Raw genomic sequence first — 128,785 nt, forward strand, 5'->3', positions numbered from 1 at the left:
AAGAAGCGTGATAGCAATAATAACACTTGAGGATGCTCTGAATGTAAGAATTTGAGAAAAGACAATGAGTAAGGCAATGGCGCCTTCGTGTGTTACAAAAGTGAGGAGACGAGCACTCCAACTTTTAATGCAAGTAGACATTATTTTTATTTAGTAAGCTCACTTAAGGACTTGTTTATTGAGATTTTACCAAAATTATTATTATATATTTTTTATCATATGTAAAGGTAAAACATGTTGTATATATTTTGTTTTATTTTTGTTTGTTTTTATTATACTTATGCAACCCATATATTTTGTAACTCAGTTTTTCCCCTAAGTTGGCCTCAAATGTTGACATTGCATTAAAATCTATACTACTGCTAGATCCCTGAGCTGGGCCCTTCTCCATACAGTGGGTAAATATCGCTAGACCTGAGTAGTTAACATTTACCCATATGGCCTTTTTAGCTGTGAAAATATGCAGATCAGTTCAGGGGATTTAGACCTTTTTAAACCCTTTTAATTCCTGCAAATATGATGATCCCCTTTCATGAAAAATAAAGGCAACTATATACATATGTATTTTCATGCATACAGACTCATTTAAACTTTGAAAAAATTTAATTGAAAATTGAAAAGACAAGTCTGTCATTTATCATTGTACTTAGCCAAAATTATTGACAAATTATGAGAAAAATATATTTATCCAATATTAGAGTTTTTTTGTTCATTATACAAGAAAAACACATACAATAACCAAGATTACATATTTCTATAAAAGGAGAACACTGGTATGGATACAAATTTGTTACCAGATATGTATGTCGTTAATTCTGGAAATAAAATTATTTAGTATTCCAAATGCTTTGTAACGTATAGCACTTTTCATAATATTTGACACTATCAATCATCAGATTCTCCTGTCTGCCCTCTCATCACTGGGCATCACAGGGATTCCACTTCGCTGGTTTGAATCCTATCTCACTGGTAAGTCTGTCAGGGTGGCCTGGGGAGGGGAGGTATCCAGAGCACATCAACTTATCACTGGGGTTCCTCAGGGATCAGTTCTTGGACCACTCCTCTTCTCACTACATCACTGGGTCCCATCATACAGGCACATGGTTTCTCCTACGATTGCTATGCTGATGACACACGGCTCTATCTCTCATTTCAACCAGATGATCCAATGGTAGCTGCACGGATCTCAGGCTGCCTGGCGGACATCTCAGCATGGATGAAAGAACATCACAGAACATTCTTATCTTCCCTGCTACTCCAGCTCTACAGTATGATTTCACCATCTAGCTAGCTTCTTCTACAATAACCCCATTAACTTCGGTCAGAAATCTTTGATGACCAGCTGACCTTCAAAGGCCACATTGCAAAGACTGCTTGATCTTGCAGGTTTGGATTGCACAACATCAGAAAGATCAGGCCCTTTCTAACGGAGAATGCTGCACAACTTCTTGTCCAGGCCCTTGTCATTTTTAGGCCGAACTACTGCAATGCGCTTCTGGCCAGACTTTCATCAAGCACAAACCTCTACAAATGAAAGCACAGCTGAAAACACATCTTTTTCGACGCTACTTGACTTAATCCTAAATAAAAATAAAAATTAAAAAAATGTGTCTTTCTCTTTATTTATTCATTCCCTTTCTAGCTTATACTTCTTTGATCATTGCCTAAAACTTGGTATTACAAGCACTTCCTGTGTCTTTTTGCCTCTTTAAGAATCGCATTATGTATTCCGCTATTGTAAGTCACATTGGATGAAAGTGTCTGCAAATGACTAAATGTAAATGTAAATAATAGTGTCTTAGTGAAAATAGTGTCATATAATTAAGAAGACATATGTACATTGTAAGAAGGAGGGGATTTAGAAATTTTAGGGGGAAAACTGTATACAGTTCAGATTACCTATGTACCCCTAGTACCACTTGCTCACAAAATACTGATCTTGTGATGTAGAATGATTTCACTGGCTGGACTAGAGGTTACATGAACATTTCAGAGTTTATAGTACAGCACTTGAAGTGGTTTTCAATTTAAATGAGACAACTAAATTAGTTACTAAATCATCAATATAAAATTAAATATAAAATAATATACTTTTTTGTGTGGTGCTATGATATAAAATCTTTCCACTTTTGATGTTATAAATATATATATATTTTTTACTTGTTTTGTTTTTGCATAAAACCAATACATTTTCTTACATATTGTAATTTAAACATTAAGTTTCCATCTGTCAGGAGCCTTAGCTAGAAAACAAGCTACAACTCAAAGAGCTTTTTGATATCTAACAATTGAAAATTAGCAATTAACTGGCCAAAATGTTCTTGTACAGGACTGGTTGTGTGTTTCACAATCACAAGAAGAACCTCTGTATGTTGTTAAATCTCATGTGAAATACAGTTTTTGGCAAAATTAGTTTTGAATCAGTGGGACTGTGATGCTGGAATTGTGTTCGTGGGGTGTAGTTGGGGTTGCCTTCTGTTCACTTTTAAATATTTGGCTTGATCTGTATGCAAACATTTATTATTTGTAAAATTAACAAGACTTTAAGCCACCATTTTAAAATACACACTTCTATGTTTGTCAGTCGCCTCATGAAGGTTGCCTGCTTGGAGCTTGGGCTATTGTGTGTCTCGCAATGATCAAAAGCATCAAGTCTTCTGCCAAGGTACAACATACATACAACATACACGTTTCTTTCTCTATTATGGTGAGGACTTTTCTTGTACATCCATTGTTTGTTACTGAGCTACTGCTATTTTCTATCCCCTAACCTTTTACATTTGTCATGTTTATCAAGCCATTTTCCTTACAATGTTAGTGTTTCACTATCTTTGTGAGGTACTGTGACATTTGGTCTCCACAGTGTATTAAAAATGGTTGCAAAACTTGTAAATGAATGGAATCAACAGATGTCTCTTAGTGAAATTAATACACAGAAAGTTCATCCATTGAATCATCTGTCTCTTCTTTTCTCCAGGTGATGTATTTCTCCTCAGTGTTTCCTTACACTGTGCTGATCTGTTTTCTCATCAGAGGGCTTATGTTGGATGGCACAATAGATGGCAACAAAAATATGTTTTATCCTAAGGTGACAGCAAGAGCTCATACTACTCCCATAAAGTGCAAATAAGAGGCACGTCAAATGCAGTATTTAAATGTGATTGTGTAATCAATTCTCTTTATTAGCTGGAGATTTGGGGAGGAAGTGCAGGTGTGGCGTCAGGCTGCTACACAGGTGTTCTTTTGCTCTGGGTCTGGGTTATGCTCAATGCTCAATGGTGGTTCGGTGTACCACCGGTTGTTGTTCCCAGGCCTCTCGGGCCACGTCGAGCAGTCCGCGGGGCTGTCGGCCGAAGAGCAGTTCGAAGGGGGTGAAGCCAGTGGAGGCCTGAGAGATTTCCTGAATGCCCAAGAGCACGTAGGGGAGCATCTGGTAGGGGGTACCCTGGTAGGGGGTACCCTGGTCAGTCAGGATCTGTGACGGGATGCCGACCCGGCTGAAGAGGAGGAAGGTCACCTGCTGAAACAGATCATAGTAGAGGTTAGGATGAGGGCGGGGTAACTCACCGTCCCTGGGACTGTCGGAGGCGAGCAGCACGGGACGTCGCGGTGCCTTCCTGCCGGGCTTCCTGGATGGGCGGTTTCCGGCCGGGCTGGCGGGCTGGGTGACGGTGACGAGTAGGCGGTCGAACCCTGGCCAGTCCCTTCCCAGAAGGACCAGTACGAGGAGGTCTCGGACAAGCCCAACGTCTATCGGCCAGGCGCCGACCGGTGCAGTTATGGTGACTCGCCGCGCAGGCACCTCCCTGGTGTCGCCGTGCACACAGGTTATGGGGAACTTGGTCTTGGCGTCGGCCCGCGGAGGTAATATGGAGGTCCTGACAAGGCTGACTGCACTGCCGGAGTCCAGAAGGGCGAGGAACCGCCGTCTGTTTAACTTTACTTCAGCCCGTGGTGCATTTTCGGTGTGCACGGCGCAGCCCGCCAGCCAAGGTCGTCCTGGGGAGCGGGGAGCTTCTGTGGGCATGGGCTCATCCTGTGGGCCGGGAACCGCCGGCCTGCTCACCGGACGCTGGGTGCCCTCTGGCATGCGGCACTCCTGGACCACCCTTCAAGGGAAATGGCGGCGCTCTCTCCCCTATCTCCTGGTATTGGGTGGCCTCCACCAGCTCTATGGCCTCAACAAGTTCATCTACATAGGCCAGGTTCCGCATCCCAGTGGCCTGACGTAGTGGGCGGGGAAGGGCACGTAAGAGGCGGTCGACCACGACGCGCTCCGCTACCTGGTGTACGGTGGGACCCCCAGCCAGCAACCAGTGTTGAGCCAGATGGGAGAGGCTAGCGGCTTGGCTGCCATGGGTTGAAGGTCCACTCGTTGAACAGTTGGGCAGCGCTGATCGGTGACAACCCCATTCGTCCCAGGATCTCCTTTCGTAGGTCCTCGTAGGAGGTGCTTAGCTCCGGGGGAAGCGCAAAGTGTGCACGCTGAGCCTCTCCCGTGAGCAGGGGTGCAATGATGCAGGCCCAATCTTCTTTGGGCCCACGCCTCCCTCGTAGCAACGGTCTCAAACATCTGAAGGTACATCGTCACGTCATCATGGGTGGTCATTCTGGGCAGCAGCTGGGTTGCTTGGACACGGGGGTCAGGTAGCGGAGTTCACGGGGATGTGGCTAGGCGGAGCGCGGCCAACTCTTGCTCGGTTTCTCCCTCCCGGGAGGCCATGTGTTCCATGATTTGTTGCTGGCGGATGCTCACCTCGGTGAGATGTTTAAGCAGCTCTTCCATCGTCGGGGGAGGAGCACCACCTAGGAAACCAGAGAAGACTTGTATGGTAGAGACCGTGAGGGAAAAACAAACAAACAAAGAATTCCAAACCAATTGACTCGTTGCAGGCGGTTAGGGGTAGGGTCGTCGGTGTCCACTTCACTGTGTTGCCCGCATTCTCCACCAGTGTGGCGGGGTGCAGTAGGACATGACACGAGAAGGAGGGTAAGTTCCCCGAAGGGTGGATTTTATTAAAGGAATCCGTGAGAAACTGGTGGTGCTGTGAGGTGGTCTGGGCGTTCGGTGCTCGGCGTCTTGTCTTGAGAGTGCTCTAGTGCAGTGTGGGTCCGTGCTCTCCTGAGGCGTTGGGGCTGGTGGTCACACGCTGCTTTCTAGAGCAGAGGGAAAAGACAATGTTAGCCGATTCTCGTGGAGACATCGCTCATCTCTGTGCCCGCTTGCGGGGTTTGTATTTGTGACGGCTGATGGCACGCAGGTGTGGCCGCTCAGCCCGTGATGAGTAGGCGCAGGTGTGTCTGCGCCGTTGCCAGGGTGACGCTGATGAGCGCTCGGGACATGTGTCACAATATATATTTGTAACATTATTAATATCTTTACTGTCACTTTAAATTTTATTTAATGCATCCTTGCTGAATAAAAGTATTAATTTCTTAAAAAAAAAAAAAAACTTACAAACCCCAGATTTTGAACCATAGCATAATTAGATTTACAATGCAATATAATTTTTTTACATTGTTTTTAACAATACATCTCATTATTCATTTTCATCACTTTTGTCCCCTCGGATGTATTTACATACAATAAATCCAGCTAATAGTTTTCCCTGTTACTAAAAATCATTTACTAATAAGTCCATTTTGGTCAACTTTGTTCTTCCTCATGCTGCTGAATTTGGGCCTCTCCCCCATGTTTGGTACCATACAGGGGATTCTTACCCCACTCATGGACAACTTCCGAGTGCTGGGGCACCACAAGACCATGTTGTATAAAAGTCACATAACTTGGCCATATGATTGTATAATTTGCAGTGTGTAGCTGTATCCTGGGCTTCTTCATTGGCCTGCTATTCACTCAGAGAAATGGCAACTATTTCGTGACCATGTTTGATGACTATTCTGCCACATTGCCACTGATCATCGTTGTTGTTTTTGAAACTGTCAGCGTGGCGTGGATTTACGGTGCTGATCGGTGAGATGAAATGTGAAATGATAGATTTCTATTATGATTATCCTGGAGTTAATAAGGTTTGTGAGATCGGCTGTTATAGTCTTTTTTTATCCTCATTGTATTTGCTGTTCTTCAGTTTCTTGGATGATGTGGAGGTGATGCTGCACTGGCACTCTCCAGTGGTTTATCGCTATTTGTGGAAGTATGTTGGTCTGCTTGGCATGCTGGGATTGCTGGCTGCTAGTCTTCTCCGCATGGTCTTTAAACGGCCCACTTACACAGCTTGGAACCACACCACGGTATTATACACTCTCAAATAAGATGGAATATTATTAACTTATTAACTATATATATATTAACTATATATATATATATATATAAAGAAATGGTGACTCTAAATACTTTTAAAGGGACAAAAAAATCTGTTGTAATTTACTCACCTTGTATGACTTTATTTATTTTGAAAAAGTTTTGTGTATTTTTACACATACACTACTGTTCAAAATTTTGGGTTTAAGGATTTTGAAAGAAGTCTCTCATACTCATTAAAACAGTCAATTTAAAAAAAACTAAAGTATTATTATTATTATTATTATAAACAAATAAATTACAAATATTATTAAAAAGTTATTTGGCACATTATTTATTTCATTAATATTTATTTCGTTTATATATATATATATATATATATATATATATATATATATATATATATATATATATATAAACAGACTGATCGACCTGTCTATATTTTTGTTGTTCGTGTAACCATACAAAAAAATATAGAAAGGTTGATTCAGTCTGATTTTATGTTATAATCATGAAAATAAGATTTTGACCTGAATAGGCTACCGGTTGGTTTAGATCAGGGATGGGGAACGTTGGTCCTGGAGAGCCTGTGTCCCTGCAGAGTTTAGCTCTAACCCTAATCAAACACACCTGAACAAGCTAATTAAGGTCTTCAGGATACAGGTAGGTTTTTATTTTTCAGGGTTGGAGCTAAACTCTGCAGGACAGTGGCCCTCCAGGATCAACGTTCCACATCCCTGGTTTAGATGTTTGTTTATATGAAATCTTGCGTTTTCTGGCAAACGTATTTCAATTGTGTAAGTTATTAATTACTATTAATGAATTGCCAAATTATCGGTATTATTTAAATCTGCATATAACTCTGTATTAAACACAAGGTGGCGATAGACTGCACATAAATGATCACACAGGGACCTCAAGCACCATCACATGATGCTGAGAAACTCTGGCCCAAACACAACTTTTATATACAGGTGACAAATTGTGATATTTACTGTAGCTAGATTATTGCGGGCTAGTAACATGATCAAGGTATATCTTTAAAAGTTTTTTATCTTTAAAAAGTATATATATATATATATATATATATATATATATATATATATATATATATATATATATATATATATACTCTCTCTCTCTCTCTCTCTCTCTCTCTCTCCTCACACACACACACACACACACACACACACAAACATATATATATACAGTACAGACCAAAAGTTTGGACACACCTTCTCATTCAAAGAGTTTTCTTTATTTTCATGACTATGAAGATTGTAGAGTCACACTGAAGGCATCAAGGGCTATTTGACCAAGAAGGAGAGTGATGGGGTGCTGCGCCAGATGACCTGGCCTCCACAGTCACCGGACCTGAACCCAATCGAGATGGTTTAGGGGTGAGCGGGACCGCAGACAGAAGGCAAAAGGGCCAACAAGTGCTAAGCATCTCTCGGGGAACTCCTTCAAGACTGTTGGAAGACTATTTCAGGTGACTACCTCTTGAAGCTCATCAAGAGAATGCCAAGAGTGTGCAAAGCAGTAATCAAAGCAAAAGGTGGCTACTTTGAAGAACCTAGAATATGACATATTTTCAGTTGTTTCACACTTTTTTGTTATGTATATAATTCCATATATAATTCCACATGTGTTAATTCATAGTTTTGATGCCTTCAGTGTGAATCTACAATTTTCATAGTCATGAAAATAAAGAAATCTCTTTGAATGAGAAGGTGTGTATATATATATTCAGGACCTCGGACAGACACAAAAAATGAAAGCCAGTTAGATGGATAACTGGTCCACAGATCCTGAGAGAAATCTGAGAGAAATCTGTGAGAGAAATCTGAGAGAGAGAGAGAGAGAGAGAGAAATCTGAGAGAGAGAGAGAGAGAGAGAGAGAGAGAGAGAGGCGCACGGGACAGGAGCACACCGGTCGGACTCTGAAGTCGCGAGGATGGAGATCCGTCCGGACCGTTTTAAGGCTCAGGCAGGAAAAACTTTGGGGAAAATACACAGGTAAGTATCTTACTATCCTGAAACCACTCGGTACTTTAAAAAGTTTACATTTAATTGTTTTATATTTCTATGTTGGTCTCTCCGTATTCATGTTTAAAGACGAAACAGCGTTTAAAATTGATTTTTGTCGATATCGTGGTATTGAGAAAACATCCGTAATTCAAAGGCGATGTCGATGACTTAATGACAGTGACCGGATCTGACAGCTCATTAGAAGACGTGCTGGTGAAACCGTATTATACAGTATCAAGTTTACTATATCAAAAAAGTGATTATATGCCCTTCTCTACTGGTGTATTAAGACGTCAGGTGCACACCCTTGTCGTGATTGAATCTCAGTCAAAGGTGTTCTTATATAATGCGTCCACTCTGTCCGATTGAGAAGATTGTCCAGATGGATCAGATTAGTTCGCGGCTAACCCGGTGCCACAGACATCCGACGCGTGGCATTGGTGGCTTGCTCTCTAGCCTATCTGTGCGCGTGAGCGAGTTCATTTTTCAAATGATCCTTTTTATTCCACCTGAGCATCAGGTAGGATAGTCCCGCGCATCACTGCACAGCTCGCGCGTCCCGACACACACACACACACACACACACACACACACACACACACACACACACATTCTGATTCCACGGGCTAGTTGTCAAAGCAGAGTTGACCAAATTTGATCTTAATACGCCTCGAGTACTAAACATAATACAAACGTCCCATACAAAAAAAATAACAAGTATTTTAATACTAGTAACAATAAACGTGTAAGAATGAATAATGAAGTAGGCTAGCCTAATTTATTTAATCAGCTGGACTGTATTATGTTTTAAAACTAATTAGAAAGGAAGGAAGTATTTTGTCATGACAGATTAAGAAGACAAATCTTGTTAATTCGATAGGATATATCTGTTTTAGGCGCAAATTCTGACAGGATGGACTGCCCAAAAGGTCAAAGTACATCCCTTTCGAATAAGTTTGTCTAATGCCAGCGAAAATGTTTGATAACCACTAACATCAGAGTCTTGTTTTTTATATATATATATATATATATATATATATATATATATATATATATATATATATATATATATATATATATATATATATATATATATATATATATATATATATATTTATAAATAAATACATTTTGTAGAGTATGTGCGATGTCCAGAGAGTCGTCAATGTTTAATGTCACTGACCGTGCGATTTTTCGCATACTTTTCCAATGGATTTTATGTAGAAACGAAACGTTTAAATCCAGTTCGAAAATAGCCCATGAGAAGCCTGTACACACCCACACACAGCTGTCGGCCCTACAAATCCCCGAGCGCCCCCTCCCCATCACTTCCTCGTCTCTCGCGAGCTCGCAGGATTAAGTGAAGGGCAGCACGCGCCGCGCGTTCTTTAGCGATGCCGCACGTGCGCCGTGGTGACCCTCTGGGACTGAATTTTAATAGAAGTTTTTGAATAAAATGTGGTTTTCTCCGCATATTAGAAATCTTAAATATGACCATCTGTGCCTTTTAAGTGTAGTGTGAAACTAAATGAATGGTATCTGTGGAAAAGTTTGCTGATTTGGATTCCTGCCTCTCATCTTTAGCTGTGAGACTCTGTATCCCTGATAATATTCTAGAGAAAGCATCAGCAGCTGATTAATCATTTAAAGCTCAGCAATGCGTCTCCTTCTCCTACTGTTTGCCTCACAGGCTAGCAAACACACGCTTCACACCTGCAGTTTTCCCTCTGCTCACCTCACTCTTCACATTCAGTCAGTCTGCACTGAGGGATAGTTGGTTTTAATTATAAGTAAATTATCTTAAAACACACTTTTCACTGTTTATTGACAATGACCAACATATGCCTCACAAAAGACACAGTCATTTTTCTTTAAAATAATTAATGTTTTATCCACCGACACTATTTTTCACACATAATAAATAGTTTGACAAAACTACGGCTTGCTGAGTTACAACTTGAGATTCATTCTGTGATTTATTGTAATAATTTTTGTTTAAAAATTATATGTACTTCAGTGATTTTTTTGAAAACCAAGTACACTAAGTTTAACTTGTTATTTTTGATGAGACTACTTTAAGACTATCATTTCAAAACACGTTTTATTATGAATTTTCATATTTTAAAACTGCTGATTTAAAGTACCAAATTATTAATTTAAGTATTAGTTTAGCTAAGTATGTTCTGAGTCGTTCTGATTCCAACAGAAACATTTTAGGTCTTAACTAAAAAGTAAATTAAAACTTGCATTTACAAACAGGATGTGGTCAGCTAATGGTGCTAAGGTAATGTTTCCTAGATGTGCCAGGCACTATTTTGCTCAGATTTTTATTCTTGCTTGTCATTCCTGTTTTACGTGTTGACTAGACTGCAAGAAAGATCTGAAAGCATGTGAAGGTCAGGCTGCTGGGATGTGTATAAGTTTGCATGAGTGTGTGTGTGTCAGGAGGGGGGCCGGGGTATCTCCCCAGGTGACACGGTCCCACTGAGACCCAATCTGTTCAATAGACACAGGGGAGGGTCAGAGGAGTTTGGCATAAAAACCACAGAACAACACTGATCGTACAACAGAAATGTGCAGGGGAGGGGGGAAAGAGATTTGTGGATGAGTTTTAATCTGTTACCTTTATACAATATCATCAGAATTACAATATCAACAGACCAAACAAAGTCACAGAGGCGAGTAAATTCAGAGCACCTATCTACAAGAAATGGCTGAAGAATAGTGAGCTAAGATGATAAAAGGCAGAACAGAACAGAGATGAAGTGATGGTCAGAGAGAGGGGGGTTGGAGAGAGAAGTGTAGGATTATGTAATTTTTTTGCTGTTGTGCCTTTATCCTCTTACAGCAAGATTAAATGGGAAAGAGTACATGTGTGTCAATGTATGTTTGACCAAGACCTTTGGTGTCAGCAGAAATCTACATGTCTCACCTCAAAACTCAAATTCAAATTTGCAACAGTAATGAACCATGGAACATGATCTTTCACAATATGAGATGCAGCATGATTTGCAATTCTGGATTGTCTTTTCTTTTATATATATATATATATCTCTGTGATGGTCACATGGTGTAATACATGGTCATCATTAATAATCATAATGCTGTCCTTCAACATGCAAATATTGTAAAACTATCTTGGCTTTTCATTGTTGAAAATTGTGTTTATTTTGAAAAGTGAATATGCTGCACAAAAGATAATAAAAGATACCAAAACTTACAATTATTTTTTAAAATGATTAAATATATAAAATAAACAATTTAATTTATTTTAATAAATTTTTTAATAAAATATTTGTATAATTATTATATTTAATAATGAGTAATTATTGTAATAATTGTAATTGTAGGCTATTTAATAAAATGTTACGATATTACTTAAAACATTTTAAAAAAAGTAATAAATAAATAAATAAATAAAAGGTTGTATAGTAGTTGTTATGTGTAGTATGAATGTAATCCGGATATACTACATTCATTATGTTGTAATTGTCATGTGACCCAATAGCATCAGTACGTATAGCGTCTCCTCGCTGCCATTCACAACTCCACTGAAAGCACACATAGTCTTAAACAGTAGGTCATCTGGATACTCCTCACCTACTGTTTTATCAATACTGTGAATTTAGACGTACTGTGCAAATCTTTTCATCTACTATTTGTGTCTAGTAGGAGAGCAGTCGTAGTCTGACGCAGCCCATATATCCATAAATCATTAGGTGAAAAATACCCGGATGATATGCTGTTTTTGTTAAAGGTCACTTTGAGGCCATGAGAGAGTAGTCATTGTACTTAGTTTTTGTTAATATTTTGAATATAGTTTAATCTTTATATTTTCTGTTTTCACATTAATTTATAGTTGAAGTTTTAGTTTTGTTGTGTGTATTTGTAATTATCATAAATATTAATAGTATATTTTTTTGGGAAAAAAAATGTCAATGTATTTTTTACAAATTTGTTTATTTGTTTTAATTGATTTAGTTTATTTTAGTCCTGCAATTTTAACTAAACAAAATTGAGAAATGTTCCATTGGAAAATCAATATTTTAATATTTTTACATTTTGTATTTTATCTCAAGTAAAATAAATAAATAGGTATATTTTAGTTTTAGTCAAAAAATAACCATAGAACATTCTTTATTAACGAAAAAATAAGTGGCATGCTGATTAAGAGTAAGAGATGTGTGTGTATTTGGGAATTGTACGACTAAGCATGTTGGCCTTGATACTGTCATTTGATGAATCTACAATATGCATATGAGATCAATAAATACAATTATCCATTTGCTGAAATAGTGCTGTTATAACGAGTATGCAGATGTGTTTGTATCTGATCCAACTTTGGTACATGTGTGAGATATTTATAATATGCTGACACAGAAGTAGATGCTATTGGACAGGAATCTGTCAGCGTGTCTTTTGCGTGTCTCAATATAAAGTGTTTGTCCGGGCAAGGTCCTCATACCACCCTCTTCTGTTGTACACCTGTCTCTAATTAGAGAGCCTAAACACACACACACACACACACAGACATTTACAGGTCAGCAGGTGCGTCATGAATCATGGAACAAGATGCAGAAGTGCATGATCTGTAATCCTGGGTTATTTTGTTTTTGTTTTTGCAATGTTCACATGGTTTAAAGAGGTAAAATACACTGTAAAATAAATATTAATTACAGCCAACAGTCATTCTCATTAGTAGGTAGCATATGTGCTGCTGTTGGCAGCAATCTGTTTTTAACTAGCTTTAACCTTAATTATACATCTTCCTGAGTGAATGTGTGTGAGTTATATTGCACTTCTCTCCTCTCTTTCTCTATTTCATTTTTTTCTATTTGTCATTTTTTTAAATTATATTTTTCTCTGGAAGTCTTTCATTTCTGTAATCCTGATCTGAGGGTGGGGCCACAGATTATCAGTGGATAAGAGATGGAATGAAGAAAGTGAAGGGGAGGGACATACATGAGTCATGGGAGGCAGAGGTTTTAGTCATAATTGAAATATATTGCTCTTTTTTAATGTCCATGAGACATCTTTTTAGTTTCTGTACAACACATCATTGCTGCAGAATTAATGTGCTCCTCAACATACGAGCACACATGCTATCATCATTTCTCTTCACTTGTGTCTGATTGTGTGTGTTTGAGGTTGAGGGGATTATAAGCGATCTGTTTTTGTAGGAACAGTGACAGAATGAGAAAAATAAAGAGAAAGAAGTATAGAGGGAGTGTATATAATATATATATATATATATATATATATATATATATATATATATATATATATATATATATATATGTGTGTGTATGAGGTTTGTGGAGCTCAGAATTTTTAATATATATATATATATATGAAAGTGAAACTGAAAAAAATGAAAGTTACTTTCACTCTCTCTCTTTTTATGCAATATATTACATTTTAAGTTTGTACTGATTTGATAATAAATACAGTAAAATCAGTATTATTGCAAAATATTATAATTTAAAATAACATTTTCATATGTAACTTATTCCTGTGAAGTAAAGCTGTCATATAACTTTATCTGAAACTATGCAACATTAATAGAAATAATTTGACTTTTTATCAATTAATTGCATTCTTGTTGAATAAAAGTATTATTTTAATTTTTTTAAATCTTACTGATCTCAAACTTTTGAATGGTAGTTGCACACACACACACACACACACACACACACACACACACACACAAAGGTCAGATTTAATGGTAAGCATTAGATAAGCTCTGCGTCCATTTTGTCTGCACATTAAAATCATATACTTATTGCAAGCTTCAGAGCATATGTCTGTGAAAGTGTTTGCTTTTGTGCTTCTATGTAGGCATGTTTTATTGGCTGTAAACGTTGCAGACAGGTTGCATACCCAGATGGTCTCTCTTTAGGTCTCTGCTGGACTCGTGTACTCATGTACTGCTATCCAGTGAGACTCCTCAGTCTTGTACCATGTCCCCTCTCCCTCTGTGTCTTCCCTCTGCATCCCACCTGTTTTAGGTGTGTTTTGTGATGTAGTTTTACGACCTAAAAGGGTTCCCTGTATGTGACTTCATATCCTAGCTTCATGCATGTTAAGTGTAGGTGATCTGGCTCATTAAATATTTGAATATACAAACGTTAAGCATACGGTGCATAAACACCTAAACTGGCGGCAACATTTTTGGTATCAGTAATTTTCAGTGGGAGGTGTAGGGGGTAGTGCTCAGGACTGGTAACAGAAATTAACCTGGTTTGACCCCACAAGGAGCAAGACATAAACTAGTACCATTGTGTCCTTGAATAAGACACTTAACCTCAGATTAATCCAGGACTGTCCTCATAGTATGTGGCCTAAAACTTGCTCTGGATTAAAGTATTTTTGACCTTTTGACCCTCTAGGGCTTTTCTCACCAGAAATAGTTAACAATGGATCATTCTGAACCCTGAGTTAAGGGTGTTCATTTTCATAATCTGACCTTTCACATCGTACATTCCTAAACACTGGGTTAATGTTCTTACTTGCATATTTGTGGTGTCCTACAACACAATATTTTGTGACCTGTACATTGTCTTCTTCACTCCAATTTATGTGGTTTTCTTCAAAATTTGACAATTTACCCTTCAAATGCTGAAACAACTGTTTTTACAATGCGCTGTGTTTCTTTAATATCCAATGTCCAGCATGTCAGTATGAGGGATGTGACTAGATGTCTGTTGCTGAGCTTCTAGCCGTAACATTTCCCACTCTACAGGATGGTCATTGCAATATGGAGGTTACACGGCAAAAGCAGCTCTAAGCCTGCTTTAGAATTGGTATAAAAAGCAGTGCTAACTGCTAAACGTTCCACGAAACCAAGTGTTTATTACATGAATTGAGAAAATCTTTACACACTGTTATGTTCTTCACGTGTACGTTATACTTTCTGTGTTCACATCCAGACTCCTCGAGAAACGGCAGCAGAATGGCGAGACCATCGAGCTGTCAGCGGAGGGTCGTCCGGAGCTGGTGGAGGAGAAGGAGCTTCCCATCGTGGACTGCACATGCTTCGGGTTGCCTCGTCGTTACATCATCGCCATCCTGTCAGGCCTGGGCTTCTGCATCTCATTCGGCATCCGCTGTAACCTGGGTGTGGCCATTGTCAGCATGGTCAACGACCACACGGTGTACTACGGAAAGAAACCTGTCATAGTGGTCAGTGTCACTGCTGAATTTGAACTTATTTAATTAAAAGTGCATCCAGTAAAAAAAAAAATTAAAATGAATGGACAGGAGTCAGAAAAGTTATTTGGAAACAGAACAAAGAAATAGTTGTTTGGACATTTTTAGGTTTATTATTGGCCTTTTTAAAATTTAAGATACAAACGATATTCATTAAGCATGGATAAATACGTAAAGTGTAACAATTCAAATTACTCCAGGTTTGGTTTGTATCACAGTTTTGTCATCGTTTTGGTACAGTTAGGAATGTGTTATGTTTAGGGGAAAAAAATAATATACTGTCAAAAAAAATTAAAATAAGAACAATCAATCTAACGACAAGCCACAGCACAAAGAAATATAAAAGAGCAGATATACAAATAAAATAAACACCGCATAAAAGTAGCTCTTTCTAGCTCAAGCAAATCCACAAACTAATAAAAGGATTTATTATTTTTTATAAGGTCGTCTGTTGACTGCTGTATATATAACCCCTTCAATATAGTAGTTGTTACCTCAGGGGATGAGGGGAATCATCAAGAAGAAAAAAAACCACCTCCTTTGGGCCACTTAAAGCACTGAAAATAACATTGCATATTTGACTGTATAAATTAAAAATGAATCCTTATCAAAGTTACAAAAGCTATTCAATCAAGAGCAGTTAATGATTTCTTGTCTTTTGTTGATTGATTAACATTAAAAGTTTTAAGACAATGCACGGATCCAGGGTATCTGTACGTTCAACCGACTCTGTCTGCTAGGAAACTCACCAAGACAGGAAAGTTGACATCAATGTTTTTTTTTGCTTTTTTTTTTTTTTTTTTTTTGAGAATTTGTCCATTCAAGCACAAGTCTTGAAAGAGAGTTCAATCTTGCATGCTCTCTGAGACGCAGGTTTGACGTTTCGGATAATTGCGCACACAAATCTTCTCACTGCGTGCGTGAGTTCTCATTCGCATCTTCTGGCTCAGGTGAGGCTTAAATGAGTTTAGTTTTAAACAGAGATAGCATCGTGTGCTGTTCATGCCTCATCTGTGCATGTGTGCTATCAACACCCGGGTGATGACGGCATAAATGACTGGTCATATTCGAGCATATGGCCCTCGCATTGAACAAGTTTACAAGGTGACTGGATTGTCTACACATAAATATATGCAAATTAACTTTTTTTGTTAATATATTATTTTTAATAAATATAAATGTATTATTATACAAATTTTAATAAATGTATTTTATGATCTGTTATTGTTGTTGTTGTTATTAGCCTACTTTATCTTAGTTTTATATTTACTGATTTGATTTTACTACTTTATTGATTATTTCTCTCCTTTCTCCCATTCCTGCTCTGCTTTATTTTTTTTTTTTTTGCAAATGTAACTTGACAGAAAAAAGCAGTGCACTTTGACTGAAGTATTCTCATATTTGTCACACTGCGCTACTGTGTTGGAGCACGGAGTGAGGAACGAGGAGACATGGAGAATACTTCAAACGAAACAGACTTTAATAAACATCCAAAGAAACCAGGAACACAAACATAGCGAGGAAGATGACATTCAATATCAGATGCAGAACTAAGAACAGGGAACACTTTAAATACACATGACAAGACGAGGGGATGATGAGAAACACCTGGGAGAAATAAACATAAATGTACTTGTGCTAACAGAATACTGTCAAATATAAGTTGGATGCAAAGAGTATGACTCTGTCTTCTCCCTCCCAGGAGGCTCAGTTCACATGGGACCCCGAGACAGTAGGGATGATACATGGCTCATTCTTCTGGGGTTACATCGTCACACAAATCCCCGGGGGATTCATATGCCAAAGGTTTGCCGCAAACCGGTAAGGTGATCAGCGAATTGATTTTTTGTTCTTTTCCTCAAGAGTTTTATGAATGAAAATGTGTTATTTAAGTGGGAGGAGTCTGACTGAGTCAAATGTCCAGTTATGTAAATGTGTATCTTTTGCACTGGCTGTTGTTCCATTGTGGCAGCTCACCCCATATATGATTACAATCCCAATTCCAGAAAAGTTAGGACATTTTGTAAAAATGCAATAAAATCTTTAACATTAATTTACTTGACAAAAGTACAAAGAAAATATTTCCAAAGTTTTCACTGACCAACTTAACTTGTATTTTGTAAATATAAACAAATTTTGTTTTTGATGGCTGCAACACAATCCAAAAAAGTTGTGACAGAGTCTAAATAAAAGTGAAAAGGATAAAGAATATCCAAATTAAACTGTTTTGAAATATACTGAACAAAATTATGAACGCAGCACTTTTGTTTTTGCCGCCATTTTTTCATGAGCTGACCTCAAAGATCTAAGACTTTTTTTTTGAGCACTTCTCCTTTGCCGAGGTAATCCATCCACCTCACAGGTGTGGCATATCAAGATGCTGATTAGAAGCATTATTATTGCACAGGTCTGCCTTAGGCTGGCCACAATAAAATGCTACTCTAAAATGTGCAGTTTTATCACACAGCACATCGCCACAGATGTCGCAAGATTAGAAGGAGCATGCAATTGGCATGCTGACTGCAGGAATGTCCACCAGAGCTGTTGCCCATGAATTGAATGTTCATTTCTCTACCATAAGGCGTCTCCAAAAGCATTTCTGAGAATTTGGCAGTACATCCAACCGGCCTCACAACCACAAACCATGTGTAACCACACCAGCCCAGGACCTCCACATCCAGCATCTTCACCTCCAAGATCATCTGTGACCAGCCACCTGGACAACTGCTGCAAAAAACTGTTTGCATACCCAAAGAATTTCTGCACAAATGGTCAGAAACCATCACAGGGAAGCTCACCTGCATGCTCGTCATCTTCATTGGGGTCTCGACCTGACTGGAGTTCGTCATCGTAACTTGAGTGGGCAAATGCTCATATTCGATGGCGTCTGGCACTTTGTAGAGGTGTTCTGATCAATCCCAGTTGGACATGTCAACCATTGAGCATGTTTGGGATGCTATGGATCGGCGTATACGACAGCGTGTTCCAGTTCCTGCCAACATCCAGCAACTTCACACAGCCATTGAAGAGGAGTGGACCAACATTCCACAGGCCACAATCAACAACCTGATCAACTCTATGCAAATTAGATGTGTTCACTGTGTGTAGCAAATGGTGGTCACAACACATACTGACTGGTTTTCGGAGCCCCCGTACCCCCCAATACAGTAATACTGCACATTTTAGAGTGGCCTTTTATTGCGGCCATGTCTAATCAGCATCTTGATATGCCATACCTGCTACTATACATAATATTATGAAAAGATTAATTTACCATTTTACCACTTTTAGCCCTTAGATGGCATAAGAAACTGTCATGCTGTGGTGTTAAATATAGCCACATGGGCTCAGGAAAACTACTGTCACTTAACAGTCTGCCGCTGCATCAATTAATGTGACCTGAATCTCTGTTACTGTATAGGAGAAAATTATACATTAATTATATGCAGTGATGCCGCAGGGTTCTCTGGTCCAGAGCTCATCTCAGATAGTCAAAAAGACAGTGGAAACTTCTTTCTGGAAAAAATGGATATTGAGTTCTCAGTCCCAAAGACCAAAGGGTCCATCCAGACTTTCATTAGCAACAGATGCAAAAGCAAAAGGTGGGATTTACTAAAACAAACTTGATGGGAAAATTTGCGCACCTACACACAAACTCTGACACATGCGTGCTGACTTTTTTTAACTGAAGAGATAAAAGTAATGAAGTAAACAACGATTTTAAACTCTGTTTTCATGTCAATATACACATTTACATTATTCCACTCTCATTAATGGAGATAAGCACTGGAATTACACAAAGTCATTACGTAGAAGTTAAAACAAATTTATGCAAATCTGTTTGTAGAGGATGTGCTTGAACACTTTTACTGTGGCATGCTATGTTTTAATGACAGCGAGGAGTGCTATGTGCACAATAATTCATCTTTAAATGCAACTGCAGATCTCAAGTTATGAGAAAATATTTTTAGTGAGGGCAATGATCAATGATGCGCACTTACTTTGATATTATGGCAGACACTGCTGGATTCAGTGGTCGAACGGTCCATTGTCCAGTTTGAATAGGTCCAGTGATAATAGCTTACAGTACAACTTCCGCTGCACAGAAGTGATGTCATATGAAGGCATTTCCACAAGATTATGAAAAATACCATTGTATTTGAAGGATACAACTTGAAGAAATTGGTAAGATTGGCACATCGTTCCAAAAATTTTTTAATTCTTTAAAACAATTTAGGCAAGGCAAGGCAAGGCAAGTTTATTTATATAGCACATTTCGTACACGGTGGTAATTCAAAGTGCTTAACATAAAAGAAAGTAAAATAATCATGAAGAAAAAATAATAACAAAAATAAAAACGAGCAATTTTAAAATTTTTTAAAAAGAATTTAAAACAGTTAAAAATAGAATATGATTTTGCATAAAATACAGTTAATACGTAAAATACAGTGCAATCAGTTCAGACATTGCACAGTGCTCATTCAACAAATGCACAGCTAAACAGGTGAGTTTTGAGTCTAGATTTAAATTTGACTAGTGTTTTAGGACATCTGATCTCTTCTGGAAGCTGATTACAACTGTGGGCGGCATAGTAACTAAAGGCGAACTCCCATTGTTATGTGTGAACCCTTGGTATTTCTAACTGACTCGATCCTAATGATCTGAGTGCTCTGTTAGGTTTATATTCAGTGAACATATCTGCAATATATTTCAGTCCTAGGTCATTGAGTGATTTATATACGATTAAAAGTACTTTAAAATCAATCCTAAATGTAACTGGAAGCCAGTGTAAGGACCTGAGGACTGGTGTGATATGCTCAGATTTTCTGGTTCTAGTCAGAATCCCGGCAGCAGCGTTCTGGATGAGCTGCAGCTGTCTAATGGTCTTCTTGAGGAGCCCATTAAAATAGTCCACCCTGCTGGTGATGAAGGCATGATCAAGTTTCTTCAAGTCTTGGCTGGAAACAAAACATCTAATTCTTGCAATGTTTTTTAAATGATGGTATGCTGATTTAGTTACTGCTTTGACATGACTACTGAAACTAAGGTCTGTCTCCAGAATCACACCAAGATTCCTGACTTGATTTTTAGTTGTTTGACCCCTAGAGTCAAGGTATGCATTCACCTTGAAAACTTCATCTTTGTTTCCAAATGCAATGACTTACGTTTTTTCCTTGTTTAACTGAAGAAAGTTCTGGCACATCCAACTATTAATTTCATCAATGCATTGGCAGAGGGAGTCAATGGGGCTGTAGTCATTTGGAGATAAGGCTAGGTAAATTTGGGTATCATCAGCATATCTGTAATAGGCAATTTGGTTCTTTCTCATTATTTGACTTAGTGGGAGCATATACAGGCCAAACAAGAGCAGTGCAAGAATTGAGCCTTGTGGGACTCCGCATGTCATGGACGTCCACTTAGACTTATGCTCTCCTATACTCACATAATAACCTCTCCCTTCTAAGTATGACCTGAACCATTTGAGTAGCATCCCAGAAAGCCCGACCCAGTTTTCAAGTCTCTGTAGTAGTATGTTATGATCGACAGTGTCAAATACAGCACTGAGATCTAGCAATACCAGCACAGATATTTTGCCAGAGTCAGAATTTAAGGGAATATCATTTATTATCTTAATGAGTGCTGTCTCTGTGCTGTGATGCGGTCGAAAACCCAATTGAAAATTGTCCAGGTATCCATTTGAGTTTAAGTATTTGTTCAGCTGATTAAAAACTACTTTTTCTATAATTTTGCCTATAAAAGGAAGATTAGATATTGGTCTATAATTGCTCAAAATGGTGTTATCAAGATTGCTCTTTTTTAGGCTTAACAACTGCAGTTTTCAGGGATGTCCCAGAAAGAAGTGAGGCATTCACCACTTCTAAAAGATCTGCTTCTAAACAATTAAGCACACTTTTGAAAAAAGATGCAGTAAGTGTGTCAAGATAGCAGGTTGACGATTTTAGGTGCTGCACTATTTCTTCTAAAATTTTGCTATCAATTGCTTCAAAAGTAGACATAGTATCTTTTTGATATTGTAGCCAAATCTGTCTGACCTCTCCATTGCAATTTAAATACTATTTGGCCAGTGGAAAAGAATGAGCTCAACTATATTCTAGAATATTTAGGATCTGAGAACTATTTTCATATATTCATTCTAAAACATAACAAGGATAGAACATATTGGATGATTTTTTAGCAATTAAGATTGTGTACATACAGTATGTCACAAATAACATTTATAGTCCGTACCACATATTGCCTAAATGTCTTGTACCTTTGACGGTGTTAAACATGGTGTCACGTGTAATACACATGTAAATGATATGCAGATGAGGTTATGCATAGTAAATTATGGAGCTGAAAGCTCCATATATGGTGGTTTCGGGGAGGAGTCGGGGTGAAGATGCACATACACACAATCTTCCCCTGACTGGGATTTATACAGGGATTTTTACGTTTGGTTTTATAAATCTGAAATCTTTTGTGTGTATGCAAAATATAGCTTTTGTGCCTACGTACACTTTTAGGATGTAATATACAAAGAGTTTTATGAGACCCCAGATTTGTCTCCAGTTGAAAGTGAGTGACCCATCATGAAAAGGAGAATCAGACAATGATGATCACAGACTGCTGAGCATCTGAAGTCTTGTATCAAGAAAAACTTTAACAATTAGTATCCTCAATTCCCAAACAATTAAACATTGTAATTAAAAAAAGGTTTGTTGTGACACAATGTTAAATGTGCATCTATCCCAACTTGTTTGGAGTTTGTTGTAGCCATCAAAATCAAAATAATTTTATATTTACAAAATAAATGTCAGTAAAAGTTGGCCAGTGAAAATGTTGGAATTTTTTTTCTTTGTAAAGGTTGAAGAGAATGAACAAATAACATATTCTTGTTTTTATGATATTTCACAAAATGTCCAAACCTTTCCGGTTTTGAGGTTGTAAAAAAATTACATGATTATACTAATAACTTATAAAATTATATAATGACAGTGTGTGTTCAGCAAAAGCCAAAAGTACAACATTTCTGATCCTGGTGTACTTTAAGGTTTGCTTATATACAGAGATAATAAACCTGATGAATATTCAGTGAACTGAAAAAGACTGCCAGCCCCAGTTGCTGAGATATTAGCATGGTATTTGATTGGGATTTGGCCTCAGTTGACTGTACTGCGTGTGTGTTTGGTCTTAGGGTGTTTGGCTTTGCCATTGTGGCCACATCAACACTGAATATGCTGATCCCAGCAGCAGCAAGAGTTCACTATGGGTGTGTTATCATGGTCAGGGTTTGCCAGGGTCTTGTGGAGGTATGCCATCTGTGTGCATGCGTGGATTTGTGTGGATCTGAAGTACTCTGAAATATTAATGGTTTAATATTTATTCATCCAAATGCATAGCATCGCAATCTTTTGTTACCATTATGGTTGCATACACATTAAATCAGTTTATTTCTCTACTGGAAGGGCGTGTCATATCCTGCATGTCACGGCATCTGGGCCAAATGGGCTCCGCCTCTTGAAAGAAGTCGATTGGCAACAACAGCGTTCTGTGGTGAGATGTCTGTCAATCATTTGAATCCATAAATTATATACACCTGCTGATATAATCAATAGAAATGAGTTTTAGTCATTAATGAATGAACTTGAATCAGTTTTTGATTTTGTTAAATGCTGAAATTAATGATAATGTTAGTGGATAGCACTAATAAGAGGAAGCATACTAAGAAACTGTATGTTATAGGTTCATATGCTGGAGCTGTTGTTGCAATGCCTTTGGCTGGAGTCTTAGTCCAATACACTGGATGGTCCTCAGTGTTTTATGTGTATGGTAAGTAGCATATACATACAGCATGTTATTTTAATTCTATAATACTTAATATACTATTTAATATAAACTTTTGTTTGTCTAATAAACCAAGTAAAACCAAACATTTTAATACACAATATATAATATAAACTATCACTCAAAGGTTGAGGGTCAGTAAGATTTTTATTTATTTTTCTAATATGTTTAATCAGAAAGGATGAATAAAATTAGTCAAATATGACAGTAAAGACATTTATAATGATACAAAACATTTATATTTAACTTTTATATTGCTCTTTATATTCATCAAAGAATCCTGAAAGAAATATCACAGATTCCACAAAAATATCAAGTAGCACAACCTTTTGCAACACTGATGATAATAAGAAATGTTTCATCAAATCATCATATCAGAATGATTTCTAAAGGATCATGTGACACTGAAGACTGGAGGAATGAGGCGGAAAATTCAGCTTTTAATAAACTAGATTTTAAAACATATTTATAAAAGAAAAGTTATTTTAATTTGTAATAATATTTCACAATATTATTGATTTTACTGTTTTTTTATCAAATAAATGCAGCCCTGGGGAGCTTGGTGAAACTTACACTTTAGAGTATATATATATAGAATGCATAATTGTCATTATATAAAATAAAATAATTCTTCTCATCCTTTTCTCTTTTCACAGGGACTGTTGGGATATTCTGGTATCTTTTCTGGATTTTAGTTTCCTATGAGAGTCCAGCTGCTCATCCAACCATCTCACCAGAAGAGAGGAAGTACATTGAGGATGCCATCGGGGAAACCACTGGCCTGGTCAACCCTCTGCAGGTACAGGCATTATTTTTCTCTCTGAATCACTCTTCCACACATTTTCCCTCTCTCTGTCACACACACACACTAAATCTTCTATCATTTCACAATTGCTACATGCTGCAATGTTCTGGATATGTTTGACCTCTGCTTTTTTGCTACCCTGCAGAAATTTAACACTCCCTGGCGGCACTTCTTTACCTCCATGCCCGTGTATGCCATCATTGTGGCCAACTTTTGCAGAAGTTGGACATTCTACTTGCTCCTTATCAGCCAGCCCGCTTACTTCGAGGAGGTGTTTGGCTTTGAAATCAGCAAGGTGAAACACACACACTTAAATTAGCGAAGTGTTCATGATGCTCTACAACAGTGCTTCTTAACTGGCAGGTCACAACACAAAAATAAATCATAGGTCTGTTATGACAGGTTGCAGACAGCAGGAAAAAGCAATGCTAAATATAAACAATAAAATTCCAATGCATATATTTAAGAAAACAACCTAGACTACGGTAAATATCAGTTGAAATCAGAATAAACATGTTTTTTGTGTTTTGTGCTGTGAATTACTGGTTGCAAAGAATATTACACATTTATAAACTAAAACTGTTGAATGGCTGCTGTGTCATGCTAATAAAAGTGTATAATAATAATAATGATTATAAAAAACAGTGAGGTGTTAAGTAAAATTTATCCTAAAACAAACCAGTTGAGAAACACAGTATGCACTGTTTAGTATTGTGCAGCTGGCTGAAGATATTTTTTTATTTCTTATTGTTCCTTCTGTCGCTCAGGTGGGGATGGTGTCAGCACTTCCTCATTTAGTGATGACCATCATTGTGCCAATTGGAGGACAACTTGCCGACTACCTGAGAACACATAATTTAATGACCACAACCAATGTCCGAAAACTCATGAACTGTGGAGGTAAGATGTAGATAAGATAAAATATATATTAATTTTACCCAAAAATAAAAGAAATCTGTCTTTATTTACTCACCCTTAAGGTTTATTTATTTATTTATTTTTTACTTTTAGCACTATAATAGGAATGATATGAGCCTTAATATGATATGAGATTAATAAATACCCATAATATAATAAATATAAAAGCCAGCACACAAAGCGTTTTAATTAACATAGGGTGTGCAGAGGCAGAAACTGCATATATCTGTTTGATGCCAGTCCAATTACAGTATCTACCTATTTTTGCTCTGTCTGGTCCTGCAATGGCAGCTGGGGCATTAACCACCGATGCGTCAATGCATGACACACTCACTCTCTCTCTCACAATCATCTGCACACACAACATACAAACACACATAACACAGATACAGATGCACCAGAGCATGCAGGAAATTGGTGACATCGGTATATTCAGACACAGGTACACCATGACCCACAGTAAACCTTGTATGTTTTATCCAAGACACTGTACTGTTGTGTGTGTTTTAGGGTTTGGAATGGAAGCCACTCTACTCTTGGTTGTTGGTTTCTCACATACCAAAGGAATAGCCATTTCCTTCCTTGTGCTGGCTGTTGGCTTCAGTGGATTTGCAATTTCAGGTTAGTAAAAGAAAAGAACACACTAAAGAATTCACTTAGCTTTTGAGTACACTACCATTCAAAAGTTTGGGGTCATGTTTTTAGTGTCTTATGCTTTCCAAGGCTGCATTTATGTGATCAAAAATACAGTTAAAACAGTAATCTTCTGAAATATGATTACAATTTAAAATAACTGTTTTCAAGTGTATTTTCAGCATCAGTACTCCAGTCTTCAGATCCTTCAGAAATCATTCTAACATGCTGATTTGCTGCTCCAGAAACATTTCTTCTTATCATCGATGTTGAAAACTGTTGTACTGCTTAATATTTTTGTGGAAACCATAATACTTTTTACCCCAGAATTCTTTGATGAATAGAGAGCTCAAAAGAACAGCATTTATTTTAAACAGAAATCTTTTGTAAGATGATAATTCTCTTTACTTCCGTTCCTGATTTAATGCATCTTTGCAGGAGAAAAGTATTAATTTCTTTCAAAAAATAAATCTTAATGACCCCAAACTTTTCAACAGTACTGTACCGTATATCACTCGCTGCATCCTTTGAGGCCAAAAATTATCCTTAGTTACTCAGATACCTTTTCTATGGAAGCATATTCGTGCCTTTTTTATAAAAAAGAGATAAATGTAGGATAAGGATTATAATAAAATATAAAAAGTGACATTGTGAGATATGAAGTAACATTGTTAGACATAAAGACACAAATACAAATAAATAAAATCTCAGTGAGAGATATAATTTCGCAACTATCAGGAATAAAGTTGCAATTGTAAGATATGCATTTGCAATTTTAGAGACATGTTAAGATGCATGACAAATATATTCCTCTTACATTCTTTCTCTTTCAGGGTTTAATGTGAATCATCTTGATATTGCTCCACGTTATGCCAGTATCCTGATGGGAATCTCCAATGGAGTGGGAACTTTGTCAGGAATGGTATGTCCTATCATAGTTGGAGCCATGACCAAACATAAGGTACATACTAATATCACTCAAACTTCACATGCCAAATAATTGATTTCTGTTGTTAAATGGTTTTATTTACTTACTTAATTTTTTTTTTAGACACGTGAAGAGTGGCAATATGTCTTCCTCATTGCAGCACTGGTGCATTATGGGGGTGTGATCTTTTATGGTATGTTATATTATGTTCAGCTAATCATGCATGTTTAAATCTCTTTTTATTTCACAGATAATGAAGATTCTAAATTATTTTTGTCATTTCTCTCCTGAAACGCTGGTTTTGAATATGTTCTCAGGGATCTTTGCATCAGGTGAGAAGCAGCCATGGGCGGATGCTGAGAATACCAGTGAGGAGAAGTGTGGCATTCTGGGAGAGGACGAACTGGCCAATGAAACAGAAGAGCTGTACAGGACTGGTGGACAGTATGGGGCTATAAACAATCCCCATGCTGGTGGTCCGAACGGAGGAGGTGCTGGGGCAGGATGGGTATCAGATTGGGATAAAACAGAAGAATATGTTCAACCAGTTGAGACAAATAGTTATTTACATGCCAGAGAGGGAGAGAGAAAGAGAGCTCACATACAGTAGTGGGAAGAAACAGAGTTGATATTTAAGAGTTACAGGAATAAAGATCCATGCAGAGTGAATAAATCGACACAGTGAGTGAGCGAATGTGTGAATAAACAAACGAGTGTCCAAACTGATGATAAACTGATAATGTGATGATTGTTCTATAAACCTACACACAGAAGATGTGAGTCATTTGTGTGTCAGATTGAGAATACATTGTGAATTATATGTTCAGTATTATAGGCTTCCTGCCAAAATCACTGTAATGCACTTAAAATGACACAGTGATGTTAGACATGTTTATGGTTGTGGTGTACGAGTATACAGTATATGAGCTTTTGTGTGTGTGTGTGTGCTCATGGTGAGTGTGTGTGTAAGTTTCCGTACTGTGCTCAGTTCCTTTTGTTTTATCCAGTGCTTTAAATGGTTTAAAAGGGTTCAAGCAAATCTGTGGATGTGTAGATATTCATTCGATTATAAGTTTGTGCACTTATATCCTTATATCCGATATCCTTAAAGGGACAGTCACAGAAAAAGAAAATGTTGTCATTATTTTCTCTTTATGTGGTTTCTAAGTTTGTTTATATATGTGTGTGTGTGTGTGTGTGTGTGTGTGTGTGTGTGTGTGTGTGTGTGTGTGTGTGTATGTGTGTGTGTTAAATATTTTAATATATTTTAGAAATTAGGTTTAATACATTTTGGGCTAAACTAGTCCTTTAAATATGACTGAATGTGTGTGCGAGTTTAAACCACCCAGATCTTCATCATTGGGTGAGTGCGAAAGTGTGTTTTCATCCTTTGGTGTACTATATTACTCAGATATACACATTTTCACAAGCTTACACACAGTACATGCACACATATTCAATAAATCTGTGGATAAATCTGTTTTATGCACGTTGAAGTTTTACTGATATTACTACCAGGTAAATTTATAGTCATTTACACAGTGTATTTACATTTATGCATTTGAAGATGCTTTTATCCAAAACTATATATGGGAATTGAACCCATGACTTTGGCATTGCTGATGCCACACTCTGCTGTTTGAGCTACAGGAAGTCCAAATATACAGACACACATAAACACAGAAATAAACAAAATCCCAGGTGAAATAGAAGGAGGAAGTGCCGACATTCTGAGACTCTAGATCAGTGTGGGAAGTTGATAAATTGTAATCTCAGTTTATGCAGATTTCTTCTCATCGTGTGCATCCATTTAGAGGCCATTTAGTCAGAGTGAAGGAAGAATTTAGGGAACCAATCAGTCTGATTCTGCCCCATAATTTGATGTTATTCTGCTTAATGTGTTTTTTATTTTTTTTTATTTTTTGCACTTCTTTCCTGAACATTTAATTTGTTTCTTTCTTATTTTGTTTTCCTAAATGTAACTTGACTTGTCAGCACAATATAAACAAAACAACTAAAAATGATTCCCTTTGGAGAAAAAATAAATATAATAATAGAAATAATAATAACATAATAACAATAATAAAAAGGTGTACAAATTGTATATGTGAAAAATCCCTGTGTACAATAAAACGAATTCAGTGTATTAAGTGTCTAGCATTTATTATTTGCGATAATAACTGATCAAACGGGCACAAGAAACTGTTTGAGACAGCAGACGTGTGGTAGGCGATGTGTTAGTATGAATCTGCATTACAATACAAGCCAAAATCCATTTTTTTCCAGCATCACTCTGATTACTTGCCCACGTGCGTCATTTTTTTCTGTTTATACCTTTATTCATCTCTCTATTCTGCCCTCTCTAATGCTCCTCTCCACCCACAGAGGGCATCTGCTGTCTTCTAATCTTTGCGTAAAATCACCAAGATAATCCCTCTATCCATCTGTCATTCAGAGAGAGAGAGAGAAAGCATTTTTGCACCAGAGAGATTTGCTGTTGTGTTGTCAGTGACATCTAGTGGTCAAAAGGAGTAAATGAAAATACACTAAAATAATAGCGTTTTAGATTTGACCAGATTTAGCTTCAAGTAGGTTTGGTAAAAGGCATTACATTGCCAAAGCACTTTTAACATTAAATTATAGACATACACATTTACACATGCTAAACAATAAATAAATAAGAACGTAAAATAATAAGAAGCAAAAGACAAAAGCTTTACGCAATTTCTTTAACTCTTTCTTTTATTGAGATCATTTTTATTATTATTTATTGGACCCTTGCAATTGACTACAGTTTCCCTTTTATTGTTGATTCTTTAATTATAGTGTAAGCCCTCTTTAGACTAAAATAAAGTAACAACTAAATAATAATGCAATTATTATTTGCAAAATTCACTATTTGTAAATGCAAATCTTTAAGAATCTAGCACTAAATGTATTTTCTGATGTCTATTTCATGTTCTTTTAAGGGCTTTGATGGTGTGCATCTCCTGGCCTTTTAATATGTAAAAAGAATCCCATTGGTCCATATTCACGAGGCGGGACATGAAAGAGAAATTGGAAAGAGGCATTGCACTACCATTGGTCAATTCTTACTTCCGTTTATTCCTCGCCCAATAGAATTCAAAATTCCTACAGGCCGGCTAAATCTCATTGGTCATCTCCTCCGGTGATCCCACCCACTCCTCGCCCTCAATGAATCTGGGAGAGTCTTAGCCAAGAGGAGCTAATGCCTCCACGGGCGGATTTATTTGGGTTATCGTGAAATTTGTACAGAGTAGAGACAACATAGTTTAAAATAATAAGTTTTTAGTTTGTTTTTTAACGGGTGGGTTTTCATCAGCCCGATTTTTTCCAGCCTGTCTTCGACTCTCGGGAGAGTTTAGTTGTCTTGTCGATCGTAATGTGGCTCAGGGGCTAATCCTTGGACTTCATTCAATACTAACTCATCTCAAGGCGCTTCGTTGGGGCGAGCCGAACTGATTTAACAACCACACGCGAGGTAAAATACACAAATAAGCCGATAACTAACTTCTAACCTGTTGATAGAAGTTGAGATAAAACTATAAGGAGCTGTAGTTTCAGTGTGCTTCTTCCCGGCTAACGTTAGGCAAATGTGATAGAAACTAAGTAAACGTTATCTTAAACCTTAGTTTTGAATGTCTTCGAGTATGATTTGTTGACTTGTAATTCGTATGGTCTTTTCCGGTTATTAAAAGGACAGGTCGCCCAGATAGCGAAAGTTGTGTCGTCATTCACCCCCCCCTCCTGTTGATCCAAGCCCTTATGACTTTTCTTTTTTCCGTGGAACACAGAAAGGAAATTTTATGAAGAATGACAGCCTCGGTCACCTTTCACTTTCAGTGCATTTGTTCTCCATACAGTGAAATTGTCTTTTAATGCTGGCAAATTAGTATCAGGAAGAGTATTACAGTACTGCTTGTTGAATCCAGTAAGACTACTGTTTTCTGTTTCTAACCCTCTCTATTCACCTTCCCTCTCTTCCATCTAGAATGACAGAATACAAGCTGGTCGTTGTTGGGGCTGGTGGCGTTGGGAAAAGTGCACTGACCATCCAGCTCATTCAGAATCACTTTGTAGATGAGTATGACCCTACTATTGAGGTATGAGTTCACCTTCCTTAAAGGGATAGCCCACCCCCAAATGAAATTTGTATCAGCATTCATTTCCTCCTCATTTAGTTTTAAACGTGTCGGAATTCCTTTCTTTTGTGAATCACAAAACAAGATGTTTTCAAGAATGTTGGTAATCAATCTGTTTAGTGTCTCATTGACTTTCATTTAAAAAAATAGTATGAGGACCTAAAACTGTTTGATTATCAGCATTGTTCAAAATATCTTCTTTCATGTACCCCAGAAGAAATAAATACATGCAGGTTTGAAATGACATGAGGGGGAGTAAATAATGACGCTATTTTGTTTTGGTCTCTTTTTTTGTTTTTATTGTTTTCCCTAAAATTAATAATCTATTCAAAGTTTAACATGTGAATACTTTGTTGATCATATTAGTATATAAAAACTCAGATTTGTGTTCTTTTTTTATGTTTATTCCATGCAGGATTCTTACAGAAAGCAGGTTGTAATTGACGGAGAGACATGTTTGCTGGACATCCTGGACACCGCAGGTCAGGAGGAGTACAGTGCCATGAGAGACCAGTATATGAGGACAGGAGAGGGCTTTCTGTGTGTGTTTGCCATCAACAATGCAAAGTCCTTTGAGGACGTACATCTTTACAGGTATAAATCCAAACACATTAGAATAGACTGATATATGTAAAGGATATTCAGCATCAGTTACCATAACCAAACTAGTTACCAAAAATATTCATCCAGACTTAAAGGGTTAATCCACCCAAAAATGAAGATTGACGTTATTTATTCACCATTGTGTCGTTCCAAAACCACATAACTTTTCTTCTGTGGATTTTGAAGAATGCTGGTAACCAAACAGTTTCCGGCCCCTTTGACTTCCAGAAAATACAATAGAACTCAATGGGAATAGAAACATTTATGTGTGGACTATCTTTTGAATACCTTTAAATTATATTTTTGATTTGTGGATCTCAAGATGGGTGTGTTGGGTCTGTGTCGACTAACAGCAAACGAAGCTTTTCACTTCCTGAAAACTTAGAATAGAATCAAACGTAAAAGTTTCTAGACTGATTTTGAGCTAAAAATGAGACGTTGATTCAGGAATTTAAAGTTGATGAGTAAGGAAACCAGTGTGTGATTGGAGAAAGTCCTAGCAAGAAATTCACTAATCCGTCTGTGTGAAAAAATCAACCATGTTTTGTTTCTGTGCAGGGAGCAAATAAACCGTGTCAAAGACAGTGACAATGTCCCGATGGTGCTGGTGGGGAACAAAAGTGACCTGGCCTCTCGTACTGTAGAGACGCGTCAAGCCCAAGAGCTCGCCAGAAGTTACGGTGTCCCATTTGTCGAAACATCTGCCAAGACGCGACAGGTGGGTGGCACTGATTTACACAAAACAGAGTTTTGCATTCCACTGCTCTGCTTCTTGTGTAAACTTCTGCTAGACGGGGTTATTTGACCAATACACTCATGTCTTGGCTCTTTTGCTGCAATGATGCACCATTCTAAAAACAGAGCACAAGTTAAAATAAGTTCAAAAACGTGTTTATACACATCTATTGCATGCAGGATTCTTACAGACAGCAGGTTGTGATTGACAGAGAGCCTTAAACTTGATATTGAATTAGCGTATAAAAGCAATCTCACACTTACAGTTCATGCTGTTGGTCTGAATACCTTCATGTCATTCAGAACAACAGCCATCTTAGGGCTGATTTCATAATGTGCATTAAACTTTTTGAGAAAAACAAAACTTTTGTGACGACTTAGATTTCTCTTCTGCATGTTGCTAAAGAGCACCATTAGTTCTAAACCTGTCTTGTCTTTTTCTGTCTGCAGGGAGTTGAAGAGGCGTTTTACTCTCTTGTGCGGGAGATCCGAAGATACAAGGAGACGAACCGCAGCAATAAGAAGAGCAAAAAACATACACAGAGACGTTGCACTCTTTTATAGCACTGCATCCCCCTGTGATAGCAATGCACTCAACACACACACACACACACACACACACACACACACACACACACACACACACACACACACACACACACACACACACACACTACTGTAGCATTAAACACACATACACACCCCATTTCCTTTTCTTACCACTCTCTTTTACGCCACCAGCCTTTGAGGAATAGGAAGCTGACTGGCTGTTTGTATGTATGTGAGCATGAGACCTCAATGAGAATCGAGCAACTGTGGAATTGATTTGGAAAAGACATTTTTTGATGGGACTATCAAACTTGGATAAAATAATCTCGAGTGGACTCATCAACCTTATGCTGCTGCTTGCCCTTCTGTGCTAAGAGGACCTGATGTGTGTCATAGTTTTACAGTCGTACTTTAGAATCAAAGCAGCAAGGAACTTTGTCATTTACAACAAATTTATGAGGTGGTGAAGGGATATGCTTTAAGTCGGTAATGGGTAACTCTTTCTAAGTAAGCCTGATCCTATCTCATCTCCTCAAAACTTCATAAGCCAATCAGCACATCTGCTTGGTTCTGTTAACAGTGGTTGGGAATGAGGAAGCTCAGAAGTCCCCTGAAGTGTTCGTGGCCTGTGGGAAAGCACTGTATAACAAGTGGTCACCGCATTCAAAACCACTGATATAGTATTTCCACCTCATTCAATGTGAGATTTATCTAGAAAATGTTTTCAGTAGTTTTAACCCGGTTTTTCTTTGCATTTGTCAACATCCCAGAATCCATTTCTCCCTAGGTTTTTATTGTTCTCATGGCTTGGACTAAAACTTAGCTGTCCTGCACCTAATGTAGCCCTTCTATAATTATAAAATTCTGAAAAATCAAGCTTGCTTTTTTTATTTTTCCCAGTAGCATTTTATGGTAAAATCTTGTATTTTTGTAAAAGATAATATTGAACCATTTCAGTACACATACCAGCATTGTATTGGACATTAACATTTCATTTATTATGATGAATTATGTAAAATGCCAGTAGTCCCTACCTGCAATGAGGTTTGGTTGGGGAGGGCAATATATTTTTTTCCAGTTTCTCTATTTTATTTTTATTCCTTTTTTAGATTGACAAGAGAGATGGTAATAGTTTTGGTTAAGGGTAAACATGTGACCAAAGCTTGTGATTGATGCATTCCCTTTGCCACATTGATAACTGTAGTTATGTTTTGTGAATAAAGAGACTTTTGGCTAGATGACTGTGATTTCCTCAATATTCAAAACTCCAGCTGTATTTGAAACTATAACTTTTCAGTTATTATATCTGCTTTATAAAGTGTTTCAAGAAGTATATAATGCGTTACGGTAATAACAGGGTAGTTGAATCAGTTTTTCTGAATATCAGAATATATGTGGCCACATATAAAGTTACAAGTTTTTGGCCAAAAGTACCTTTGTTAAAATACAGTTGCTTAATTTAAAACTAGGAACTCTTAGCAGGAAATATATATATATATATATATATATACAATTCAATATTTTTCTAGGTTGCATGAGAAAGATTCTTGGTTTAGTATGATTCGTGTGGGATTTCAAATACCTGTGTGCAACACTTTATATACCTCAGACATGACCGAAACCAAAACATGCATGAATGCAATCTGTGGGATATATAAAATATTCCCTTTTGTGACATTTTAATTTTTTTGTCTCTTTTCCCTTTTGTTTTCTGAACCCTGTTGAATTGGAAAAAAAAAGGTAAATTGTGAACTGTATATTTACTTAAAGTGATTACAGGACAAGCAAATCATATAAAAATAATATTGACAATAGAATAGTTCATGACTAAAATGTATTTTTCATGATTATGGAAACGGCCATTATGCCTTCACTTCACACTTTAAGTCTGTAATGAATAAGGATTTTGATTAAAAAACAATACGGTCATAGAATATTTAATTAAAACTGTATAATGAGCTAACAGAAGAAAAGAGAAGGCCATTTTACAAAAAATTCACTTTTTTATTTATTCAGCCACTAGAAAATGAATCTTTACAAAATGGAGTGAGACAGGCTCTCCTTCACTGAGGTAAGAGGATGAATGAATGTTGAGATAACTGGTCCTTGTCCATCACCAGCTGAAACGGGAGACGAGCTTCTCCTGATCATCTAAATCCTTCTGCACCTTCTTCCTCATGTAAAAGATGGGGCAGTCTCGACTGAAAAAGAAAGAAAACAAAAATGTGTTCTATTTACTGGTATATTCATTATCACCAACAAAGTAATTAAACATATGTAGTGAATATGTGATGAATGGTCCAGGCCTGGTGTGCATGTGTGTGCAGATACCTGGTACACAGCACGTCTTCATGCAGTGAACCTTGACAGCGCTGACACTGAGTCCACAGACGAGAGAATTTCTCCTCTAGAGTTGACAGATGAGCGATCTAAAAGACAGATAAACAATCTTCAGCCCCACTTATGAAGACAAGTTAGCCAAGATTTGTGCATATAAAAACACAAAACACACCTCTTTCTGATAAAGCTCCGACTCTTTCTTTTTACAGAAGTCACATACAGCCGCTGTAAAGAGATAAACCATCAGAAGTACATCAGTTTTGTGAGTTGTGGTACTATGAAGACATACACACACACCTAATACATACCATCAGTTTTGAGCACAGCTCGGCAGCCAATGCAAGTGCTTCGTTTCTGAGCGAAAGCCATGAGACCACCAACTCTAGATGTCAAGACCGTCTTACAGCGTGTGTGATCGCCCTCTGAAACAACACAGAAAAAGCAGATGTACTAGCAGATTCATTTCTGAAAGAAATCCTATTTTGTCAGAGTTTGCCGTTTGAAATGAATTTGATGAGATAAAAAGGGTTTATATCACAAAATAATAATGTCTTTCTGTTCTGAAGTTCTTGTCGGCTGCACTCAAAAACATATGAAAGGTGTAGTTTCACAAATACTCTTATGAGCTCATTCATAACGACTCTTTAGACTCTTCAGAATCAGTTTGAATCAGACTGAAAAATGCTTCACTAAGGCTACGTTTTCACAATAATGGTGTAGTCAAAAACTGAAGTTTTACCCTTGCGTTTTTAAAAAGTTTCACATATACACAACAACATTTTAAAATGATTTGTGTTTGCACATATCCAAAAACGCTGTATTACATATGCCAGGCCAGTAGTTGGCGCTGTCACCTTGTTAGTAAACAGTTCCTGTAGGGAAGTGACGATTATATGTTGTATGTTGTACAACCAACCTCTGCTGTTGGTTGTAATATTTGTGAAGTAAATCCACACTTTGCTGAAGAAGCGTTCACAAACTCTTGAGCATGTTCGCTCGTGCCTTTAAAATCGGCACGTACTACACACGCACTACGCACGCACATGACATAACCGTTTTCAAAGATTCCCGTTTTGGGTGTTTACACAGAGACGACAACGTTGCCATTTTCGAAACCATGCGTTTTCAGTGCCCAAAACACCAGTGTTGTGTAAACGAACAGGCAAAACGCATAAAAAGTTTCCCGTTTTTGGCTGAAAATGTTGTCGTGTAAACGGCCTCGAAACAAACTCGCTGAATTGCCCAGAGCTGTAACAGAATTAAAGTGAGGTCACACATTTACTGTTGTTTGGTGAATTTTTGCATGCAAAAACCAGGCCTTTCAATAGGATTCCATATGATTGAGAGTTTCGTACGAAGGCCAAACATTTCCCCAGACACATTTTGGTTCACAGAAAGCTGTTTGGATTGAAAGTGACTTCTGTGTGAGCTGCGTTTCATTCATTGCTACACTACTGGCAATGAGCAATGTACCTTTTTTTAAATTTATTTTTACACACAAAATTTCACCTTTCATGAAACGCAACTTTCATGAAACTGCAAGTCATTACTTTCAGTTATGTCTAACTTGAAATGAAGCAAGAACTGTTTGGTGTACTTGAGGTTTGTGGCACTTGAATCAGTCAACAGAGAAAAGTATATCATTCATTTCACAAGACATCTGAAACATTATAAGGTAAAAATAAAGTAAACCATGTGAAATGAATATATAAAATACATGTATGAAAGAATCAAATCGCAATAAGATTTATAACATGCAATTAAAATACAGATCTTTTTCATTTCATGTCAACTTTAAACATGTTATGTTTGCAAGCTTAATAGATGATACTCACTCAGCAACACACTCTCAGCTTTGCTCTCGCCCAGTATGGGTTCAAAGATGCGTAGTAAAGGTTTGGACAGCTGCTGCTCCAGGTAGTACTGTGTGTCTATAGGGATGTTGTTCTCCAGCACATAGATGGGGTCCTGAGAGATATGACTCAAAATAAACAAGTACAGTACAGAAAGTTTCCCCATACAGACAGACAGCACACAACACTGACCTCAGATTTCAAATATGCTGCCACTCCCTTTGTTGCTTTGATGATGACGTATGGGACTCTGTCTCCGAGGTTTGGAGCGCTACCTGCATCACGCTTCCGCATCCTGAAACCCACGTTTGTGGAAAGTGATTAAATGCTAAGTCCATACCTGCAAATTCTGGATTTTCCTCAAAAAGTTATTGGGATAAGCAGTTGAAATAATTTCGCAATATTTTTCATATTAGAATAGAACTACATGTTGTCTACATAAAAACATTTGTTTGAAAAAACACCAATGTCTATAATAACAACATAAACTGTCAAATTACCATAAAAACTTTTAAAAAGATTTAAACAACTTCAGTTTAAATAAAAAAACAAACCAGTGTTATTTCTAAATTACTTAAATATTATTATAGTTTTCGTTAATATTTTAAATGTTATTTTGTATTTTCTTTCTTCACTTTAACTTTTTTTAGTCGTTTGATTTTGTGTCATTTGTATTCGTTTTTTTTATATATAAATCTAGTTTTTATTTATTAATTTAGTTTTAATTACTCTAGTACTTCTAGTTAAACAAAAAAAATGAGACGTGACCTTGGCAGCTAGCTGAAATAAAAATAAATGTACTTTTTAAAAAAATATATTTTATTTAATTTCAGTTAATGCTTGTTTTATTTCAAGTCACTAAATTGTTTTCTCAATTGGTTTTAGTTGTAGTTAAAGGTGCAATGTGTAACATTTTTGAGAATCTGTATACAGAAACGCAATGTAACATATAAACTGAAAACGAAAGAATAAAAAAAGTGAATGAAAATGTTTTCAGTGGTGTATAAATATTTTACTAAATTCACTGTTATGTTTTAATTACCTTAGAACAAGCCATTTCTATCTACATGCACTGCGGGTGTCCCTCCATGGTTAATTCATCATTTTGCGCCGCCATGTTTCTACAGTAGCCCTAAATGGACAACTTACTCTACAGAGCGTGTTTTGTCACAGTTGTTGTTCTTCGATTCTTCCTTGTGTTCCTTGTTATGCATCGCCGCTACGTTGAATACGCACAAAATAGAAGTAGCAGTTGTCATGTGGTTTATTAAAAGCAGAGGTCGTTCATAGAATAAAGAAGAGTAAAAACGCTTGACTGGCTACTCTCTGCTGTCTCATATGAGGACATCGTTGTCCTGATTTTGCAGCCGTAGCCTCTCAAGGGGAGGGGCTGATCTGTTTATTGTAATTCACAACATCACCGCTAGATGCCGCTAAAATCTACACTGCACTGCACCTTTGAACCCAGTTCTGAACAGAAAACGACAGACATCTAAAAGAAAATGTAAATTTACTCCCTGACAGTAGGTGGTGCTAATAGAAAACCAAAAATACAGAGGTCACCATGATTACCCCTGAGCACAAAGCAGCTGTACTTATAAACATTACCCTTTCCAGGCATCATAGAGTGGTATGCCATTTGTATACACAGTCCTTTTCAGATACTCACAAATAAAAATAACTTGAATTTGCCTGAATCACACGAATGGCATATTTCAATGTCAGAATGGAGGATCTTGTAGGTACAAACTCACAGTCAAGATAATAAAACAAAACACACACACCTCTCCGCTAGCTCGACGTGGGCCTGTTTGCCGGCATACTCCTGTGCGGTGCGTGTGAGCTCTTTAGTTATGACCAGCTGACTGATGTCAATGCGGTTGCAGAGAAGGTCAGAGATCACCTCTTTAGCATGAGTTACTGCCCCATCAGGGTCTCTGAAACACAAAACACATCGTCATGCCTTGTGAATTAATGTGCGAGTTGGTATATGCAAGGTGTATTGCAACTAGAACATAATCAGAAATGACTTTATGAAGGCTTGTAGAGTCATGTCTTCACTCTTACACTTGCTAGTTTGTGCGTCACTGTTGCGTTTCTGAGCTCATGGGAGTTTTCTGAGTGTGGCAATGTTTGTACCTGTCAATGAGGATGTTTTGGAGGCATGTGTTAATGAGGTTTGCCACTAGAGGGCAGTTGTCTCGTCTGACGGTCTCAATTCCTTTGCAATCCATCTTATCATGATGTTCAGCATTAGAAGAGAAATACAACCCGGCGTACCGCTTCTTATTGATCAACAGATATGGGTAATACACCTAACAAAGTGTGAAAGAGATTATTAATCTTACTGAGAGTAATATTTGATGGCTTCTGTTGTGAAATCTTGGAGTATTTTCTGTACCTTCTCAAACTCTAATTTGATTGGTGGAACGAAGTGGGAAGAGACCCAATCAGCTGCCTGCTTTCCCAGAATCATTGCGTCCTGCACTGTGGCCACGCCTAGTTTCACCATCACAGAGTCTGTGTCTCCATAGATGACCTGAAACACATGTGACTTGCATCATTGCATGTTTTTAGTGCGTTAAAAACACATTTATGTTATTAAATACCTTTGCATCTGCCTGGTAACCATTAGAGATTGTATATCTTGATTCCACAAGCTGTTTGGTCTGTTCAATCATCTGCCTACCAAAACCTGTGACGCTCTACAGACCAAAGAGAAAAACAAGCATCTTTTAAAGCAGCTGTTTAAAACCATGTGATGGTAGTCATCCATGTGTGAGTGCTGAAACAGACCTGTGAGATCTCCAGACAGGGCAGTTTGCCCACCTGAGCCCCGGTGAACCCGTACACAGAGTTTGCGCTGATCTTCAAAGCCAACTGCCTTCCATCCAGCACCTGCTTTTTAAAGGGGTCTGTCTCTTTCTTCAGCTCTGCCTTTGCTCTAGAGGCACATCAAAAGAGACAAGAGTCAAGATTTGAATAACCGAGAAATACAGAACACAGACAAATTGGTTGTGAATAGTTTGTGTAACATTCTTTATTTCTTTTAACGCTTGAAATCACCTTTTCCTGGCCCCCAGCAGGTTTTCCAGGATCTCCGGGAGAAGGCCCTTCCTCACAGAGCTCTTCACAAACAGATCACCTGTGGGGGTCTTGATGAAATCATCTGGAGACAGACTAAAAATGTGCGCGCACACACACAAAATTACAAAACTTTAATAAATTCACAAAATGAAGTACATCATAAAATAAAAAAATAAAAAACAAGACAATTTGAAGAAACCATAGCTTTAACACTTTACAGTACATAACACACACACACACACACACACACACACATACAAATCTTCTCACCAGAGTTTCTCCACCTGGTTTTTCTGCAGGAGGGTAGTGTAACATAAATTATGAGCCATCATGATGGAGGGATACAGTGAGGAGAAATCCAGAGTCGTTATAGGAACACTGTAATACCTGTAAATACACAAAATATTAGTTAAGGTCTTTTTTTTAACCATCAGAATGAAAAGACTGCAAGAATCTGTTGTCACTCACTAGAAAGTTGTTGGAATAAATCAACCTCTCTTAAGCACTTTTATTTATTGACACCACAGCAGATTTTTTAATGAATATTCTTAATGGATTTTTGAAGGAAATTTCCTATGCTCACCAAGGCTTACACAGTAATACTGTAAAATATTACTACAATTTAAAAGAACTGTTTTCTATTTTAATATTTTGAGATGTAAATTATGCCTGTGATTTTCATACTCCTGTCTTCAGTGTCACATGATCAGAAATGATGACGATCTTGTGCTCAAAGTTTAATTTTTACTATCCATGTTGAAAACAATTGTGCGGATTAATTTTTTTTTGTGGAAACAGCAATATACATTTTTCAGGACTCTTTGATGAATAGAAAGTTCAACATAAGAAATGTTACTTTATTAATGTCTTTTTATGTATGTCACTTTTTATCTATTTACCAAAACCAAACTTTTGAAACGGTATTGTATTTATGTGCTTTTATATGACCAATTTTTTATTTTAATACATAGGAAATATGATCATAAGGGAAGCAGGTACAAACCCTTTCTCTGGTTCAATGACGGTGGCTCCGGTGTAGTCCTCCCCACCCTCCGTCTTCACCACTGGCATTACCAGATCCTGCTTCATTGCCTAGGATTAAGCCATTGAAAAACAAAAACACTTTTGAGCATAACTTTGCTAGGTTTGTTATATTAACATATGTTACAAAGAGACATGCCCAGACCTGTCTCAGGAGCTGTGAAACCACTTTAATCTGCTGTCCACGAGAGAGCAGGTAGGTCAGGGGCACCCCGGTAACTCTAGCCATTTCCATGTAATTAATGACGCACATTAACTTCTGCAGCAAGCGCAGCGGCAGATATGCATCCTTCAGACAGTACACAGCCAAACGCCTGCGGGTCTGCTCATTCCCATTCTAATCCAAAAAAATAAGAGAGAGAAAAGAGGGTTTAGTGGACACCAAATGTTTTAGATGGAGCTGAGGGATCTGATTGGCTATAAGAATGGGACAGAGATCTGACTGGCTGCACCTGTAGGTCGGTGATGATAGAATGCTGCACATCCTCCTTCTGCTCCTGCAGAAAATGAAAACTGACGGCGTTTAGTGTGTAAGAGCGCAGTTTATAATCCCTCAGCAACACCTGCAACACAGAAAAAACTGGGTGAGTCACAGCATGTGCAGTCATGAATCAATATGACGACACAATTTGTGAGTTTAAGTGTGCGTACCTGTAGTAGGTCAAACTGCACACGTCCCTCCATATTGACTGTTTTGTTCTCTCTGCGGCCCATCTGCTTGCTCTGGAAGCTGGAGTCTTTCAGGACCGATTTACAGCCCCACACACGGCCCAGATACGGGAACAAATTCACCTACGGACAGAGATGATATATCGTCACCCCTGCCTGAATTTAAAAAAAGAAAGTCCGACCACTAATCCCGCTAGGTTTGTGTTCACTTCCCATCAAAAAAGATTACAAAAAGTAAATAATCTTGGTGTGAAAACATATAAAAATAAGTTGCCTTTAAGGTTGCAGCTCTGTTGAGGAGGTAAGGAAGGTCAAAGTTCTGGATATTGTAGCCGGTGATGATATCTGGATCCACTGTCCTCACAAACTCAGCCCAACTCTGAGATAATCACACAAATACATTTTTATTATAACTGCACCATGTACATTTACACTTGAAAGAAAATGTACAATCAGCGCAAGTATAGTTGTGAGTATGAACCTGGAGTAGCTGTTTCTCTTGAGTAAAGCAGAGAATCTGGGAGCCCACTATACTGGCACAGCTCTGTAAGGTGAAGACCGTCCGGATAAACGGCTCCTTCTCTCCCTGACGCTGCACCATAGAGGCGATCTGAATCACTGGATCGATCTCTGGCTCTGGAAACACGCCTGTAACACACACACAAACAGCTCAGTTATTTGCACAGCAGGATATAATATAAAAGCACAAGCCACACATTGTGGCTACTACTTAGAATTAATTTACTTGTTAATGTTAGCTTGTCTTACATCGACAAATGAGCTAGTACATGTCAAAAAAAGGAAAAGCTGTTCAAATAAAAAAAAAAAGTGATTAAAAACCCAATTTGGAAGAAATGTAGCTGGGTGGTAACTATAAAGCAGTGGTATAAAATTTTTGATGGTATAAAATGAGTGTTTAGATTATTTGATTCGGGGGGAAAAAGTACTTGTAACATTTCTTAAATAATTGAACAATAAACATGTATTAAATAGTTTTTCTAATTAAACACTAAAATATATATTTTATGTAAAAAAAAAAAAGAAAAAAGAATGAAATCTAAAAGAATGAAAATTTGTGGATTGCTAAATAGTGATGATACTGATACTAAAATGTCCAGCAGATATATTCAAGTACTCCTCGCTGCAGACTGTAGCATGCGCAGTAACATATATGTATTTACCGTAAATATGAGTGTGCGCCGTACTGACTCATTAATGCACATATCCAGGTTCATTCACTTCCGGATGTTTTTGTAAGGTATGGTGGATATGAGATATTACTTTTGTTTTCTTAAAAATGTGCGTTTAAATTGCTTTTAATTGTAAGAATGCTTTGGTCATAATCATAGAGAGTGTCATTGCAAATGTGTGCGATTGTTTTATGATATAGTATTCGAATGCTGGTCTTTCAAAGTCTTATTTAGCCTAAAATGAACCATTAAAGATGTCTTAAAATAGAGCAGAAAGACTTTATTAATATAAGTAATGCCATTGATGTTTGCATGTATTGCAAAAAAATTATCATATTTGTAATCATTTTCATTAACATTATCAAAGATTAATAGATACTGTAACACATGTATTGTTCATTGTTAGTTCATGTTAATTAATACATTAACTAGTGTTTACCAATGACACCTTATAGTAAAGTGTTACCTCTTAAATTGACCTTCACGTCTTAATATGACTTTTTGGGGACATTGTCAGTGAGAAGAAATTCAGAGAAGAGACCCACTTCATGTGGCTAGATTACTGTAATTATCTGTTTTTCTTTCTCTGACAGACTGTATAGCCCTCAACTGTAAAATTTTCAAATTGAAAGAAAACTTCAAACTTTCAAGCCATGCTTTCTCAAGCCAAGCCAACCTAAATTTTGACTTGACAAACTTTATTAATTTAGTTGATGTTAATGCTGGTTATAAATTAAATATTTTTTTTTTCTTGTGTCATGTCTATAGTCTTAATATATATTTGTATATACAATTATATTTTCTGTTTTGTTCTTTGAAATAAATAAAAAAAGATCACTGTCATCAGTTTGGTTTTTTTGGAGGCACCATGCATAAAATGGGATGCAGAGACTCAAAAAATACCGTATGTAGTCAACTGAACTTAAAACTACTTTATTGGCTTAAATGTTTCACATGCAGAATTGCCAAAGCAAAAGAAAAATGTCCAAATTTATAGTTAATAAATAGATAAACAAGAACCATAGCAAAGGAAAGATTAAAATAAGAAAGGCAGTGGCTATTTACACTAAGTGCAAATGGTTATAGATTCTATTTATACTATGTTAAAATAGCAGGATTTTCTGTTTTTTATATTACTTATTGCAAATAGTGGCAATTATCTGCACCTCAGTATTGTAGTACATTATAAAACAGTATGCAATAATTACGGAGTGTAAATTATAATTTTAATTCAAATTATTAAATGGATGCCACCATATTAAGAAAATAAAGCCCTCCCTCACAACTTTTTGATTATTCCCTTCGTTTTTATTTAAAATATATGCTTTTCTGATGTGATTTGAAATTTGAAAAGGGAGAAAAAAACTGTCAAAAGGCAGATTCGGACCCGGATCGATTTCATCAAATTGTGAACACCACACGTTTTACCATCTGCACCATTAGAGCTGACGACTGTACTTTATCTGTTGTCATTTTGACTAGCTCAATAAGAAATATATAAGGTGCCATTAAAGTGTAATATTACAATATCCACAGTGAAGTAAAGTGCAACAGAATGTTAATATATTGTAAGTAAGATACTACAGAATAAACTTTAATTCCGTGTAATTTTCCATCAGATGAAACATTGTTAAAATAATCGATATGGGCTGTTTTTTACTGTTGTTTTTCCCGTCTTTTTTTACACCTTAATGTTGTTTAATATTTTAACATTTTATTAGAGTTTTCTGTTAAGTATGCGCATCGTTTTAATGCACGCACGATGCGAAAACAACTAACTTCATCACGCAATGCAAATTACAAGCGCATGCGCGGTAAACACATACGTGACGTTACGTACATGACGTGACCGCGCTACAGTCTGCAGCGAGGGGTGTCTCGAAATATTGAGGTCAAACACAATCAGTGTGTCAGATTCACAACTTTCCTCCAGATGGCTTTATGAGCTGCCACTGAAACCAGAATAAGCTCAACTAAACCAGCCTAAACAAGTTAAAAAACACACACACACACACACACCTTTTCTGCCAGCACACTCAATATCGAAGCTCAGCACTCTGAGCGGAGCGATCCTCTGCCATTCTCCTTCAGCTGGATGACTGACCAAGTCATTCCATGCCACATCCACCTCGTACTGACACAGGGACACCTGAGAGAGAGATCGATTAGAGACACACCAAATAAGTATGCCAGTTTAATACATCATTCTAATGCCTTAAGTGACAGTTTTAATTTTTTTTTTTTTTTTTTACCTTTCCTGGATATTTTGAGTCTGTCTGTCTTTCACTTCTCTCCTCCCTCAGCCTGTACTTCCCTTTAGGAAGCTCAATCCAGCAGCAACCGACCACATCACTGTCCACCATGAACCTGCCATCACACATACATGCAGCAAATCTCACATGCTTTGTCCACCACACCACCACCAATTTGAGAAACTTTCAAGTACACAAAACACACACCTGATCTCAAAGTCAATGTTGGCTTCATAAGCCTGGTAGCTCTGGGTGGCAAAGTTTGCAAATTTAAAGCCCTGCTCAAGAAGACGCTTCGCTGGGGCAATCAGACGCGGCATTGCCATAGTGATGCGCAGAAAGTCATGAGGTTTGTTTCCATGGTAATGATACATACCTTAGCACAAATAGGGAAAAGTCAGTCAGCTAAAATACATGATAAAAACAGTTCCACTTACTATATTGTTAGCTGGGGTCAGTAAGATTGTTAGTTTAAAAGAAATAAATTAAGAGGATGCATTAAACTGATCAAAAGGGACAGCTAAGACTATTCTAAGACTAGACTATTTCTAATGTTTCAATAAAATGCAGATCTTTTGAACTTTCTATTTATCAAAGAATCCAGAAAAAATTTACTCGTTTTCTTAAAAAATATTAAGCGGCATAACTTTTTACAACATTGATCATAATAAGAAATGTTTATTGAGCTGCAAATCATCATATTAGAATGATTTCTTAAGGATCATGTGACACTGAAGACTGGAGTAATGAATTAAATAGAAAACAGTTATGTTAACTAATAATAATAATACATTTTTACTATATAAAAAAAAAAACTTGACCTCAGACTTTTGAATGGTAGTGTATACACACACAAACTTAGACTTTCTTACTTTCCTTCTTGGTGATGTCCACTGCCAGCACAGTGACTGCTATGTTGTCTTTATTGGACCGCATATCCTTCAATACAACAGAGTTCAGCTCTCTCTGAAACTCAGCCAAGTGTGCATTTGTAAAACCTGAGAAAGACACAGACATACTGTGAAATCATGGAAGATGTGTTTAATTTGTCTCAATGACATGGAGCAGATTGCTGTAATTGCCAGCTCACCGTTGGGAGCAGGAACATAGAAATATGGGGCAAATCCATGAACATGGCAGCACACGCTGTTTCCACTGTCTGTCACACCAAACATGCGCACTATGGGCACTTTACCCTGTACCTGCCCGGGCATTCCCGCTACCGCAGACCCTAAACACCAGACAACAACACACTTAGGAAAAGATCTAAAGGAAATTATGGATTTTTATGTGTGCATTGTTGGTAAGGATGTGTCTCTAACCCAAGTAGTAATCCAGGTCTATCTGCTGAAATATTAGTGTGTCTGAGTCTGGTTGAAGAGGAGGTGCATGAGGTCGTTTCCAACGTGGATTAAGATCAGCAGAGAATAGGTCACCTGAGCAAAAGAGGGTAGATCATGTATGGATGCCTTTAGATCTTCTTTTTCTATAAGATTGTTATGGGACTGGCCTAATTTTTTCTTTTTTGTTTTGTACTGCAACTGTATTCATGGGTTGGCAAGTTGTTTTGAATATCTTGCAGACAAACAGTTTTAGTGAGTATAATGAATGCAGATTAATAAATTACAAAGTAACAGACAAAACATCCTTACCCACTGGAATGACATCATGACCTGCCTGCCCCTCCTCTGACTCCACCTCCATTTCCATTTCATCAAATAGAGCAAGTTCCTCTTCAAACTGGGAGGGACTATCCTCCCATTCGGTGTTCATTTTCCCCTTCTTGGCCTGTGAAGCCCCGCCCTTTGCAGGGCCTCCATTGCGCCTTTTAAAATCCATTCTAAAGCAGCCCTGAAAAAACAATGTCCACTTTTTATGAGCAAATCAAACACTTAAAACTGTAATTTCTGTCTTGCTAACTGAATATGTGTTGAACACATGTATGGGTAACAAAGCATACAATTCATAAAGGAATATAACAAAGTGAAGACACAGTGCATGTCACATGATTAAACGTCTCAAAAATAAAGAATAACATCAAAACAACCTTGAGAAATAATGTAAATAATGATATGACGGCACCTTATCGTAATTTGCATTAAAGAGGGGGGGGGGCTTCGTAATTTGCATTAAAGAGGGGGGGGGGGCTAATGAAATTTAAGAAGAGTCTTTCAAATTAAGCTGCTTAATTGTTCATAATTTTCTGGAGTTGGACAGACACGTTACAAATAAAACTAGTGATTTGCAAAACGTACTCTTTCACTAGTCCCTCTTAGAACTATTTAGAAGCTATTGTTATTGATGATCTGGATGTCTTTAAGTTGGGTCAACACCATTATTGTTAAGTATTGTGCATAATCAGCAATATTTCGTTTAAAAAGCAACATACACGACGTACAGATCGTTTAAGTTCTGCACACAAATTTTTTTCAACTATAATTAATCTTGACTGGTAATTTAGAAAACAAAATAAAAATGTATTCAGCAACAGTAAGATCACATAAACAAGATGTAGGCTCATAACGTTTATGTTCACATTGCGTATTATTAAATACTACAGTAGGCGAACCGGACGAACAAGAAGCTTAGCAGGACATGCTAGCAACACGCAAAACAAACCGCAAACTCAGGCGGTGCATCAGGCAATCTAATATAATGAGGTGAACTCTAGCCACTGATTAAATTCATAATCTTTCACCTTTTATTCCAGCTCGATCGCTAGTACCCCACATATGTGCTTGACAAATCTCCCGCCACTTGACAGTGTTGACTGTTTAGTCTTCCACCGGACCCGAGCGACATCCGAGTTCCCGGTAAAATTGCGTAGGGTCCAAGAAGGACTGCAATTGGTCGAAATGTAGGAAGTGAGTCGCTTGTATACTGACGACGATTACTGCCATGTTGAGAGGGTCGTGTTTGAGAAGACCGATTAAAAACAATGTTTTAATAAATAAATAGATAATCGAATGTGTGTCAGAATTAGACAAATTACAAGCCACACATTAGCGCTAACAGTTTAAATGCAGCTAAAGAGCTCTTTGTGCTTTCCCCACATCTAGATATTTATTGAAATACTTGATGATGCTTTTATACGTAAACATCAACCTGAAATGTTTACTTAAAAAATTACTTAAAAATGTATCACTTATTTCGAAAATGGTTGAATGTTACATTAGATTTTATAAAGAACAATACAGAAATAAAATGCCATACATATTTTTTTAAGTACATGCAAGTCTTCTTATTAACCAAAGTACTATATTATAGTATACATTAAGTATATACATTAATAGCTGTCACTTTACATTTTAAAGTACTTTACTTTCATGCTTGTGTTTACATTTATAATATTGCCAAAGCATTACACACAAAACAAGCATTGACAAGAAAAATTCATGTAAAATTTTAAAATAACAAAATAATAATACAACTGTATACAATAAGTGCTTATTAATGAATAAAATAAGAAAATAGAACAAAATAGTAGAATATCTGTATACATTACATATAAAATAAACATTTATCAGGTTAGTAAAACAAAAATCTGTAATAAATGTACTGTACAAGCATAGTCGTTGATTATAATGATCAATGCAGAAGTCAGTTTCTTGAGGGTGTGCAGCTTCAAGTGCGCACAAAACGCAAAAGCCAGTGGCTTACTAACTATCCTTGCGAGTTGCCCGAGGAAAGCTAATTTTTCCCCAACATTATGTTTAGCCAATCAAACTCTTCCTTCAGGTAAACGCCTATATCTTTGCGGAAGTGAGCAATGTTGAGGAGACGCAGCCATAGACAGTAAAAGACGCAGCACGCAGACATACCATACACGCAGCTCCTGATAGATCAAGGGGGAGGAGTCAGCTTCTGATAAGACACGCCCATATCTTTATGACGTCTCTTGTAGCCTGCAGGCTGTCACCCTGACGGACAGACAAATTGCCGTATAATACAAGGAGAATTGCCCACTGTCAGTTCAGCCTTCTGGTGATTGACTCCAGCAGATGTGAAGCTTGCGTCGCTAAGCGAGGAGAAGACGTTACCGCAGGGTGAGTGCATTACTTAACTCACTGCTTTTATGTGTTGTCAGTCTGAAATTACATGTCCATGTGTTTTAAAACCTGCAGAGGAACGTTACCATTCATTTGCGAAGCCCGTGATTCCTGTCACGCGTTTACGAGGGTCAAACCCACTTGTATAGCCCGCGTCCGACTGGCCATCCTTCCTCAAGCGTGCAGACGAAAAGCTTGCGACTTTTCTGATCGTGTGCGACCTTGTATATTACGCACTGTTATATTTATGTCCACGAAACTTTATGGCGACTGTGACGTTCTGCGTTCGACTGTGTGGTCAAAGCGCACGTACCATGTCAGCGCGCGCGCGCACGCGTGTCTGCGTCGAAACAGTTAAAAATCGCGGCTCGGTTTTGAATGACACTTCACTAACACTTAAGAACACTAAATAGTGGTTTCATAATCCATGTAGCAAGTGCGTGAAGGTGTGTTTATATTGTATGGAGGACCTCAAAGTACCGTTATGTCATTCATGAAGCCTTTATGGGTTTACAGGGGCTATAAACGCCATCTCTCACTCACTTTCTGTCTTTCTTGTAAAACTGGCCTCATGTTGCTCAAGGTATGTTGAAAGTGGAGGGTGTGTAAGTAGTGGTCTGAATGATTAAATGGTGTCATGATCATAGACCGTGTAAAAAGTCATGCCTAGACATGAGATGAAGGCACAGTCACAGTGTACTTGTAGACATCTCAACATATGATATGATTTGAACATGCACTTGCTCCTAGTACCAAAAAGGTACTAAGCTTTTTCAAATGTATTTGTGTGTGCAAATCCGAGAGAGGAAGAGCCAGTGAGCCATGTTAGAAGATGAGTCATTTTAATGAATTGCTGTTGATATAATTTTGTGTCAGTTGAGAATAAAGGAAGTGTGTGTCTGTGTGTGTGTGTGTGTGGTGCCATTGCTTGAAGGTCATATACTGATGTCGACAGCTTTCTGCACATGATATAAAGTTCACATTTATATGATGGATATAAGCTGAATATTACTTTAAATGTCAGGAGTTCAGTACAAATGACATTACTGTATTAATCAAAAAAAAAATTTGATCGATTGATTGAAATTATATTACCCAGCATGCCACTGGCGCGCAGTTTGTCGGTCACCTCCCTGTCTGGCTTGGAGGACTGGGATGAAGAGTTTGATCGGGAGGATGCAGTCCTGTTCGAGATCGCATGGGAGGTCGCTAATAAAGGTGTGCATGTTTCATTTCTTGGATATGAAGTTTCAATTCTAATGTATCATCGTACACATTTACACGCATCATTACTGCTGTCTTCAGTGTCACATAAACCTTAAGAAATCATTCTAGTATGCTGATTATGTAAAACATTCATTATTATTGTCAGTGTTAACTAAGATTTGTTAATTAGATTAGATTTAATGTTATCTTGGATTAAAAAAAAAGATTTTTTGATGAATAGTTCAGCATTTATCTGAAATGGATCTCTTTTCTAACATAAATGCCTTTGCTGTCACTTTTGATCCATTTAATGTTCTTTTGATTAATAAAAGAATGAAAGTATTAATTTCCTTTAAAAAAAATCTGATCCTGAGCTTTTGAGCAGTTGTGTTAATTTAGTTTTAAGATATTTATCGCATTGTTCCATTGACATGTCATGAGTGCACTAACAAAAACGTGCTAAAGTGTATATACCATAGTTTTTTGGGCATAATACCTTGTTTGTTTTGAACTTGGATACCTGATACCACCTGATCCCATTTACTCTTTGTACACAGAAAACAAATAGGACTATAGGAAGAACACCATATAAGACTGTATTGAAAGTATATGTCCAGTTTATTTTGTCCACTAATTATTTTGAAGCACTCTATGAGAGACAGTCATCTACCTGAAACCAGATACTGTTGTTGTTTTATATGCACCACATGACTCAGCTGCCGAGCGTTCACAGATACTGTATCCACATACTCAGGGGCGCAAGAGTCATGTGACTTTGGTGTTGGAATATGCTGTGCTCTTTAAGTGAATATTATATATTATTGACTGCTAGATTAGATAAAGGTCAAGGAGGGGTCAAGGGGACCTGTTGACAATATCAAGTTCAAAGGGTTGGGTGGCCTTTTCTTTCTGGACCTAAACATCTGTTAAAGGTTAACTAACCACTCTGGTTTTGTGGCAGTTGGTGGCATTTACACTGTGATCCAGACCAAGGCGCGCCTGACCTGCGAGGAATGGGGTGAGAACTACTTTCTGGTGGGCCCGTATATGGAGTCCAGTGTCAGGACACAAGTGGAGCTGATCGAACCCTGCAATGCGACACTCAGGAGAACCATTGATAAAATGAACAGCAGTGGGTGCAAGGTATACACATTCACACACTTTCATACTTTTCTGGTTAGTTGATTTGATAAATCCGAAAAGAAGGCAGTTTCTAGCTTTAGGTTTGTTCACCTCTCCGTTTATCCACACTAATATGTTCTCACACACACATGCACCACACAGCCGTTTTAATCTGCTCTTATCCGCAGTGAAACCCTAAACCTTCATTAAGTGTTTGTGTGACATCTCTCTGGTGTGTGTGCGTTAAAGGATAAAGGCTATATCAGTGTCTGACAGCCAGACTGAGGTATATTTCGGTTCTTTGAGGAAATATTCCCCTGAAAGATACAGTGTAAATTGGCACCAGTGTTATTGCAGAGTCACCATCGGTATGAACAGAAATGTATTTGTATAAATCGAAGTCAAGCATCCAGGTTTCTCATAGTATGTATTAACTAAAAATGTTTGCCAGCTTGTCCATGTGGAGTTGTTATCCTTGAAAATTTGGGGCAAAACTGTATGAAGATCTCGAAAAGCCTGGTCACAGAAACAGGTCCTTTACAACGCGAAATGGATCTTCTTTGACAATGACTACTCACCTGAGTTGCAGAGGATGAGAAAGCAGGTATGAGAAGTAATGAAACAGCTCAAAAAGAAGAATATGCAAGCTCTATGTATCTATCCAGCACAGATAAGGATCTACCTGGAGACGGGAGTTAAAACTTTTCCTACCCTGATGGATGCTGCACCAACTCTACGGGACCTGGGAATTAAAGTTCGAGTGGATGAACGAGACCGACAAGCAAGAGAAATATCAAAGGCAAGATGGTCAATGTAAGGTAAAGGTAGACATGGATCGACCACTGCGAAGCTGTCCGACACGGATCTTCAAGCATTTTTGCAGGAGTGAATCACCCAAATATAAAGAGGTTCATTTAAACGGGATATTTTTGCTTCAGAAATTGAGTAAACTCTGGCTAAATTATAAAAGAAACTGGTACACTATGGAATACATACGATGAAGAAACTTTTTTTTTTCTTCTCTCCCTCTTCTTTTCTTTCGGGATAATAATTTTTTTTTTTTTCTAAATTGACGTTTTGCTGAGTGGAAATCACTCTTGGAGGCGGCCGTGTTTCAAAACTTGGTGCACTTTTGATATCCCAAGGAGTCAACATCACAACTCCCTGCCCTTCTTACATCAGGATTTGGCCTATGAGACAAGAACTTGGCCGAATGGATGCTTGGAAGTCTTGTTCGTGTACATAGTTCCTGTTTTTGTGTTTGTTTACTTTAATTATCTACCCTTGACAGCTAAAGTGTTTTTATTATTCTATATTACTGGAACATACAATATTTATACCAATGCCAAGGCATAATTCAATTTGTGTCAGTTATAATGTGAAAGGACTGAGCAGCCCAATTAAAAGAAAGAAAATATTTAATCATCTTAGAAAAATGCTATTCTCTATTGCACTGCTTCAAAAGACCCACCTCTCTGATGGGGAACATTTAAAACTGAGGAGGGAATGGGTGGACCAAGTTTACAGTTCCTCATATAACAAGGGAAAGAAAAGAGGTGTTGCAATCATGTTTGCCAAGTCTGTTTTTTTTTTAATATGGCGCAAGTATATAAAGATAAAGAGGGATGGTAGTTGGAACAATTTCAGGCAATAAAATCACTATTCTTAATCTTTATGCACCTAACGAGGAATATCCACAATTTTTCAAGAATGTTTTCTCTCTTTTGGCACAGAAAGGTGAGGGAATGTATTTAATTGGTGGGGACTTTAACTGTCTATTAGATAGTAGTGTTGATAGGTTACCAGCAGAAAGGGGACCACAGTCAAAAAAAGTTAAAGCTCTTTTAGGAATAATGAGAGAATTAGGTTTAACAGATATTTGGCGTTATTTGCAGCCCAAAGAGAAAGATTTTACCTTTATGTCGCATGTACATGGTGTTATTCTAGAATATACTTCTTCTGCACATCAAGAGCAGATTTACATGATATCAGACAATGTAATATAGATCCCATAACTATATCTGATGATGCTCCAGTTAGGCTAAAACTTCAGTTAGGACAAGATAGACAATTTAAATATTGGAGATTAAATGTCTCAGTAATAAATGATTGTAAGGCGAAAGAAGAAATAAGACAACAACTGATTGAATACTTTGATATTAATGATAATGAACTGGTTACCCCATCTATTTTGTGGCAGGGGGCCAAAGCAGTGACAAGAGGTAAAATAATAGAAATAACATCTAGGAATAAAAAGTTGAGATTAGCCAAACAAAGCGAGATAGAGAATGAAAACAGGAAACTGGAATCTGAACATAAACAAACAGGTCAAATTAAAATTTTAGAACGTTTAAAGCAGGAAAGAAAGAAATTAGATGATTTGCTTACATATAAAGCAGAGGGGGCACTCAGATTTGTAAGCAGAAAATATTATGATATGAATTATATGAAGGCCAGAAATTAATAAATAAGGAGGAAAGAATTAAATCATTTATGTGAAAAATTGAACTAAATAAACTAACAGAAGAAACAGCAAAGAAAATAATATCCCCTATTACAGAAGAAGAAATAAGGGCGAAAATGGCAAATTTAAAAAATAATAAGTCACCAGGGGTGGACGGATTCCCCAGAGAATTCTACAAGGCATTTGTAAACTAATTGGCTCCTGATTTATGTAAGGTGTTTAACTATGTGCTACATGATGAAGATCCCCCCACATTCATGGTCTGACGCAATTATAACGGTAATTCATAAAACTGGAAATGACCCTACACAATGTATGGCTTATAGACCAATAAGCTTACTATGTCAGAATATGAAAATATTAACTTCAGTCATAGCAAACAGAATTCAGAAGCATATAAAAAAATTGGTCAATCCGGACCAGACTGGATTTATTAATAAAAGATATGGAACAAATAACATAAGAAGAGTTTTAAACTTACAACTAATTGGAAAAGATAGTAAAACACCTTGAGAAAGCATTTGATAGGGTAGACTGGGTGTTTCTGAAACAGACTCTAAATTAAATGGGGTTTCATGACACTTTTTGTGAAGTGGGTAAAGATTTTTTATAAAAATCCTAAATCAAGAGTTTGAGTAAATGGTCACTGCTCAGAGTTTTTTAAAAAGGTAGGGGAACTCGTCAGGGAGATGGAATGTCTCCAGTCTTATTTGCTCTTAGTATGGAGCCATTAGCGGAGTTGATAAGGAGCAACTCCAGGAATACAGGGCATAACAGATAAAGGAGGGAAGTGTCATAAAATATCGTTACACGCCGATGACGTACTATTATTCATTGAAAACCCTAGAGTGTCTTAGAGATTATGGCTTAGTTTCTGGATATAAGGTAAATGCTGAGAAATCAGAAGCAATGATGATTTCTGGACATTGGCCAACTCAGTTAGATAATGAAGTATTTTTTTGATGGTCTAGTAAGGGTGTCACACTTACACCCATGGCATCACAGTTATACTCTGCTAACTACTCACAGCTCTTTGAGACCATAAGAAAAGACTTGGCGAGATGGGAGGTATTGCCTCTCTCCATGTTTTGAAGGATTGAAACCGTAAAAATGAACATACTGCCGAGGCTTCTCTTCCTATTTCAGTCTCTCCCTGTTATGGTTCCAGTCTCAGCATTTAATAAAATAGAAAAATGGATTTCAAAGTTTATTTGGCAAAACAAAAGACCAAGAATTAGACTTAAAATACTTATGTCAAATAAGGACAGGGGGGTTTGAACCTTCCTAATCTTAGATACTATTATTGGGCTGCTCAGCTTAGGGCTATGGCTGTATGGCTTGGCATTGATAAGGAGGCAGAATGGGTTAATATTGAACAGAATTCGCTTCCTGGAGTCTCTTTGACAGTTCTGCCATTCATGGACTTGCAAGCACAGAAAAGAATGAAGAAAACAAATATATGGATACAGCACACTGTCAAAATTTGGTCCACAATACAAAAAAAAGTTTAGAGGAGTAATCACCATATCAAGTGGAATACCTATTAAAGGTAACCCAGATTTCCTCCCTTCCATATGGGATAGTGCCTTTAGTAGATGGGAAACGAATGGTTTAAAGATAATTAATCAAATATTTGATGGAGAAACCATAAGATCTTTTTTTCAATTACGTGACAAGTTTACATTGAGATCGAATGATCTCTATAGGTATTTACAATTATGACACTATCACAACTCATAAACACTGGGACATCATTAAAAGATCTCCAACAAATATTGAAAAATATTTTATCAATATTATTGAACATGATCTACCCACTAAATATCATATAGCACATATTTATGCAGGACCGATCTAATGACATGTTTCATATCAAAAGAAACTGGGAACTAGAGTTGAATGCTGTAATAGAGGATGATATGTGGTTAAAAATATGTGCTAGCTGTCATAAGGGTATCAGCAGTCAAATATGGAAGGAATTTGATTGGAAAATGAAAATGAGATTCTTTAGAGTTCCACTGGTGGTTGCCAAATTTGACAGTACCTCGCCATTATCACAATGCTGCAGAGGTTGCGGGATGGTGGGGGACTATGTGCATATATTCTGGGAATGTCCCAAATTACAAAAGTAGTGGCAAGGTGTTAAAAGGGAAATCGGTAAAGTTTTAGAAAGAGATAGTCCGATGCTGGAAATAAATAGACTTGATATATGTTAATGCTTGAACAATGCAGTGAATGTGCTGGTATGTGGTGTATTCTTTGAAGTGCTGTCAAGGATTTGTGTACTTATTTTAACTTTAATTGTTGTTATTGGGTTTTTTGCTGTTTTTCTTTATATAAAAAAGGAAAAAAGTTCGATTAAAAACAATAAAAAAAAAAAACTGTATGAAGATCTTATGAACACGTGAGATCTTGGTTATCAGAGTACTATTTCTGTTGAATGGTATCATTTTTAATGTCTAGCAATGTGACAAAGTTTCTAATTTCCTGCTTTCCTTTCCCTTCTACTCTAGGTATATTTTGGTCGATGGCTGATTGAAGGATCTCCATATGTGATTCTGCTCGATGTGGCTTTCACAGCCTGGTCTCTGGACCGCTGGAAGAGTGAATTGTGGGAGAATTGCAGTATTGGTGTGCCCTGGTTCGACAGAGAGGCTAACGATGCTGTTCTCTTTGGCTTCCTCACTGCATGGCTACTGGGAGAGGTGTGCAGTGTTGTTTTAGTATTACTATTAATATTGTGAACTCTTCATCTTATTTTTGTATTTTCAGTTCCATCTTAATTTTAGTTAAAGTTTTAATAATTTTATGTCATTTTGTTATTATATATATTTTTATATTTCTATTAAGCTTTAATTTATTTTTAATTGAGGCTAAGTTGTGGTAATTTTAGTTACAGTCGTGGCCAAAAGTTTTGAGAATTACATAAAAATTAGTTTTCAAAAAGTTTGCTGCGAAACTGCTTTTAGATCTTTGTTTCAGTTGTTTCTGTGATGCACTGAAATATAATTACAAGCACTTCATACGTTTCAAAGGCTTTTATAGACAATTACATGACATTTATGCAAAGAGTCAGTATTTGCAGTGTTGGCCCTTCTTTTTCAGGACCTCTGCAATTCGACTGGGCATGCTCTCAATCAACTTCTGGGCCAAATCCTGACTGATAGCAACCCATTCTTTCATCACTTTTTGGAGTTTGTCAGAATTAGTGAGTTTTTGTTTGTCCACCCGCCTCTTGAGGATTGACCACAAGTTCTCAATGGGATTAAGATCTGGGGAGTTTCCAGGCCATGGACCCAAAATTTCAACATTCTGGTCCCCGAGCCACTTAGTTTTCACTTTTGCCTTATGGCACGGTGCTCCATCGTGCTGGAAAATGCATTGTTCTTCACCAAACTGTTGTTGGATTGTTGGAAGAAGTTGCTGTTGGAGGGTGTTTTGGTACCATTCTTTATTCATGTCTGTGTTTTTGGGCAGAAGTGTGAGTGAGCCCACTCCCTTGGATGAGAAACAACCCCACACATGAATGGTGTCAGGATGCTTTACTGTTGGCATGACACAGGACTGATGGTAGCGCTCACCTTTTCTTCTCCGGACAAGCCTTTTTCCAGATGCCCTAAACAATCGGAAAGGGGCTTCATCGGAGAATATGACTTTGCCCCAGTCCTCAGCAGTCCATTCACTATACTTTCTGCAGAAGATCAATCTGTCCCCGATGTTTTTTTGGAGAGAAGTGGCTTCTTTGCTGCCCTTCTTGACACCAGGCCATCTTCCAAAAGTCTTGGCCTCACTGTGCGTGCAGATGCGCTCACACCTGCCTGCTGCCATTCCTGAGCAAGCTCTGCACTGGTGGCACTCCGATCCCGCAGCTGAATCCTCTTTAGGAGATGATCCTGGCGCTTGCTGGACTTTCTTGGACGCCCTGAAGCCTTCTTTACAAGAATTTAACCTCTTTCCTTGAAGTTCTTGATGATCCTATAAATTTTTTATTTAGGTGCAATCTTAGTAGCCACAATATCCTTGCCTGTGAAGCCATTTTTATGCAACGCAATGATGGTTGCACGCGTTTCTTTGCAGGTCACCGTGGTTAACAATGGAAGAACAATGATTTCAAGCATCACCCTCCTTTTAACATGTCAAGTCTGCCATTCTAACCCAATCAGCCTGACATAATGATCTCCAGCCTTGTGCTCGTCAACATTCTCACCTGAGTTAACAAGACGATTACTGAAATGATCTCAGCAGGTCCTTTTAATGACAGCAATGAAATGCAGTGGAAAGGTTTTTTTGGGATTAAGTTAATTTTCATGGCAAAGAAGGACTATGCAATTCATCTGATCACTCTTCATAACATTCTGGAGTATATGCAAATTGCTATTATAAAAACTTAAGCAGCAACTTTTCCAATTTCCAATATTTATGTAATTCTCAAAACTTTTGGCCACGACTGTACTTTAACATCAAAGTTATTTATTTCAGTTAGTTGCATTGTAAGTTTTTTTTTTTTTTTTAAGTTTACACTTAAAATTATAATATTTATGTTTTATCTCAACTATTTTACTTTACAAAAACTTTTTAATAGTTTTAATAGATAATTATAACAACAGGTATGGGTTATAGTTAGTTATTTAATAGAAATTAAATATCTATGTTCTTATGCCTATTTCCTGTTTTTGGTTATTCAGTAAATGTTTTTTTTTATACACACACACACACACACACACACACACACACACACACACACACACACACACACACACACACACACACACACACACACACATACACATATATATATATATATATATATATATATATATATATATTGTGACGAGTCAGCTGCCTCCTCCCTGATTGTCACCGGCACCCCGTCCTAAATCGCCGCCCTTCACAAGGCTCCCGACTGGAGTGGGTGTGTGAGAGGAGGGGCGCTGGAAGAGTCAGGGCTGGCGGCGTGTGATGGGGCACACCTGAAGGAAATGGAGCCTCATCACCGCCGCTGTTTAAAAGCCCCACGGTCCTCTCCTCGGGAGACCGGTCTCTTCCCCGTGCATGCACACTGGTGTCCTCGTGGGTCCAGGAAGGGTGCGTTGAGGGACTCCCGCACCACTAGAGACGTGAGCTGCCGGACCCGCGATCCGGATGGGAACTGCACCCGTTTACACGGCCGTCGGGCCAGGATGCCGGGCCGTCCATCCCCTGCCAGTGCCGCGGCCAACGAGAATGATGCGGCCGCTAGAGGAAGCCGCCGCCCCTCGCGCCCCGGACCGAAGAGGGGAGCGCGTGCGGCCGCCGGACTCTGCCCCTTATCTGGACTCTTCCTCCATGAACACTGCCCGACACACACGAACCCCGCAGCACGACGAGGACACCAGATTCCCTGTTTATTTTGGACATTCTTCCCCTTTGGCCACCTCTATCCCCTGTTTTATTTGATTTTCTGTTAATAAAAGCCTCTCCGAGGCCTGACGCCACGCCCACTGTGTCTGTCTTGTGCTCCTCCCGTCACAATATATATATATAAGAGAAAAAAGAGATACATAAGAGATAATTGGAACTTGGACACAACCCCCCCTCTTATGCTTCTATTTATGCTTTAGTAGAATCAAAAACTTACAAACAGCACTTTTAATTCTCATCAACTATAATTTGAATGTGTGTGTTTCAGTTTGCAGCTCAGTGTGACGAAACTCCTCACATTGTAGCACATTTTCACGAGTGGCTGGCGGGTTTAGGACTCGTCTTATGCAGGCAGCGCCAGTTACCTGTAGCAACCATCTTCACCACACACGCCACGCTGCTCGGCCGCTACCTGTGTGCTGGGAACGTGGACTTCTACAACAAACTCGCTGAGGTTTGTGCGAGAGAATGTGTTTTTGTCAATAAATGATACGTCCTCCGTTTATGCTGTTTATTATAACCCACACCTCACAGCCCCATAGAATCAGATTTCTTTAGAAAATGTTCCCTATTTTTAAGCACATGTAGATTTAACACCAAGAGAATGCTCTAAATGGATAAACGCATAGAGAGAAAGAGAAAAGTTCATGGAATTAATTTAAAGAGAGCTTCCTGAAGTGTCTGCCGTTATTTCTCCATGTGTAGTTCAATGTGGATAAAGAGGCCGGTGACAGGCAGATCTATCATCGGTACTGTCTGGAGCGTGCAGCAGCCCGCTGTGCACACGTCTTCACCACCGTCTCTCAGATCACCGCCATTGAAGCAGAACACTTACTAAAGCGGAAACCAGGTGACTTAAGTTTCTATCTGTACTGTTTCCTCAAGAGATTGTAACACTACATCCTAAAGGCAGCAAAAAGCAGTCATGAAACAGTCAGATGATGACATAATTTAAGATGTCATCATGTGCAGATTGATCTGCTTCATTTCATTACTGTGGATGCTTCCTGATTTAGTTCAGAATTGGACTTTGGCCAGGAAGCTGCTGCATTTTCACCCTGTTATGTCTGTTTGCCAAGATATCCACATTCTTCTTTCTCTGTCAGATATCGTGACTCCAAATGGCCTGAATGTGAAGAAGTTCTCAGCCATGCACGAGTTCCAGAACCTCCACGCTCAGAGTAAAGCACGCATCCAGGAGTTTGTCAGAGGCCATTTCTACGGGTCAGAGCTCATAAGACACACAATCATATTCATGTGTCCGAAAGCAATACACTTTGTCATACATGTTTTCTCTTACTGGTTTGTGTGCAGGCATTTAGATTTTAACCTTGACAAGACATTGTTTCTCTTCATTGCTGGACGCTATGAATTCTCAAATAAAGGAGCTGATATTTTTCTTGAAGCATTGGCTAGACTTAATTACCTGTTGAGGGTAAGTATTTGTGTTTTAGGGCTCATGTCCATTCGAACACAAAAGGTTATAAAGATGAAGAATCTTTGTTAGAAAAGGTTTCAATTTGACCTTGATTTGAAACTATATTCTTGTATGTCCAGGTGAATCACAGTGAAGTGACCATAATAGCATTCTTCATTATGCCTGCTCGTACCAACAACTTCAACGTGGAGACCCTGAAGGGCCAAGCCGTACGGAAACAGCTCTGGTAACTGCACTGTGAAGACTTTCTAACATGAATGACTCCGTTTAGCTCAACCGACTTAATAGAAACAACAAAGTTGTCTAAAAAGCAGTTTTATTTTAGGATTATGTATATTCTGTTATCGTATTTATTAATATTTCGCACTTTTATTAATCATTTTCATTTTAGTGTAAGTTTTAGTAATTTTGCTATATGCTTTTGTCATTTTATTAGTTTGTTTTTAAAATATTCTTTAATTTAATTATTTTATTTAAATTCAGTTTATCTTTTATTTTTAAATCAGTTTTAGTAATTTTATTTTATATAGGTTTTTAAGTTTAACTATCTCATGTAATATTTATATTTTATGTATTTCAGCTTTTTTTATGAAACTAATGAAAACAATTTTTAATCATTTTAGTTTTACTTAACAATAATAACAATGGTGTAGAGCATCCTAACATATTTGCCTTTTTTCTGTTGCCATTCTGCAGTGTTGGATGTAGAAAGGAATATATTTGTTTATTTGAATGATGAATGATGCATTTATATAGCACTTTATTGTGTACTGTTGTACACCCAAAACATTTTACAATCATGTGGGGGGTCTGATCAACCACCACCAGTGTGTGCCAGTTCACTCACCACACACCAGCTACAGGTGGAGAGGAGAGAGAATTAAGTGGTTGGGGATTATTAAGAGGGCATGATTGACAAAGACCTAGGGGGCAATTTGGCCAGACACCTGGGTTACACCCCTACTCTTTACAAGAGAGTCAGGACCTCGGTTTAACGTCTCATCCGAAGGACGGTGCTTGTTGCCCAGTCTTGGGCTGCAGGGTGATATGGCTGATATATAGATTTTCTTGAAATAAACAGTAGTCATAAAGTCACCTGATTGAAAACAGTAGTAAAAATTATTAAAACGAACTGTTTTTATTTACTCGAACTCAAAAAACCCATATACATGTAAAAAAAAAAATTCTCTCCAAATTTTTACTTTGAGACAGAGACTGTTGAAGAAGTGAATGAGTTTTGTTGTGAAATTTCATCTTTGTTGTATTGCCAGGGACACTGCACATACTGTGAAGGAGCACTTTGGGAAGAAACTCTACGAATCACTTTTAGTGTGAGTTGGATTTTGTGTAGAACTGTTTTCAGAAAATGTAAGAATCTCTTCTGAGGAGTGACATTGCTTGCTGTATTGTTCTTAGAGGGCAGCTGCCTGATGTGTCTAAGATGTTAGATAAAGAGGATTTCACCATGATGAAACGTGCCATCTTCGCCACCCAGCGGCAGTGCCTGCCCCCCATCTGCTCTCACAACATGCTGGAGGACAGCAGTGACCCCATCCTCAACTGCATCCGCCGTATCGGCCTCTTTAACAGTGCTCAGGACAGAGTCAAGGTATGTACATGCACGCACACACTCAGATAACTATACTAAAATGGATAATGTAAATAAAAGTGCGCTAATTCTTTATGTAGCACAACCACTGAATCCACTTTAATGCCTCATGTTCTTCACTAGGTGATCTTCCATCCAGAGTTTCTCTCCTCAACTTCTCCTCTCCTGCCAATGGACTATGAGGAGTTTGTGAGAGGCTGCCATCTTGGAGTATTTCCATCCTACTATGAGCCCTGGGGATACACACCAGGTAAAACTGCACACACTACCAGTGTACCGTGTTCATATTTATGTACATGCATGATCCATTCAAAACTTTGGGCAGTAATATTGAAAACAATTTTAGTACATAACCAATAAATTATATATTCTGTTATAGTAACAAGCAATAATTTTTATTCAGAATGAATGCATTACATTTATCAAAAGTGGCAGTAAATACATTTTTATATATTTTTTATTTTATTTTATTTTATTTTTCTATTCATCAAAGAACTTTGAAAAAAAATTGTATCTAAGTTTCCACAAAAGTATTATGCAGTACAACCGTATTCAACATTGATGATAATAATAATAAATGTTTTTGAGCTGAAGGATCACGTGAAATTTTAAACCGTAATAAAGTTTCATAATTTTATTTATTTATTTAGTTTTTTTTATATAAAATAAATGCTGTTTGGTGAACAGAAGATACTTTTTTTCAAAATGTGCAAAGAAAGAATGCTGACTCCAAACTTTTGAATAATAATGTACGAATGATAATACATTAATAATAACATATTATTCTCAGCGGAGTGTACAGTGATGGGCATCCCATCAGTCTCCACTAACTTGTCTGGGTTTGGCTGTTTCATGGAGGAGCACATTGCCGACCCGTCAGCTTACGGTGAGAGTTGTACATATATGATGGAAATGTTGAACATTACCTGCAAGATTCTCTCATTTTTGTTCGAATCAGATTTATTTCATTTTATGTGTAATGCACATTCTTGTAAATTCCCTCTCTTTCAGGTATCTATATTCTGGATCGGCGGTACCGTGCGGTGGATGAGTCCTGTAATCAGCTGACCTCCTTCCTGTTTCAGTTCTGTCAGCAGAGCCGCAGGCAGAGGATCATTCAGAGGAACCGAACAGAGCGCCTCAGTGACTTGCTAGATTGGAGATATTTGGGCAGGGTCAGATAACACACACACACACACACTCACACACACTCAAAAATGCACAGTGAATTATCATCCGGGACAGTCAGACACAATTAAGTTCATGTGCATCAAACCAAAGCTTGCAGCTTATTGGTCATGATCTAATATAGCATGTTTCTCTTTCTTAGTATTATGTTTCTGCCCGCCATATGGCTTTAGCGAAAGCTTTCCCGGACACCTACATCTATGAACCTCAAGAACCCACTTCCGTAAGTTAAAATGATGAAGCAAGCTATTGAAATTGAGTGTATTAGTTTTATTTTAATAAAAATCTGAAGTTTAGTTCTCTAGAAAAGTGATTCTCAACCAGGGTCCTCATCAGACCTCAAAGGGGGCCTCAAGATGCCTTAAAATTATTTCAAATTAGACAAAACAACAGTTAACATAAGCTAAAAAAAAATCTAAAAATCAAGACAAATATTGTTTTAATTCACCTCCTCAATGGAAAAACCTCAATATATGAGAATTTTTTTATTTTTAGTCATGGAATAGTCATGTACATTACTTAAGGCTCGATTTACATGGTAATTTGAATATATTTACATTTATAAAAATACATTTTGCTAATTAATTTATCAGGTAGGAAATGTGAATTAAAAATATTTTGAGAGCAAAAAAACACCTGGACAAGTCCTTGGGCCTCTATATCTTGTTGTGGACAATGTGGGGCCTTGAAGTCAAAAAGGATGAGAGCTCTAGAAAGTATATATTTGTTGACATTTATTCTTTTATTTTCATAATTCAGGCCACAGGCTTCCGTTACCCGCGGCCCGCCTCAGTTCCCCCATCTCCTGCCCACTCGCTTCACTCGTCTCCTCATCACAGTGAGGCTGAAGAAGAAGAGGAACCATATGATGAAGATCTGGAGGCGGAGAAAGACCGGGTCAACATCCGCCAACCGTTCAACTTGCCGAACCGGAACAAGAATCATACAGCTGGTCTTCCTGAGAAAAACTAAAACACACCCATACATACACACACTGATGATACTGTAAGGCACTTATATACACAGTGACACACACATAATAACACTCCCCTATAAGTGAACGTAACGCCTGCAAATAGTATGTCTGCATGTTGGTTTTCTGAAGAGAAATAAATAAGATATTTAAGTATGTGGTGAGCCAAATTATGTGATTTTTAAGACTTTCTTTTGAAAGAAAGTGTGTTTCGTATGAAGCCTAGTGAAAAAACAACAGGTGCAAAGGATTAAATTGCAGCAAGAGTTATTCATATGACAATTTGTATGAATTCATATGAAATTGATATCCAGCTGTGTGCCAGTGATTCAAATGGCCAGTGTTAAAAGTTACAAACATTTATTTTAAAAAGAACTTTATTAGAAACTCTTTACAAGAGTAGTTAAAAAATATAAATGCACTTTTCCCAAAGGTGTATGACTTTCTTTCTTCCGTGGAACACAGAAGAAGAGGTTGTGAAGGATGTTCATGTTATACAAAATAAACACAGAGGGTGACCAGCGGCTGTCAAGGGCAAAAAAATAAAAATATCATACAAATAATCCTTAAGACTCGCACTTTAAGTCTTTAAATGTCATACAATATCTTTGTATGAAGTACGGACCCAAATTTAAGATGGTTCTAACTTTAAATAATGGTTTGACAGTCATAGTCATTATTCATTTTCATTGTGCTTATTTCAAAGAGCTAAACTTTTCCCTTTGTGTTTCACGAAAGCAAAAAATTCATAAATCTTTTAAAAGACTTTAGATTGAGTAAATGACAGAATATACTGTTTTCTGAAAACATCTTTTACTCAGTGGCAGATTTCCCTTCACAGTATTATGTAATGTCACAAACATGGTGACTATCCAGCAATTGTCCAGGGTTATAAAAAAAAAAACTGGTTTAAGTTAAATGACAAGCAAGTGATGAAGGTAAAGCTAACCAGCCAAATGCATACACTGGAACATCATTAGTACTGTAATACAAATATACACCAACACTGTTAGAGTTTGTCATGTCTGTCAAGACTGTAAAACTGAAATTAAAATCTACTACATTGTTACCATGACACTTGTTTTATTAATTCATCGTGTGTTTTTCTTCGGTTAACTTTCTGCAGCAGTTCACTGTTATCAATACACAGTTGTACCCTCCCTCCATGACCCTTGCAGACTGAAAAAAGGCAAACAGAATTTCAGATAAAATATATAATAAGACAGAGAGATATTTAATGGCATAGTCATGTACCATTTTTGGACTTTTCGTGAAATTGTAGCAGGACAGAAAGCAAAGAGGACAGTTCCAAAGGCAGTTTATGTCTGCATTCTCTGTGTAAATCCAGATTGTTGTTTTTTTGGCTATGCACTCTGTCAGTTAACAACATCTGTCTTTCTTACACACTCATACCAAGTAAGCTGCTCCAGAAGGAATTGTATGTGGCATTTCCTGTTACAGCTCCCAGTTTGGCAGGGTTTAGCCGCACCATTTTCACTGTGAACCCATCTGGACCTTAGTGTCCACAATATGGTAGTCTGATAATCTGGAGAGAAGGGAAAAGAGAGATTGCAATAATTGTTCTTCGATTGCTAATGCTCACGTTACAAATCCTATATCTTATATTAACAGTTAGGGATTTTAATGAAAACCCAAACCTGGGATTCAGGCACATTACATTTTTTACTTGTGCAAGTGAGCAACCACCTAGCAACATGCCAAAAATCACTCTGAACCCCTTAGCAATTACAGGACATAGCAACGCCCTAACAACCCGAACTACCCACCCCCCCAAAAAAAGCCTGACACAGTGGTCACTTTAGTTTATTTCCCGCTTCTTAACAGAAACTAGATTCAGGGTTCCCACAGGTCCTTGAAATTTGAATTTAAAAGTGGCCTGGTCTATGTATGGAGACAGGTTTCCGGGGTATTTAGTTATTTATTTTTGTGTAAAGTAAAGGTTTTGAGTGTTGATGTCTTGAGTTTTTGAGGTCTAGTTTGTGACACACAGTATCCGAGATGATTTCTCCAGTCCTGTCTCCAATCAGAGACTAATCTCCGTCCAATCAGAGAGCAGACCACCAGCAAGCCGAAAGCAAGAGGGATGTTTAGACATTTGGATGGAGAGAGCCTAGAAGGGAAACATTTGAAATGTTTTAATGTGGCAGGGACAATGAAACTTGCATTGAACTTTAGTTTTAGTTATATGTTAACTTAATATTTAGTATTTTCATTTTGGCAGACCACCTCTTTATGGCCAGTCAGATTTTGAACAGTACTTTAATTTCTTGTGTTTAAAAATAATTATAAGAAAATAGCCTTACCCGCAAAGTTCAACTGTCAATCATTTTTTTAAAAATCTTGGCCACCCCATAATGCACCACTGGGCACATAAAGTGTTTTCTCATACCGTTTTGCAACAGTGCGAAGATCTTGCTCATGCTGGGGGTCAGAGAGGGCAGAAGGGTTGCCCACCTGAGGAAGGCGAAAACATGATCCAGGACAGTTACTTATCCAACGCAACTGATAATCATTATGAAATAAATATAAATACTATGGCAGTCAGGATTTCAGGTTATAATAAAGTGCAAATTTAATCAAAGCAGAGAAAGTTGTAGCTGTTGAAATATAGGTTTTCTTTGGAGAACTCACCTAAATGTCCATATCCCACAATTCCAACCTTAAGTTAGAAAAGGGATTCAGCAGATGAACCATGAAATCATTTTTTATTTTGTCGGTCTGCTAAAATAGTTCAAGAGAGTTCATTATTATTCACCTCTATACAACAACAGCAACTGTGCTTTTTAAACTCTATAACATCAAACCAGCATGTACTAGATTTGCTTTTATATTCCCCACACATGCTCTTGGTTCAATCTTTGGCTCCTCCCCCTTTTTAATTTCCCCACCTCTCTGTCAGTGTCCAACTATATATTCTCCTTTATCTCGAACACGCTTATCTCACTGACACTATCTGTCCTCACAACTTTCACTTACCAGTTCCTCACCTTTTGTCCACTACTCACTCTCTTTTTCTTTTAGATGTCCGTCAATCTGTCTCTTCGCTGTTTGAGCTTGAGAGACTAAAGTGCAAGTCAGCCAGGATTGTTAATGACTAGAGTCAGTGTGAGTTCACTGGCGTTTCGATATGTACTGTAGTATTATTCATGATGGAAACAGTGAAATTGAAACAGATATTTTTGTATCTTTCAGATACAATTATAGATTTTATTATAAGTTTGAATTAGTTTTAAAAAATTTATGTTTTCTGCTATCATTTAAAAAAATTAGTGGTTTACTAATTTTGCTGTTTTCAATTATTTTTTTTACAGTTAATTTTAGTTCATGTTTACTTTATTTCCAGTAACAAAAATTAACATATTTACAAGTCTCAAATCACACTTATTAACAAATATATGACAATTTTTTTATATTATATTACACATTAAATGACAATGATTTCCCCAATGGCATATCATAACACTGCAGCTCAGTGGTGCCCTCAAGAGGATAAAAGTGATGGAATATGGAAATATCTCCAGATAATGAGCAATAGGAATTAAAATAAATAGCAATTATAATAACTGGGGCTTGAACGAACGATTACATTTTTTATATATAATATTAATTGTGTATGTATTTATATACTGTATGCATAATACATATACACAGTACACACACATAAATGATTAATCACTTGAAAGCCCTAAATTATATATACAGTACAGACCAAAAGTTTGGACACACCTTCTCATTCAAAGAGTTTTCTTTATTTTCATGACTATGAAGATTGTAGAGTCACACTGAAGGCATCAAGGGCTATTTGACCAAGAAGGAGAGTGATGGGGTGCTGCGCCAGATGACCTGGCCTCCACAGTCACCGGACCTGAACACAATCGAGATGGTTTAGGGGTGAGCGGGACCGCAGACAGAAGGCAAAAGGGCCAACAAGTGCTAAGCATCTCTCGGGGAACTCCTTCAAGACTGTTGGAAGACCATTTCAGGTGACTACCTCTTGAAGCTCATCAAGAGAACGCCAAGAGTGTGCAAAGCAGTAATCAAAGCAAAAGGTGGCTACTTTGAAGAACCTAGAATATGACATATTTTCAGTTGTTTCACATTTTTTTGTTATATATATAATTCCATATATAATTCCACATGTGTTAATTCATAGTTTTGATGCCTTCAGTGTGAATCTACAATTTTCATAGTCATGAAAATAAAGAAATCTCTTTGAATGAGAAGGTGTGTCCAAACTTTTGGTCTGTACTGTATATATATATATATATATAAGTTGCTTGTGTTGTCTATCCTTACTGACATTTACACATACATTAGAAAAGTTGATAAAGTTAATAAAAGATGTTGAAAAAGACAAACTGAAAGACAGACAGAGAAAGATAATTTTCTATCATTAATTAATAATAATAAAAAAAGTTTATCTCCCTGAACTTGTGTCTCAATTATCAAACCTTTGCTCTTAGCTATGATGTCACATCAGGGTAACAGGCCATGATGCAGAGAGAAACCAGCAGAAAGAGAGAGAGACAGGCACAGAAACAGAGAGAGAGAGTGAGGGGAGTAAGTTGTTTATGACAGAACAATCTGACAGATAACGCATCACTCATAATGGTCCAAAGTCCAGACCTACCCCAGCCAATGAAACACCCTGGCATACACAGTTCACAGAGGCATTACAGATCTCCCAGCTGTGGAATAGGTGGCCCACCTCTGAGAAGGCTGCGTGTGTGACTGTTAAGGCCAGAAGACAGAGATGGACATCCTGGAAACTAGTGCTTATGACCGCAGACAACGCAGGAACATGGTAATCACAGCAAACACACACACCTGCGCACAAATACAGACACTTGTATCCTGCTCTTGTGGGCTTATTTGTGCAATTCTATCACATCCAGTTTACTCATTCAAATCCGAATTTAGTCACAATTTACTCAAAATCATTTTTCTAGCTTGGCATCACACTCACATCCTGTGTGATTTTCTATAATAAAGATATTTGCATTTAATGTTAAATAAAAGCAGTATTACTGACTGAATTTTGTTTAGAGCACAATGAGTGCAGACTGTATAAATCATGCCTATATTGTTTTCATTATTTTCTCCATTTCTTTATTTCCAGACCTGTGTACTGTTTCTTTATCTGCTCCCTTTTTTCGCATCCTGTGCAATGTACTTCTACCTGTGGATCCCAGACTCCGCCCCCTCTCTTCTGGCTGCAGGCATTAAGGCTACTCCCATCCTCTGTCTGGTCCTTCTGGTGCTCAGCTATAATGGGGGGCGGAGTCTAGTGGGCGTGGCTGGAGGGTTGCTGCTCTCAGCTGCCGGAGACTGTTGCCTTATTTGGCCAGAACTTTTTATCCATGGTAAAGGTTATTTCTTCCTGTCCCATATCTTTATTTAAGACTATAAGGGTTACTGACACAAAGCCTTCCAAAACCTCCAGGTCATATTTCACTATAGAGTCAAGAGGAGAAAGAACCTTTCCTAATTTTCATACTTTCTTACTATTTTAAGACCATAAGGCACATTATTATTATCATTTAAATTATGTGCATCACATTTAGTTTTTTGTTTTTAAGCCTGTGTATGTGTACAGTATTTTTAAGTATTAAAGTAATAAGAATAAACAGGCACAATCACCTTTTTAGAATAATGGAATTTGCCATAAAACTGTTAATAATGAAAATAAATTAAATGAACATTAATTTATGTTCATATGTGTTATATTTTCTTTACGGTTTACTTTATATTTTATTTCCATTTTAATATACACTTATAACAACTGATTACTTATTATTAATTACAAAATTCTTCATAGCAGTGTTGTCACAGTAGTTTTTATTAATAGTCTGAATTAGTTTTTATTTTATTTTATCTCCTCAATCCCGCTGTCACGTCTTCCATTGAGGAAGCAGAGGCTGAGGGCTCAGATGTGGACTCGTCCATCACCCAAGCTGAAGTCACCGAGGTAGTCAAGAAACTCCTCGGTGGCAAGGCACCGGGGGTGGATGAGATCTGCCCTGAGTACCTCAAGTCTCTGGATGTTGTGGGACTGTCTTGGCTGACACGCCTCTGCAGCATCGCGTGGCAGTCGGGGACGGTGCCTCTGGGATGGCAGACCGGGGTGGTGGTCCCTCTTTTTAAGAAGGGGGACCGGAGGGTGTGTTCCAACTACAGGGGAATCACACTTCTCAGCCTCCCTGGGAAAGTCTATGCCAGGGTACTGGAGAGGAGAATCCAGCCGAGTAGAACCTCGGATTCAGGAGGAACAGTGTGGTTTTCGTCCAGGCCGTGGAACACTGGACCAGCTCTATACCCTCTACAGGGTGCTGGAGGGTTCATGGGAGTTTGCCCAACCAGTCCACATGTGCTTTGTGGATTTGGAGAAGGCATTCGACTGTGTCCCTCGCGGCGGCCTGTGGAGGGTTCTCCGGGAGTATGGGGTCCGGGGCCCTTTGCTAAGGGCTATCCGGTCCCTGTACGACCGGAGCAGGAGCTTGGTTCGTATTGCCAGCAGTAAGTCAGACTTGTTCCCGGTGCGTGTTGGACTCCGGCAGGGCTGCCCTTTGTCGCCGGTTCTGTTCATGATTTTTATGGACAGAATTTCTAGGCGCAGCCAGGGGCCGGAGGGGGTCAGGTTTAGTGACAACACGATTTCGTCTCTGCTCTTTGCGGATGATGTTGTCGTGTTGGCTTCATCAAGCCAGGAACTTCAGCATGCACTGGGACGGTTTGCAGCCGAGTGTGAAGCAGCTGGGATGAGAATCAGCACCTCCAAATCCGAGGCCATGGTCCTCAGTCGGAAAAGGGTGGCTTGCCCACTTCAGATTGGTGGAGAGTTCCTGCCTCAAGTGGAGGAGTTTAAGTATCTTGGGGTCTTGTTCACGAGTGAGGGAAGGATGGAACGGGAGATTGACAGACGGATCGGTGCAGCTTCTGCAGTAATGCGGTCGATGTACCGGTCTGTCGTGGTGAAGAAAGAGCTGAGCCGCAAGGCGAAGCTCTCGATTTCCCGGTCAATCTACGTTCCTACTCTCACCTATGGTCATGAGCTTTGGGTCATGACCGAAAGGACAAGATCCCGGATACAGGCGGCCAAAATGAGCTTTCTCCGCAGGGTGGCTGGGCGATCCCTTAGAGATAGGGTGAGAATCTCAGTCACCCGGGAGGAGCTCAGAGTAGAGCCGCTGCTCCTCCACATCGAGAGGGGTCAGCTGAGGTGGCTCGGGCATCTGTTCCGGATGCCTCCTGGACGCCTTCCCGGGAAGGTGTTCCGGGCACGTCCCACTGGGAGGAGACCCCGGGGAAGACCTAGGACACGCTGGAGAGACTATGTCTCCCGGCTGGCCTGGGAACGCCTCGGTGTCCCCCCAGAAGAGCTGGAGGAAGTGTCTAGGGAGAGGGAAGTCTGGGGTTCTCTGCTTAGACTGCTGCCCCCGCGACCCGGCCCCGGATAAGCGGAAGAAGATGGATAGTTTTTATTTTTATATTTTCCTTATTTTAGATTTGATTTGATCATTTTGTTGTGTTTTTGTCATTTAATTCTTTTCTTTTTTTAATATTTCTATATTTTTTTTATGAATTTTTATTTTAGTTTTAGTTATTTTAATACATCAAGGTAAACCAAATACAAAAGAGAAAAGTTTCACTGGCACCTTTCTGACATAAAATACATTTATGCATACAGTATATGAATACATAGTTTTTGTTATGGTTGTAGTTTTAGTTAACTATAATAACTCTGCCTCACAGTCTTATCTCTGTCTTTTGTTTTTTTTTAGGAATGGGCTGTTTTGCTCTGGCCCACTTGATTTACTCTATTTCCTTCCTGTCCTCTCGATTTTCTGGAACATCTTCGTCTGTCTCATTCTTTATCCTCTACCTCATCCTGTGGTTGTTCGGCATTGGAATGTATGTTTACCTCGTGCCCTTCCTACGGCTTGATCCAGAAGCTGACGTTCTCGTCCCAGCCATAGGGGGTTACATACTGCTCATTGTCATCATGGCCACACTGGCTGCTCGTACCCGACGGCCTCTCATCCTGCTGGGCAGCCTGGTCTTCATGGCTTCTGACCTCACCATTGCACTGACAAAGTTCAATGTCTTTGATGTCGAATACAAAAAGCACATTATTATGACAACATACTACCTGGCACAGCTGATGATTGCGCTGGGTGACGTGAAGGTAGCGCTGGAGGAGGAGGCTGATGATATCCACAAGTGGAAGAGATCATAAGACTGCTGTTAATGGACGTTGGTTCAGTGATGCTACACAAACACTACGTTGTGTACTCATTGAGAACAGTTGATCACTGTATAAAATGGGACCACTCTGGATAATACTGTGTCTGTTTTACAATAACTACTGTGTGGACATGACTTACTGTACATCCCTAAATATATATATATATATATAATATTACACAGTCTGACCTGTTAACTTAGACTTTATTCAAGCTTCGCTAAAGCAGATGAACAGACTCTTTGCTAAACTGAACTGATTTGATACAATTTAAAACAACTAGTTATGCATATTTTCGCAACTTTAGAGCCTCCTACAGTTAAATGCCGTAAAGCAATCCGCCCTTTTCGTGGAATTTCGTACATACTCACAGAACAGACGTTTTTTGAGAAACAGAATTGCTGCAGGTTTGCCCAATCTCACACGCTTCCGGGCTCTGTCTCACGCTATCTCTGCCCATGTAAATCTCACTCCATATTGGCAATTCTACTTTCGATATGAAACAAAGTCCAAGCTTTCAAATTTTGTATGTTTTAATAATAAATTCAAACAATCAAAAGTTTTTGTTTCTATTACTCATATAACATCAGTGTCGTATTTAAGGTTAAAATACAGAAAAGGGTTTTAAATTCTAATGCAAAGATCGAGGCAAATTAGAGTAATTTTGTGGTCAGAAAAATAAATAAATAAAAAAGTATGTTTAAATCACTAGGTATGGCTCTTTACTAAATATATCTAAATATATCTAGAATATTGCAGGTCATACTCTTACTTTCCTTAAGTTATTTTGAATAAATATTTAGACACGATTAAAAACTAGATTTTTAAATGATACATTAAAAAAAAGGTTCATAAATTACACCATTTTTAAATGATACTCGCATAATTACAATAAATGCAAGCAAATACTGAATTTGAGTTTAAAAGATGATAAAAAAGGCATTCAACAGCATTCAACAAAAAGTTTTTATCCCTTACATTTACAGTGTACACATGAATTGATATTGAATAAAGATCGAAATCACCTCCCAATCCTCCTCCAAAAAATGTCTCCAAATTGAACTTACAGGGTTAGTTCACCCAATAATCAAAATTATGTCATTAATAACTCACCCCCATGTCGTTCCAAACCCGTAAGACCTCCGTTCAGTTATTAATGTGAGTTATTAATGGCATAATTTTGATTTTTGGGTGAACTAACCCTTTAAGAGTTGGAAACCCTGCTTTTGCTTTATTAGAAGTACCTTTAAAATGATTCTAAAGCTGGTATTTCATAAGTCTAGTTTTATTTGTCCAACACAAATATTTATGCTCAGATGCACCACATAGAAACTAGTTTCTAGAGCAGTGGTTCCCAAACTTTTCCATTCCACGACCCACCTAGACAAGTGTAATCTATTTCATGACCCACCACAATATTTGAGGAAAAAAAAGGTTGATATTACTTTAAGCCTAATCTTACTTAAAAGTTTGATGACAGAAATGAAGTATTTAAGAAAAAAAAACTTTTTATTTTAGAGTAGGCCTACACCTGAAAAAAATCACTATTAATATTTAAGTTTTAATTTTTGTTTACAGACTTTAGAATATGTAGTGTCCATAAAAACGTTAAACAGGCTCACTCCAGTGAACTGTAATCTGCGCTGCTGTGTTTTGTTGCAGAAAATGCATTCACGATCCTTCCGTGTGTGTCGGTGAGAACGGAGCACAATCCAACACTTTTTTTAGAAAAAGCATAAGAAGCAAAGCAGAACTATCTAAAACTGTTTGGAGATTAAAATAATTGTGAAATAGGTAAAAAATAATAATAAACATGTGTCTCGTTTTAAATAAACAAAAAAAAAAAAAACTGGATGACATTAAGTTCAGGCAGAAATTTATTTTAGCAATGGTTAAATTAATGTTCAGCAATATCTTCAAAAGATTTCTGAACTTTGGCAAATTTTTCTCTAAAAAGAGATGATACGTCAAGGAGTATTGCATTATTTTTTTGTGCATTTTGTTATGTGGAAATGTTTAAATCTTGTAGTGTTACAATTAACCCTGCGTTTGTGCACTGCTCACCCTGTACATGTGAAATGCTTTTTACAAACCGTTTCCCGAACGAAAAAAGTGCACAGAGCTCAAACGGACGATAGAAATGAATGAACATGGCCTACCTGAAACCGTTTTCGTAACATTTGTTTTCTGGTGTATGCAATCTCATGCGGAATATAGTGTATTGAAGTGAGCAAGTTTTTCTCTTTTAATAATGCGGACCGATTGAACCTTTTAATGACATTGCTCTGAGACCTTCACTGTTATTACAACTCGTGCGCGCCCGCGCTTCAAAACACGCAAAGCACGCGGACTTAATTGCAATTCGAAAATCACACAAAGGATATTGCAGTCCTTATTAATGTTGGTGGGCTATATCATTGTGACGAGTGGGTTCCCGGTTCCCGCCTCCTCCTTCCCGTGATTGAGAAGTTTTTAATGTGTTAGACTGGTGCCGAAGCCTGGGAGGAAGGAGGGACGCGCTGCCGAAGATCCCTCGGCACTGAGGTGAATCCGCAGTGCCATCGAGTAGGGCGAAGGAGGATGCTCGAGGCGGTGGGCTGGAGTGAGTTGCCGGGGAGACGGACGCTCCTCTTTTGTATCCTTCCGATCTCCTCCGTGGTTCTCGAGACTGGTGAGTCGAGCAGGTGTCGCTCAATTCCAATCACTCCACCGGCCTCGCACCGTTCCCACTCGTCACTTTCGTGCAGCCCTAGACTGAACTGTGTGTGTGTGTGTCATTGAAACGCAAATTTAGCTGCAGCCAAGTGACTTTGTGCGACCCACCTTGTTCCATTCTGTGACCCACAAGTGGGTCGCGACCCACAGTTTGAAAACCCCTGTTCTAGAGCATAGATGAGTCCAACTTGTGCAGAAATAAGACAGACAGAGAAGTCACAGACTGTTCCAGATTTGTGTTTATTGACCGATTCACTTTCATGGTCTTGTTTCTGGCAAGAGAGAAATGTCAAAATGTAATTCAGTTGACTTAATATAATGAACATATCAGCAGAGTAATAGTCTAAAACATCATGGTGTCACGCTTATGAACTTGTTTCATGTTTTCTCCCCATGTGCTCCCCGTGACCAAGTTTCTCCATCTCGTTGATCAGAGGCGAACCAAGATGAAGTGGGGGCCCCAGGCAAAATTAATAATATAAAAGTTAATATATCTTCCATTACCTAAATATATATTTATACAACATACAAAAAGTTGTTAAAAAACATATAATACATTTTAAAACAAAGTGCTTATTCTTTAACAAAATATCAATCTTTATCTTTATTGCAGAAGATACAAGCCTTAGCTACAGCAGATGCTGTCACTATGTCCTACTTATCCAAAGACCTTCGTATGTTCCGTTCAGCTAAAAGTAGTGTCAGTGCTGACAGCCTCTCTTTGTTCATTGGTGACTTGAGGTATGTTTTTATCAGCTTTAGTTGTACTGGTTGACAACTAATTATGTTAACTCATCTAGTTTAATGTAGAAGAGGTAAATAAATAATGTCAACTAAGTTAATGTAATGATATTTATATTGATTCATAGCCTCCCCACTGGCAGCAAGAAACAATACCCAGGGGTGCAAACTAATCATGGGTGACAAAGACGAGTACCCCCCCCCCCCCCCAAATAAAAATTTTAAACACTTAATAATTTAAAGCCTTTATCATTATTTTTTAACTCTGCCAAAATTCACTTTAAATGTTCACTTTCATTTATGAAGAAGACAAAAAAATATATATATATATATATATTTGTCTCCTAGTGGAAAACAAAGACTTGAGATTAAAATGTCGTGAAATTACCATTATATCCAGTAGACGGCAGCAGAGTCGTTTTTCTCACTTCTTGCTATTTGGATTTATTATAAATTGACTATGAAGTATAGCAAGTGCAAGAAGTCACAAAGTCTGACATGACCATATTCCTCCGAACTGACTGTTTTTCATGAAATGTACTGTAGCTCAGATTGGAAACATCCAAATGATAAATATTATCATATAATTCCGTTTTCTCAGTGAATTGCCCATTATGTCCACTAGGTGGCAAAAACACTTTACTTTTGAGTGCATGACTCTGCAATAAGAACAAAACATGCAGGTCAGTCCTGGCAATCCAAGCAAAGTCACTGGCATATTAAAAAAAGTATGACATGCATTTATGGAACTATTTACTTTTTGCCATTATATCTCGCTCTCTCTTTTTATTTCAACAAAATATTTATTTATTTATAAAATGAATAAAACAGTTCAGTTCCGGTCAGCCGTACTCTGCTGGCTTCTTCTATTTTAATCTCAGCATGCTCTCTTTTTCTTGTCCCCATGGGAAATATACACCTTTTGTTCAAAGCCTCATTCTGTACCCTTATGTAAGAGGCTCATGGCCTGCTTTTAAAGGCATCTTCTGTGCTGCTGCTTTTGGTAGTTGTTCAAAGTGGAATTTCCTGCTATTTTGCAGTGTTCTCTCTGTGTGTCTGAGATCAGATTGGCATCTGTCCCGCTGTGCTCGGGACAGATAAGAAAAGTTTAAAGCAATCAGCTGCAGGTTACAGTACAAAACAATGGGGAAATCACCAAAGCGATGTGAAACAGTGATACTGTCTATAGTTCTATAGTACGTTTATGTCGGGCAAGTAAGGGCATGTAGTTAGTGTGTGTGTGTGTGTGTGTGTGTATATATATAAAAACAGAGCCTAAAACAAATGTTTTGCCACACCTGCCAATGGCTGGTGACATGATAAAATTTACACACATTTACATGTCTATGTTGAGAACAGCTTGGAAAAAAACATCTCAAAAGCCACAATTTAATACTGCTGTAGACGGTTGGCCAATGCCCATTATCCTACAGAAACTGGATTGGGGAACATGCCGCCAGTAGAACGAGTGACAGCTGCTTGGACTACCTTAGGCCCCTTCCGTGCTGCCAAAACTGACCGTCTGGTTTCACGGTCCTTTAATGCTACTCCACGTGTTGCCCATACAGGCAATGCTTTGGCTATCCTGCTAGCATCTTTGTGAAAAACAATAAGCATGGATGACCAAGATTCTAGGAACCTTGTTGATTCAGCATTGGCCGCCCACTCTCAACTGACATGTGATGTGGGGGAGGCAATGTCTTCAGCCACAAATATGGCTGGCACAAACCAAAAATAAAGTTCCTGCATCATCTGGGCATGACTTTGTTTAGGTAAGGTTTCGAGAGAAGGTGGAACAAAGTTTATTCATTCTATTTCGGTCTCACAGATCCATCGTTATAGTCATAACTTATGGTATGTGTCGCCGCATTCTCAGGTTATGAAGAATAAAGAAGGGAAAAGCTAACCTTCCAAAATGAAGCAGCAATATCTTCTCAGGTGAAAGTTATTAGAACCATGTCTAGGGTCAAGCTGGACATCACACCACATTATCAGTCCATTTGTATCCTGTTATTTGATTCGCTCTTGTCGATTATGACAGAACAGCTAATCACGATGATCTCGTCTTTTGACAGGATTATTTTATTCGCTTATGTCAGAAACAGTGAATCTCTTTAAAAACTGTCTGTTGTTTTCACTTCATTGCATTGTTAAAATTTGTAAAAGTTTTACCCGCCAACTGGGGACTGACATTGTTACATGGACTCGTCAATGCTGGTTTTTACTCGCATGTGGCGCTTGGTGGGTGTTAATTTTAGGCCCTGTATAGCTACATATAGGCATATGTATTACACAGAATCTTATCAAGCAGACTAAAATTCTCATTTTATCAAGTTTCTACTCATGTGATAACTGCTCATCCAGGAACGCAGGATGGTACAGTTCACATACTGGCATCTTGTGTCTGATTAAAACAGAAATTCGTAGCAATGATCAGATAAAGTGTCATAAATGAAAGCAGTTTACTTCACGGTACTCTTGCAACTTGTGGTAAAGAATGTTTAATAACTAGCTAATTCAAAAGAAATGTGTTTAATCATCAGCATCATCTGAATCTGCCTCACCAGATGCTTTCCAGAAGGAAAAATTTGGTTCATAAAAAGAAACAGAAAACATTTGGCTCATAAAATAAGTAGTGGAACAATACAAGTGTATGCTTTCAGTTTTATGTCAGCTGTTGGCCCTAAATAATCAGTGTTTTTATCTGAGTAATGTGCACTTGCAGACTATGAGGGATGCCACAGTGATCAGATTACAGAGATATTTGTCCTTGGTTTTTACACCTGGAACTGCAAGCCGTCACATAACCACACATATACACAGAGCAATACTGATTATGAACTGCATTTGACAGTGATTATAGTGCTAATTTCCAGAGTTCAGGGATGATGGGAAGGACTGAAAGTAAAAATCTGGGCCAGAGGCTGAAAGATTCATCAGCAGTACACTAAAGCAGGAGCCTCAATTTAGAGAATCCAACTAGCTGGAGTATACAGCATGCCTGCTGACAAAGCAGAAGAGGCATGTGTGTGTGTGTTTGAATATGTGTGTGTGTGGATATGTGCTTGGAAATCCTCCACTGTTGCATTTTTCCAGCATTTATCAGCACAGGGGGCGAATGTGGGTTTTTCTGGTAAAGTCATCAGGGTGAGACCACGGCAGATAGAGGAAACCTGACCAGGTAATGTTTTCATGTGTGTATTTGATTGTGCATACAGGAATAAAATTGAAAAATATAAATAAATAAATGTTTTATAAGTATATAAATAAACTTAAATAAATTAAGACTTATTTTTAACAATATTAATTGATCTTCTGTTGAATTACACTTTTCTCTATGAAATCTTTTTCTATATCAGTAGCAACTGACATATATTTAGAAGTTTTTTAGGGGTGCAGTCGATCACCTTGTGTTCACGGTGTGTGTGTGTGTTTTCACTACTCACTGCAAAGTTTGAGCACTTTGATGGGTTACAAGCTGACCATACTTGACCACGTCAAATCGCTTTCACTTTAATGATGGCAGAACTTGTGTAAAACCTGATAAGATATTTCATAATTATTGATATAAATAAAATAAAAAAATCCAAATTTTTTCCCCTAAAGTTTATTTCTTTTTTGGATGTATCCTTTATGTTTTTTTATTTCATGTTTATATTTAATTTAGAATTTCACAGAATTTCAGTGCATTCAGAGATTTATGATCCCACTGAATGTGTCAAAACAAATGTGACAAAATACATTGAATATTCATAGAAGAGAGGTGGCGCTTAAGGATCTGGCCTGACAGTACAAAGGTTGCATTTCTTGGTAGGGCATCCGTGAGCTGTGAATTATGCTTTGTTTTATCTCTGTACCCTTGGACAGGGCAATTACAAATGTGATAAAATCCATCTGCTCAGTGCCAAGTAGGTTTTCAGCCCTTTTGACAGTAGTAATGGAAAACCCCAAAAGTGTATGATAAGAAAAACACCCCAGAAATCATAGCCAATTCTCTCTTTTGTGGCTGGGTCAGGCTAGCCCAAAACAATCAACTCAAGTTTTGTTATTTGTTCCTTACTTGTGTTTACACAATCTGACCAGGAATTTATGACCCACTGTACAAAGTCAAAGGTTTTCTCCTTGGTTAACCACTTGACCCGCCGGTCACCATCTCATTGACATACTTCATATTTTCTGTGTGTTTGTGTGTTCTTTCAGTGAGTTTGGTCTGTGTCCACGTCATTCATTACCATTAAAGTCTTTCTAAAGAATTTCTACCCTGAGATGTTCAGGAAATCCACTGCGCGCACATTTGTGTGGAAGGAGCTTGAGAAGTGTTCTGTGGAAACTGTGCTTCAGTACACCCATGCTGCCAAAAAGAGCTCATTTTCAGCCTCTCTTCCAGAGCAAACTGCTGCAACTTACTGATGTATGTCTGTGTATCTGCCGTCTTGAGGACAATAAACCTCTCAGGCTGTTTATGCAGCATTCATGAGGAAACATCAAGTATACCAAAGAAAATTTCACAAACAGTGAAAAAATTAATTAAAAGCAAAAAACAAAACATGAACATTACTGAACTCGTCAACCACTGAAAAGGATGCAAAACAAGAAGTGAAATGTTGATGACTATTAGCTGTCGAACTAATAATCATTCTCTTACCATGGCAATATTATAATTTTTTTGAGAAAAAAGTATTGTTATTATACGTATTTATTATTTTGTTTTTCCAGGGTAATTTTAATTCTTAATAGACCTCAAGTTGTTGTCCCCATAATTGATTTCGTGTAAATGAACATGAGGCTGTGAAGAACCTGTAGTTCTGTCACGGTTTTCTTTACTGTTTTGTTTACTGTCTCCAAATTTTTTTTTTTTTTTGCCCACTATAATTTTTTTTTCAGAAGACCTCTATAAATTCTGCCCTGAGCAAAACATTGCAACCCAATCAACAGAGTCACGAAATGATCACATGATTGCACACAAGATATCAGTGTGTCAGCTGAATGTTTTTCCAGTTGGATCTAGTTTGTCGAACCTCGGACCGAATGTGTTTGTGGCTACACATTTTATTAGATTGTTTTATTAATATCTACATACACCTAGTCCAACCCTAAACCTAACCTTAAAATTATGCAAATACAGTAATTAATTGTTGTTCAGTGTGACAAAAATGACGCAATATTGATGCCCGCTATTAGGCTTCATGTAATACTACATTTGAGAACAAGAAAGTGATATATATGTGTGTGTGTGTGTGTGTATATATATATATATATATATATATATATATATATATGTGTGTGTGTGTGTGTGTGTGTTTAAATAGAGTGTAAATGAGGTGGTATACACAACAAATCAATGTGTCCCTCACCTTATCTAGAGCAGGTGGTATTTAATTGTTCTCATTTTTTTAATTACTTTTAAAAATCCTTTTTTTTTTTTTTTGCCAAGAATCCAAACTGCTCAGCCGTTAGCTCACTGAACTGTGGTACCTTTCTTTCTCTCTCTTTTAATTTTTATTTTATCTCAAAACAATATTTTAGACTGTCTGTTGGAATCTAATTATGTTAATATATGTCAAATATATGTCAAATATTATGCTAATATATGTCAAAACTGAAAGTACTAAATGGAATTATCTTAAATATTTCAACAATGAGTCATAAAAATTCCTTAGACAAACTGACATCATGTCATTTATCACGCTATTTCTTTGAAACCTATTGTATGTTGGGTTTCTCAAGTTTTCACATTATGACAGGTTTGGTTTCTGGTTTTATTTCCTCTAGACCTGCTTCACAGAAGAACAGTTGAAAAATACTTGGTTGTCAAATCAACTACTTCATTCCTATTGAATTATCCTGCTCCTGTTGTGGGTTTCTACTAGACAGCTATTTTTAAAATACATATTTGTTACGTGATGTCACTTGACTACATTCTGTATGAACCATAAAATGTTAGGTTTTATACTGTCAGTGCAATGAAGTGAAAGAATTTTCTCATTCTTATAATGTACATTTTCAATCTCTGCAAACTTTTTTTTTTTGGAAGTAACATAATATACTATATAACTCATGCTTTTAGTGAATACTTCATGGGTCATAACCAGCCGAACTGTTATCTCTTGGTTAAACAATCTTCTGAATCAAATTCCTCTTTAATGCGCTTTCTAAAGAAATATATTGTAGATCATTGTGTTTTAATGTGGAAGTGCAATGTTGTGCATGCCAGAGAAACCCCAGTCAAAAGATCCAATTACTGAGAGACAATAGCATAACCTAAGGCTGACTTGTCCTGGTTGCAAAGACTTCAGTTGTTTTTGTGCTACAAAAATAATTATGAGAGATCCCAGTGTTACATACTGAAATGTCTACACTGAGACATTCATGCTCCCCTTGAGTCACGAAGTAAAAATTGTGGTTTTATTGTTTGAATATGGTAGAGGAGATTGAAAGAATTTGAGTCTAATTTTAGATGAGATGGGCGATTATAAATATGTTATTTATATTATATTATTATAAATTCTATTATAAGTCTGAGCCTGCCTTGATTAAAGAGCCAGTGCCTTTTAAAGCAACGGAGCCAATCATCGCCCTGGAGCTATACTCAAGAGCGCGACTGACCAGGTTTGTGAGCTGGCACCATTGTGCATCATGGGAATACTGGTGGAGAACGAGGGCTTGGAGGAAAGCCCCACCCACACTCCTGCGACTCAGGGGAAGCTGCATCTGGTTTCTGGAAATCATATGGAGGAACTACTGGACATTTTTCAAATGGACTTGATAGACTGGTTTGGGGAGGTAATTCCCAGTTCTCCTGCATCCTGCTTCTCCTTGGCTCCCTCGTCTCCACCGTGGGCCGTCACCCCACCAGCTCTACCTGGGCTCTCCTTCATCCCTCCAGCTCCACCTTGGTCAGTCGTCGACCATCTGCTGCCTTGGGACTCCACTCCTCTTGCTTCGCCTCATTACCCCGTCCCTCTGGCTCTGTTATGCTCCTCAAATATTTTTTTAAACCGGGTCCCAGGAGTGGATAAATCTGAAAACGAATCTGTATATTTCCTGAAACGATGACGTCATCAGCCCACGTCTTGCCCTTAGTCAGACACCGCTACGTCACGTAACAGCAACAAAAACATGAACAAACACTGAATGACTGTCTTTTTATTAACTAACATTAACACAGATTAATAAATGTGTTGTTCCTTGTTCGTTTGTATACCATGCGCAAGGTTTATGCGCATAGTCCAAGTCTTCCTCTCCATTTTTAGTGTATCTATTTGGTAGAATTACAGCGCCGCATACTGGTCTGGCATATATGCTACATTGTTTTGTATCAGTTTTGTGGCTTTGTGTGGACATAGCCTTAGTTTAGTTTTCTGTGTCTCCGTTACCCTGCCTATTTAGTCTCCATGGTTTTTGATTAATTAGCTCCACCTGTTTCATTTCTTCTTGGTTACGTTCCCAGTATTTAAAGCCAGTGTTCTCCATTTGTTCCTTTGTCTGCTATTGATGTTTATTCATTTGGATTTGTGATTGGTTGTGCCCATTCTCTCCTGTGGATTATTAAAATAACTTTTTTGATTATAGTTCTTCGTTGTGCTCTTTGTTTTGTACACCAGACCGTGACAGATACTCAGATATGCAATAGAGTATTTGGTTTCCCTAAATATTAGTCTTGCCTTCAAAACTGAGTTGGCAGCTTTTCCTTATGCGTCAACATTGAGAGCGTTGACTAGTATTTCTAGTCCCCTGGTGACTAACACTGAGTCTAATATAACTTTTACACAAAGACAACATATTTAATCATTGCTTGACAACTAATATTTTTTGAATATTAACCTCTTTGACATTTGTCTAGTGTTAGAAAAACACAAAACTGTACAAACTAAATATTTTCTAAAGTAAATGTGAGTGCTTCCCCCCAAAATGTTAGCTTGACATGTTGTGAGTGAAGTGAAGTGACATTCAGCCAAGTATGGTGACCCATACTCAGAATTTGTGCTCTGCATTTAACCCATCCGAAATGCACACACACAGAGCAGTGAACACACACACACACACTGTGAGCACACACCTGGAGCAGTGGGCAGCCATTTATGCTGCGGCGCCCGGGGAGCAGTTGGGGGTTCGATGCCTTGCTCAAGGGCACCTAAGTCGTGGTATTGAAGGTGGAGAGAGAACTGTACATGCACTCCCCCCACCCACAATTCCTGCCGGCCCGAGACTCGAACTCACAACCTTTCGATTGGGAGTCCGACTCTCTAACCATTAGGCCATGGCTTCCCCTTGTTCCCCACTTTGTTGACTTTCAGTTCAACAAAGTGAAAGGAATTTTATCATTTTTTCTATTTTTATTTTCATTCTTTACCAAAAAAAGAAAAAAAGAGCTCAGTGTTTTGAGTTGTTAGGCTGTTGCAATAGTGGTGGCCTCCTTAATTAACCCTATGAATTAAAGTCCCACACACACAAACGGTCAGATGAGAAGATAAATAACACCATGTGCTTGTGTTAAGGAGGAGAATGGAGAAGGGCCGTTCTATATGTGCTTTAGGAATGTCTTTAGAGACAATTTTGGCATAGACAACTTTTGCTGCTTTAGCAGTAATGTTCTGTTAAGTTATTTATGATGTCTGTGAGATGAGTTCTAGATTTATGGACATATTGTTCCACCTGTGTGAGCTGTTTCTGACATACTTTAGTTTCTATTTCAATCCCTTTCCCTGTCTTAGAGTTTCCCTTTCTCAGTAGCCCAGTTGAAATACATAATGAAGTAGGCTATGTGAAGATTGTTGATGTAAGTGTAATTCATGTGAGTATATCTATCTATCTATCTATCTATCTATCTATCTATCTATCTATCTATCTATCTATCTATCTATCTATCTATCTATCTATCTATCTATCTATCTATCTATCTATCTATCTATCTGTCTATCTATTTTAAATACAGCATTCCATTAGCTTAACAGCTGGATTTTTTCTTCTAGAGCATCCCTTGTGTTTTTCCCCAAAAAAGCATGGAAGAGTGAAGATCACGCCAAATAGGGAACGAGTTAAGTGGGAAAATTATGATATTGGACTTTTTTCTAAACGGATGTGCGTGCCTCCCGAGCACTCAGATCCCATATGCTCGATGACAGCAGTTTATAGCATCTTTTCGCTGAAGTGGGACGTGCTGTGTCGCATGGCCCCCGAGCTCCGGACAAATTCCTGACTAAAGAGTTTAGAGGATATGACCCCTTCTCCCTCACCGACAATAATTGCATAATGACATCTGCTTTTTCAGTGCTTTGCCATGTTACAGTTTTTCTCGATTGGTTTGGCTCATTTCTTGAAACCGAGATGACATTCTCAAAACCATAAGGTCATTTGGCCAAACAGTCTTACAGTTCTGCTCAACATTATAGCTCACTAGCAAAATCAAATATCTTTCCCCAAACTCTTCTTCCATGCTTCAAAAGCAGATTCCTTTCCCATATAAAAGGTCAGTACAGTCAAAATAGCACAGATCCTTCTCAATTGCCTTGGCACATGTGCATGCATTTAGTGCTTTTGTCAAAATAACCTGGATGGTTTAGCACAACACCATGGATCCCCTGCAAAAGCTCATATCTCTCCCAAAACAGTTTATCCATGTGTCAAAACTAAATATCCTTCTCATATAAATAGTCAATGCCCCCAAAATGCATTATACCTTTGGCATTGTTTAAGCACTGCAAGTCAAAATGCTTAGACGTTTTGTCACTGAGGCACAGGTCTAGCAACAGAATACCACTATGAATAAAACTAAAAGATTTTACAGTAAAATCAGCCTCCAATAAACCACTCATACTCAATGAAACTGTAAACATTTTTATTCGTACAAAGAAATGTTAACATTAGAGAACATACTGATTGATTGTCAAGTACTGTCATAAATTTATCAAATGTTCCAAGAAATTCTTTCATGGTATTATATCTTTGACTAATTTTGACAGTTGAACAGACAATTGTGCATATGATGACTTACACAATGAAACCATGCTGATATGTTTTGGAGTGAATAACCATTTCACTGAAAAATCAACTAATCAGTTTAGATCAGCAAGATCTATTTATTTGGAAAATGTGCTAAATGTGGGCTCATTGTGCTAACTGTAGCTACTTGTACATAATCATTTGAAAAAAAGCACAGAGTCACTTGAGACATGTACTAAAGCATTTGCAATTTGATAAAACCAATGAAAAATGACATTCTGTTGTGAACAATTGCAAGGTGGTTTGGAGATTTGTCCATGTTATTTTGAGAATGTCATCTCGGTTTCAAGAAATGAGCCAAATCAATCGAGAAAAACTGTAATATGATATTGATAAGAGATTGTCTAAATCAGGAATGTCCCAGCAAGGTGATTTCCATCATTGAAAGCCATTCCTAGCATGCCAGGCCCAGGAAATGGACAACACCTTTGGTCTTCCTGAAACTGGCACTGAAATTTTTGTTTCTGTGAATTGCTGAAAGAGGAAATTACTCTTTATTAGTAAAATAACTGTTGCTGACGTCATGCTCCCTTCAAACGGGTGTGTCGTTATGCAAAGTCGTTATGCAAAAAAAAAAAAAAAAAAAATCCAGGAACTGAGATTACAGTTGTGAGAATTAATCAGGTTTTACAGAAAGCAATGGCATAAGAAATGACACTACACAGAGAGGTGATAGTGTGTTTTAGACAGACACACCTGTCCCGTGAGGTTCTTAATACCTCAGGAGAAAGGATGTTTTTTTTCAGAAAAAAAGACTTTCAGAAAAAGACTTTCAGAAAAGGATAGAATGTCTGTGCTTCTAGTGAATCCCAGAAGATAGTCTCTGGCCCAAAATATCCATGGCCTGGATTCAGGCTGAATTGCTGGGTAACACTTTTATTACGACAGTCCACTTTAGACATTCTACTAATAGTAAGTAACTTTGCAACTACATGTCAACTAGAAGTTAGTAGAGTATTAGTAGACTGTCTGTTTAATATCTTCTAACAGTTTCTTTGTAGTGTTAACACTTTCTTAACACTAACCCTAAACCTACCCTAACAGTCTACTCTGAGAGCTAGTAGACATGTAGTTGCAAGTTAATGAGAATTAGTTGACATGTAGTTACAAAGTTACTTATAGTTAGTAGAATGTCTAAAGTGGACTACCAAAATAAAGTGTAACCAATCGCCTACCTGAATTTCCTTAATTGAAGGATGCTGGATTGTTTGCCCTGTCAATACAGATGCAGATGTTCATAAACCATTGCTCTTTCGCAACAAACTGTGTTTATGTTTTGATTTGTTTCTTATTTTTCTGTAATATTTGTTAAAGTAGGGGAGAGCAGGGGCGAAAGTACCATTTTTCAGAAAAACATCATTTTAAAAGATGATGTTGTAGACAGAGATATATTTCTGCTGTGGTCAGTAACTCATAAGTCTGGTCTATCAATACCAGGTGGTATTTTGTAGAAATGTAGAAAGGCTTCAGTATAATTTCAATTTGAACATAAGTTGCACATTGTTACTTTTGACCCCATCGGTTGGGACGAAAGTAACACACAGGTGGGTTAAAAGTAACACAACAATATAAGCTAGATTTATTTTCTGTTACTCTTATTTTTATTAAGTATACCTGACTATGACCTTGTAAATATGTAACTGCAAACATATTCTGTCTTTTATTTTTGTAAAAAAAATTATTAAATTACATATTTATATTTTTATTTTAAATTTAAGTTTCATCAAATGTCTCAAAACCCGACTGTACAAACTTTATTTTTTTTATTATTATTTTTTTTTTTCAGTGTATTTTTATAAAACATTTTTTCAACAGAATGAACAATATAATAATTAAATTACATTGGCATAATATAAATTCTAAACATAATGTAACAGTAGGCCTATTCATGTTTCCATCCAGTTGTTTTTATGCATAAATTCAAAATGTGCATTAAAACATCTGGAAACACTGCAAATGCATAGCTGGAGGTGTAAAAGCTAAGGTATGGCTAAACCTAAATATAACTAAGGTAAATGCGAGGTAGGAGCTGCCCAGATGTTCCTCTATGTCCAGAAACGCTCTCTCATAAACATCTGGATAAAACCAGAACACTGTTTGTCTTTCTGACCCTCACTCAGACATATTCTTTTGGTATAATATGACATAAACATTTTAATAAATGATGCAAGAGACAGAAATTCACAGAATAGCATGTACCAGAACAAAATAAATACTTCTTGTCACTGTAGCGGGACAAAAGTAACAACTGTTACTTTTGTCCCGACAGGAACTCCTGGCATTTAAACCTGATTTACTTTTATACTAAAAAACTTTGATAATGCAAACTTTAGGATGTGTTAAAGCACTAAATAACCTGTAGATTGATCATTACTGTGACACGTGAAACAAAAAAAACAACACAACTAATTAAAAAAAATGACCGCTTCAATAATTTACTTTTTATACTCGAAAACAGTTTTACCGACCTAACTGCGGGAAATGATGAGGAAATCACGTGATATTTCTCAGCTCCATCAAGGATTGAATGCTGAATATACCGTCATAGCTGGGAATGCAAATGCAGTAATAGGCTCTGAGAAAATCGCTTTGTTACTTTCGTCCCGCGTTACTTTCGCCCCGGTTCTCCCCTAATACGGAACACATCAGTTAAATGGACATAGATTTTATCCCAATAAATGTATCCCATTTTTCATTTAGAAATTGATAGTAAATTTCACATATATTTAGAAAGAAACTGAAGAAAGACTGAAATAGTATTTATTTGTTAAACATACTCTGGTATTCTTTGTTCTCTTTTTTATAGCGCACTCTAAGGAAAGTCTGTGTTAATATGAAGGAATTCTTCAGGTTTAATACCTGTATTTTGAATTACATATTGCACTGTGTTGTGTTTCAGGAACAGAAATGCCTATAAGTTAAGAAAATATCATGATGTTTTTCTTTGGATTTATTTCCCCTTACAGTGTAACCTTAAGACATCACACTCAGTTATGCTCTAGATGAATATATGCATCACTTTGTGATGATATACACACTTGGTCATATGCTGTTGCTTTAATAGCCAGAGGATCTGTCCCCTCAGATGTCACTCTGGCTAATTTGCATGACAAGAAAACCACAGGACAGGAAATGTCTCACTGCATGATAATCATGGTGTGTAGAGATATGAATTTCTCTGGGGTTCTCAGAGGAGACAAATGGCACACCACATCACAATCACAACTCACTTTCAGCACTATTTTTAAAACTTTTATAAATGGGAAGATCATAATACACTTTAAAGGCACACCCTGTAAAGTTTTGTTAATAAAAACTTACAGTACAATTGACAGTACTTTTGAGAAATATCATTAAAAACTCACATGGGATAAAGTCATATCAGTCTTTCAGAAAAGCTGCTATATATGGTGTGGGTCGCCGCTTTATATATGGTTCAATGTGTGATGCTGTGGGTTTCTCTTCTTGTTTAATTCTCTCTGGTAGTTTTGCTGATTTGCAAAATGTAATTTGACATCTTTATCAACACCCTGAAGCATAAGCTAGCATCTCTCTTTCTTTCTCATAGTCATTCAGGGTAAAAAGCCAATATCAATGTGTCGTTCATGTGGTTTTTCAGTTTGTCAGCTCTCAGCAAAATTTGTATCTTGGTTTTTTCCATACACACACACTTACAGTATTACTGCAGCCGCAATGTGAGCATATCAGCATGAATGACTGCCTGGAAATCATGACATCTTTATAGGCCAGTGAAGCCCACACATCACACACATCAGCATTACAGTTATTATTGAAATAAATACACAATTACACACATAATGCATTTGTGAGAAATACAGTGTTTGAGACATACTTAAGGCATATGGGTCTCTCTTATATATGTTTCGGCGAGGATTTGTTTAAAAATGATTAAGGTTATGAAAAAAAAATGCTTCTGAAATGTTAAATGGGAACACACACACACATGCACACATATACAGGTCCTTCTCAAAAAATTAGCATATTGTGATAAAGTTCATTATTTTCCATAATGTAATGATAAAAATTAAACTTTCATATATTTTAGATTCATTGCACACCAACTGAAATATTTCAGGTCTTTTATTGTTTTAATACTGATGATTTTGGCATACAGCTCATGAAAACCCAAAATGCCTGTCTCAAAAAATTAGCATATTTCATCCGACCAATAAAAGAAAAGTGTTTTTAATACAAAAAAAGTCAACCTTCAAATAATTATGTTCAGTTATGCACTCAATACTTGGTCGGGAATCCTTTTGCAGAAATGACTGCTTCAATGCGGTGTGGCATGGAGGCAATCAGCCTGTGGCACTGCTGAGGTGTTATGGAGGCCCAGGATGCTTCGATAGCGGCCTTAAGCTCATCCAGAGTGTTGGGTCTTGCGTCTCTCAACTTTCTCTTCACAATATCCCACAGATTCTCTAAGGGGTTCAGGTCAGGAGAGTTGACAGGCCAATTGAGCACAGTAATACCATGGTCAGTAAACCATTTACCAGTGGTTTTGGCACTGTGAGCAGGTGCCAGGTCGTTCTGAAAAATGAAATCTTCATCTCCATAAAGCTTTTCAGCAGATGGAAGCATGAAGTGCTCCAAAATCTCCTGATAGCTAGCTGCATTGACCCTGCCCTTGATAAAACACAGTGGACCAACACCAGCAGCTGACATGGCACCCCAGACCATCACTGACTGTGGGTACTTGACACTGGACTTCAGGCATTTTGGCATTTCCTTCTCCCCAGTCTTCCTCCAGACTCTGGCACCTTGATTTCCGAATGACATGCAAAATTTGTCCAAAAGTCCAGTGCTGCTTCTCTGTAGCCCAGGTCAGGCGCTTCTGCCGCTGTTTCTGGTTCAAAAGTGGCTTGACCTGGGGAATGCGGCACCTGTAGCCCATTTCCTGCACACGCCTGTGCACGGTGGCTCTGGATGTTTCTACTCCAGACTCAGTCCACTGCTTCCGCAGGTCCCCCAAGGTCTGGAATCGGTCCTTCTCCACAATCTTCCTCAGGGTCCGGTCACCTCTTCTCGTTGTGCAGCGTTTTTTGCCACACTTTTTCCTTCCCACATTCTTCCCACTGAGGTGCCTTGATACAGCACTCTGGGAACAGCCTGTTCATTCAGAAATTTCTTTCTGTGTCTTACCCTCTCGCTTGAGGGTGTCAATGATGGCCTTCTGGTCAGCAGTCAGGTCGGCAGTCTTACCCATAATTGCGGTTTTGAGTAATGAACCAGGCTGGGAGTTTTTAAAAGCCTCAGGAATCTTTTGCAGGTGTTTAGAGTTAATTAGTTGATTCAGATGATTAGGTTAATAGCTTGTTCTTAGAGAAGAGAGGGTTTTCATGAGCTGTATGCCAAAATCATCAGTATTAAAACAATAAAAGACCTGAAATATTTCAGTTAGTGTGCAATGAATCTAAAATATATGAAAGTTTAATTTTTATCATTACATTATGGAAAATAATGAACTTTATCACAATATGCTAATTTTTTGAGAAAGACCTGTACATTTCAGTCTTTAATCTTAAGGATTTTTTGTGTGTGTTTTTTCTTTTAAGAGAAACAATTGTTCTACTGTTGGTTATCACTTGATGTCCAATGTAAAATTTGCACCCTAAAATTAAACTTTAGAGTCTCTTTAAATAGTTTGGGTGTTTGTAGGCAAAAAAAAAACCGTGGGAGAGACGGAGAAAAAGCAAAAAGGAGGGAAAAAAAGACAAATATATTATTTGAGTCTTCAAAAAGCTCCCAAAAAGCCCACATGTCTGTAAGGCAAAAAACACAAACTCAAAGTCACATTTAGAGTGTTTTACGACTGTTTAAATGCAGACAACTGTTATATTCTTAAAGTGTATTTCTCTTTGGGGAAACACCTCATGATTTTTTTCATATGTGGCCCCGTTTATGTGGAGCCGTTACATTTTTAACACTGCCGTCTGGTTGGATGCCTTTACAAATGAGGTTTTAAGCTGAAGGAACATGATACTTAAAGGTTTTCCTTCTCTCGATTTCAGACGAGACCCTTAGGAGCAGGTACAGAGCATGAGGGCACTGTTTAGCTCCCTGTCAGGGTCTGCTTAGGAAATCTAGGAAATTCCTGACAGAGATGCGGAAATCCGTCCGCTGTGTGGGGAGTTGTGTTATGCACCCAGCACACACACACGTACAGACACTCAAATACAAATACTTCTGTGTGAGGTGGGACACAGATCCAACAGGATTTTGCTGTTGTGTGTGCACAGATATTAGAGAAAAGTATACTATGGAAGCAGATTAGTCTCAAATATAATTCACGCAAAAAACATGATTCACACATGCGTAGACAATGTTACATGCATGAAACCTAATTCACGTACACACAAAAAAATATCCACGTGCGTGAAAAAAAAAAATATTCACAAAAAGCAATTCACATGCGCAAAATAAAATTATATACTCGTAAAATACATTTCACAAATGCAAAACACAATTCGTAGATATACAACTGTGCACAAAAACCTTTGAATGTTTAAAATGTATGAGTGTATCCTTGCATTTGAATGTGCAAATCGTCATTCACGTACGAATCGCCTTAGATATGTGTGTGTGTTTTTGAGACTTTCCTGGCAGCATAACACTCGTAACACAGAGCAGTCGTACTCTTTAGCCAATCAGATTTAAGCTTATCAATCGACCAATCAGTATCACGTGAGGGCGGGCCTACCTGCATGTTACGTCATCAGCTTTCGACCAGTTCATGGCTGAGCAGAGGTAAGTGCAGTTAATCATTCATTTCTGTTTAGAAGTTAGAGATCAGTTGAAGCAATAGTTTATTAACTGCTGTTTAGTCGACATGTGAATATAAACATTTATTTTTAGTACTGATGGATTTTCATGTCCTGTCCACCACACATTCAACTGATGATAATGTATGTAATGACGTGCATATAGGAGACATGTTTTGATCTGCATATATTATGTAGTTTTATTGTTTCAGATTTCCAAGACAGATGATATATGAAGATTCAGATGCAACGGAGGCCAGCGAGTAGTACTGTGCAGGTAAACCTCACTTCCCGATCTCAAGAGACGCACTAGCGACAGACGCTAGTGGCTGTAGCCAGAGGTGGAAAGTAACGAATTACATTTACTCGCGTTACTGTAATTGAGTAGCTTTTTTGTGTACTAATACTTTTTAAAGTAATTTTTTTAATCTGTAATTTTACTTTTACTTAAGTATATTTTGTTTGAAGTATTGTACTTCGCTACATTTTAAAACACATTAATTACTGAGTAAAAAAAATAAAAATACAAAAAAAATAATTGGCTCCCTGGAAACTACGTCAGTAAATAATGGACAGGAGGGCAAACTGGCGCTAAAATCACAAGAAAGATGCAGACGGACAAAACAGACGTTAGTGGTGCAGACACCGCTGAAAACAAAACCCTGTCATATTCTGAAGTTGAACTCGAAGGAAATGAAGTGAACCCCTGGCCATATGTATGCTCTATTATGCAGTGTAAACTGTACTTGCCTAGGAAGACCAAACTAGCAGCTTATAAAATCTCAACAAGACATCAACCCTTCGCAAGAATGTAGAGGTAAGCTAAATAATTGCATCGTTGCATTGGTGGTTAAAATGAAGTTTTGACATTTTAGCAAGAGGTTTTGCACAAATTAGCCAAAAAAAAGTGGTGATGAGTGTGCTATTTTTGTTTTAATGATGTGCGCGCGCATTTATAGTGCGTTCTTTCACTGTGTGATTCAGTCTCCTAAAATGCATTTAGAATGATCACAAAATTGAAGATATAGGGGCAGAAGATTAACATATTTATATAATTTCATATATTAAATCAAAATCACACAAAGAATGCCATCTTTTCCTCCAAAAATAATCATGAATATATACATACATATATATAACAGTTCAGTAAACAAGTTAATTAAGAGACTTGCGTTTTAGACAGCATATTGCCTTTTTTAACTCTATTTCTACAACAGAAAATAATTCCAAACACAGCCACCAAATCACAGTTTTGCGTCTCTGACCAACGTGACAGTTTCGTTCCTGAATGAATCAACCGTTTAAATGATTCGGTTCAATCGCAATGACTCACTTATTAACAGTGACTTGCTGACACATACTGGCCATTTTAATTTCACATTTAAAGTATCTTTTGATTTTTTTAAATAATTAATTTCTTATCATTTCAAATGAGTATTCAACATTTTATGTCTTGTATATCAAAACATTATTCATGCATTTGTAACTGCAGGTTAAATGCATTCTTGTCCTGCACTAAACAGTGTGTAAATACATCTAAATGCCACTTCCAATGAATCTTCTGCATTTCCTCTGCATTAAAAGATGAGTTTGTTGATACTGATTTGCCTGGTAACAGCCCAAATGTTTTATTATTCTAAATAACTGATTCCTTTAATTAAAAACAACTAGTTTGAGATTAATAGACCTATCCCAGGGGTGTCAAACTCAGTTCCTGGAGGGCCGTAGCCCTGCAGAGTTTAGTTCTAACCCTGCTCCAGCACACATATCATGTAGTTTTCAAATAAACCTAAATGATTAGATTAGCTGGATCAGGTGTGTTTAATTAGGGTTATATCTAAACTGTGCAGGACTGTGGCCCTCCAGGAACTGAGTTTGACACTCTTGGCCTGTCCCATTTTTGACTCCCTCCCACTGTTAAAATGTAACTAAGTAATTTTTACTCTGAGTAAATTTTAAGTGAGCTACTTTTTACTTTTACTTGAGTAGATTTTTAGACTGGTACTTTTACTTGTACTTAAGTAAAATTTCATTAATGGTACTTTTACTTGAGTATAATATTTTTGTACTCTTTCCACCTCTGGCTGTAGCCATTTAGCCTCCTTGTTAGTGCCTCTACCTCCCATGCCGGAGACCTGGGTTCAAGCCCCACTCGGAGCGAGTGCAAGGAGCGTCAGAGAGAACCCGGGAGACAGGGGTTACACAGACGACCAGTACTGTGATCTTACCATTTCTACTGTAATTCTTTATAAAAACTCATGTTGCAAGCAATCCATTTTGACAGTTGTTTCAACAAGTGGTTGAAAGTGATGCATTGTTACTGTATTAATTTGTCTCCTGCGGACTATATGTACACGCTTTAGGAATAAAGCCTTGCTATGCATGCATTATTAAATGTTCTTGTAAGAATTAAAAGATTCAGACATAGTTCAATTTGTACACGTTTTATTAATTTGAAAGTTTCCGAATCATTTGGGAATAATAATAATGGCCGGCGCCTCAGAGCCGCAAATACAAGAACAGCAAGGCACAAGAATAGTTTCTTCCCCCAGGCAATCTACCTCATGAACAGTTAAATGTTTCCCACTTAAACTTATGTAAAAATGTGCAATATCCTTATATTTATTTGTTACCCCTCCATCCTAGAACATTCCTGCATCTCACTCAATCCTATTCCATTATCATTTATAGCGCAATTGTTTATACACTTATTTATTTGCCAATTTGTAAATCTCCTGTAAATTGTTTTTTTTTTTATTTTTTTTTTTTGTCTGTGTGTTGTTGTCTCTGTTTACTGGAAGCTTATGTCACTAAAACAAATTCCTTGTATGCGCAAGCATACTTGCCAATAAAGCTCTTTCTGATTCTGATTCTGAATAAAATATGTAAAATGACTTCATCATGATTAATGTTCCTGTTACATATGATCATGAACTGACAGTCTAAACTGTGAAGCACAATATTCAGTACAGAGAAATATACGTCTCTTCAGGAGTTGTGAGATCCATTCAGAGTGTACTTTGCTTTTAAAGTATATAAATATAATTGCAATACATCAAGTGAAAAGTTAAAAAATGAATTGTGTTCAGTCCGGTCATCAGTAGACCTCTCTGTTAGGACATATAAGATTTTGTCCTGATATTTAAAGTACTAAAACCCTATAGTACAAGAGGTGCAGACAGAGGATGTGGGAAATTAAGTGATGGTATTTGAATAGAGTTTACTGAGTAATCTTAGTCGCATAATCTTAATTGCCTCTCTATGATAAGTACCTTTGTCTTATCAGCATAAAATCAGATTTGCCTATTTTACTAGGCAAAGTAAAATGAATGCTTCACAATATTGTCCTGTGAGACCTTAAGATGACAATAAAAACCTTATTTAAAAACCTTGACATTACAATACAGGATAAGGAAATTAATGTTGAATATATTGTTAACAGTCTACAATAAGGTACAATAACTAGTTAACATTAGTTCATGTATTAAATAACCATGAGCAATACATTTGTCGCTGTGTTTGTTAATCTTTGTTAACGTTAGGTAAAAATACAGCTGTTCAGTGTTGGTTTACAGTGCATTTACTAATGTTAACAAGATTTTAATGAAGTATTAGTAAATGTTAACATTAACAAAAATATAATAAAGGCTGTTCACGTGCAGTTCATTGTTAGTTCATGTTAACTAATGAAACTTTTTAATAAAGTGTTACCAATTAAGACATAAATACAAAAAAAGTATAAAAGAGAATATAAAGAAACAACATGAATTAAGATGTTCGTGACTGCTATCCAGATGTCACACCAAAGGTGAGTAATCCTGAAAAATGCAGGGAAACAAGTGTTAATAATAATTTAACATCATACAAAAATGGCAAAAAAAACACTGGCTGCTCATTAATATAGGTCTATTCACTATTTAAAGAACAATCTCGATGGGTATTGACCACAGATGATTGTTTTGCAATCATTAGCGTGATTGTATCTGTGAGAGCTGTCTGTACCTTCAGCTAAAATACAACAAAACAAGCATCATTCTTCTTCATTTTTGACACGATATGGGACATCTGATTACAACAACACTTGCTTACATCAGTTAATAGTTCATAAACTATTGCTTCAACTGATCTCGAACTCTTTAACTTCAGTTAACACAGAAATGAACGATTAACTGCACTTACCTCTGCTCAGCCATGAACTGGTCGAAAGCTGATGACGTAACATGCAGGTAGGCCCGCCCTCACGTGATACTGATTGGTCGATTGATAAGCTTAAATCTGATTGGCTAAAGAGTACGACTGCTCTGTGTTACGAGTGTTATGCTGCCAGGAAATTCTCAAAAACACACACACACATATCTAAGGCGATTCGTACGTGAATGACGATTTGCACATTCAAATGCAAGGATACACTCATACATTTTAAACATTCAAAGGTTTTTGTGCACAGTTGTATATCTACGAATTGTGTTTTGCATTTGTGAATGCAAACTTACTTATTTGTATTTTTTGTATTTTTATATTCTTTTATTATGTGTTTTATGTTCTGTCGCTGTCATTCTGTTGTACTGCGGAGCTTCTGTCACGAAAACAAATTCCTCGTATGTGTAAACATACCTGGCAATAAAGCTCATTCTGATTCTGATTCTGATTCTGAAATGTATTTTACGAGAATATAATTTTATTTTGCGCATGTGAATTGCTTTTTGTGAATATATTTTTTTTTCACGCACGTGGATATTTTTTGTGTGTACGTGAATTAGGTTTCATGCATGTAAAATTGTCTACGCATGTGTGAATCATGTTTTTTGCGTGAATTATATTTGAGACTAATCTGCTTCCATAGTATTCAGCTAAACATTCGTTTTTGTTTTTTTATTAATTTCCCAAGAGCCTGTTGAAAGCCAATGACTGCCTATTGTTTTATTTGTTATATGAACAGTAATTTTAAAGACTTTCCATGTGTGCCCATGCCTTAAAAATTTGTACTTTGCTGTATTTATTCACATATTTTACAGCTTAACTAATGCAGAAATCTAAATTCCAAACAGGAAGTACTGCTGAGTCCAAACCACAAACCTTGTCAGGAAAATTTGGAGCTCCCTGGCAGCTTCTTTAACCCCAGCAATGAGCCCTTTTAATGCTTTTTTATGTTGTTCAATAGATGTCTCATATTCATATAGTCATCAATGATACATTTATTTGACCAAAATACAGTAAAACATTAATATTATTAAATCTTTAAATAACTTTTCTATATATATATATATATATATATATATATATATATATATATATTAATGTAATTTATTCCTTTGATCAATTTTCAGTATCATTACTTCAGTCTTCAGTGTCACATGATCCTCAAAATCATTCTAAAATGCTGATTATGTGCTTAAGAAACATATTATCAATGGTCAAAACAGATGCGCTGCTTTTTTTTTGTAGAAGTCTACTGTCACTTTTGATCAATTTTAAGGTGACCTATTCGCTAAAATTCGGTTTTAAAATTGTTTGAACATAAATGTGTGTTGGCAGTGTGTATTCACAACCACTCTATAATGATAAAAATCTACCCACTCCTTTTTTTTATCCCCATAAATCATAAACAGTGTCTCAGAACAAGCCGCCTTGTATACACTTTGTATAGGCCCCGCCCCATGATTGTTGACAGACACTACTGTATTAGCATGGACCCTGACCCTAGCAAGCTGTACACAGTGACTAGAAGGGATACAGCAACGGACGGAAATTAACAATAAATTAAACTGACTGATGAATAAAATTCATTCAAGTAAGAAATTAATTCTCATAAAGCTACTAAAGTTATTCAGTTAAGAGCAGTGTTGCTTTGTTGTTCGATTCAAATTAACCGCATAGACAGCAGTAGTTGCTGTCACACAGATCTAATATACACATGTGATTTATTTCCGAGCTGTGTACGTTCACAGAGATATCCGACTACATTTATGTGACCTTTGTGTGTTTTTGACAGTTTAAGCACGATAAGATGCGAAAGAGAACTTAGTTTAGCACTGACGTGATGCACCCTTTGTCTGGCAGCCAGCTTTCTAAACGTGCGATGTGTGTGCTCAGAAAACCTTATACCAGAAGTTTCAACTTATATGACAATGTCACGTGATTGTGACCATGATAGATGATAATCAAGACCAAACAGATGTTTTATTTTGGCAGAGTATCTGAGGCACGAGATGTAAAGTCAAAGAGTCAAAGCCCTCTTCTGGAAAAGTGAGTGGATACAAGGACAATAACAGCATGTTTTTGCCTCTGTGAAATTTTTTTTTTTGACAAATTTAGCTTAGAATAATAAATTATCTGTATTGTATTTAGAGCTGAAACTTCACAGATATATTCTAGGGAAGCCTGAGACTTAAATAGTAATAATAATAACAATAGGTCCCTTTTAATGCATCCTTGTTAAATAAATCTATTAACTTCTTTCAAAAACTTTTGGTATTGTATATAGAAACTGTTAGCATGTAAAATACTAAGTCTGAACTTGAGCCTATTGTGAGATTAGGTAAAATAAATATGATTTAAAGTTGCAATAATGTGATATAAAGTAAGATGTGAGACATTCATTAACAACTGCGATATTCACACTTGTGAGATATAAAAGCACAATTGGCTTTTATTCTTTGTTTCTGAGAAGAAAATGGGCTTCAGTAACCACTGTGCATAGTAAAGCATTACAAAACATTACAGTCTTCATTACAATACGTACGTGTTTTGGCTTTATATAGAAGAACTGACGTTGAATGACATACACTGGAAATCTTTTAATTCAGGCATGTACACGTGTGTCTCAAAATAATATCCCTCCTCTATTGTATGAGTCTTTTGTGTCTGTTCTAATTACATTCTTAACTTGGTTGCTTATGCAATACTGTTGATTGCATGACACCAAACACAAGAGCTCCTTTGTGTGACCTAGTGTGACATTTACATTTACCTTCCGTGTGATTTGAATAAATATAGTTCTATCTTAGCTGCATATGTATCTGTAAGCATGCAGGTGCGTGCGCTCGTCTCTGTAAATGAGCAGGATGTGGTCAGATCTCTGCTGCTATCTGTCAAATTCTTTCATCTTTTTTTTTTTACACAATCATTTGCGTTCGTGCAGATGAACCTAATGAACCTAAGAAACAGGAAGTTGAGCGCTCTTTTGTCACTAACTCTTATCACTGTGAGAGATAACTTGGATTTTATGATTCTGAATTATGATGTCATTTCTCTTACACCTGCAAACTTGATAAAAAAAAGTCCCTTTGTCATGAGTTGCTACTGGAATTTCAAGGTTTATAATAAAATGGAAAAGTCGACTACATGTGTAGTCGGAGATTTAAAGTCCTGTTTAAACTATACAGAGTAGAAACATTTGAAATGTAAAAAAAATATATGTTTTGGCCTTTCCTCTAGCTCAGAATATAGAGCATTAAATATATTTCTGTTCAGAGAACTACTTTTACTCACAGTATTACATTTTAACAACTTGCATTGAAGCTGTTTGGTTTAGCGTTAACCTTGTGAAAAAGTTCAAGTGAAAGCTTCTCTGTGTGTGTGTGTGTGTGTGTGTGTGTGTGTGTGTGTGTTTGTAGCAGGGGTGTAGGTTGGCTTTAAACAGAAGGCTTTTGTGGTTCCCTCTTTTAGTGCAGGGACACTGGACACTGCCAAAGTACACGAGGGTGTAACTTAGAAAATGAAATTGCATACAAATTTTGGGGAATAAATGATTTGCTTTAATAAATGTAATTTAAACCTGCAAATAAAAATATTTAAAATGACTAAAGAAAGAAGTAAGTGAACAAACAACAAATAAATACATGCATATTAATATTAATTATTAAAAATAAAAAAATATAAATTAGTATTAATATTAATCATGCTGGAAAACACGGTAATCATTAAAGCAAAATATTTTTAAATAAATAAATATGAATGTTCATGTTAATGTATATATAATTCATGTTTATGTAATAATTATTTATTTAAAAACTTTTTAAAAAGTTTAAAATGAAAAAAAAACATATTTGTTGATTTAGCAACTTGTAAAAAATGTATTAGCTATTTACAATTGTAAAAATCTGAATAAAATGGGAAAAAAGTTTTATATTAATGCAATTAATATTAATGTTCATGTCAATGTATTAACATTAATATTAATACTATTACAGTAATGTATATTAATATGTATTTTTCTATTTAAGATTATAGTTCACTAATCGAATAATTGAATTTTTGAAATTAATCATGTGAAGTCTTTGTACAGATGATCAGATGTTCTTGGTTCTATTAAATCACAAGATGGATCACTCTCAAATCATGCTAGAGAACATCATCATCAATAAAGCAAAATTATTTTTCCCCAACACATGCTTAATCTCATGACTGAGCAATGCCGATTAAACCACAATTCTTTCTCATCCTGATTTCTTCTGTTTTCTGTTCCTTTGTATGCGCTCCAGCCAATGGATAGGCCTGTTGCTCGCTTTCCTCAATGCTACTGCTACGTCAAGCCTCCACGTCATATAGCAACACACAGCCTGGCATCTCCACAAACAGACGCACACATAAATGACAAAAGGTGTTTTCTTAGCTCAGACATCACAGTTGCATGTCCCCGTTTGACCTTTCAAACTAATGCACACACACATGAATGGACAGCAACCAAAGCAGTGATGATAGAGAAAAATAATATTCAGTCAAGGTACATTGGTCCTGTAGAGCAAAACAAAGCAGCTGAGATTCCATCAGACGTCTGCCAGCAAACATTGCTCAGAGTTTAACTATTAAGCAGGAGGTCTTTAAACAGGACTCACATCTTAACTCATGGCCGCTCACATCTACAGCCAAACTATTTCTGAACTGGGTAAAAATAATAAACTTAACTTAATTCGTATATTCCCTGAAAACAACCTCATCATCTTACACAACTCTACGTCTCAAGTAGGTTTATCTTGTTTTAAGGATGTTTAGACATTTCAAACAAAGAATGACTTGGGAGAGCTTCTCATTCCCTAAAACTTTAAGTAACCACTTTAGGTCAAGAAAAACAGTCTTGCATAAGCCAGGGAGGCATATGCAAGATATCATTCTCCTTTCTCTCGCTCTCTCACTCCTATTTATGCCATCACACACTTGGCTCTTTGGTTTTAAACTGATTACACATTTATGGTTTAAAGAAACAGGGTCTGGATCTATCTAGTCGGGTCTGCATCACCTGGATACCAAAATTGTTTATTAAAGTTATTTACTATGCACATACATATTGGTATATGCAAAAACAATTAGGCTACCTAATGAGTGTCAGGATTGCTGTCATTCCAGAACACACCCTCTCTCGCTCTCTGTCTGCCAGTAATCTCTGTTTTTGGTTTCATACTTTCAAGGTGACTTTTTTGTTACTTGGTACACTGTAGTCTAACTCCCATGAGTTTAACTGATGTTGCCACATTCACTCTGTTTCATATTAAAGGTGTGTGTGTGTGTGTGTGTGTGTGTGTGTGTGTGTGTGTGTGTGTGTGTGTGTGTTTATGTGAAATATGATTTAGCAAAGTATGAGGCATGTCAAGGTAGGGCACTGTCTATTTGGTTGCCAGTGACAACAAGGAATCAACAGATTTATTTTTATACCCTATGATGTAAATAGCTTGGTTGAAATATTTTTTCTCAAAATGTGTTTTTGAAACCTTAAAATGTCACATATTTTATTGCTAAAATAACATATTTTGGATCATGGTTTGTATTTACAATATATATTATATATAAAAAAAGATTATGTAGGCTATGTATATTTTCCATATTTGTGCTTTTGTAGTACAAAGTTTGTTTTGGGGTCCTTTTTATCTGATCACGTCACATGGTTGACAATTTAACTTGCATCCTATGAGTTGCCAATTACCATTCTGTAACCCCGCCTCGTTCAAGAATTCTTCACTCCCATTGGCCAGCTCTTTAAGGGCGGAGTTGGTTACGAGCCTTGTGCATGGGAATGTTTGTCCGCATTCTCAAGCTGAATTACGGCAGATTGGACGTGTGTGCACCGGCGGAATAACTATCGCGTTTCTTAACACGGTCTGTGAGTTTCTTGAAAGCCATTAAATAGTTTCAGAACCTTTGCATCGCTTTAAACGCTGTGATTAACTTGTGGTGGCAGATATTTTGTTTTTGAAATTTTGCCCGTGCAAGAGTTAATTTTAAACTAAGCATCATCATTATTTCCCCAACACAGTTGGCTTGAACAGCGCTCTATGATAGTGAGCTGATGGACTAAACTTTTATATTTCTACTCAGTGCTCCGGAGAACGCCAGGCATTATCCTGCAGCAGGTCTTTTTACAGCACAATGATGAACAGGAACGGAATGGTCACAAAGATTCGCACGCGGATAAGGACCGACCCTTTCAAGAATAACTATGACCTGGTCGGCAAAGAGCTTGGCAGGTAAAACACTGCAGATTATCTACTGTATGGAGAAATTAGCGCGTTTAAAAGCTTAAATGTGTGCAATTAATGTAGTCATAAGCCCGCAGGCACCTTCATAAACTTGAGAAACTGCGTGAGAATGAGTTAAGAGGGTGAATGACCGCCAGCTGGAAGCCGATAGAGATTTGTTTGGCTCCCGCATGTGTAATAAGGGGATCAGCTGGATAGATTTAAGCCCTTGCAGCTTGTCAATACTGCAAACGAAACCCTGTTAATCGCACACTTGTGCACCTTTGCGTTTATTATAATGGGACCGTTCTCTGACTCATTTAGTTCAGTTGCAGACCGGTGAATTAGTAGTCTTTCTATCTTAAACCAATGGTAGTTCTTCGTCGTTCACTTAAATGCACTGACTCGTATTTTCATTCACTAAAGTTCTGTGAAGCTTTCACAGATTGTTGTGTGTTGTCACAATTGATTGTGTTTTTCGCGATGTGTGCGCGATGGTATGTTGTTGTGTCTGCTGTGAGTAAGTGTTTCATTGGTTGGTCCCTCTGAACGATCTCGAGGAGTAGGTGTTTTGAGTGTCTTCTGATTGAAGAACATCTTATTGACATAAATGGCTTATTTAGATTTTTTTTTACAGCATGGCACTACAGTTGAAAAACTGACCTCTCTTTTTGTTATTTGTGAGGGAAATGCCTATAGACGCATGACGAATCTGTTGAATCGATTATTACAGCCAGATTGAGTTGTAACCAACTATTGGTATCCTGCAGAAAAGAGACTCTGAACAAATCTTAACAAATCGCTTTAGTGATCAATCAAAGGTGAACCACCTAGCATTCTTCTTGGCATTTTCCAAGGGCCCCTTGTACCTAACCACACTTGGATCCTCTTAGTGTGTGTTCTGAACAAGTAAACACAGAAAACATGTTCATTAAGAGCCGCATGGGCCAATGTGTGATGGATATAGCACTGCTTGCCATGACATTGTTCTCTAATGCTCCACTGACTAATTATAGACAAGACCACTATAACTTCTATAACTATAACTGTTCATTTAAACATCCATGCTGTGCTTGTTGACAATCACATTATTGGTTTTCTGCTGTCTTTAGGTGAATTCTGTTTTCCAAGTTTCTGGACTTAACTTTCATTGCCTTTCTGCATCATTTAACCCAATTTGTTGGGTAATTTGTGGATTGGGTTGTAAAATGTCTCGATTTGGACTGGATTTAGTTAGCATTTGGTTCTCTCTGAAATGTTTTGCCCCGAACCGTGCGAGATGGCACGATTTACTCATGCCTTAGAATCCTAACAAGTTTTTTCCCTGTAATTTAAAGTGCACAAAAAGACCACATGTATGAGTCACAAGGCAAGCTGTTATTTTTATAATTCAGTCTATCTAGTGGTGAATTGAATGAGGAATGGAGGAATGCAGATGTTGGTGGATGTTGATATGGAGACTGGGTAGGCAGAGGGAGACGGTCACACAAATTTCTTGCGTTCCTTCAGCATAACCTAATCTGATTTCATTCCTCTCTTCTTTTTATCATATATCAAGATGCATCTTCTTGTGAAAGAATTCTTGCAGCAGAGATGTTCACACTAAGTTAAAGGCGCAATATGTAATTTTTCTGGTTTAAAAATAGCAGATATCACTATATCTATGTTATATATATTTTTTTGGTTGTGTACTTACATTATTCCGACAGTTTCCACGAACTTTCAAATCCGGAGAAAATTATAGTTTAATTAGACACGGCACGTTTCTTTATTTCCGTTTTGTCGCCCGTCTATGGCGTCATATAAACTTTGACCCCTCTAGTTTATCTAACTTCCTGCGGAACCGCCAAATACAAAGGTGAACAGAAGCAAAAACGAGACGAAGAAGAAAAAGTAGTAGCTAGCCTTGATCGAGACTATTATATTTTATATTTATATTGTTTATATTCGTATTTATACCTCAATCAATAACTTAGTTATGGATCATGATTATGCTTTGCCTGCACATTCTGTGAAGTGCAAACGTATGGGTGAAATAAATGACCTGAGAAAATTTTGGGACGAAGAAGAAACGAGACACTGGTAAATATTGGAGTTTCATTTCCAAGATAGAGAGAGCTTTGTGACAAGCTGAAACTACAGAGAGATGCTTGCATTCTAATAAACAGGTATGCATCCATTCAGCTAACTATATCTATCCGTATATTTTGTGAAACGATGATGTCTTGTGTAAAACGCAGACGGACTAGCTCTCATGTAGAGTATAATGTACATCTACATGTGTTCTATATCTAGCTGGATAAAGTAGCTTCAAATGCAGTTCACTATCTTGTTCGATATCATAGTATAAACGTAGCCTAATTATAATTATTAACGAAAGGCAACCGTTTTTTTTTTACATATATTACTAATAGCTAGATGGAATATTGATTTGATAGGGGTCTGATAATTCATATATCTCTCCGTTCGAAAATACGTGATTGTCAAAATACTAAGGCCGGTGACACACTGGCTGCGTGGCGTCTCTGCTGCGTGCCAGAAGCGTGGCGGCTGCTGCTGTAGGTGACCTAGAGCAGTGGTTCCCAAACTTTTCCATTCCACGACCCACCTAGACAAGTGTAATATATTTCACGACCCACCAAAATATTAAAAAAAAAAAAAAAACAACGAGTGAAATTACTTTAAACCTAATCTTACTTAAAATTTTTATGACAGAAATTAAGTATTTAAGAAAAATAACCATTTTATTTTAGAGTACAACTGAAAATTTCACTACAAATTTACAAGTTTTAATTTTTGTTTACTGGCGTTAAAATATGTAGTGTCCATAAAAACGTGAAGCAGGCTCACTCCAGTGAAGTGTGATCTGCGCTGCTGTGTTTTGTTGCATTCATGATCCTTCCGTGTGTGTCGGCGAGAACGGAGCACAATCCAACACTTTTTTAGAAAAGCATAAGAAGCAAAGCAGAACTATCTAAAACAGTTTGGAGATTAAAATAATTGTGAAATAGGTAAAAAAAGACCGATTGAACCTTTTAATGACATTGCTCTGAGACCTTCAAAACACGCAACGCACACGGACTTAATTGCAATTTGAAAATCACACTAAGGATATTGCAGTTCATTATTAATGTTGGTGGGCTATATCGTTGTGATGAGTGGGTTCCCAGTTCCCGCCTCCTTCTTCCTGTGATTGTGAAGATTTTAATGTTTTACACTGGTGCCGAAGCCAGGGAGGAAGGAGGGGCGCGCTGCCGAAGATCCTTCGCCGCTGGGGTGAATCCGCAGTGCCATCGAGCAGGGCGAAGGAGTCTGCCGCCGAGGGTGCTCGATGTGGTGGGCTGGAGTGAGTTGCCGGGGGGGGGGGGGGGGGGGGGGCGAACTCACTCCAGCCCACCGCCTCGATGACTCCTTCGTGGAAAGAGGTGGGAACCGGCGGACAATCAAACAAAGTTTTAATAACCAAATAAACACAAAACAGCGCGACAGCCCCTCTCGGATGACTGCCGTGCACAAATAAAAAACAAACACAAAATAAAACCCAGGCCTGGTCCTCTCTCGTCCTTCACTGTCATCGCTCCTCTTTTGTATCTTTCCGATCTCCTCCGTGGTTCTTGAGACCGGTGAGTGTTGCTCATTTCCCAATCACTCCACCGGCCTAGCTCTGTTCCCATGGCACTAGGCCCCGCCCCACTCGTCACATTCGTGCAGCCCTAGACTGAACTGTGTTAGTGTCTGTGTGTCATTGAAACGCAAAATTAGCTGCAGCCAAGTGACTTTGTGCGACCCACCTTGTTCCATTCCGTGACCCACGAGTGGGTCGCGACCCACAGTTTGAAAACCCCTGACCTAGAGGGAGACCCCGACAGACCAGGCTCTTGTCTTCATGACAACAATATCTATACTTCATGTTGAACATAAATATAAAGCCTACTGATAAAGGACACCATCAACAGTATTGACGGCAAAATAGACTATGTTTGACAGGTGCAATATTTGAAAATCGATATTTATTTATTTTTTAAATTACATTTGTATCTGAATTTGTCAACCTATAGACTTTCAAACATCAAAATGTCATGAATTAATATGTATTTGTGTACAAAATTACATATAAACATTTTCCTATTATATTTTGCCTGGAAACGCTTTCAACACGCGTGCGTGTCGCGTGAAAAATAGGCGTCGGTTCTATTTCTAGCATGCACACGTTTTCTGCGCGGCTCGAGCCGGGCCTGAGACACACGTCTCACGCAGGCAGTCTGCAAGCTCTAACCTATTAACATGGGAGCCGAATTAAAAACTGACACGCCACGCATCCAGTGTGTCGCCGGCCTCAGTTAAAATGAGTGAGGATTGTGGGGAGTGACAGAGCACGTGTTCCAATGAACAACAACTCCCATGAGCCTACGCTCTTTCCCGAAGTCATCAAAGTACGTCTCATGTTATTATTTTGATTGAGTGACCCCTGGTGGCCAAAAATTCCATACTGCACGTTTAAGTGGGCCAGCTCATCTCGTGATTTTCCTCTGAGTGCAACGAAAATCTTTTTTTAGTGGTTGGTCACCTTCTAAAAATCATTCTTTAGCTCTCCAGATGACTATAATATACTCGTTGGCCTAGATTTTTGCATTCAAACACAGAGACCGTACAATGTAAACTGTAAAAAGTATGTTGTGTAAGCGTCGAGCGACTGAACACTCTTGTCTAAATGAATGTCCAAACCATCTGGGCCTGTTGTCAGCACTTCATTCATTTGAGACAAAGCTCCAACAGCAATTTCCGTATTATTTAGCAAGATCAAATCCAAAAGCTTGTTCCCAGACAACTTGTTTAGTTGATGGAAAAGATCACTTTAGTTATCAGTCCTGTTTAGTTCGGTTTCCATTTCCAGTCCTTTCCTCCCCTTATTTTTGAATTCTTCGGATTTATAACAATAGTTTTTGTTCTCATTAATGTTTTGAGTACCAAAAGTTGTCACTGGTGTGGAAATGGATGCTGTGACAAAGTTCATGTAATCTACCAAATAAACTTCTGTCCATTCCCCTTGAAGTTCTGCAGAGTTGGTTCTCTGACGTACAGTGTAGTGGATGTCCTAGTTCATTTAAGTTCTAACAAGTTGTGTCCCAATTCAGTGAGATTAGAGGGTATTTTTAAGCATATCATCTTTGGAGCTTCTCTGGAGTATGCAAAAATTAGTTTAATCCTACCTCCTGGTCATGCACCAAAATCTATTTGAGGAACTACATCCAGATACCTAGCTCCACCTTTTCACAAGCTTTCAATTGACTTCAAGATTTTTTTTTTTTTTTTTGATGAAACTACCCTTTTTTTTCTTGCCGTGTTGCTATTTTGGTAATCTACATGTATCCAAAGGAAGCCAATAAAGTTCATGAGTTCAGCTGAGAATCCAGTGATCCTCTATCTGAGGTGGTCTCTGTGAGGAATGTTGCTGACTGAGTCTTCTGCTATACCAGTAACAGACAGGCCAGCTGTGCATGTGATTCAGTCCTTCGCTTGATGGGTTTGTACGATTTCCCTTTAATAAGGGATTGAGATTATATATATCTTTATCTAAATGGACTTGTTTTTGTGCACACGTGCATGCGTTTGGTCTTTTAAATGTTTACTTTGAGAGTCAAAGAATGGATAAACATGTCTACCATCTGGCCATGAGAATGAAACTGAGTTATAGAGACAGACCGTGAAAGAAGACTGTGTGAATAATTTTTTTTTTTCTCTCACAGGAAGTAACCACCACAGTATCTGGGTCATTTCCAAAGATGAATGTAAATTTCCTGCCCTCTTTTTGCGAGTCATTGCTTTAGATTAAGGCTGACCATGTTCATTGGTATTTCAAAGTATTGTGGTATTTTGTTTATTTCTCATTCATCTTTTCATTACTGAGTGTTATTGGTTTGAACAAAAAAAATTAATTCTGTAAAATTAAGTTTGTGAATGTCACCCCCCCCCCCCCCAAACCTGACCTTTTGAACCTGCTCTGTTCACACTTCTAAGAAGAGGGCAGGAGAAATGTGAGGTTGACAGAATTACGGCGACTAATGCATTGCCCTTTGACCTTGTCAATTCTCAATGCAATTCAGAAATCATAAACTTTTAATGCCTGCACTAGTCAAAACACTTTTGTGTAGGATAATTCTCACGTACTGAACAACTGGCCTGTTCTGAGAGGTGGCACCATTACATGTGATTCTTGTACTCATGTAAACTCTCTGTTCTGACTGTGTTCTGAGTGCAGACTCTGCTATGTGCTCTCTCTCTCTCTCTTTGCCAACCACACTCACGTTTAGCAGGAAAACTACACCAACACTGGCAATGGATGCATTTTTGCTTTCACCCTTGGAAATTTTCAGGGACTTTTCAATGGTTTTACAATCATGGGAATTGTTAACACCAAGACTCAACAAAAATAGCTTTTTAAAGCCCCCATATTTTTTTAAAATGTAATGTTCTGTGGTAAAAAACGTATGACATCTTTAGCTTTAGTCTTTTTCTTACAGCAAAGTTGGCCAAAGTTATTTTGTTTGTAAGAGTCATGTTTGGTTATTGGCTGAACTAGATGGTGGGAGGAGTGGACACCATTGACTCTCAATGGAAGAATGGGTGGTCTGTCTGTTGTGGTCTCTACCACACACACAAACTGGTGTCTCTTTATGAGATTGCCTGAAGAGGAGGTGTGGTTTAGAGCCATTTGTCCCTCTCACTGTCAAACAAGAGAATGTCCACGCTGACAGTCCCGTTCTTTGTGTGTATGCAGCACCCTGTGTGTCTTTTGACTGAGAGACGAGGCGTGGGAGGTCAGATGAGGGAGGTGGCAGGAAATCGGTCTGAATGAGCCTGTGTGTGTGTGTGTGTGTGTGTGTAAGCAGCCTCCAACAGCTCCAACTGTCATTCATATCATTTGGGTGTCAGGCTCTCGTTGCAATCGAAAAAGCGAGGAAGAAAATAATCATAGCCAGTGTGAAACTGACAGATTAAGAATGAATACAAAGATATTCACAGTGCATCATCTTTGGGCTGATGATCAAAAAATGACAACACCAACTATGAAGTCAGTTCTTGCTGTGCATGTAGAGTAAAAGTTATTAAAGGAGTTAAAAGGATTAAGAATCTTCCAAAAGATTTTTGCTGTATTGTTGCAGATCATGGTGATAATGGCTGTTAAGCTACAAAAAAGCCATAAAATATAAGGACCTCATGTTCTAATGTCATGCAATTTTAAATATTTTTTTTATTTTTGGTGAACACTTACTTGTAAAAGTGGTTTGAAGATTTACTTATTCTGTGTGTGTTTCAAAGAGACATTTAAAAAAAGACGTGTCTTTAGCAGTCTGCAACACTAGTCCCATGCTATTTAATAAATGAAACCCTATAAAGGGGGAAAACACCCATTACTGTATCTAATACAAATGTTTAATACAAATACATTTTCTATTTAATATATTTTATTTTCAAAATCAAATGTATTTTTTGTGTGTGTGTATATATATATTAGGGGTGTAACGATACGCGTATTCGTATTGAACCGTTCGGTACGAGGCTTTCGGTTCGGTACGCATTATGGACCGAACGGTTCGTTGGACTAATTAATTATATTTGGAAAATAAAAAAAATTGTGAAATATAATGATATGCGTTCAACAAGGTAACCCAATAACCCAAACAACGTAACAGGCAACGTCCCTGACACCCCCGAAGAAGAAAAAAAACACCAACTTATATGTTTATGTTAGGCTACTCAGTCAGGCGCTCGCTCACTCAGTAATACACGCTGAAGGCGTATTGCAAAATGGCCAATGCGTTTAACAGACCAGAAATAGAAGATCCTCCAATAACCAACAGGTCTGGTGTTTGGGTGCACTTTGGATTCCCTGTAAGCTATAATGGTGATGACAAGAGAGTGGTGGATAAAAAAAACAACGATATGTCGCATCTAGGGTACACCAGCGAAAAAAAAACACCAGCGGGAATACTTGAAACATGTCAACTCATTTACGCCGACATCACCTTAGTGTTTCAGTATCTGGGAAAAGACGGAAAAAAGGAGAAACATACAAGCAACAAACTGTCCCCGCAGCATTTAGACAGACATTTCCAACGGATTCAAACAGGGCAAAAGACATCACCACGGTGATTGGTAGGCTACATTTACGTTATATCCGCGGATATGAGACCTTACTATTTACCATTCATTCTATCATCACCATTATAGCTTACAGGGAATCCAAAGTGCACCCAAACACCAGACCTGTTGGTTATTGGAGGATCTTCTATTTCTGGTCTGTTAAACGCATTAGCCATTTTGCAACGAGACTTCAGCGCGTACTGAGTGAGCTAGCGCCTTTACTCTGTAGTGGAAAACGTAGGTTTTAAGAACATGCTTAATGTAATTGAGCCCCGTTACAATATTCCTTCACGAGCCAATTTCAGACAGACCGTAATTCCTGCTTTGTTCCAAAAAACATAAGCCCTATAGAGAACCAATTGAGTAAAAACACACTCAATATAAAGAGTTATAGAGTTCCATATAAAAAGTTACATCTTTGTATTTGTTCATAACTAATATAACATTTTCATTTTTTTTTATAAGGAGCTGTTTTTGTTTTATACAGTATGCTTCTAAGAAAACACCATAGAAGATGGGTAAAGAATAGCTCCATCATTGTTCAATGTAAAAAAAAAACATACTTTGTTAGTTTTAATAAATAAAACATTTTTTAAAAATCAAGGAAATTTATCTGCCAATTTTTCTTTTTGCTGTATCTAAACGTACCGAACCGTGACACCAGTGTATTGTATCAAACCGAACCGGGAATTTTGTGAACCGTTACACTCCTCATATATATATATATATATATATAATATATATAATATATATAATCCCAAACTGTTTATTTAATTGCACTGTGTGTATATTTGTGCACGCAGGGGCAAGTTTGCAGTAGTGAAGAAGTGTGTGGAGAAGACTACTGGCAAGGAGCACGCTGCGAAGTTCTTAAGGAAAAGGCGGAAGGGTCAGGACTGCCGAGGCGACATTCTGAACGAGATCGCGGTGCTGGAGTCAGCCAAGGTGAATCCCTATGTGGTGGCACTGCACGAGGTCTATGAGACAACCACAGAGATCATCCTCGTCTTAGAGTGGTAAGAGACACACTCACACATTTATGTAGTGACATTCCCTGAATGTGAAAGTTAAGCGCATGGTGGAGTGTTTTATGAAAACTTGGACATTGCACACCATAATTTTGTTATTCCGAGTCACCAGGGCTTTTGAAGATTATAATTACAGGCACAAAGGAATGGCACAGCAGGCAAATCAAAACAGGAATTTTTCATAATGCTTTTGTTTGAAAGCATGTGTTTTGGAGCTTGTTTGTCTGTACCTTTCTGGATGTACCACAGACCACAGTTGAACTAGTTCTTCTTTTTAACTGAGTGAGCTGAATGTTCCAATACAATAACCATAAGAAGAACTCAAAGAAACAAATTCTCAAGTGAGAATGTGGCGTTCTAGTGTTCAGTCCTTCTGAAAGGTCAAATCTGAACACTTCTCAGAAAACACAGCAAAGTGACTGCATTATTTCTGGCCACACTGCAACCTCGCCAAAATCATACAAACCTGTTTACTTTGCCTTGCCATTTTCTGCTGAGCATCTCAAGAATCACTGAAAACATTTATCAGTCCTGACTCAGACCTATGAGTTTTAAGAAAAGTATTGATGACCTAAATTCTCTTCATGACTCGTACATTTTGCCACAAATGAAAATAGCTCACCCTTAAGTTGTTGGATATATCCATATGGCTTTCATTATGTAACACAAAATTATGGGGTTTCATAATTTTGTCCTTTTTCAAAGCTCAAAAGCTACAGTATCCATTCATTGTAATTAAATGGAAAAGAGCAGTTAGGACATTCTTTGAAATTTCTGAATTAAAAAAGGTAAATGTAAAAGTGTGAAATTATGTAAAAAAAAAAAAAAAATAAAGATGTGAAATGGGTTTGGAACAACATGGGCTGTAAATGTTGACTTGTATGAGTTATTCATTTAACACTTTGGTATTCCCCACATATTTGAGAAAATTGCTTACTGTATATTTTCAGCTGAAGCATAATCACACTATTTTAGTTTTACAGTAAAACTTTAGCTGATGACGTTCACTAACGACGAGGAAATGACAGGTCATTTAGTTTAAATGCTTTCGTAAGCTCTCTGTGTATCTGTCATTGAAACCTCCCTTATTTTTCCCCTTAATTTGCTAAAGGAATTTAGTTTTCCCCCTTACTTTGTGTTATTGCAAATTCTGCATAATATCAGCACATATTGGGTGATGATCTGTGTAGAGAGGTTGGATGACGTAGGTTTTGAGAATTGGTAGATTATATCTCTGTCTGAAAGGTAACCTGCCACAAAAAAAAAGTCATAGTTGTTGCACACGGCTAAGCCACTTCCTCTGAAGAGACAGCTGTATGTCAATCTGACACTCGTAAACACGCACATCGGCATGTGTGCAGACAACCTGTGGAGTGAGTTTACCTTATAAGGAAGGTAACTCTTCTCGTTTCTCAACAGTTGTTGTGCAAGTTCAGTTGCATCGGTCATGGTCTGGTTGATCTGTTTGCACGTAACCTATATAGATATACAAGTTCTATTTTTATATGAATAAAATGATATATTTTTTTGCTGCATGTTTGCAAAAATTCTGTATCTGCTTTCGTGTCAGAACAGTCTGTCTGGTTTGGTAAGGAACTATGCATCCACTTCATTTTACTCTGGTTTTCTGTTGTTGGTTAAATCCTTAAACTTGATTTGGGCAGGTTTGGCAGTAAAAACCAGTTAAACCGACGAGACACAGACAGAAAAGGACACTTTCAATTTCCATTTCCTGTGGCTTTTCTTCTTAAAGCAGAGCTGCGACATACTTGAGCTTGCATGTGCAATTCATCACCACATCCTCTGTCGTCAGAAGCAAACTGAATTTTCTTGCAAAAGTTAAAACCCTAGCTATTGTAAGACTGAGAATAGGAAGGGTCATAATTACATTTACCAAACACACACAGACACCCCACGCAAATTTGTGTCGTAACAACACCAGCATGACTATTACATACACACTAGCCACTTTTTCAAAAGCCACATGTACCTATATGTTTGGTGTCACATGAGAACTTTAGGATGTTTTGGGACTGGCTGGTAAATGGGTTAAAATGGGTCCGATCAAGTAACAGGCCGAACTATAGGTTAGAGAGTTTTCATCTTAACTATGATTCATACTCTCAAGCAGTCTGCATTTACATTGTAGGATCTAATAGAGATTTGAGGGCGATCTCCTTGTTTTGGGCTGTAAAAATGCACCTTGCTTTCTGTTCCAGAAAAAGTTTGTTTTGAGCAACAAATCTTTGACTTTGCTCCACATTCTCATGGTTTCAAAGCCATGGGGTAAACTGGAAATTCCTCTGTCATTGATCCTTTACCAGAGCAGCGGCATTTTGATCGGGTGAAATAAATAAAAATGAGACGTCCGCATCACCAGCCTTTTAAGTGCAATTTTTATTTTACATAATGGCTGCTCTTCTTGAGTCGATCATAAATCCGAGTCAGACCATGGAACCAATTTATAGATTCTTCAGATTTTCTCTCACACGCACAACGAAACCAAAACCTGTTTTTCCATATTTTTCATACATGAAAGGCTGTGAGGATTTTGACCCTGCACATGCTGCTGTTACTTCAGAAGACTGTTACTTCTGGGGAATTTAAAGTGAAGGGTTTATTCCATTAGCATGAAGGGATTGAGTTGTTGTGTTTTTGTTTGATTAAAGGGGGCGGCAAAAGGTTCCCAATATCCCAGTATAATTCTTCATAAGCCTCTAGTTGCTCATCTGATAAGCGATACCCAGAATCCCTTATTTATACAGCTGGATTCAACTGTTATGTAACACACAAACACACATCATCCATACAGACTCTCCACTGTAGAGGAAAAGCATGTACATGAGTGTCTGTTGTATAGGGCATGTGTGTGCGGCCAGAAGGCCACTACACATGGCCCTGATTTTCCCAATCTTTCATAGCCCAAAGGAGTATCTGCCTGCAAATCCTCTTGGTCACCCCTGCTACGGTTACACATGGATGAAGTTCTCAATCCGTCGGTACACAAGTCTCCCCTGATTTAATAATTGGCTGTCTTGTTGGAGAGTCCCAATTATAACGTGTGGAAACACCTGGTGTAGAGTTCAAACGACTCCACACATGTGGGTGGTGTGCTGTAGATTTATTGGTAATTTATGAGTTATTGTTTTGAGCTCATTATATGCTTGAAATGGCTTAAATCCTAAAATCAGATGGGACAATGAAAGGCACCTCACCCTCATCTCTGAAACTGTTATTCTAGGATGGTTGAGGGCGTGTTTGTCTTTTTGGGTGTCTCATCATAGATGTATTGAATAGAATTTATTTTTGTTTTTTGGCACAGTAAAACGCATCAATCAGGTCGTTTAATACATGAGAATATAATTTGAGTTCTAAATTGTAACTCTATTTTTTGTTTTTTCTCTTTCAGTGCTGCCGGAGGTGAGATTTTTAACCAGTGTGTTGCCGATAACGACGAGGCCTTCACAGAGAAAGACGTCATCCGATTGGCCAGGCAGATTCTGATGGGCGTGGCATGTCTCCATCAAAACAACGTAGTTCATTTGGACCTTAAGGTGAGTGTACTGTTTGTATGTTCGTATTCGTGCACATCATACGTCATAATGATGATTCACCCAGAGGCCTGGAATGTCTCAAACATCGTTTTGACCATTCTTGGCAGTGTGGGATTGAATCAGAACAGTTTTGTTGTAACCAATATGCCAGAAACGTACTTGAGGGCTGAAACGCCTGAGACGTGGTGTATGTGTGTGTGAATTCAAATACATTAATGTCCACAGTAATTCATTAAAATCACTGTTTTATGTCTGTGTATGTGGGTGTAACAAAGAAAGGAACTACAAATAGTTTGCCCTCTGTTGTTTTGGGTTATAGGACACCCTAATTTTTTAATTTATTTATCTTTTGGTTTAACACTTATTGCATAACAACATGAGGTGTAGGTTAGCGAAAAAAGTTAGATAGCATTTGCAAAAGTAATAGGACTGAATGACTTTTGATAGGGTGCTTAAGACAATTAACCAGGCTTGATTTAAACACCCTGTTGTAATAATGCCAAGTGCTTTAATCTAATTGTAACATTATTAATTTCATCAAGTATGCCCAATTGGGTGTGTAAAAGCTTTTTATGGCTCTGATCTCGCATCACGCGAGCTAGTTTTATGCCTCGGGATGTTAGACTGTATGAAAGCATTTGATTTTGTGGTGTCCATGCTTGAGGTGGATACTGTTTGATAAATGGTTAATGGAGCATTTAAAGAAGGTTACTTTTCACATGCAACTTAAATTCTGTTAAAATGTAAATGAAATATTAGTACCAAAAGTTTATTTTTTATCATCATCATTATTATTATTGGGGAACCGGGTTCTGCTCTGTAATTCAACGTTTCCTTTCTCTCACACCTGTAATGTCATCTCCAGCCTCAGAACATCCTGTTGACGAGTGCCAAGCCACTGGGTGACATCCGTATTGTCGACTTCGGCTTATCTCGGCGGGTGGACAGTGTGTCAGAGGTACGGGAGATCCTGGGCACTCCTGAGTATGTGGGTGAGTCGGACCTCCTTCATTTGCAAACCTCAAATCCTCCCGCGCACAAAAAACAGACACGTGAAGACTTGTCAGCTCAGTGTAGTGAAGAAGAGGGGTAAAACAAAAGCTTGTGTAAAACCTAATAAATCTTCATGTGACTATTGACTCCCTCAATCAGAGAAAATCTGCAGAAATCAGTATCATTGATTGTTTTGGAACACTTGCATCAGACTACTGAGATATTGAGAAGTGTGTGTGTGTGTGTAGCTGTGTTATGAAGTGTAATGAGACCTTTGTTTTTCTCTTTCCTTCAGCTCCTGAGGTCCTGGACTATGAGCCCATCAGCACAGCTACTGACATGTGGTAAGTTGAACTCTTTGAGTGTCTAGAGTCCAGACGTGTATGTGTGTTTGTGTATTTGACACTCATATGATGTTTTATAAAGGTAATTTATCACTGACTTTGAAAACTTTTCTTTTTTTTTCATCTGTTAGCTGATGATCATGTGATTTTTAAAACATCACATTTGAAGACATGTTTTTTCTGCCTGACTGATCGGTGTTGCTGCTTTTCCTCTACAGGAGCATTGGGGTGCTGATTTACGTGATGCTCACAGGCGAGTCACCTTTCCTGGGAGAAGAAAATCAGGAGACCTTCCTGAACGTCTCCCAGGTCAATGTGGACTACTCGCAGGACGTCTTTCAGGGTATCTCTGACCTCGCTGTGGATTTCATCCAGTCCCTGCTCATCAAAAACCCTAGGTAGGGATAGTTGGCTCTTAATTGTGAGTGTGAATGTGAAGTGACTTTGTGAAGCTGCAGTTCTCCAGTTTTGTTTGGGCAAACTTGCAAAGCCTGATTGACTGAGTGGCTTCAGTTGGCTCTGCTCCAGACATGTAATCTCACACTTGAATCTCTCATTAAAGTGTAATGGACCCTGGATCTTGAATTTCCAGTGAAATGATCCTTGCAGTCTTTTTCCCCACATCCCTGGGCTCTTTTGCTGCGTCTGATGAATGGTGAAAGCCTTTTTGCCGTCGTCACTGCTATATGGGAACTGATAGTAGCAGGGTCTCTGATCTAGAACTATAATCTGCATTAAACTTAATACTTGTAGATCATCACCACTGAAAAAGCACGAGAGCAAAAGTGATAGCTTAAAGCAACATGGAAAAATTATTCTGAATTTGAGTAATTGTGGAAGGAAAAAACACAGTCTGAGAGTCTTTCATTTGGTGGAGAAACCAAATGCTGATGAGAAGTGTAGTGCATCATTGCATAAAAAAAGCACACTCTTAACATTTTTCTCACATTTTGTAATTCTTTACCATAGACCAAATTTGCAGTCTTTGCTCACTTATTGCAAAGTATGTGTATATAATAATAATAATAATAATTATTATTATTATTATTATTAGAAAATAACAAAATAGACCTGTATCTATTTTTTTATAATTTTATTTCTATACTGGTTTTATTTATTTTGGATTTTTTTACATTTTTTTGGAAAACAATAAATAGACTGGTCTGTTTATTTTAGCTTACCAAATTATTTTTATATATATATATATATATATATATATATATATATATGAATTTTTTTTTTATTTTTGGAACGACAAAAAAAAATTTTTTTTTTATTCCACCCAAACAATATTTTTCTTTTTCATATTTAATTTTAAATAAAATAACCCAACCTATTATTTGAAAATGATGCATTAATTTTATTTAAAACAAAACTTTATTATTATTTTTTTTTTTTATACTTTTGCAGTACAATGATATACGAGAATATGACTTACCAACACTCTCAGTTGTGACCAGTTCTGAGATGTATGTTGTACAATCTGATATAAAAGATAAAAAAATAAATCACAAAGAATGTTTTTTTTTTTTTTTTTTTTTTCTTCTTTTTTTTTTATCTCTAGAAAACGGCCAACTGTGGAGCAGTGTTTAACTCATCCTTGGTTAAGTGTCGACTCTCATCACCACGCTGTGGAAGCCCCTCTAGATGAGCAAGAAGCCAGCCAATCCGAATCGGAGTCTGAAAGTCCTGTCCCTTCCCCAGAACTTGTCGTCATCCCTTCATATCCCACCTGGCTGGGCCAGGGGGAGCTGAAGACGGGTCGGGACACTTTCAGTTTCACAGAACCATTCCCACCTCGTCCCGAAATACAACAAGAACTCATCTGTTAAGCATGGACATGATTGGCCAGTTGGAGGGCCTCTGTGTTAACGACCTGCCAGACTGGTGTGGCCGTGTTTGGACTGGACCGTGGCGGTCGACTGTATGTGCGTTCGAAGTCTTTCTGACGTCTTGTGTGTGATACAGAGCCGTCCTGGTCTGTGAATGCGAGTTGACCTCCGTTATGACCACAGAGGTGTGCGCGTGTGTCTACAACAGATCGGAATCAGATTTATTTTTAAGCCCCTTAATAAAGCATTCTTAAGCTCTTGGTCCAGGTTCTTAACTCAACGCACCAAAATGGATTGTTTATACTTTTAGTGGATTGAACCTTCTCTGCTGTCTGTACTTGGTCCAAAACTCAAGTCAGAGTCTCCCCAGGAAGTGCCTGCTGCATTGTAGGAAGGAAATGGAAAGCTCTGATAAATCGACTGATGTTTTATACATCATTTCTCTTCACTGGACCACCGTATTATAAGATATTATAAAGAACTGACACTGCTGTTTTCCTCAAACAGTAGATTTGACATCATTCTGCATCTTTAGAAGTGGCACCTGCATTTTAATGAAGTGATTCACAGAGACTACTTCTGTTCTAGCACTTTTGGTGGGAATAAAGTTGTACTAAAACTCCCAACAAGCACATTTTAAGTAGTTCAACATGGTCATTCATACCCACAAGCCACTGTTTGTTTGATTTTTCTCTCACCGTTTCTGTACCACTTTTTTCCTTCACTTATTCATAACAAGTTCGCTATAATTGCACAAATGTCTTGTACCTTTTGTTGTTGTTTCCAATAGGAATTTTTTCCTTTTTGTAATATATTCTGTATGTTATTATTATTTTTTTGTGTGTGTTTGGTAAAGCATCATGGGTATCGAGAGGTAAACTTTCCAAGTCGTCGGTGATGGAGTGAGTCTTATGACTGAGGACCACTCAAAGTCTTCTGGGACAATCGTGGGAGATGTCTGCATTTTCAGAAGAACGGAGCACAGCAAAACAAGGCTTTGATTAATTGTATATTATTTTTATTTTAAAAAAAGAATGTAAAGGGTATTTTTCTACAGTTGTGGTATTTTGATTAATATGAGAAAATAAATTGAAATATTAATGTAGCTTTTCTTTTTTTTTTTTTACCAGTTGTGCTTATATAAGTTTGCACTTGCGTCCAGTTGGACTACTTATGTATTATTGGCATGCCTGGCAAGATATTAAAGAAAATAAATGATAATTTTGTATTAAACTTCTGAAGAATCTTGTTTGTTTACCTTCTAATAGGTTAATCTAAACGTTTCAAAGTTTGAGGTGAATAAGACTATTTTTTATTTATTTTTTTATTTTTTTATAGCTTTTGAAATCCATCAAGGCTGTATTTATTATCAAAAATAATATTTGTGAAATTACAATTTAATGTAACTGTTTTGTTTCAGCGTTTATTGAAAAGGTTTTTTTTTCTGTGACTGTAAAGCTGAATTTTCAGCATCATTACTCCAGTCTTCAGAAATCATTCTCCTACAGTATGCTGATTTGCTGCTCAAGAAACATTTCTCATCAATGAAAATCATTGTTCTGCTTAATTTTTTTATGGAAACCATTATACATTAAGGTTGAACATGGTTCAGAAGAACAGGGTTTTTTTTTTTTAGATTTTTGTAATATAAATTGAATTACTGTCATTTTCGATCAGTTTAATATCCTTGCTGAATAAGTATTCCTTTCTAAAATTATATAGCTGTGTGTGTATATATAGATATCCATAAACCAGCCATGACAAAAAATATTAATATTGTAAATTAATGTAGTGAAAAAAATTCCAGAATCAGTTTTAATATTTAGAAACATAAGTTTTAAAATATTCATAGACCACAAATGAAAGTGTGCAAAATGATCCTTGACTAAGGCATCAAGTTTCCACATTCCAACCATCAAGGTTACATGGAATATGAAATATTGCTCCTCCTTGCAGTTTTCCTAACCATGTGAGACTGAGGTAAGCTCTTGAAATGACCGAGAGGAAAATCCATCATTTTCTTTGCCAGTTTTCCCTCAGAACAGTAGGATTTTCTTCATTTGGATGCACTTATCATGAACTCTCACCCTGAAGCGTCTGGCATGCTTTAACCTACAGTAAATGGTAAATGGACTGCATTTACATAGCGCTTTCAACAGACCCATGGCCATCCAAAGCGCTTTACAAATTGCCTCACATTCACCCATTCACTCACTCATTCATACACCGACGGCGACAATGAAACAATGTAACAGGTAAATATGAAAGATCTATCCTCTATCTTCCAAGATGCTCCGAGAGAAAACTTGTCCTGCCTGACGCAAAACGCAATAAACTCACTCTTATGTACATCTCTCAGTCACTTTGGAAGTGAAAAGGGTGAAATCTTACCAGACCTTTCCCTATGAAAGAAAGTTGTTTTAAATAGCAATTTTGATAAAAATAAAAAAAGTGTGCCTTTACTCTGAATTTTCAAACACACAAGCAGGAAATGCCATGTGTTTAAGAAAAGAACGTGTTCCTGAATTCCTCCACACACACACACACACACACACACACAGATTGAATAACATTGATGTCTGCCAATAATTGTTTTAATGTGCTTTTCCTCTGCATGTTAGCATTCTTCCTGCACACACACACACACCCTGGTCTCTGGAGTTCCCGTTTCTCAGGGGAATTAGAGGAACGCAATGCTGTTTTTCAGGAAAGCAGATTTTCTTTCCTGTCCTTTCTGTTCTCATTCCTTTCCTTCTATCTTCACCTTCAAATGAAGCTGCATTACTTCTGCTCACTAACAATACAATGATGGCCAATATATTGTTAATATGTCCATAATATAATGACAGTAAATGTAATGCATATACATAAGTGTTGACATGCTTAAGACTACAGCTTTTTATCATAACAGTCCTAAAAGATTAATTCATAAAATTGTAATCATTAAAGTTTAGTTATTAAAATAAAATCCGCAAATGACTCTCAAGTGAGTTTTCATGATATTTTGGAAGGCTCATGTTTGAAGGATCTCGATGCTGATGAAACGAGCAGTGATTGGTCGCTCTGTGTTTAATCTCTTAACCTCTCCTCAGTTTCCCTGTCCTCCCTCATACTCTGACATTATGGTGCAACTGAAACTCATTCTGAAATGTCATCTCTAATTTCATCCTCCAATTCCCCACAGCATAGGGCTGCAGTAACGAGGAAAGTTCCAGAAAGAGATCAGGAATTCAAAACACATGGGAACAAAGAGGAATCTTGAGCCGCTCACCTTTGGAGTTACATAACCTGTGGAGGACAGAAAAACATTTTGAAGGTGATGAAGCACAAAAATATTCTGTTTGGCAGGTAATGTTCTCGATAACTTGTTCAAATAAATTAATACAAACAAAAAACCAAGAGAGAGATGAGTGTTTTAATTTTATTTGATTGCATGCAGATGTCTTGATTGAAATATTCAGACTTGTTATACACATCTTTATTTCTATGTGATATGTTTTTCTTTATTATTATTGTGTTCTTAGTCGAAATTGTAAAGCTTTTGTGACTCATTTTTACGAAGCGTGTTTTGCGTTATTTATCTAAATTGTTCTGGGTTGAACTGGTGTTGTTATAGAACTTGAACTAGAATTAGAGTTATAACACATTATTGTTTTGGTGAATGTCTGTTTCTCTGATCGTAAAATGTCTGTTTATTTATATATTTATGTATAACTATATTATTAAGCGTTTATACGTCATCCGTTGCTTTAAATGCTAAAGCTCAGACTGGCTGTGTATAAAGGTGCTATTAAAATGAATGATGCTTTTATCTGATGCAAATGTATTAATGCAGTTTCTTGCTTTTTATCTGTCTCTCTTGACTTTTTGTCAGAGTGTGACAAGCCTCCTTTCTCACGTCTCATTTTTAACCTCTGTGTCTATCCTTGGAGGCAGATCCGAACTCTTGCATAACCAGGACATTCCTTTACGCCTCTGACCCCATTACAGCTCATTAAGGTGAGACAGACAGAGGAAAAGGAACAAGAGTGAGAGCGAAAAGTGATCATGACGATGATCACATTAATGGTCACTGAAAGATGAAAGGTGGGAGTCATGTCTGCTTCGTGGAAGTGGGTTCATAATGTGTGTGAGAGTTTCCTTTGTCATGCATGGAGCAATGAATGTTTCAACTTACTTTTCACAGGGTAATATATCATTTATCTTGAGGTCAGTGATGGAATATGAGTTTTTGTTTACTCTAGTGCTGCCTTAAGTTCACCCTGTTTGACATAACCTCTCTTATGGAACAATATTATTCTGAAAACAGATGTCTGCTCTGTGCTACATGTCCTTTCATAAAATTGATTTGGAATATTCTTGCCTTCCAAGCTATCAACATATTTCATGCTCTGTTTGTGGTGGATTTAATGCATTGGATGCAGAAAACAACCTCATCCGGGGCCTGTTTAGACCGGTTCAGATTTGTAGTTGCATTGACATATTTTCCCTTCCTCCACTACCACCACAACAGAAATGAAATCAAATCAAATAAAACTATATATACTGTATCAATCATAAATGTGAAATAAAGGTATTATGTAAGAAAAGCTGTTTTGACTTGTTTCTGCTGTATGGACTAATGCTCTTGTAATCTGCTGTACGGTTGCTCACAGAAACATATTCCTTTCCGGATCTGTCTGAAATTAAACACTGAAGACAGAGTAATAACTTCTGAAAGTGGAAAGAGCTGTGTTTACTTGTTTATTTTGTAAGAGCTATAAAAATAGGCTTATGACTCATTAACAAATTAACTTATGAACATTGACAAAGTAAAGCTTTCAATATCTTCAAAGTTTATAACATCTTCTATTATCAGCAAAACTGCTTATGTGAAGTTAAATTAAAACAATAAGATAAGCATCATATTTATTATAAGCTTTTTTATAGTAGTGACAGCAGCACTCAAGCTGCACGACCTCCACATGTTTGTGTCAAAACTGATGATCATGTTCTCCAGCATGAATTGAGATGATCTGGAGAACGTCATGTTCCTCAGTGGAAGCAACAACATTTGACCTTCAGTTCAAAGAAGTTCATGTTCTCAAAGTCACAAATGCTTAGAAATAACTCAGAATTTAAAATATATATTCTTTGTTTGTTTTACATAAGCATTCTTTTTTTATTATTAATCTCTTTTTTTTTAAACCCATAAACTTTCCAGTTATTTCAAAGTTTAAGTTATGTTAATTGTGTTTAGTCCCCTGTGGTACAACCACATTTTCCCACAAATCAGCTATTTTTGGTCACACTCTATTTATTCTATGTTCTACCAGTTTAAACAAAAAATGTCTTACAAAAGATCAAAACACTCTTGAACTAAGAACTTTTCTTTATCTCTAAATAATATTTGTTTTTCTGCCTTTGTAAGGGTGAGCAGATGTGACATCTGAATCTAGATCATCATTCCAGGACCATGCCTGAGAGAATCTGTGTGCGTGTTTATGTTCTGCTATATCTTATCTATTATACTGTACATGGGATTGTGCCATGTGCTTGCGTGCAGCATGAAGAATTATAAAGGTATACACTCTCCTTAACAGCTGCTTTATCAAACCCAACATGATATATCATAAATAACTTTACAATGGATCTGAATTCATTCCCCTTGAACTTCATTTCTGCAGGAGTGCCAGCGAGAATTCATTTGAAGCTTAAGGTTATGCAATTTATTCTATGGTTTACTGATGTGTGTACTTGTGTTTGTCTGTATTCTTAAAGAATATGAGTATTTGAGTGTTTTTGCCAGTTTGTCATATTTCTTTGAATACTTCTTGCTGTAATCACCTAAATCTTACATCATTAAAATAAACAGAGACATTCCTCTTATGAGAACAATGGAAAGGGGATGGCAGGTCATTATAATGTGTGTGAAAAACAATGTTATCACTGAGGCAGGGTCACTCACAAGGCTGATAGGAAAAGGTGTATCCCAATTGATTACTTTAGACCCCCCATCCCCGAATTAAATCGAGTAGCGTTTGTATAGCTACACAACATGAATCATGACCACACCCACTCAGCTGTCAATCATGTCAGTAGGAGACGCCCACTCCGTTTCTGATGGTTTTTCCTCGTGGTCTATAAGAGAATGATCACCTGTATATTTTGGAATCAACTGACTAATTTGTTTTATTAATAATATTGATTTGAATTGAAATTATTTTATAATATTACCTGTATTTTATCTTAACACTTCAGGTAAGTATAAACGCAACACACTACAGTACAGCATTCAAAACAGACTAGCAACAGGACGAAAGTTGCAGGAAATAAGCAAGTAATATTAGTACAGAATTAACAGAAAAATTTGTGAAAACAGTGACATCATGCACATTCATATTATGTGTTCAGTCTATAGGTATGTGCACAGATCCGTGGTGTTTCATTACCAACTGGCCTTGCAAACAGCATTTTTAGATGTTTTTGTGGATCCGTGTGAAAGGGGATCATTTGACAATGTTGTCTGTGAATGTACCCAACACTCTCTAAATACTGGCATATTTGCATATATGTGTGCATATTTTGCAAAAAATGTAAAAATGTATTGTTTCTATAGCTATGTAGGCTACAGTATATCTATATAATGAGCATCTTTAAAACCAATAGTGTTATGTTTATCCGTTGATTTTAATTTGATTGTGTCATTCACAATGCTTCATGGGATTGTACCATGAGTTTTGAGCCGTTGTTGAGAAACTGGCTTTTGGCCATAAAAATCCAGCATAAAAAGTCCATTATTTTACTGTTAATAACTGGCTATTTTATAATAAATTATTTTTAAACTTAAAAAAAAAGGTTTTCTTTGACTATTTTCCTGGAAAACAAGGACAAAATATTGATAACCAAAATGATTTTGCAGTGTAGTTTGACCACAATGATAAAAATTGTGTTTTCTATGCTTCAATAAGTAAATTATGAAGTGTAAGCATTACACATTTACTAACCAAACCCTGAAGGATGCAAAGTAGAAAATAACATGAATATCTGCATACTAGAGACTAAACAGGTCTAAGACACGTGAATGACGGGAAAACAAACCTTCTTGCACGCTCTCACACCGTCTGTTTGCTGGAGAAGTTCACATTAATAAGGTTTATTTATTTATAGCTCTAGAAAGTGAGCCTGTAGGATCCAATACTGCTTTATCAGAAGGGTGATCGTTTGAGTTCCAGCCCACAGTAAAACATGACAATCACCAGAAAATTCCTGTGAGTGTGTGTGTGTGCTTGAGATGTGTGTGTCCATAAATAACATTATTATCTTGTCTTCTTCAGTAAATCGGTTCTTTAAATTAAACAAGGACATATTCTAGTGATGGTTCTGTTGAAATATGAGCGACCTAAGGTGAAGGAGGATACAGCGCTCAGACTAAACTCATCTCCAGTCTAAATCACAACGAAGTTTGAAAAAAAAATCAATGGAATTCTAAGCTTTCGAGCAAGGAATGTAAGAAGGAAGCACATCTTCTCAAATGTGCACTCTCTCTCTTGGCCTGTCAGTCATAGAGATGTAGAAGAACAGCATGTACAAGTCAGCTGATGAATGTAATGAATGTAACAGACTCTTTAATGGTGGGCCATGTTGTCACTGTGGAACCATCGTTAAACAGCATATTATAGGCTTTAAGTATAACCCAGATAACGCACGTATGTCTCCAAGATGTCTGTTAAAGATCACTTAATCTGGAAAGCATCTGCTGTGTCTAGTGTCTAGATCTAGTTTTACATAAATTCTAAATAATAAACATCTTAAAGATGTTTTATAAACATCTATTTGACATCTTATAGGAAATGTCCTATAGACATATACTGTATCTCACAATTCAGACTTTTTTTTTTTTATAAAACACAATTCCGAGAAGAATAGCCAGAATTGTGAGATATAAACACACAATTGCTAGAAAAATTGCAGAATTAAGAGTAAAAGTCGCAATTACCTTTTGTGATATTTTTTTATTCTGTGACAGAAATGGGCTTCTATACAAATAACATATGAGACAGATACTGTGATTTTTGGAGACGAATAGGCAGCTTTACCACAACAGACAGGTGGTATCTCATGCTTCTGTTACATGGGAACCATTAAATTAGGTCAAAGAGCCTGAGGTGATGTTATGAAACCAGAGGCTTCTGCAACAGGAAGTCCATGCATTCTTTCGTGGGACAGCACAGCACACTGGCATCTTTTACACTAGAGTTTATCCCAACAAAACAGTAGGAAGGTATTTTTCAACTCTTGTTGGGGTCTACTTCTGTGTGTTATTATGCTTCCTTGGGCCTTTACTGTACAAATACTGCAGCACACGCTCACATAAGTTCCTAGAGCTGTTTTAACCTTCTTCTGCCTTTTTTGTGTTTATATTATTGCTTATTGCTTATTTATAAGATATGTCAGTGGCATCTTCACATTTTGTTCATGAAAAGAAATTTATAACTGTGAAAAAGTGATATAGCCATTTATAATCATAATACATTTATAATAAAACATAAAACAAGCTAAAAAGTTGGCAAGAGAGCTTCTGGCAGTTAGGGAAATTATATCTCTCTATAATTCAAAGACAAAATAATCTCTTAATATAACTTGTGAAAAACCTCACAGACAGGAAACCTGGTTCACATAGCCTCAAATGTTTTTTTTATGGTTCATTTCACTGGTGTAGGCCTAGGTGTTTTCTTTGCACTTCCTATATGTGTCTTTGTAAATGGGCTTTCAAAATGTCACATTAATAGCCTGGTATCTTGGGAAATATTTGATGAGTTTAATATTCCTGGCTCTATCTAAGAATAAAATTCTTTGATTCAGGCATCACAGTTAAATGTGTATCTCATTCTAGGCCAATGAGATATTGCATAACATCAGACCAGAAATCAAGTGCCATCCTTTTAAAGTAGGCTACTCTTAGTAAAAGTAGTTTATTATTTAAAAATTGTTAATAGTCAAATTTTTTTTCATTCACATTCATGATAACCAAACAGTATTTAAAACATCTTTTCATTATCACAGCCGTCCTCAGATCGGTTGTAGCTGTAGTTCTGTGCTAATGTGTAGTTCTGTAGTGCCTCCTGGTGGTTTGAGAGGGTACTGCATATGCCATTGCTAGACTCTAGAGCAGTGGTCTCAAACTGAATTCCTAGAGGGCCACAGCTCTGCAGAGTTTAGCTCCAACCAGCTCCAAATCACACCTGCTTGGAAGATTCTAGTAATCATGAAGACCTTGATTAGCTGGATCAGGTGTGTTTGATTAGTGTTGGAGCAAAACTGTGCAGAACTGTGGCCCTCCAGGAATTCAGTTTGAGACCAATGCTCTAGAGGGAGTGTGTTACCTGTT

At 37.4% G+C, this 128,785-nt stretch overlaps 6 protein-coding genes and 1 long non-coding RNA gene across 7 annotated transcripts; 5 read left to right on the forward strand and 2 right to left on the reverse strand.

The window, feature by feature from the left end:
* The first annotated feature begins 8,134 nt into the window (after positions 1 to 8,134).
* On the forward strand, positions 8,135 to 28,114 carry LOC132149034 (vesicular glutamate transporter 1-like). The gene is made up of 13 exons (XM_059557926.1): positions 8,135 to 8,281; positions 15,223 to 15,475; positions 17,205 to 17,323; positions 22,701 to 22,815; positions 22,972 to 23,059; positions 23,249 to 23,335; positions 24,007 to 24,149; positions 24,301 to 24,450; positions 24,923 to 25,055; positions 25,584 to 25,694; positions 26,540 to 26,667; positions 26,758 to 26,827; positions 26,952 to 28,114. Exons 1-13 carry the CDS (start codon positions 8,220 to 8,222, stop codon positions 27,242 to 27,244), a joined length of 1,752 nt encoding a protein of 583 aa, XP_059413909.1. The 5' UTR covers positions 8,135 to 8,219; the 3' UTR covers positions 27,245 to 28,114.
* Positions 28,115 to 29,811: 1,697 nt separating this feature from the next.
* LOC132149036 (GTPase HRas-like) lies at positions 29,812 to 33,920 on the forward strand. The gene is made up of 5 exons (XM_059557929.1): positions 29,812 to 30,136; positions 30,647 to 30,758; positions 31,213 to 31,391; positions 31,959 to 32,118; positions 32,586 to 33,920. Exons 2-5 carry the CDS (start codon positions 30,648 to 30,650, stop codon positions 32,697 to 32,699), a joined length of 564 nt encoding a protein of 187 aa, XP_059413912.1. The 5' UTR covers positions 29,812 to 30,136; position 30,647; the 3' UTR covers positions 32,700 to 33,920.
* Positions 33,921 to 34,673: 753 nt separating this feature from the next.
* LOC132149037 (DNA polymerase delta catalytic subunit-like) lies at positions 34,674 to 47,959 on the reverse strand. The gene is made up of 27 exons (XM_059557930.1): positions 47,815 to 47,959; positions 46,769 to 46,967; positions 46,439 to 46,552; positions 46,207 to 46,347; positions 45,989 to 46,114; positions 45,324 to 45,492; positions 45,117 to 45,231; positions 44,884 to 45,013; positions 42,156 to 42,322; positions 41,949 to 42,053; positions 41,657 to 41,797; positions 41,458 to 41,568; positions 41,151 to 41,342; positions 40,968 to 41,056; positions 40,235 to 40,351; positions 39,944 to 40,057; positions 39,674 to 39,821; positions 39,487 to 39,582; positions 39,279 to 39,416; positions 39,017 to 39,192; positions 38,662 to 38,814; positions 37,070 to 37,172; positions 36,860 to 36,992; positions 35,333 to 35,446; positions 35,197 to 35,249; positions 35,016 to 35,113; positions 34,674 to 34,885 (listed from the first exon to the last, which is right to left on the reverse strand). The coding sequence occupies exons 2-27, from the start codon at positions 46,953 to 46,955 to the stop codon at positions 34,798 to 34,800; spliced, it is 3,318 nt and encodes a 1,105-aa protein (XP_059413913.1). The 5' UTR covers positions 46,956 to 46,967; positions 47,815 to 47,959; the 3' UTR covers positions 34,674 to 34,797.
* A 1,062-nt stretch (positions 47,960 to 49,021) lies between these two features.
* LOC132149030 (glycogen [starch] synthase, muscle-like) lies at positions 49,022 to 64,721 on the forward strand. The gene is made up of 16 exons (XM_059557923.1): positions 49,022 to 49,162; positions 50,265 to 50,383; positions 51,333 to 51,514; positions 56,471 to 56,662; positions 59,626 to 59,811; positions 60,063 to 60,207; positions 60,464 to 60,581; positions 60,672 to 60,792; positions 60,915 to 61,021; positions 62,067 to 62,126; positions 62,212 to 62,404; positions 62,528 to 62,654; positions 63,195 to 63,290; positions 63,416 to 63,579; positions 63,735 to 63,815; positions 64,352 to 64,721. The coding sequence occupies exons 2-16, from the start codon at positions 50,266 to 50,268 to the stop codon at positions 64,562 to 64,564; spliced, it is 2,103 nt and encodes a 700-aa protein (XP_059413906.1). The 5' UTR covers positions 49,022 to 49,162; position 50,265; the 3' UTR covers positions 64,565 to 64,721.
* Positions 64,722 to 65,238: 517 nt separating this feature from the next.
* Positions 65,239 to 67,643, reverse strand: LOC132149031 (uncharacterized). Its single transcript, XR_009434994.1, has 3 exons — positions 66,976 to 67,643; positions 66,575 to 66,696; positions 65,239 to 66,111 (listed from the first exon to the last, which is right to left on the reverse strand). It is a non-coding gene; the product is annotated as an uncharacterized LOC132149031 (long non-coding RNA).
* Positions 67,644 to 69,233: 1,590 nt separating this feature from the next.
* On the forward strand, positions 69,234 to 72,994 carry LOC132149035 (lysoplasmalogenase-like). Its single transcript, XM_059557927.1, has 3 exons — positions 69,234 to 69,390; positions 69,706 to 69,949; positions 72,368 to 72,994. Exons 1-3 carry the CDS (start codon positions 69,340 to 69,342, stop codon positions 72,820 to 72,822), a joined length of 750 nt encoding a protein of 249 aa, XP_059413910.1. The 5' UTR covers positions 69,234 to 69,339; the 3' UTR covers positions 72,823 to 72,994.
* A 30,036-nt stretch (positions 72,995 to 103,030) lies between these two features.
* Positions 103,031 to 120,648, forward strand: LOC132149032 (serine/threonine-protein kinase 17A-like). Its single transcript, XM_059557924.1, has 9 exons — positions 103,031 to 103,160; positions 103,318 to 103,342; positions 103,380 to 103,528; positions 112,468 to 112,680; positions 116,102 to 116,246; positions 117,112 to 117,238; positions 117,535 to 117,583; positions 117,802 to 117,981; positions 119,148 to 120,648. Exons 2-9 carry the CDS (start codon positions 103,337 to 103,339, stop codon positions 119,413 to 119,415), a joined length of 1,137 nt encoding a protein of 378 aa, XP_059413907.1. The 5' UTR covers positions 103,031 to 103,160; positions 103,318 to 103,336; the 3' UTR covers positions 119,416 to 120,648.
* Positions 120,649 to 128,785: the final 8,137 nt, after the last annotated feature.

Source organism: Carassius carassius, chromosome 9 (genome assembly GCF_963082965.1).
Source record: "Carassius carassius chromosome 9, fCarCar2.1, whole genome shotgun sequence".
NCBI lineage: Eukaryota > Metazoa > Chordata > Actinopteri > Cypriniformes > Cyprinidae > Carassius > Carassius carassius.

Coding starts and splice junctions, on each gene's coding strand:
- LOC132149034 (XM_059557926.1), top strand. CDS start 8,220: ATGGAGATCCGTCCGGACCGTTTTAAGGCTCAGGCAGGAAAAACTTTG. Junction 8,282..15,222: donor ACTTTGGGGAAAATACACAG/GTAAGTATCTTA, acceptor GTTCACATCCAG/ACTCCTCGAGAAACGGCAGC. Junction 24,451..24,922: donor TTGGCTTTGAAATCAGCAAG/GTGAAACACACA, acceptor TCTGTCGCTCAG/GTGGGGATGGTGTCAGCACT.
- LOC132149032 (XM_059557924.1), top strand. Junction 116,247..117,111: donor TAGTTCATTTGGACCTTAAG/GTGAGTGTACTG, acceptor TGTCATCTCCAG/CCTCAGAACATCCTGTTGAC. Junction 117,239..117,534: donor GGGCACTCCTGAGTATGTGG/GTGAGTCGGACC, acceptor TCTTTCCTTCAG/CTCCTGAGGTCCTGGACTAT.
- LOC132149035 (XM_059557927.1), top strand. CDS start 69,340: ATGGACATCCTGGAAACTAGTGCTTATGACCGCAGACAACGCAGGAAC. Junction 69,391..69,705: donor GCAGACAACGCAGGAACATG/GTAATCACAGCA, acceptor CTTTATTTCCAG/ACCTGTGTACTGTTTCTTTA. Junction 69,950..72,367: donor GCCAGAACTTTTTATCCATG/GTAAAGGTTATT, acceptor GTTTTTTTTTAG/GAATGGGCTGTTTTGCTCTG.
- LOC132149037 (XM_059557930.1), bottom strand. CDS start 46,955: ATGGATTTTAAAAGGCGCAATGGAGGCCCTGCAAAGGGCGGGGCTTCA. Junction 45,232..45,323: donor AACATTGACTTTGAGATCAG/GTGTGTGTTTTG, acceptor GTGTGATGGCAG/GTTCATGGTGGACAGTGATG. Junction 35,250..35,332: donor AGCTGTGCTCAAAACTGATG/GTATGTATTAGG, acceptor ATCTCTTTACAG/CGGCTGTATGTGACTTCTGT.
- LOC132149036 (XM_059557929.1), top strand. CDS start 30,648: ATGACAGAATACAAGCTGGTCGTTGTTGGGGCTGGTGGCGTTGGGAAA. Junction 30,759..31,212: donor AGTATGACCCTACTATTGAG/GTATGAGTTCAC, acceptor TATTCCATGCAG/GATTCTTACAGAAAGCAGGT. Junction 32,119..32,585: donor CATCTGCCAAGACGCGACAG/GTGGGTGGCACT, acceptor TTCTGTCTGCAG/GGAGTTGAAGAGGCGTTTTA.
- LOC132149030 (XM_059557923.1), top strand. CDS start 50,266: ATGCCACTGGCGCGCAGTTTGTCGGTCACCTCCCTGTCTGGCTTGGAG. Junction 60,582..60,671: donor GTCAGAGGCCATTTCTACGG/GTCAGAGCTCAT, acceptor GTTTGTGTGCAG/GCATTTAGATTTTAACCTTG. Junction 63,291..63,415: donor TGCCGACCCGTCAGCTTACG/GTGAGAGTTGTA, acceptor CCTCTCTTTCAG/GTATCTATATTCTGGATCGG.